Source organism: Mus musculus, chromosome 2 (genome assembly GCF_000001635.26).
Source record: "Mus musculus strain C57BL/6J chromosome 2, GRCm38.p6 C57BL/6J".
Lineage (NCBI taxonomy): Eukaryota > Metazoa > Chordata > Mammalia > Rodentia > Muridae > Mus > Mus musculus.
In genome coordinates this window covers 4973693-5116670 of record NC_000068.7, presented here as the reverse complement: position 1 = coordinate 5116670, position 142978 = coordinate 4973693, and the positions used below count along the sequence as shown (strand labels likewise).

General features: G+C 45.4%; 3 protein-coding genes and 1 long non-coding RNA gene across 15 annotated transcripts; 3 read left to right on the top strand and 1 right to left on the bottom strand.

Moving 5' to 3' along the window:
- Positions 1 to 13232: 13232 nt before the first annotated feature.
- Gm39755 lies at positions 13233 to 15655 on the top strand. Of its 2 annotated transcripts, none has more exons than XR_865945.3 (3): positions 13233 to 15021; positions 15161 to 15278; positions 15476 to 15655. It is a non-coding gene; the product is annotated as a predicted gene, 39755 (long non-coding RNA). The 2 variants fall into 2 exon arrangements; XR_865946.2 differs by having other exon boundaries at positions 13233 to 14756; positions 14869 to 15021; positions 15161 to 15481.
- Positions 15656 to 52271: 36616 nt separating this feature from the next.
- Optn (optineurin) lies at positions 52272 to 96150 on the top strand. 7 transcript variants are annotated; one of them, XM_011238987.3, is made up of 15 exons: positions 52272 to 52764; positions 61955 to 62131; positions 63481 to 63683; positions 70472 to 70684; positions 74151 to 74224; positions 76398 to 76532; positions 79901 to 80000; positions 81588 to 81703; positions 82368 to 82517; positions 83447 to 83540; positions 85253 to 85411; positions 89427 to 89557; positions 92522 to 92604; positions 95190 to 95348; positions 96134 to 96150. In XM_011238987.3, the coding sequence occupies exons 2-14, from the start codon at positions 61966 to 61968 to the stop codon at positions 95318 to 95320; spliced, it is 1755 nt and encodes a 584-aa protein (XP_011237289.1). In that variant the 5' UTR covers positions 52272 to 52764; positions 61955 to 61965; the 3' UTR covers positions 95321 to 95348; positions 96134 to 96150. The 7 variants fall into 7 exon arrangements, with proteins under 7 accessions (XP_011237289.1, NP_862896.1, NP_001343416.1 ...); NM_181848.5 differs by lacking the exon at positions 96134 to 96150 and adding an exon at positions 95443 to 96029 and having other exon boundaries at positions 52554 to 52764; XM_006497547.4 differs by lacking the exon at positions 96134 to 96150 and adding an exon at positions 53684 to 53812 and having other exon boundaries at positions 52559 to 52764; positions 95190 to 96029.
- A 7729-nt stretch (positions 96151 to 103879) lies between these two features.
- On the top strand, positions 103880 to 125947 carry Mcm10 (minichromosome maintenance 10 replication initiation factor). 2 transcript variants are annotated; one of them, NM_027290.3, is made up of 20 exons: positions 103880 to 103966; positions 105896 to 105982; positions 107859 to 108191; positions 109239 to 109343; positions 109470 to 109604; positions 110093 to 110327; positions 111560 to 111725; positions 112496 to 112663; positions 115291 to 115407; positions 115615 to 115811; positions 116891 to 116991; positions 117831 to 117941; positions 118029 to 118137; positions 119339 to 119567; positions 120806 to 120950; positions 121989 to 122101; positions 122815 to 122928; positions 123648 to 123793; positions 124534 to 124576; positions 125195 to 125947. In NM_027290.3, the coding sequence occupies exons 2-20, from the start codon at positions 105976 to 105978 to the stop codon at positions 125276 to 125278; spliced, it is 2658 nt and encodes an 885-aa protein (NP_081566.2). In that variant the 5' UTR covers positions 103880 to 103966; positions 105896 to 105975; the 3' UTR covers positions 125279 to 125947. The 2 variants fall into 2 exon arrangements, with proteins under 2 accessions (NP_081566.2, NP_001292188.1); NM_001305259.1 differs by lacking the exon at positions 103880 to 103966 and adding an exon at positions 104327 to 104776.
- Positions 125948 to 130922: 4975 nt separating this feature from the next.
- On the bottom strand, positions 130923 to 140549 carry Ucma (upper zone of growth plate and cartilage matrix associated). 4 transcript variants are annotated; one of them, NM_001113558.2, is made up of 5 exons: positions 140362 to 140549; positions 139951 to 140016; positions 139766 to 139861; positions 135335 to 135433; positions 130923 to 131357 (listed from the first exon to the last, which is right to left on the bottom strand). In NM_001113558.2, exons 1-5 carry the CDS (start codon positions 140417 to 140419, stop codon positions 131260 to 131262), a joined length of 417 nt encoding a protein of 138 aa, NP_001107030.1. In that variant the 5' UTR covers positions 140420 to 140549; the 3' UTR covers positions 130923 to 131259. The 4 variants fall into 4 exon arrangements, with proteins under 4 accessions (NP_001107030.1, NP_001159404.1, NP_081030.1 ...); NM_001165932.1 differs by lacking the exon at positions 135335 to 135433; NM_026754.3 differs by lacking the exon at positions 139951 to 140016.
- Between the last annotated feature and the right edge of the window lie 2429 nt (positions 140550 to 142978).

Below are 142978 nucleotides of genomic sequence, written 5' to 3'. Positions count from 1 at the left end.
CTGATAGCTATTGTTCTCCCAGCATTCCCCAGTATCTGATAGGTCCTGATCTCATTGACTCAACTCAGTCCAACAATAAGAGCTGTTATATTGACCCCATTTTATTGATAAAGAGCTGAGCATCCCCATGTCAAAAGGTCACAGAACATAGTCTAATGTGAGTGAATCAGGGCACTTGGGAAGTTGAGCAATCTCCCTGCAGCATCCAGTTGGTTCCCTTACTCACTTCCCCAACTTCCTAATCAAAGCAAAAGCTGCTTCTGCTGTGCTTCAGGAACCTGTTTCCTTTTACCCAGTTCAGTTAGAGAAACGACCCAAAGGAAATCTATTCATTTCAGCTTGGGGACTGGGGAGACAGCTTAATTGGTAAAGAGCTCGCCTTGCAAGCATGAAGACCTGTGTTTGATCCCAAGAGGTTTTTGTTTTGTTTTGTTTTGTTTTGTTTTGTTTTGTTTTGTTTTGTTTTGTTTTTAAGCCAGAGACAGGTTTGGTAGTGTGTATTTGTAATCCTCAACAGAGGGATTTCTGGGACTCACTTACCAGCCAGCCTAGTCTAAGTTCAAGTTCAGTGAAAGGTAAGAAGTTGTCTCAGAAAGAAGGTGGGACCAGTAAGGGGATGGGGAAGTGCTTGCCCCCAACCCCAGTGATCTAAGTTTTAACCCCAGGCTCCAAGTGGTAGGAGAGAGACAGCGCTCTCAAGTAGACCTCTGACCTCTACACACATGATGTGGCATGTGCACATGCACACACAGATACAGACACACACTCTCTCACACACACATACACACACACTGAATATAAATGAACAAATAAATGTGATAACAAAAGAGGGAGGATGGTACCTGTCTTAGTCAGGGTTTCTATTCCTGCACAAACATCATGACCAAGAAGCAAGTTGGGAAGGAAAGGGTTTATTCAGCTTACATTTCCACACTGCTGTTCATCACCAAGGAAATCAGGACTGGAACTCAAACAGGTCAGGAAGCAGGAGCTGATGCAGAGACCATGGAGGGATATTACTTACTGGCTTGCTCAGCCTGCTCTCTTATAGAACCAAGACTACCAGCCCAGAGATGGTCCCACCCACAAGGGGCCTTTCCCCCTTGATCACTAATTGAGAAAATACCCCACAGCTGGATCTCATGGAGGCATTTCCTCAACTGAAGCTCCTTTCTCTGTGATAACTCCAGCTGTGTCAAGTTGACACAAAACTAGCCAGTACAGTACCTAAGGAATGACAAATGAGGCTTTCCTCTGGCTTGCACACATACATACACGCGTGCACATACACACAGAGACACACACATGCATGCATATAGCACATAAGCATACATGCATACAACACATACATTCATATAACACACACATGCATACAGCACACACACATTCATACAGCACACACACAAATGCACACACAGATGCACACATACACATACAAAAACAGTGCTGTCATTTCAGGGTACCTGACTAGAGGGTGCTGTTGTTAGGTGGCAGTCTTCCAGACTGAGGCTTTGGGCAGAAGTGACCTCTTCAGGGCCTCGCAGCAATTTTCTGCTGTCTTTGCTCTCACGTATCTTACATTGCTTTTTCTACTAACTCTCTGAAAGCAACACAAAAGAACTCTGCTTTTTGGTGTGACTATGATGACAGGTCTTATAGCTTAGCAGTTATATAATAGGTATCAGATATGCAAACCCAAATAGAAAACTAAGTCTCGACTTGATTCTGAATTCTATGACAAAATGCTAACACCCTTCAGAAATGCTCTACCATATCGCCCACCCTTTGTGACCCTTTCAAGGCTTTTCATGGCCCCACCTGGGCTTTTTAGCTAAATCTATTAGCCAATTAAAGTCAGCAATCATATCATGCTTATACATGCCCCACTGAACCAAGCGTGTTTGTTCTGCTTGGTTGATTTATGTTAGCGAAAACACCATATCACCTCATGTTATTATTATTATTATTATTATTATTATAGTGTCAAGAAGCTGTAGGTTTTATGTAGGGCGCCGTTTATATTATTCATGAGTCCATGACCTAAAGTGTCGTGGGGGTGGCCCCACTTGGAAGCATGCTGCAGAAAAACAACCTGTTCGCCTTTAAGAAGGAAAAAGAAGCGCGTTGCTTGTTCTCAGGAAGGTGGATGAGATTGAAGATCATCATGGTGAGCAAAACTGGTCAGACTTGGGAAGACATGCATCACATGATTTTGAAATATATAGAACCCAAAAATAAAAGTAACAGACATGAAGGTAGAAAAAAATCAGCAGGAGGTAGTGGGGGGTAAGTGTGTCGATGGCGATTATGAAGGATGCATCTTTATATGCATGAACTAAGCATGTTATATTGTACTGTTTTGTACAATAGAGCCTACTAAATAAAGAAATGTAAGTAAATAATGAGAGGCAGAGAGACAGAGAGTGAGCCAGGCATGGTGGTTCATGCCTGTAATTCCAGCACTTAGGAAGCTGGGGCAAAGGGATCATAAATTTGAGGCCAGAATGGATTACACAGGGAGACCATGCCTAGGGGTGAAGAGGAAAAGAACCTGAATCCAGGTAAACCATGACCTTCTAAAATAAGAAGCAGGGAAGAGCAGTTCAAAGACTGGACGGTCACCACCAGAATAATAGGAAAGGAGGGATGGTTAAAAAAATAATTGCTTTGGCAGTAAGAAATATTGTAAATCTCTCTCTCTCTCTCTCTCTTTCTCTCTCTCTGTGTGTGTGTGTGTGTGTGTGTGTGTGTGTGTGTGTGTGTTGTTTGGCTATTTATTTATTTGTTTTGGTAGTGAATATGGACAACCTTCATTTTTTTTCAATGTATAGTAGTCACATAATTATAATCTAGTTTGTTTTCTACTGCTGTGGTAAACACCATGAGCAACCTTGGAAGGAAAGGTTTTTTGACATACAAATTACAGCCAAGGCAGGAATGGGGGCAGGAGGAGCAGGCAGGAACTGAAGCAGAGATTGGGTAGCAAAACGGCTTAGTGGCTTGCTCAGTTGCTTTCTTACACAGCCCAGGAGCACCTGCCGAGGGACAGTAATGCCCATAGTAGTCTGGGCCTTCTCACATGAATCCTTAATCAAGATCATGTCCATGCACATGCCCACAGGTCAGTCTGATGGCGTCAGTTTCTCAACTGAGGCTCCCTCTTCCCAATGACTCCAGTTTGTATCAAGTTTGAAAGAAAGAAAAAAAGAAGAAGAACACAGTCACACTGCATATTGTGACAAAGCCCTTCCTTAAGCTGTCACCCTCACCAACTGAGATATTCAGATCACTGTCCTGTGACAGACTCAACTGTGAAGCCAGAGAGTAAACGGCCCACGCAGGCCCACTGCCCTGGTCTTCCTTGGGACCCTCCGTGGAAGGACGAAGTAAGGTTTCAGCCCAAAGAAAGCTTCTCAGCAGGGGAGTTTTAGGCATCGTTCCAAGAAGATCTGGAAAGCCCAGATAGTAAGCTGAGCAAAGAGGAGAAGACCAGGGCTGTCACAGGGCTCTGCTGGGAAAGAACAAAAGCTGTTTGTTTAAGGGGGGAAGAAATCAAAATAGCATTTACGGTTCCAGAAGAGGAAGCTCCAGTCACGGACACATCAGACTTGTCGAGGCTTAGCCTCGGAGGCTTAGACATTCTCCTAGGAAAGGCATGGCAAGAAACAGCCTGGGGTGCTCCCAGCCCCTGGCTCCTGTCTCTTCAGCCCATTCCTTCCTTTGTGTTTACAGACAGAGAGCTCAGGATCTGCAGATTAGAAGCAGTAATGAGGATGGTGTTTATGCAGGACCGTGTTACAGGCAGCTCGGAGCACTTGGCAGGCTGTCTTGCTGGCACTGCCTGACTTTTAGAGGAAGGGACTGTAGCTGGCAGGGGTCTCTATCTACACCAAGGAGCCCAGTGGCACCTATCTACGCCTGTGCTGACACACTGCGCACACCTCGTCAACGTCGTGACTTTAACTACTTTGCCCTCTAGATCTCTCCCCTTCTTCTCTTCCTTCCTTTCCCTTCATTCCTGTTACGAGGTCTCCTATGTGACCCAGGCTGGTCTCATGATCTTCCTCCCTAGTCCCTCCTATCTAAAATGCAGGGAGTAACAGGTATGTCCCATCACTTCTGGACTACTTTTTGGAAATCCAGCTTTTCTATCTCAATCCAGATGACCTGTGTCTAATTTGTTTTCTAGTGCTGTGATAGACACCATGACCAGAACCTATGGAGGAAGGGGTTTGTTTCGTCTTATAACTTACAGCTTGACAAGAAGGTAAGTCCTGGCAAGAATTCAAGGCAGGAAGCTGGAGGCAAGAACTAAAGCAGAGGCTATGGAGGGATGCTGCTTACTGGCTTGCTCCCCATCGCTTGTTCATCCTACTTTCTTATATACTCATGACCACCTGCCTAGGGCTGGTCTGGGCCTCTCCACATCCATCATTAGACAAGAAAATGCCCCACAGACTTGTCCATAGGCATTGATAAAGACATTGTCTCAGTTGGGGTTCCCTCTTCCCTGATGATTCTAGGTTGTATCAAGATGACAAAAAGCTAAACAGGACAAATCCAAACATAAAGAAGTCCCTGGAGTAATTAAAAATGAAATTCCATGTCTGCATCCACGCTGCGTTGATGTCGATGGCCCACATTACCACTGAAGGCCATGTGGGTGCCATGGTCTGTGCTGTAGTCTGAACCCATGTCGGTGTGAGCGGCCTTCACTGCCACCTGAGGTGTGAGCGGCCTTCACTGCCACCTGAGGCCATGTTGGTATCCTTGGTCTGTACTGCTGCTGAGGGCTGTGATGGTGTCCATGGTGTGTGCAGTAGCAGAGGGCCAGGCTGATGTCCATGGTCTGTACTGCTGCATTAGGTCAGCAGCTAGGGACTGCCCCAGACCCTCTGGGTCCCTGTGTCTGCGTGGAACGGGTCTCTAGTCGCAGGTGGGCAAAGCGTGGATGAGACAGACAGATGCATACAGGGGAGGTTGTGTGTATTTGTCAGGTCAAGCATCAAACTTTTTATAGTACAGAGAATACAAGGGGTTGGAAGTCACATCAGGCAAGGTACATTGAAGTTACCAGGTACAAAACAAAGGAATGACTTCAAAAGGAATTACAGGAACCAGATATATGTTTACAGTAAAGATAAAGCAGTCCTGCCTAGGATCAGCTTAGTGACAGGCAAGGATTTCACACTCTAGTGTTATACCTTTGAACCTTGTGAAGGCTAGCACCAGGGGGTTCTGCTCTTGGCAGACCTCAGGAATAATGCAATATCACAACCCCCCTAATTTCCTAGGCCTTGCTAAGTTCTTATTAGTGTAACTTTTAAGTATCTGGAGAATCTCCATTTGTCAGGAGAATATACCAACTTGCTTTTAATATGCAATGTAACCTGTACTGAAGATTTCTATCTCAGTGAGATTCCCTGGTTCTTTCTGCAGACCAGTTGAGCCACTGGCTCTGTCTATTGTAATGCTTAATTAGTTGCTGAATAGGTTAACTTCCTTACTGCCTTCTCACAGAATTCTAAGCTCTGCAGCTTCTGGGATCTTGGAACACTGGGGGAATTAACTATAACAGAATTTAATCTTAAAGGGCATTTATAATAAAATATTAAAAGAGAGCTCATAGATCCGTACATCAGACTAACTCGGGAATAGAGTGTGAGTATGAGAACGCCAAAACTCCAGGAGGTGAGTTTGTTTGAAACTCTCTGCCTCGTGAGTGGCTTCAGACCCTGTCAAGCTGACTCGACCGGAGTGCGTGGCAAGGGACCATGTGGATGTCCGAGGTCCACACTGTCGCCAGAAACCATGTGTAACTCCATAGTCCATGCTCCAGCTGACTGTGGTGTTGATGACTGCAGACTCACACGGCTTCTGGTGCAACCCCTCCCCTCCTCCACCCTCCCAGAAAACAACACCATAGACAGAAAGCCTCTAAAGAGAACTCTTTAGAATTGTGATAAGGATGCTGAAGTTTAGCTCTCCAGAACTGACGGCTTTTGTGCAGGTGAGAAAGAACTCAGTTTTCTTTAAGGGTCTGGCTAATTAGAGTCTGACCATGCTCCAGTGAGGATGTTGTAACACAATTGGACTTTCTTTTCCTCCTCCTCCTCCTCCTCCTCCTCCTCCTCCTTTCCCCTCCTCCTTCCTCTTCTTCCTTCCTTCTCTTCCTCCTCCTTCTCCTTCCTCTTCCTCTTTCCCCTCCTCTTCCTTTCTCTTCTTCCTCCTCCTCTTTCTCTCTCTCTTCCTCCTCTTTCTCTTTCTCCTCCTCCCCTTCTTCCTCTTCCTCTTCTTTTGGGGGGAGGTCCCAAGGATGGAAGACAGACCTGGGAGGACTGAGAAGTGAGGGTGCTCAGGGTTCATGATGTGAAATTCCCAAATAATCAACAAAAATATGATTAAAAACTGAAACTCTAAGGAAGGCCATTTGGAGACATATGAGACCACTGCTTAAAGCCATGTGTGCACACTGCAGTTCTGAAGAGCAAACATTAGCTAGGTCTACTTCGTGCACAAAGAGAGTTCCCATGACCTAGAAGCTTCTAGGAGAACCTCTATCCCTAATCACCTTAAGAAAAACATAGCATGGCTGGTGAGATGGCTCAGTGGTTAAGAGCACTAACTGCTCTTCTGAAGGTCCTGAGTTCAAATCCCACAACCACATGGTGGCTCACAACCACCCGTAATGAGATCTGACACCCTCTTCTGGTGTGTCTTAAGACAGCTACAGTGTACTTACATATACTAATAAATAAAACTTTAAAAAAAAAAAAAAGAAAAGAAAAAGCCGGGTGTGGTGGTGCACGCCTTTTAAAAAATTAAAAAGAAAGAAAGAAAAACATAGCATATCCAGGGCTGGCAGAGTGCTTGCCTAGCACACATGAACCCTTTGGTTCCACTTCCAGAATTGCATAGTAGGGCATATATGGTAGTGACGCTGTAAACCTAGCACTCAGGAAACAGAGGCAGAAGGGTTAAACTTCAAGGACATCTTTGTCTACATCCATAGCAGGTTGAAAGTCAGCCTAGGATACATGAGACCTGTCCAAAAGAAAGAAAGATGGAAGGAAGCAGAGAGAGAGAGGAAAGGAGAGGGGGAAGGAGGGAGGGAATGAGAGAAGAGAGGGAGGGAGGGAAGGAAGGGAGAGAGGGAAGGAGGGAGGGAATGAGAGAAGAGAGGGAGGGAGGGAAGGAAGGGAGAGAGGGAAGGAGGAAAGAGAGGGAAGGAGGGAGGGAAGAAGGAAGGAAAGAAGAAAAGAAGGAAGGACATTCCAAATCTGGCATGGTGGCTGACACCTATAATCCTAACACTTGGAAAGCTGAGGCAAGAGGTTTACCATGAATTCAAGGCCAAAGGGATTACCATAAGTTCAAGACCAGCTTTAATTACAGAATGAGACCCTGTTTCCAAAACTAAAAGAAAGAAGAAAAGAGAATGAGAAAAGAGAGAAAAACTCACTTCGGGTGAATTATACTTTAACAATTGATAGTCTATATTTAGATTGATAGTCCCTTAAGTTATCAACAAATATAAATAATTTGTGATGTTATTTAGTGTCTTTTAAAGTGTCTCACAAGTGTTGGCTATGTACAATTAAGTTTCCTCCTTTCCAAAGGGGAAAGAGCAGTCAGACTTGGGAGTGCAATTCTGACTTCATCTACAGTTTTCATAAGGGCTCTGGGCAAGTGACTCCTCCTCCCTGGTTCTGCTTCTGAGTTGCACAGAACTGTAAGCTGAATGTAAGCTGACATGTTCCCTCCCACCCTCTCCTGTAAGTATCTTCCAAAACAGGTGAATTTCAGGTAACTGTAACAGATGGGTTTCTGATAAGTGACAGCAAGGCGTATGCTGTTTGTCGTGCACAGAAAAGCTTCTTGCTGACAAAATGCCATGACACTGGCGGACAGTCTAGGTATACCAATGTCTACAAGTCCAGGAAAAGCTGGATGAAATTAAAGTTCAGGTTGTCTATCCCATGGTTGACAAGTATAATGAGAACATTTCAGAACTATGGATGAACAGAGAGAAATAGAACAAGATAAACCACTTGACAGCTTTTGGGATGCTCAGATATTGCTTGATTTCCTACCTCTCACCACTATTTCAACCTATATTTGTTTTTAAATGCCATGTAGGATTTAGTGTGGTTCCATTTTTCAGTTTACAATGCCTGAAATTTACAGTGGTAGAAAACTGGAATTTTGATCTATTCCCAGGTTACATCTGAAATTACTATACTCATTGGATAGCCATAGCAAGCTAGACCCCGGGTCTCCATACAGATATAACTGGGCTCAGCTGATACTGCACAGTGTGTTGTGATGTTGCTAAGCCATGCTGTCTAGTAAGTTATATGATGATTTGAACACTTGGTCCCTAGCTTGTGACATTGTTTTGGAATGTTATAGAACCTCCAGCCTGCTGAAGACAATGATTCACACTGGGCATGGGCCTTAGGGTTTCTAGCCTGGCCCCACTGTCTGTTCTGTATCTGTTTCTGGGTGTGGATACACTGTATCCAACCACACTCTTCCTGCTGCTGTTGCCATGCCTTCCCTTGTGTACTGTCTACCTTCCCCACCATTGTGGACTGTGTCCCTCTGGAACTGTGAGCCAGAACAAACTCTGTCTCCTTTGAGTTGCTTTTGCTGAGGCATTTAAACACAGCAGCAGAAGAGAAACTAAGACACATCTTTGACTCATGACATGTTCCACAGATGATGGGTTCCTGGGGACATTAACCCACTATAAGCCAAGGATTACACACACGTATTTATAACCCTTTCTACTTGTACTAACATGTTCACCATTCCAAGATTGACTCTGATCTATGTAAATGGGTCCCAGCTCACTAAGGTCCTGGCTGTCTCCAAACCATTAGCTGACCTCTAAGGGTGACACTGCTGCTGATATTTCTACCATATTACTTCCTGTGTGCCAATTATATAGAGCTTACTATAAACCTTACCTGCCATGTCCAGCCTGGCTGCAGAAGGAATGATGTGTGTGACAAGGTTCCCACCCCTGGAGCAGAGCCAGCAGGGGCATAGGTCTTCTCAATGGCTGACAGTTGCTGTAGGCATAATGCTTGTTTGTATAATAATTTGTATATTTTACTTTATGTTCCTCCTTCAGGGACTGATTTTCCTGCAAAGGTTAATAACTCCATGATAATCAGAAACAGCACGATTCCGGGGAGTTAAGAATATGTCTGTTGCCGGGTGGTGGTGGTGCACGCCTTTAATCCCAGCACTTGGGAGGCAGAGGCAGGTGGATTTCTGAGTTCGAGGCCAGCCTGGTCTACAAAGTGAGATCCAGGACAGCCAGGGCTATACAGAGAAACCCTGTCTCGAAAAACAAACAAACAAACAAACAAACAGAATATGTCTGTGTTCCTCAGCAAAATAGCAATGTTGTAACCTTCAGGATAGCCCTTAAGGTGGTGGGAAAGAACTCAGAAAATGTGAGTTCAAGAATCTATAAATCAATGTAAGACTATTCTTCACAGGATTTCCTAACTATGCAAAATATAAAGATGCAATATGAATTGTATGAGGGCCTTCATGGACCTGAAAGAACAGAGGCAGCTGCACTGATGAGCCAGCTTTGTCAGAAAGATATTAAGGAAGGAGATAAAATGATTTTGGGAGTGGTGATCAAAGCACAGGATCCCACCAGCTAAGCTTATTGTTTGTGTTTGCAACTGAACAAGGAATAGTTTGGATTTTTAATCTGAAATTAACTACAATCCATAAATGCGGGGGAGGGCACACTTGTGATTCAGATCTTGAGGCTAGGAAACACAGGCTTTTGATCTTGATCTTGAGGAATAATGGCCATGAAAATCTTAGGCCCAGGCATGGTGGTACACACCTTTCATCCCAAGAGACAAAGGCAAGATTTCTGAGTTCAAGGCCAGCCTTGTACAAAGCAAATTCCAGATAAAGAAAATTTTAGGTCTAGGTGTGGTAGTACATGCCTTGAATCTCAGCATTCAGAAGACAAGAGCCATGCAGATCTCTAAGTTCAAAGTCAATCTACAGAGCAAGTTATAGGACAGCCAAGCTTAGGCAGTGAAGGAGTTGGGGGGCGGGGGGGGGGGGGGAACGGGACAGAAAACTGGTGATAATAGAACAATGAGGCCATGTTTGGCAAGCAGCAGAACTTGGCAGCTTCAGCCATTTGGCTCTGTCTTTAGAGGGGGCTAAGTTCATAAAATGCTGATTTGTGGGATAGTCAAGAAAAGAACCTGGGGTAAATGATTAAACTGATATGCAATTCCTAAGGAAGTGTCTTATACAAAATAAAAGTCTGGGCTTTGGTCTGCAAGAAAGAGCTCTCTCTAGCAGAGGACAGGGCTGTCAGCTTGCACCCATCACTGATTCTGTGTCATTCTTCCAGTGCTCCCACTCATCCCTTCCTCAGGACCTCTGACCAAGTTGAGGCTGGTCCTCGGCACTTACCTACATACATATTTATCCCCCCAAAACTTAGAGAATCCATCTTTTTTGGAAATTCCAAATGATTAATAATGTTCTTGAGGACTCAATCACATATGAAACACATATACCTCACACTCAGGAACAAAACTCCAAGCCCCATAGACTAGGGAATTATTTTTCCAATATATGTGTTTAGTAGCCTTTCTAAAACCCATTTTTTCTAAACAAAACACACAGATCATAAAGTCAAGTTGCTCAGCCAGAAATACCTTTCATTTGAACCCTTTAAACTGAGTTGAAGATAGTTTTCAAAAGTTGTTTTTAGGACCTTGCTAAACCACTCCTGGGCATAGACCCAAAGGATGCTCCATCCTATCATAAGAACACTTGCTCAATTATGTTCATAACAGCTTTAGTCATAATAGTCAGAAAGTGGAAATAACCTAAATGTCTCTCAACTGAAGAGTGGATAAAGAAAATGTGGTACACTTACATAATGGAATATTACTCTGATATTAAAAACAGTGACATCATGAAATTTGCTAGAAAGTAGATGGAACTAGAAAAGATCATCTTGAGTGAGGAAAGACAAACACGGTATATATTCACTTATGAATGGATATTACCTATGAATTAAAGGATAACCATGGTAAAACCCACAGACCCAAAGAAGCTAAATAACAAGGAGGGTGTACTGGCTAGTTTTGTGTCAACTTGACACAGCTGGAGTTGTCACAGAGAAAGGAGCTTCAGTTGAGGAAATGCCTCCATGAGATACAACTGTAAGGCATTTTCTCAATTAGTGATCAAGGGGGAAGGGCCCCTTGTGGGTGGGACCATCTCTGGGCTGGTAGTCTTGGTTCTATAGGAGAGTAGGCTGAGCAAGCCAGGGGAAGCAAGCCAGTAAAGAACATCCCTCCATGGCCTCTGCATCAGCTCCTGCTTCCTGACCTGTTTGAGTTCCAGTCCTGACTTCCTTGGTGATTAACAGCAGTATGGAATTGTAAGCTGAATAAACCCTTCCCTCCCCAACTTGCTTCTTGGTCATGATGTTTGTGCAGGAATAGAAACCCTGACTAAGATAGAGAGCTTAAGGGGTGATACTTCAATCTCACTGAGAAGGGGAAACAGAATGACATCAAGGCTGGATCAGGAAGAAGATTGTCATAGGGATAGGAACACGAGGGGCTAGGTGGGGAGAAAATGGAGGGAGAAAGTAATGGGAGGGACAACTTGAATGGGGAGGGGCATCTCTTGGACAAGCTAGAAACCTAGGGCAATGTAAAAATCCCAGGAACCTATGAGGGTGACTATAGCTAAGACTACTAATAACGGAAGATAGGAAGCTTGATTTTCAAGACTTCCAATAGAGGAACTGGGACACCAACCCAGCCACAAAACCTTCAGCTTATACCTTGTCCTGCCTACAAGATGTGCAGGGGTAAAGATGGAGCAGAAATTAAAGGAATGGCCAACCAATGACTGGTCCACCTTGAGACCCATGCCATGAGAAGGAGCCCACCCCTGATACTGTTAATAATATTGTATTATACGGCTGGGCAGTGGTAGCACATGCCTTTAATCCCAGCACTTGGGAGGCAGAGGCAGGCATATTTCTGAGTTCAGAGCCAGCCTGATCTACAGAGAGAGTTCCAGGACAGCCAGGGCTATACAGAGAAACCCTGTCTCAAAAAAAAAATTGTATTATATTTGCAGAAAGGAGCTTAGCATAACTACTATCAGAGAGATTTCACCCAACAACTAATGGAATCAGATGCAGAGGTCCACAGCCAAACATTAAGTGGAGCTTGGGGAAGTCAGTGGAAGAGGGGATGGAAAGATTGAAGGAGCCAGAGGGGTCAAGAAAACCTATAGAATCAACTAACTTGGGCCCATAGGGCTCACAGACGCTGAACCAATAATCAGGGAGCCTGCATGGGGTAGACCTAGGCCCTCTGCACATAAGTAAAAGTAGTGTAGCTTGGTCTTCATTTGCTTTTGAGACCCTTTCCCCTACTGGGCTGCCTTGTCCAGTCTCAGTAGGAGAGGATGCTCCTAGTCTTCCTGCAACATGATATGCCAAGGCTGGTTGGCATCCGTGAATGGCCTTCCCTTTTCTGAAGAGAAAGGGAGGAGGAGTGGATGGGAAAGGGAGGACTAGGAAGAAGGGTTGAGGGGAAACTGTGGTCAGGATGTGAATTTAATTAATTAATCAACTAATTAATTAACTAATTTTTTAAAAAAGTCTTTTGAAGTTATTCTTAGGTTCAGGTGAAGTTGAGTGATAGAGCTTACCCAGCATGCAGAAGGTCCTGGGTTCCATATGCACACACACATGCATAGACACACACATATACACATATACATATTTACACACATACATACACACACATACACACACACATTTATATCAGAGGACATCAAGTGTCTTCTTCTATCACTCTCACCCCTATGTCCTTGAGATGCTTGCTCTCTCGCACTCTCTCTCACTTGTTCTCTCCTCTCTCTCCCTTCTCTCTCCCCCCTCTCTCTCCCCTCTCTCTCTCTCCTTTCTCTCTCTCTTCTCTCCCCTCTCTCTCTCCCCCTCTCTCTCCTTTCTCTCTCCTCTTCTCTCTCTCTCTCTCTCTCTCTCTCTCTCTCTCTCTCTCTCTCTCTCTCCCCCTCTCTCTCTCCCCCCTCTCTCTCTCCTTTCTTTCTCTCTTCTCCCCCCTCTCTCTCCTTTCTCTCTCCTCTCCTCTTCTCTCTCTCTCTCTCTCTCTCTCTCTCTCTCTCTCTCCCCCTCTCTCTCTCCTCTCTCTCTCTGAACTTGAAGCTTCCTGGTCCCACTGGGCTGCCTAGCTAATGAGTGTCAAAGATCAGCCTGTCTCCATCCCTCAGCAATGAGGTTATGAACACACATGGCCATATCTGCTTTTTTGTAGGTAGTGAGGATCTGAACTCAAGTCCTCCAGCTTGTGCAGCAAGCACTCCTACCCACTGAGCCATCTCCCCAACCTGGCACTCGGCCTTGTACTAGTACTGAAAAATTAATACAAGATGAATGGTATTTTGACATCTGATCAAGGCTTAATTCTAGTACAACTAACTACACAGACTGAAACACCACTCATGGCAGATCCTGCACATTTTTATGTGACTGTTTATTTATACTTCTCCTCTCTTGGCTCCACAGAATAAGCTCTTGTTCCACATTAAGTAACCTTGTGTGTTTATTCCCCCCTCACTGTCTGGGAGTCTAGTCCAAGTGTCTGGCAGAGAACCTTGATAGGGGATTGCAGAGAGTGGTCTGGCCATCAGACAAAGAGACAAGGAACACCCATTGCCATCCCAGAGGCTGGGCTCACTAGGTGTTGAGTGGGCCACCCAGACTAGGAGATACCAGTTGGTTTCCTTTGGCGTTACACTATAGTAAATTCCTTGGAAGCAAGGAGATGTTGTGGTTAAAATGGAGTTTAAACACCAGTGACATGGATCTGAATGTTAACTGTGCCATTTCTTGCTGTGCAATTATCAGCAAATCACCTGAATCCCCTGAGATCCTTTTTTTTTTTTATCTGTCACAGCAGGTGGAGGTGAAGAATGCACCCAATGATAGATAGGAAGAAGAACTTAGAGAATGACAGTTTACAAAATGTCTCTAAAGGTGCTGCATGCATTAGCGCTTGGGAACCAGTACTAACTTGGAGCTTTCCACTAAAATTCTCTACGCTTTGATGCAGGAAGTGTGGAGTCCAGCTTCCTCGGGGTAACTTCCATGATGTGGTCTGTTCAAATCAATAATGTGCTGCTATAGCAAGATGCCTGAGGCTCAGTAACATGTACTGCATAGAAATGTGTTGGTTTGCCGTTCTAGAGCCTGGCAAGTCCCGGATGAAGGAGCTGCCACTCCAGTGATGGCTCGTGCACTAAACCATCCTCTGGCAGAAAGGCAAACAGTGGCTGAGTGGTAACGCTTTTGTGGGTGCATTTGTAGCCTGACTCTTCTCACGAAGTCCCACCTCCAAGTAATGTTTGCATCGGGCTGAAGTTTCTAGCACATGTTTTTAAGGGACACATTCAAACCAGAAAATCATCTCAAGATCCTGTCCAAAAGGTTGATTGTTAAATATGAAAGGCATGTAAGAACGGCCCAGTTAAGGTGAAACCTAGAACTGTCTGACCTAGCACTCTCTGGCAGACCCTTGCTGGTTTCTGTTGTGCTTCTCCTTACGCGCTGTCAGCAGCGAGGCAGAGACCTTCAACTTCTCATTTGGTAAAGAAGTAAAATGCTTCTGCGTGACTTTGCATGGTTGCCAAGGAGATAACTTCTGGTGAGCTGGAAACACAGAATATTTAAAAATAAAACTCTTTGGGCTGGGACAATGGTTCAGGAGGTAAAATGATTGCCATATAAGCACAAAGACTTGCGTTCATGTCTCCCAGGACCATATAAAACGCTGAGAATGGCAGCGTGGGCTCATACTTCTCCTGCTGGCCAGGCAGAGAAAAGAGGGTCCCTGGAGCATGGTCACTAGCTCATCCTGTGCAGTTGGCAACTCTGACTTCAATGAAAGATCGTCCTCAAAAGCTATGATGGTAAGCAATAGAGGAAGACACCTATCATGACCCCTCACCACTACACGCGTGCGCACACCCATTCGCTACATGGGCAAAAGCTTAAAAATAAATAAATAAAATAAGGCAAATATAATTTTTCCAATGTTTCCTGTAAAAGTCAGGTGTGATGGTGCGTGATTGTAATCCCATCACTTGGAAGGTAAAGGCAAGAGGCCCAGGAGCTCAAGGCCATCCTCCATTATGTGGGTCATAATGATCAACTGTTTCAAACTAAAGTAAGTAAACAAGTAAATATCCCCTGAAGACATTAAATGCCATAAAAATGTGATGTTTATCATAAGTCACACATATATGTATATACACATACATATACAACCTCATCTTTAATAGACCAAAATTATTCTGTTAACTTTATTTTTTTCTTTTCTTTTTTCTTTCTCTTTTTGCTGTTTGTTTTGTTTTGTTTTTTGAGATGGCATTTCTCTATGCAGCCACGACTGTCCTGGAACTCACTCTGAAAACTAGGCTGGCCTCAAACTCACAGAAATCTGTCACCTCTGACTCCTGATTTCTAGGTTTAAAAAAGTGCACTGTCTTGTAATTCTTTTTGGTCTCCTATAAGTAGCAAATAAAAATATGGATATAAATGGAATTATTTTTTTAGTTTCCTGTGGCTTTGGTGTTGAAGGCGGCAAAGAAATATTTCCTGACTGAATTATCATGAATTACTATAAACAGGCAATTTATCAAGACAACACAAATACATAATTGTATAAGTAATCATTAAACACAAAATGTACACTTACATCAGAGAAAACACAATCCCAGAGACCTCTACCCAAAGCAGACAGGTCTTCCCAACCTTATTCCTCCCTTGCGATCATTGCTGACATCACTGTTACACGTCCTGTGAGACCCTCTTCATGGAAAGAGGCAAACTATAATGGGAAGGATTTCAGCATGGAAGCACTAATTACTCAGGCTGGCGCTGATGAGGTGATCGATCATCAAAATTATTTAATGATTGAATTCTCTAGCAACTCGATTAGGTCTTTTCTTAATTTTCATGAAAGCGAAGAATCAGAAACCTCCTGGGATTTGCAGAAAGATGTATTACTCCATCAATAGATCATTAATTTTCTTTACTTAAAAAAAAAAATTGGTTTTGGTCTGGCTTCCCAGAGCCCTAGTCCCCTGAGGCAATGGCTGGCTAGTGAGATGAGGAATGGAGAGAAATGTGTCTTGTGTCTGTGATGTGGTTATTAAATAGAAGGATCAAAAAGGAGAGCTCTCAGTTCCATCTAACAGCTCCCCACCATCCGGTGCTCAAAAGAACTATTTTAGGAATAAGTAAAATTAAAAAAAAAAAAAATCGCTAGCCCTGTGTGACCTTAGAAGGTGAGCATCTAGTCCTAAGGATCCAGGTACCCAAACTGGAAGGTCTTGGAATCTCTGCTAGGAGCTAAGTCTCCATGATGAATGGCTACACAGCTAGAGCTCCTCTGACATCTTCAAAGGGCCTCTTCCAGGCCCTCGCAGCACCCTTCCGAATGTCAGAGTCCAGTACAAGGAACTCTCAGAGAAGGGAATTCGGAAGTCCACCCTATTGTTGTTGTTCTTTATTTTAGAGATTCACAATTAATCTGGTGTGACACTCCACGCTGAATCTCTGATGCCTGGCATACAGGACCATCCAAAGCAAGCGTAGCCACTACCTCTCAGTTTCCAGAGGGACGATCCTGCTCTTCTCTCCATGGACAGCTCTCCCTTCTGCACGTGCTTCCTGCTAACGCTAGCCATGCCTTGTTAGAAGTGCTAATAGATCAGGAGAGTCTCTGAACAACCATAACCATACAGATGTTTCCTAAGTGTTTCTATTCATTCTTAAGTGCAAAAAGGTAAACATGGTGTTTCCCTGGCTAACCTTGCCATTAGACAGTACGGAGCCAGTCAACAGAGTATTATCATTAAATGTAAAATGAAAATTTAAATTTAGACGTGTGGAGTGTACATACATAGAGGTTCGTGTGCGTGTGTGTGTGTGTGTGTGTGTGTGCGTGCGCGTGCGCGTGCGTGTGCGTGTGTGTGTGTGTGTGTGTGTGTGTGTGTTAAAGAGAGAGGGAGAAAGAGATTGCATCTAAGAGTACAAGCCTGTCTTTCATTATACCCGGAGCTGCATGATATTTTTTTTTTTTTTGATCATCTGGTTTAAATTTTCCATTTCTCATTGCAAAACTCACAGTCAGGCTGAATAATAATGGAGATGAGTATACAGATTTCGAGGACCACAGCTGGGGAGCAAGACCTCCTAAGTTGTTTACTGCATGGGAATGCGGGTCAGGTCTCCATCGTTAGCATATGGTATGGGACATCTTAGCATCCTGTGATTTCTCTAATCCTCAGAAGAGAGACAAAAATAAGCCCTTTCGGGCTAGAGAAATCAGAGTTCAGTGGGCAAAGTGCTTGTGGTGTAAGTGCGGGGGCCTGAACTGAGTCATCAAATCCCACATTCAAACACCAGTACAGTTCTACACCTGAACTCCCAGAACTGAGTCCTGGGCCTGGCGGCCAGCTGGAATAGCCTACTGGGCAAGCTCTAGGTCAATGATGGGGCTCTGTCTCAAAGAAAATAAAAAATAAGAAATTAAGGTGAATGAATCTGAAAAACAGCAGCCAGGTTTAACCTATGGCCTGCACACGCACATACACACATACATGTGCATCTACAACACACGTGTGCCACACGTGTCACACACACACACCTCCTTTCCCTTTATTCAGCAGCAAGACAGTAAGTTAGAAGTTAACCAACTGTCTATGATGTCTTCACGTACATTTTGGTTAGCAAAGAAATGGCATCAGACTCTCTCTCCACGGCTGGTACTTAAAGTCCACACAGATCAGTTGGTATCTATTGGGAGAACTGGAGGAGAGCCTGCACTGTCTCCCCCCTCCGCCCCCTTTTGCATGCAGGAAGCTATAGAATTGACAGGATCTCTGTTGAAACGTCTGTCCTCACCTGTGAAGTTAGAAACTAGCTAATGAATATTTATAAGCCTCCTCTAGCCAAGGAAGGCAGATGAGAACAGTTGGAAGAAAGAAGATAAAGAAAGAATCAAATCTAGCTTTAAAAAAAAACAAAAACAAAAACAAAATCAAAAACTGTTGAGATTTCTTTTAGAATGTAAATCCTTTTGCAGGGGAAACAAGAGCGAGAGGGGTGGGGGGAGGGAGGGAATTCAGTCCTTACAGTTGAAGAGGAAATTTAGCAGCTGAAATGTGACAGGGTCAAGCCCTTAGCACCCCATATCATGGCGAAAGCGGTCTCTGGTCTCGCAAGCCTGAAAGCTAGACCACAGACACCGCAGAGCATCTGTTGGGAGAGCAGATGCATTATCGCGAGCGGTGATTAAAAGCGATCCCAGGTGTGAGGAACAGCTAGCTGGAGCTGATTTCCCAGCATGCCTCTGCTGATTGAGTCCCTGAGAGAAAGCAGCCCTGCTTTTCTCTCCTTGGTCTCTAAGGAGGAAGTAGGGAATTGGGAGAAGCAGGCAAGGCAAGCGGGTAGCATAAATCTGTCCTGAGGATTTCCTGGGAAAGCAGCTTCGACGCTGCTTGGTTTTCCCCGGGCTGGAGGTGATCACACACCCCGGGCTGTGGTGGGCACATCCTGTGTCAGGGCCACCAGCGCAGTTGCAGGTTTCTGTCCTGCGAGTGCGAGTGCGTCTGTGCTGACATAAGTCTTAGGGACGCAACAGCAGAGGAAAGGCATCTCCTTTCCCGTCAGTCTGTGAAGCTGGCATGTTGCAGGAAAGCAATCCGTAGGGCAGTGGGCTCTCAACCTGTGGGTCATGGCCACCAGCCTATTGGAAAAATATTTCTGATGGTCTTAGGAGCCTCCGACCATAAATTGATTTCCGTTGCTATTTCTTAACTAATTTTGCTACTGAGTGCTGTCTCAGTCCCTCAGACCACTGGAAATAGGTATTTACCCGCGGTCACGAATCACAGGTTGAGAACCGCTTCTGTAGGCGAAGGGTGCTGTGCTTATGTGTTTAAATGGGCTACATATGTGGAAGGACTGCGTTTATGTGTCATGACTGGGTCTTGAGAACAGTGACCACAATAGCCAGTGGATCTCACAACACACCAGAATCAAAGTCAAATATGTCCAACCTGTGCTAGACATATCCGGTAGGTCACACATGTCCCAAGATAGCCATGCCTGTGGTCCAGCACATTTGAAGATGACATTGTATTGCAATGTGAAAAGGTTAGACAGTGAGGTGTTTGGGGTTTCTTTGAGTTATCATTTTGATTCTGCCCTAAATGACATCCAAATCTTTCCAACTCTTAGTTTACTCTTTGCCTGTCTATTTTGGTCACATCCTGTACCTTATCTGGCTTGCTATGGAGAGGGACGAGGGTCACTTCTCACCCAGCAAGAGCTTTCGAGGAATGATTTGACACTGATGTACCATTGGGCCCGTGTGGCTGAAGGGGTGGTCAAGGATATAGCTTGACTGATAGAATGCTCTCTAAGCACACATGAAGCTGAGTTTGCTATCCAGCAGCACACACCAGCTGTGATGGTGAATGCCTGTAGTGCCAACACCGGGGACCTAAAGGTAGGAGGATCATACCTAAAGGCCTAAAGGCATTTAATATCATGCCTTTCTGCTTAGTGAGTTCAAGGACAGCCTGGGTTACATGAGGTCCTGCTTTGAAACAACAAGCAGGTGGGGGAGCAGCAAGACCCCAACACTTGATGCTGGTGGGCCATTGTTTGCAGTTCCAGATCAGATGCTGAACCTCAGCTCTCTGCCTCAATTATCTTGCCTCTAATTATCTTGCCACATACAGCCACTGAGTGCCACATCCGGCACTTTACATTGTAAAGTACAGGGCACCTAATATTGCCACAGCAGCTATCACCATGTTATTCTTCCTTCAAAATCTGGGTGACAGTCATTGGGGGAATGACGACACTGAGCCACAAGATGAACTTTTGATATCCTGAAGCTCCTTTGGGGTTGGAGGGGAAACCTGAGCTAGCAAGGATAGGGAGGTCGCTGGGAGCCGTGAGGAGACAGGAGGTGGGGGGCAGTGTCCCAGACCCTAGAGGTGAGGGGGTAAGGTGAAGAGGATTGCAGAAGATCAGCCATGATTCTGAGAGGGTCAATGCTCAATGGTCAGGACTAGACAGTTCTACCTGGACAATTAAAGCACAGTGTCCTGGCACAGTAACCAGTGCTTCCCAGCACGGAGTGTGACAGGACTCATACCTCTGGGTGCCTCCTGCAGAAGACATACGGAGCTGTTCACCTAAGCATGAGGTCCCTCTTATGGGACCTCAGGGAGAGCCTGGATATGCAAGCTACTGAATCAATGGTAGCTCCAGGTATGGATGCCGAGGTCCTGGCCATGCCCTGTACCACTGAGGTACACCCTTAGCACTGTGACTGTTTATCTATGACTCACTTATATGTACTGATAATATGCTGAGTGCAGCTTAGACTTAAAAATGGGCACAAAGAGATCTGGTATATGGCATTGTGCCTATAGTTAGCACTGTATTCTGCACTTAGAGATGTCTCAGCACTTGGGATGAAATTAAAGCAGGGGGATTACAAGTTTAAGGCCAGTGAGTCAATAAGAAAGAAAGAAAGAGACGGAGAGAGAGAGAGAGAGAGAGAGAGAGAGAGAGAGAGAGAGAGAGAGAGAGAGAAAGAAAGAAAGAAAGAAAGAAAGAAAGAAAGAAAGAAAGAAAGAGAGGAAAAGAGGGAAGGAAAGAGCGAGAGAGAGGGAAGGAGTAAGGGAGGAAGAGAGAGAGACAGACAGAGGGAAGGTGGAGGGGAAAGGAAGAAATAGTTTCAGCTTCGTACTGAAACTAAATGAAACACACACAAATCAAAGTTGAATTTTTTCCCCCTTCACCCTCAAGTCTGGCTATCCCTGATCTCTTACATGGGAGATGGGGACAGAGTAGAGGGTTTTCCCTCACACCTCAAAAGGATGGGAAAACCCAGGGCTGCAGACTCAGGTTGGAGTCAGAGCACTTGTCTAGCAAGCCCAGGGTTCAGTCCCTGTTGTGTGGGTTGGGGAGGTGGATTAAAAGGCAATTAAACTCGTTCTTTTCCTCAAACATGAGCCATCTGAAAACAGTGCCAGATGAGTCACAGTCTCATTGTTGTTTTTAAACTGATGTAAAACACATATCCCAAGTTATGTTATGTTATTCAGTAGGTTTCCTCCTCAGTAGAGTTGGGGTAATCACATCTTTTAAATCAGTAAATGATGTTATCAAAATAATCCTCATCTTTGAAATCTCACAAAAATTTCTATTTTACAATTTGCCCTGACTATCAAGGCTGCAAGAATAACATTTCCTATATATTCAAATCACTAACAGCTACACAACCTCCCCAGCCCCACGGAAAAGAGAAAAGAAACACCATCACATATGCTTGGCTAAGGGCTAAGTTATTCCAGGAGCCAAAAATAAAATAGGCAAATTGTTAGCACTGATGTAACACAACTGTAACCTCAGCATCACTGTGTCATGAGCAATGACTGTTAGAACACAGGGCTGGGTGCCCAAGGGCTGGTGGTAGCTGATCAGCAAGACTCTGTTTTCCTTCTCCATCTGCACTGCCAGCTCACGCTGTGCACCGCTCCACATGCACGGTGTAAGCATTCTTAGAATCCCAGCAAACTCGCCTCTGGATTTAGAATATAAAGGTTGCTCTCTGTGGTGGTTTGAATGAGAATGGCCTCCATAGGCTTATATATTTGAATACTTGGTCCCCATCTTATGGAACTATTTGGGAAAGATTAAGGGGTGTGGCCTTGTAGAAGGGGGTGTATTGCTGGGTATGAGAGTTGAGGTTTCAAAAGAGTCTTCTTGTCTCTTGTGTCTCCCTCTCTCCTCTCCCCTCTCCCCTTTCCCTCTCCACCCCCCTTCTACTTTCTGATCACACTGTAAGCTCTCAGCTATTCCTATGTTCCACCATCATGGACTCTAACCCCCTGAAACTGTAAGCCCAAATTAAATACTTTTTTCTTATGTAAGTTGCTTTATAGAGTTTGTCAGAGGAGGAAAAAAAGTAACTAAGACGTTGTTGGTTTTTTGTGTCATTGAGTACTTCATGGACAAGGGATACAATCATTGTGCTCAGCTATCTCTGTTGGTCTTCCAGTATCTGCCCAATAGACAGAAGTTGGTGGCTATATAGGTAGGAGAGTTAAAGTCTGGAAATGGAAGCTGTTGGTAATCATTAATTTATATAATAATATATGAAGAACCCAAATTAAAGCTTTTTGCAGAAGTCAGAGGTAATGAAATCGTGATGACTGCCACTTCTCCGATCGAGAGATTTTGATTAGCCTGAAGGACACTTGAGATTCATTTGTCACTTGCAAACCTAAAGCTGGCAACTCATTTGTATTCCACTCAACTCAACCTCTCTTGGTCCAGGTACACCATGGGCAGGCATGGGGGTCACACGGCATTATTCTGCATCCTGTGTACAGAAGGAGCTGTACTGGGGAGGGCTGCAGAGCTCGGCTCCTCAGCCCCGCTGTGGCCAGCTGCCTTGGCTGTTCCTCTCAGCACTTTCCTTCTCTCCTGCCTGCCTCCCTGTGAGCTCCTGGCTTCCTGGAAGGTGATTGCTTCCTTCTCTGCAAACCCTCAAGCTCCTCACCAAGTAATACTCATCTTCTGTGTGTTGCTCAAGCACACATGTGATATGCTCACACACATGTGATATGCTCACACACATGTGATATGCTCACACACATGTGATATGCTCACATGTGTGCACACATATGATATGCTCACACACCTGTGATATGCTCACACACATGTGATATGCTCACACACATGTGATATACTCACACACATGTGATATGCTCACACGTGTGCACACATATGATATGCTCACACACATGTGATATGCTCACACACCTGTGATATGCTCACACACATGTGATATGCTCACACACATGTGATATACTCACACACATGTGATATGCTCACACGTGTGCATGGGCTTGCAAGGGCCAGAGGTCAACATCTGGTAGCTTCCTCAGTCACTAACCCTGTTCTGTTCTTTTGTTTGCTTTTTGTGTTTTGTTTTGTTCTGAAACAGTCTCTTTGAGCCTCGGGGGTCCTCCCATCTGTACCTCCTCTGAGCTGGAATTGGAGGTGTATGCTTCATGCCCAGGTTTTCATTTGGACCTGCAGTTTTACTCACTGGGCTATCTCCCCAGCCCCCTTCTCATAAATTCTTTGTGTCTGCCACTCAGTAACAGTTCCAGTAACTAGCTATTTGTTTTCCTTTTTAAGATTTAATTTGTAAGTGTGTGTGTGTGTGTGTGTGTGTGTGTGTGTGTGTGGTATGTGTGCATCTGTGGGGGTAATATATGTATATGTGTACAGGTACCCACAGAGACCAGAGGCAGGTCTGTAGATCCCTGGAGCAGGAGTAACAGGAGGCTGTAAGTCACCTGCTGTGGGATCTGGGAACTCATTTCAGGTCTTCTGGAAGAGGAGCCCTGTGCCTTTCCATCTCCCTCAGTCTTGCCTTAACTTCCATGAGAGCAGGAATTTTATCTCGATGATCACTGAGTCCTCCCGGCCTAACTGACTCAGTCAGAAGGGAATTCAGTATCTCCTATTGGGTGGTTCTCTTTTCTGTCCTTCTGACTAATGGCTCACCCCTGCCTCATCTTTGAGATGTTCACATCTTGTTTAAAGTACTTATTAGCCCTCCTGTGTTTCAGTTGTCTATTACCACAGGATAAACACACACACACATTCAGTGACTTTTTTGAGCCAGGGTCTTATGTAGCCCAGACTGGCCTTGAACTCTATCTGCAGCTCAGGGGTGAACATGAACTCCTGATCTTCTGCCTCTACCTCCCCACACCAGGATTACAGGCATGTGTACATTACCTGGATTACAGGCATGTGTACATTACCTGGTCTACACAGTGCCAGTCTACACAGTACCTGGTCTAAACAGTGCCAGGCCTCATGCTCACAAGGCAAGCACTCTACCCACCGACCTCCTCCACAGCACTGATCCATCGCTTCCTATGAGTCTATGGGTTAATGGGCTCAGCTCACCAGTTCTCCTGGATCCGGGTCATACATGCTGCTGACTTCTGCTGGAGCTCAGCTGGGCAGAACACCCATGGAGACATCACTCAGAAGACAACAGCTGGTGCTAGTCTTTGCTTGGGCCTCTGGTTCTCCCCATCATGACCTTCCTCCTCCGCAAACTAAAGAGGGGTTCTCAGGATGTGGCAGCTGGGCTCTGAGAGAGCAGAAGTTATGTAGACATGGGATTCTGGCAATGCTGCCTCTGTTCCATGCTGTTGACCAATGCAAGCCATGAGGACACCCCAGATCCAAGGGAGGGAAACAGAATCCACCTGTCAGTGGAGAGGCATGTACAGCAAAGGGAGAAATAGTTGAGCCAAGAGTGGTAGCTTATACTTATAGTCCCAGCACTGGGGAGACTGAGGCACAAGGACCGACAGAGTTTGAGAGCAACTTAGGCTCTATAGTGAGTTTCAGGCCAACATGGACACCAACCCTATCTCAAACAAACAAACAAACATGATGGTAATCTCCCATTGTGATCATTGTAGGATCTTTGTTTATGTTGAAGGAGTCACTCTATTCCAAAATGTTTGGCAGCTTATTGTCCTTCCTAATAAATAAGCATGATATCGTCCCCCTCCCCCTCCCCCTTCCCCTCCCCCCTCCACCTCCCCCTCCCCCTCCCCCTCCCCCTCTCCCTTTCTCACCTGTTGAACAACTGAGGAGATAATGCCATTAAAGCTTACACTGACCGAGGGCTCGAGGGCTCGGGTGTAGCTAAGCAGGAGAACACGTTCCCAGCATGCACAAGGCCTGGCATCAGTTCCAGCACTGACATCAGTTATTAATAGATAAAAATGAAACTTCTGTTTAGAAGGAATTGGATTGCAATATGTTGTTCAATTAGTATGCACTTGCCTAGCATACATGAAGCCTAGGCAACAAGTTCAAAGCCATTCTAAGCTATACAAAACCCACTTAAATAACAACAATGTAGTGGCACATACCTGTAATCCCAACAACTCTCAGAGGGATGAGGCAGGAGGATTGAAGTTAAGGCCAACCTGGACTACACAGAGAACTATTGTCTTAGGGAAAACAAACAAACAAAAAGGGGGAGTTGTGGGGAGAGCTTTGACATTTCCTTGACAGGGATGGTCTCTTCCTATTCAGAAGGAAAATTCCCTGTTGCAGAACTTGGTATTTCCTATGAATGTCCCCTGCAGGAATGCCCTGTTGAGAGGCTGTTGGGGTTTTATCAGCTAATGTTTATATTCATTAGGTTTGAGTGTTTGCTGTAACAAACCTTATATTTTCACCCTAACATATGGGACTTTAATTCTTACACCTCTGACCTCCCAGTGCATGTCCAAGTCTGAGGGCACTAGGCTCCAGACAACCTGCTAGGACTCAGGGCAATGGCAGCTCCACCTTCTTCAGCCCTTGACTTCCAAAGCTTACGGAGGAGAAATAAAATGAGGATTTGGATTTGTTGTTGTTGTTGGAGGTCAAGTCTAGAAGTTGTATACATCACTTCATTTTGCATTTCATAGCCACAGCTTGGTCATGTAGCCTAATGCTGAAAACCCTCAAATATTCTCCAGCTGTGGACACAGAAAAGAGAAAGTCATTTCCATGATGGCCACCATAAAGTGCACACTGTGCCTGATGCACAAGGCTCAGGATCTTTAGGAGTCCTGGGAAGGACATGGTGAAAGTGTAGGAGACTTAATGTTTAGAAGCCAGGCGTGGTAGCACACGCCTTTAATCCCAGCACTCGGGAGGCAGAGGCAGGCGGATTTCTGAGTTCGAGGCCAGCCTGGTCTACAAAGTGAGTTCTAGGACAGCCAGGGCTACACAGAGAAACCCTGTCTCGAAAAAAAAAAAAAAAAACCAGAGAGAGAGAGAGAGAGAGAGAGAGAGAGAGAGAGAGAGAGAGACTGTTTAGTGTTTAGGTTTGTGCACAGTGCCATCTGCTGCTCAGAAGAAGAAACTGGAAGTGGATAGCACTGGACCTGGGACTCACATTAGAAGAATCAGAAAATGGAGCTACTTCACTCAAATCTTACCTGGTTTGGTAACCAATGATATCCATAAAACTGTTAATTTTTTAGTTTTAACAAACACCAGCTGTGCTGGTTAGTCTTTGTCAGCTTGACACAAGCTAGTTATTTGGAAAGAGGAACCACAATTTGAGAAAATGCCCCCATCAGATTGCCTGTAGGCTAGTCTGTGGAATCGTTTTGTTGTTTGTTTGTTTGTTTGTTTGTTGTTTTACTAAGTGATTGATGTGCACAGACCCAGGCCACAGAAGTGGTGCCATCCATGGGCAGGTGACCCTGCATGGTCAAAGAAGGCTGAATAAGCCATAAAGGGCAGGCCAGTAAGCAGCACCTACTCCTCCATGGCCTCTGCCTCAGTTCCTGCCTGAAGAACCTGCCCTGCTTGAGTTCCTGCCCTGACTTCCATCAATGATGGATTGCTACCTGGAGGTATAAGGTAAAATAAATGCTTTCATCTCCAAGTTGCTTTGAGTCATGGTGTTTTATCACAACAATAGAAACCCTAAATAAGACACCAACAAAATACCGTGAAGATGGAGCACAGGAGTTGTTTGGTGTTGGTTTATCTTCCTTTGGCTTTAAGCTATGAAGCAAACACAGGAATGAGAATCAAGAAGACCATGTGAAGACTCAGATGTAGGGATACAGCTATGTTATTACAACGGGTAATGGAATGCTTAAATAGGATGGAAAGATCTAGATCTAACCCCAGTTCATCTTGGTTTTAGGGTGAGGGAATGGGTAACTTTTAAATCTTTCCAGCTGAGAATTGTAAACAAAGCATAGATAACACATTTCAAGATGGCAGTTGAAGCCAATGAACATACTGGATCCCTCTGGGACTATGTTTTGTTGGTTTTTTGTTTTGTTTTGTTTTGTTTTGTTTTTGTTTTTTTTCTTAATTTGGTTTGTTTTCCTTTTTTAAAAAAATCCAAATCCTTGTGTTATGATTTCCACATCTAAAACATCTGCCACTTACAAGGTTCTGAATATGCATGTGCTCATAAGTTGGAGAGATGGGACTTGCTAACTAATTATAAGTTGGTGGTAAAGGGATAGATTTGCTAGCTTGGTATGACTGATGAAGTTCTATTATCAATCATGATCAATAGCTAATCAACTACTGAGTATCATCTGTGAGTTAAGAACATGCTACTTGCTGTACATGTATTTATATTAATTTGTGTGTTCTACAATTTGTATGTTAGATCATACGTGCAGAGCCCTCCTGAATGGGACTAGTATAAAAGATACTCATAGGAGCTCTTTGCCTTTCATCAGACGTACGCACAGTAAAAAGGAGCCACCAGCTCACCAAGCCTGTCAGAGACCTTGGCCTCCAGCATTCTGAGAAATAAATCACTGTTATTTATAAACCACCCAGCCTATGGTATTTTGTTATAACTGCCCAAACAGACAAAGGCACCCTGGAGACAGGCAAAGACACTCTCTGGAGAGTATTATTGTTAGGCCACAGCCTTCCTGAGAACAAAGACTCAGGAAGAAGTGGAAGTATGGAAGAAGGGAAACTGTCAGGCAAGTAACTGACTGTCAAAATTGGGTGCTATGCTCTGGTCCCAACGTGCAGGCAGGCTGCTGAAACAAGACATTTCCCAGTGTGTGGTGCTGACCTTAGGTGAGCCCTCTCTGTTCTCTCCTCTGCTCAGTTCTCCCTCCCTCAGGCATTGATATCAAGATAGCTTTGGAAGCCAAATATTGAAGGTGATGGAGCCTTCTTCAGTGTTCATCTTTGACTTAAAAAATTAACATGTGTGTGTACATGTGTGCACACACATGTATGCATGTGTGCATGCATGCATGCATGAGTGTGTGTGTGTGCACGCACATGCATGCGCGCATGCGTTTGAGTTTTACATATGAGCCAACTTGCAGGTATCAATTCTCTCCTTCCACCATGTGGGTCCTGGGATCAAGCTCAGGTTGTCTGGCTTGGTGGCAAACTCCCTTATTGTCTGAATCATCTCACTAGCCCAACCTTTTACTTTTGAAATAGATCTGTACCCAAACTTACACTCTACCTCCTGCCTCAGAACACCTCCCCTGTGCTATTCCACAGATGAGAAGTAAATGTTTATTGGCTAAGTCCCTCGAATCTGAAAACCTCTGTCACATCAATAAAGCAGAGTGGAGAACACTCTACATCTCCTTAAAACTCTGGGGGCCAGTGTGGTGTGTGTACTGATAATCTCAGCTGAGGCAGGAGGATCTCAGGTCTAGGACAACTTGGGTTCCAGAATGAGACCCTGGCTTTTTAATAGAGTAACTGCCTCATGTGTGGTCAACCCCATCTCTCTGTAGAACTGATTCAATGCCCTTTTCTGGCTTCTGCAGGTACTAGGCACCCAAATGGTACTGTTGGAGTCTGCCAAAAGACCCTCACTCACAAAGACCACAGAGACCAAGATCGCTGCAAACTGCAAGAGGGTTTTTATTGATCCAATGTGTTGGGGCCCCTTAGCACGCTGGCAAGAGGAGACCCTGGACAAACAAAGAACACACTTTTTATACCTTGTAAGGGGCAGATTTAGGCAACATGTCTAGCTGGCTTATTCTAATTGGTGTTGCAAGAAATCCTTTCAGGCATTGGTTGGTTTGCATGGGGTGGTTTGCACCAGACCTTTGGCCTGCTCTCTCACTCAGCCTGCCCTTATGGCTTTTTCAGCATTGTTTAATCGGCCGGCTTCCTTATATGTCTCTGCACTTGGCCTGCTAATATAGTTTGGAAAGTCCCTTCAGAGAGGAAAGGGGCTAGGTGGTCTTGAATTTATTTTGGATTTTATAGTACACAGACATACATGTAGATAAAACATTCATACGTGTCAATAAAATTAAGTAGTGTATGTAAAAGACCTAAAACAGTACCTAACATGTAGTAGCCCCAGGGGTATGAACTCCACCCCTTCCTTGGTAGAATGTGAATCCCTTAACAACAGGGCCCAAGTGCAGTGACAAATTTGGAAGTTTAGTTTCTTTAAACACAGAGAGAGAGAGAGAGAGAGAGAGAGAGAGAGAGAGAGAGAGAGAGAGAGAGAATCTGTTTTCATTTTAATCCTAGGTGTGGGATAGGGGGCTTCAGATTGTCCACAGCAGCTGACTATTATTTGCCTCATGCTCTAGTGTGACTTTACCAGCAGCAGATAGTTTCTGCATTTGAGTGACATTTGGAATTCTGGGGACTTCTCAGAGGTTATATAATGCTAGGGCCCTGTGAGGTGGGGTGGGTTGTTAGTTGGTTACTGTTGATGGTTGATTGCTGCAATGATTTGGTTGAGTGAGAAATATTATAGACCATACTCCTGGGAAATCCAGCTCATTTCCTAAAAAGAGGCTGAAGATATTGTTTAGTAACCATGCAGCCTCATCTCAAAGATAGTGCTCAAAAGTAATAATGAAATGTGTCAGTGTACGGTCTTAACATAAGCATTAACACTTCTCCTGAGCAATTGCCTCTTTTAATCTGATGAGTAACCAGTCAGGTTTCCCTTTCAGCAATGGTTGCTACGAAGCTTAAAGCCAAATGTGTGGCCTGCCCATTGCATGGGAAAACACAGTGTGCCTTGTATCTCAGTTATGGTAAGCATTGCTGTGATTAAACCAAAAGCAAATGTTTGACTTACACTTCCACATTGCAATCCATCATTGGAGGAAGTCAGGAAGGAACTCAAGGCAGGAACCTGGATGCAGGAGCTAATGCAGAAGCCATGGAGGGGTGCTGCCTGCTGGCTGGCTCTCCATGGCTTGCTCAACCTGATTTCTTATAGAACCCAGGACCACCAGCCCAAGGATGGCCTCACCCAAAATGAGGTGGCTTCTCCCCCACCAGCTGCTAACTAAGAAAATGCCTTATAGGGCTGGAGAGATGGCTCAGTGGTTAAGAGCACCGACTGCTCTTCCAAGGGTCGTGAGTTCAAATCCCAGCAACCACATGATGGCTCACAACCATCCAATAATGAGAGACAGCTACAGTGTACTTTACATATAATAAATACATGTTAAAAAAAAAAAGAAAATGCCTTACAGCTGGATCTTATGGAGGCATTTTCTCAATTGAGGTTTCTTCCTTTCTTATAATTCTAGCTTGTATGACATAAGACTTGCCAGCACACTTTGTATATATGTGCAGCATATGTATGTGTACATATTGTACATGTGTATACATACATGTGGAGGTAAGATGCCAACAATTGCTTTCTATCTTGGCTTTTGAGACAGGGTCTCTCATTGAACCTGGAGCTTATAGATTCTGCTCACTGGTTGACCAGGGAACTCCAAGGAGCTCCTCTCTCTGCCCTCCCTCGACATCAACCTGATGCTGGAACTATAGACAATGCTACCACACTTGGCTTTTCCTGCTGGTGCTGGGGAGCCAAGCTCAGAGCCTTGTGCTTGCATGGTAAGTGCTGTCCTGATTGAGAATCTCCCCAGACCCAGTATGTGCTGTTAGCAACTTCACCACGTCCTGTGTCCTGGCTCTTGCTAGTCTTAAGTTTTAAATGAGCACAACATGGCTTTATATTATACATTCTTACAGAGTCTTAAATGTTTTTGTCACAAAGAAAAAAGAAAAGAGGATTCTTTTCAGCCCCGTTTTATATTTGATTTTCAAGTATAGTTCATGAATCTCCAGTCTACCTGTATACTCCATGAAAACAAAACAGTCACGTCCCTGTTTGCCACTGATCTTAGTCTAGGCCAATCTGAACGGCTTCCACACATGTGTGAGTATAAATGTGCACAGAGGCATTCGGTCATCATAACCCTCTCATGGCTACATACAAGGAAACTGAACCACTCAAGTTTAAATGGCTGCAACAAAGACACACAAGCAATAAGATGGGCCTGGTATTGAAAACTCAATCACCATGCTCCAGAGTCTGCTCTACCCACTGGACTATACCACCTCTGTGAAGCACCAACATTTAACTGGGGCTAGATTACAGGTTCAGAGGTTCAGTCCATTGTCATTATGGTGGGAAGCATGGCAGAGTGCAGGCAGACATGGCACTGGGAAGCTGAGAGTTCTAGCTCTTGTTCCAAAGTCAGCTGGGAGAAAACTGGCTTCCAAACAGTCAGGAAGAGGATCTCAAAGCCCACCTCCACAGTGACACACTTCCTCCATACCTACTCCACCAAGGCCACACCTCCTAATAGTGCCACTCCCTGGGGCAGGCATTTTCAAACCAACACAGATGCTAAGCCCTAATTTTCAGCTTGATTAATAATAAACAGGTAGGAGGTTGGTAAAGTCTGCCCTCAGGTGTGTCTATGAGGGCATCTTTACAGGCAGATTCTAGGGTTCTGACCAAACTGTGGAAAGTGTTGAAAAGTGGGAGGCAGGGCCTCACAGAGGAAACGGGTCCCTGCGGGAATGTCCTCAGGAGTGATTTTACCCTAGTCATCCATGCTTGTGCTCCCTCTCCTCTGCTTCCTGTTGTCATCCTGTGAATGTCTCTGTTTGCCACACCCTCTCTGCCCTGGTAGATGAGAGCTCTGAAACTGAGAGCCAACATCCATCCTCCCCCTTTTTAAAAAAATGTATTTATGTGAGTACACTGTTACTCTCTTCAGACACACCAGAAGAGGGCACAGGATCCCACTACAGATGGTTGTGAGCCACCATGTGGTTGCTGGGATTTGAACTCAGGACCATGGAAGAGCAGTCAGTGCTCTTAACTGCTGAGCCACCTCTCTTGCCTGATCCTCCCGTTTTTAAATTGCACCTTTCAGCTGTGTGGTTATTGAAACTAGAAAGCTAACTAATACATGTCTAATAAAGTCAGCAAAATATAGGGAAGAAAGATAGCATGTTTAAGCAGAAGAATATAAGTATATTTATAAATATAAACATCTGTTAAAATCGGAAGTAATTTTTAATCATACTAATATACCTCCCTTGACCTCAGGCAGGCCTAATATCGTCTATGGTTATACGTATTTACATTCTTTGTATGCCTCACTGTCAAAATTTTAACTTTTGGAAGTCACTGGACAAAGCAGGCATAATTCTATGATGAAGACAGTAAGCCATGTAGGTTCACCGCACCAGCATTCCCTCGCAATTATGAGCAGTGTGTTTAATTCGTATACATGGTGTAGATATGCATATATGTCAGTGCACATACACTGGATGCGTACGTTGGAACCTGGTATTCATAGAGACCAGAGGTGTCAGCTCCTCTAGAACTAGAATACAGATGGTTGTGGGCTACCATAAATCGCCACAGGAGCCACCCATCAAGCCCCCTAATTTTGCTTTTTGGTACTGACACCAAATGGACTCTTTTAAATCAAAAGAAAGCATGGGGGCTTATGGGATAGCTCAGCAGTGAAGAGCACTCTCTGTCTTGCAGAGGACTCAGGTTCAGTTCCCGGAACCCAGATGTTCTGGTTCCAGGGGAGCCCATGCTCTCTGTTGACCTCCGTGAGCAGCAGGCACACATAAGGTACATACGTAGAAGCAAAACACTCATACACATAAGCAGAAATACTTTGTAAACCAAGTGGATTTTGCTGAGTCAGGCCTCTCCTCCTTCAATTCTCCTCTGGAAGTACTTAATGAGATTAGAGCTGTAATCCCTAGCCTGGCTTTGCTGCCTGGCTATCTTTAGTGTAGGCTAAGGAATATTAACCATGTTCATGCTTTAGAAGGAAAACGTAACGCTAACTCTTCTCCTCGGTCTCCACTAATTTCCTGTGCACTGCTCATCAGTAGTCAACATCCCACTGCAGCCACGGACGGCCAGACGACATCCCACTGCAGCCACGGACGCCCAGACAACATCCCACTGCAGCCACGGACAGCCAGACGACATCCCACTGCAGCCACGGACGCCCAGACGACATCCCACTGCAGCCACGGACGGCCAGACGACATCCCACTGCAGCCACGGACGGCCAGACGACATCCCACTGCAGCCACGGACGGCCAGACGACATCCCACTGCAGCCACGGACGGCCAGACGACATCCCACTGCAGCCACGGATGCCCAGACAACATCCCACTGCAGCCACGGACCAGCTGCTCCTCCCTCAGGCCCTCTGGTCTGTGTTCACAGGACTTCCTTCAGAGGTCCACAGTCTCTAGGCATGGTGACAAATTCTGAAACCAATGCTTGAGACGTGAAGGCAGAAGGATTGAGATTTCAAAGTCATCCTCTCCATTACAGCTTGAGCCTGAAGGCCTGCCTATGAGGCATAATACCTATCTGAAAGAAAAAATGAGAAAAATGTACCCATAAACACACATATTCCTGCAGCATTGTGATGTATATGTATGTATGTGTGTATGTATGTATGTATGTGTGTATATATATATATGTATATATATATATATATATACACACATATATACATACATATATTCAGTACTTGCCATCTAACATAATTATTCACATTATATGTGACATATACTCTGTGTACATATATATGGTCATATATATGATACTCGGGTGGGCACCTGTACCTTTAAGAGCAGCTGGTAAGTCTTTAGAACACAGAATTGTGTCACTGATTTACTAGGAAATCTTTCATGGTTTGATGATTTCTAAAATTATTAATTAGAAGAAACCATAAAGACTGTTCCTTTCCTACAGTTTGTAACTACACCCAACCTAGTAGCTGTATGGTGTTCTTTAAGACACAGGCTTTCCTGTTTTGAGGCAACTGAAATGGTGGGATGAGGGTGGGTAGAGCATGATAGCCATTTCATTTCCTGATGCTGATGCTCCAAAGACACTGCCTCCGGATGCTCTTTTTTGTCTTCTTTCTGAAATGTCTCAGAGTAGGTGATGGGACATTGAAGTAAGTGTGTGTGTGTGTGTGTGTGTGTGTGTGTGTGTGTGTGTGTGTGTGTGTGTGTAATCCCCCAGGGCAGGGCTTCTTGCAGAAGAAGCACTCACTGTACCACTGAGCTATACCCCACCCCCAGTCCCCAGAAGTGGCTTCTTAACTAAGCCTTAGGTTCCTCTGCCACATCAGATGGCACTGCATGGCATCTTATTCTCTACTTTATCAGCTGACAACTTTTTTTGTCCCATCTGAAGCAAGGTCTCACTAGGCAGCCTAGACGGGTCTTGACCCTGATCCTCCTGCCTCTCTTCTGAGCACTAACATTCCAGACTCACAGACTTTATTTTAGTGAGAGCTTATAAAAGCCTCACAAAGAGAATGTGAGCTCACGTTGGCTATTTGAATTCACCAGTGAGTTTCCTGTCCCAGCCTACCTTCTTTAGCAGGACCCTGTCAGTGGAGCCAGTCCCAGATCTAGGAGCACTGGACTTGTGTCTCTTGAAATGACTAACTCCACAGGATGGTCCTTGAATGAGCTGGAGCCCCACTCACCCCCAAACTTCCATTTATACAATATTCTTCCAAGATGACTGGGCAAAAGCAGGTTTGAATCATTTCTTTGGGACTTCTAATGAATGCCTTTCTATCAAGGCCTGGTTCTCATATTCACTTGAACACACACACACACACACACACACACACACACACACACACACACACACATACACACACACACACACACATACACACACACACACATACACACACACACACACATACACACACACATACACACACACACACACATACACACACACACACACACACACACACACACACACACACACACACACCTCCAATATCTTAACTCTCTTAGGAAGTTCTAAGTATTTTATGTCAGAACACTTTCCAAAAATGGAGTCCGATAAGAAGAATTCTGAGTTCGTGTGAGAAAATTCCAAGTAAACAAGAGTCTTTGTGACCTGTTTCTTCCAAATGCCAACTTCTTTCTGAAATGTGATTAAATGTCCCTCCCAAGTATGGTGGGTAGGAGGGAGTTGACTTCAGATTGTTCATTGGAGCTGGCTATTGTTTGGTTTTATGTCCGTGTAGACAGACATGTTACCGCCATGTGTGGTTTGTCTTTGTGATTGTAAACTGTACTCATTCGATTCTTCTTAACTCTCAGAGTATAGATTGTCTGATGCTCTGAGTAAGGTTGGCTAAGGCCTGAGGCTTTAGTCCTTCTCGGTTTTTAGGCTCCATCCTCCCAATTTCCACTGCCTCAACAATTGTACCTTTGCCCTTTAAAAATATGTCAAACCTTCCATTCCTCATCTATTTTATTTTTTAATTTTTCCCAAAAGTAAACATATACGTGTACACAGTCACACATGGATATACACATCCACATGTGCACACTCACACTCATATTCCTCACAATCATACACAGGCACTCCACATACACCATGAGTATGCTTGTATGTGACCATAGGCACCTACTTGCAAATACTCAACACATACAGACACATTACAAAAACGCACACACTTGGACTTCTACCCATATATTCACACACAGGCACGTATGTACATATGCATACATGATACATACACTTCTATACAAGTGTAGACTCAAAATATATGAATACACACGTGTATGCTCAGTCATTGGAGTTTCATATGCCAGTCTATATTGGGGTGCTGTTTTACTGAAGTACTTCCTGACCTCTGTTCCCATAATTCTGTGAGACCCCGACTTAGAGCGTTTCTCCCTGAAAGGTAAAGCCCCTGGACATTCCCCAAGCTTGTTTTCCCTGATCTCTTAAAATACAGCCAGAAAGAAGCTCTTTGTTCTCTATAGCCAACAAAAAGTCTTTTTGTTTCTGTGCCTTACAGCCAGAGACTCGATGATTGTGGGGAGACCTAGCCAGGCGCTTGCTTGGCTCCCTGTGCCAAGGACATGGAGATAGATTCCCCAGAGAAGAGCTACAGCTCACTCCTCACTCTTCATGCCTTGTTATTTTACCAAGGACACCCGCCAGAGAAGAGCTGTAGCCAAACTCCTCCCAACTCCTCAGCTAGCTGTTAAAAGCCCCCTACTGTTACCGCTCGAGATCGAACTCCCCTCAGCTAGCTGACAATAAAGCGTCTTGCAGTTTGCATCAGGTGTTATCGGGGTGCCGACCAGCTCAACCCGGGACTTGAGCGGAGGTCTCCCCAGTTTCGGGGGTCTTACAATTCCACAATCCCAGCAAAGGAGGCCATTTCCTTGTCTGTTTTTTTTTTATCTTGATACATATGTACTATTAAAATGGGACAAATTAAAAGGTCTTAGTCTGACAAAGAGCACTTTCCTTAAAAATGCTGACCTTTCTTTCATAGGCTCAATTTGGATTTTCCCTGAGAGGGACTGCCAGTTGACTGCAGACAGTCATTTGGCACCATCTGCTGGACATAGACAGTCTGAGCAAATGAGAGCTGAAGAGATCAGAGCTGAAGAGCCCAGAATCCACGTTGAGTGAGTGCCTGGATCTAATAGTTCTGCTGTGTGTGGCTTTATTGCAAATATGCAACTTCCTGTGCATATCTCTGAGTTACCTTACGTTATCCTCTCTGAATTTCACAAAGCACCTTTGCTTTATAGCCTCAGCCAAGTCAGCTCACAATGAAGAGCAGAAACCACATCTTGCCACTGTTGCATCCCTAGGGTCCAGGATACAGTAGGAGCTGTGAAACATGTTTCTCTTGCTCTGTGGCTTTTGAATGGCACAATGACTAATATGGGCCATAAGAGATGATGAACCATGGACAGCATAAAGCTAGGGGTGAACATGAACTCCTGATCCTCTGCCTCTACCTCCCCACACCGGGATGATGTTGGAGAAACATCAGCTGCTCCGTATGCCTTTTCAAATTTTAAATTTTTCTTCAAATTAAAAAAATAATAATAACTGTTTAGACCAAGGTCTTGCCATGTAACCCAGGTTGACCTCAAACTTGATCCTCCTGCCTCAGCCTCTCAAGCCCTCAGTAACCTTTAAAAACTGATAAGTTTTCCCCCATGTGATAGTTAACTGTGTGCATTAACTTGGCCAGACTAAAATGCCCTGCATTTGGCCAAATACCACTGGAGATACTTCTGTGGAGACACATTCTTTATGTGATTGGTGTTCTGCATAAAGCGTGTGATTCTCCATATTGTGTGTGGGTCCTTTCATTTGAAAGCTTTGAGAGTAAAGACTGCAGTTTCTCAAGGTAGAAGAAATTTTTCTTCAACCAGATTGCCACAGAGAAACCCTGCCTCAGTTTCTCACTTGAGGGATTTGGAGTCCAGACATCAATTGTAATTCTTACCTGAAATTCCAGCCTGATGACCTCATATAAACCTTAGACATTCCTGCTTCATTCTCCCTCTCCCTCTCCCTCTCCGTCCCATTTTGCTGGAGAAACCTAACACAGGTCCTATACATTATATTAGTAAAGTATCAAGTGTTTTTTCAGTTCACTAAGAAGCTAACTGTGAATCAGGATTGCCCCTAACTAACTTCAGACCCAAGCATATCTGTCTTAGAGCATCCTCCAAGATCTTAGTCCAGGAATGGGCTATTCCTATCCCCAGCTTTGTGAGAAATGGACAGGAGAACAACAAAGCATCCCACAAATAGAAATATCACATCCTTGAGAACAATCAAGTAAATTGTTACAGGAAAAACACAACATCTCTGAGCACATTTAGGAGGTAAATCGTTCCCAGACACCTTCCTGAAGGGAGTGGGGGGAGCTTTGAGGTTTCAGAAGCACAAGCCAGGCTGGGTGGCTCACTTACTCTTCCTACTGCCTGCCAGTCCAGATGTAGAACTTCCAGGTCTTTCTCCAGCACCATACTTGCCTTTGGGCTTCCATGCTTCCCACCTGACATTAATGGACTGAACCTCTGAACCTGTAAGCCATCCCCAATTAAATATTTTCCTTTATAAGAGTTGCTGTAGTCATGGTGTCTCTTCACAGCAATAGAAACCCTAACTAAGATGGAAGTTGGTACCAGAAGTGGGGTGTTGCTCTGATAAGCTTGACCATGTGGCTTCTTCTTGGCAGAATGTAAACTTTGGGACTTTGGATTAGGAAAGCAGTTGAATGCTTTGAGAAGGGCTTAATGGACCATATTAGTAGGAGCATGAAAGACAGTGGTGCTGAAAAGGATTGGAACTGTGAGGGCCCAGCTTAAGAGGTTTTAGAGAAGAATATTATTATGTGACCTAAAGAGCACTCTTTTTTGGTGAAGAATGTGACTGCATTTTGCTTTTGTCCAAAAAAGTCTGCCTGAGATTAAATTCAAAAGTTTTGGATTGTGTTGACAGAGGAGATTTCAAAATAGCTTATTGTCGACCAAGTTGTATGGTGATCAGTGGCCAGTCTTATGCAGATCTATACTGAAAAGAAACAAGCTGAGGAAGGGAAATGCAAAGTATACAGTTTGAGAAGAAAGGGGTGCCAGGAAGTATAAACAGATTAAAGAACAGCCTGAGGCCAAGAGATAAAGGGAATGGTGACCTCAGAGCAAGTCCCCACCCAGTTAAGTTTCCAACTTGTTCAGAGGAAGTTTTAAAAAACTTAAGGCCAGGTGCATGGTACACACTTTTAATCCCAGCACTCAGAAGGCCGAGGCAGGGGATCTCTAAATTTGAGACCAGCCTGGTCTATGATCAAGTTCCAAGACAGCCAAGCTTAAGCAATTAAGGAAACCATTGAAAACAGAAAGCTGGTGGAAATGTATTTGAATGAGGAGGCCATACTGCAGCCCCAGCAAGGAACAACACTTGGCAGTTTTAGCCTCATGATTCTGTCTTTAGAGTCAAAGCTACAAGATAGGGGTTATGGAATCTCCCTCTGAGACGAAGAATGCTGCTGAGGCTAGACAGGAGTGGCAAGAGTGTCCCTGCATGGAGGCCCAGGGAGACCTTTTCATGAAGTTGTGAAAGTGAAGCCTAGATTGCCTTAGAGGACCCAAGAGGCTAGAGATGCCATGGGATACCTACCAAGGAGAGCTGCTAAGAGGGGGTGGAACCAGCCCAAGAGAGAGAAGTGTGTGACAGTCAACATGGCTGGAAGGGCTTAAGGATCTGAAGGGCACATTGACATTAGACAGGAAGGTGTAGAGTTTGGCGATTGCCCAGCTGGTTTCAGTCTTGTTTGGTCCAGTACTTCCTCGCTGTGCTCCCTCTCCTCCTTCTTGGAATGATCATGTATATCCTGGTCATTATATGTTGGAAGCATGTGATCTGCTTTTTTTATTTTGAATTTATAGGCAGAGTACAGTTAAGATACTGCCATGAGTCTCAGAAGAGATTTTGGACCTTGGACTTTTACACGGGGTTGAAACTGATAGAGTTGGACTGAACGCATTTCTGTGTTATGATATGAATATAAGCCTATAGGGGGGGGGAGGGTGTCATGGAGTGGAATGTGATGGTTTGAATAAGAATGGTCCCCATAAACTCATAATTTTTGAATGCTTAGACAGTGGCACTAGGACGTGTGGCCGTGTTGGAGACAGTGAGTCACAGTGAGTGAGCTTTGAGGTTTCAGAAACTCAAGCCAGGCTCAGTGGCTGTGATGATTTGTATATGTTCAGCCCAGGGAGTGGCACTATTAGAAGATGTGGCCCTATTGGAGTTGGTGTGTCACTGGGGGTATGTGCTATAAGACCTTCTTTCTAGCTACCTGGAAGTCAGAATTCTACTAGCCGCCTTCAGATGAAGATGTAGAACTCTCAGCTCCACCTGCACCATGCCTGCCTGAATGTTTCCATGTTCCTGCCTTAATGATAATGGACTGAACCTCTGAACCTGTAAGCTAGCTCCAATTAAAAGTTGTCCTTTATAAGAGTTGCCTTGGTCGTGGTATCTGTTCACAGCAGTAAAACCCTAACTAAGACCGTGGCTCACTAGCTTTTCCTGCTGTCTGCCAGTCCATGTAGAACTCTCAGGTCCTTCTCCATGCCATGTCTACCTGCATGCTGGCATGCTTCCCACTATGATAGTAATGAACTAAACCTGTAAGCCAGCCCCAACTGAATGTTGTCCTCTATAAAGGAGCAGCCATCATCATGGTGTCTCTTCACAGCGATGAAAACACTAAGTCACTATCCTTCTTCCTAGAATGATTGGTGGCCTCCAGGCAGAGCCACAGCTGCCTCAGCAACCAGAGGTACAAGTGGAGGTCTTATGGCTGCAGAGTAGTGAACAGAGGCATCAAAATTAGCATATAAGGATTAGGGAGATGGGGAGATGGCTCAGCAGGGAAAAGCTCTTGAGTTCTATCCCTGGTACCCATGTGAAGGAAGAAGAGAAACCTACTACCTCAAGATGTTCTCTGATCTCTCTCTCTCTCTCTCTCTCTCTCTCTCTCTCTCTCTCTCTCTCTCTACCTCCCTCCCTCCCTCCCTCATCCCAAGAGAGAGAGAGAGAGAGAGAGAGAGAGAGAGAGAGAGAGTGTGTGTGTGTGTGTGTGTGTGTGTGTGTGTTTAAATGTAAAAGAACAGAGATTAGCATAGGAAAGAAACCAACAACCCTCCCTACCAAGTCTATCTTGTAACAGAACAATACAGAGCATTTCCTGTTCTAAGAATGGCCCAAAAGCCATGCTAACAGGGTATAAACATCCAATCATTTGTCAAGCACTCACCATTAAGCCAAACAGCTCTAGCCTTCTTCTATCCTCAGATGTACCTTTTTCCTTAATAAAACCAGTGTGGTATCTACCACTATCCAGGAATTCCTGGTGCAATTCCTTGTTCCAGGACACAAGAACCCAGACTTCCCACCAGGTGCCCTGCAGACTCCTGCATCCACCTACAACTGGCTGCTTAGCCAGCCTCAGCCCTGACCAAAGTGAAATGAATAAATGACCTATGGCATTTTCACCACAGACAAGCCACAGCTGGGACCTGACAGAATTAAGTGGCTCTTCCTTAGTAAGAAAGTCTGTTTCAAGATGACTCCATCCATCATGCTCTGCGTGCAAAACAGAGCTGCCTGGAGACTTCTAAGAGCCTTTGCCATGTTCTGTTACACTGCCACTGAGTTTAGCAATAGGAGGTCCAGTGACCTCAGCCCAAAGCATCTGGTAAGCACTGAGCTCTGTGCCTCCCTTTCAGAACCTCATACCACACATTAGCATATTAAAGGCTCGAAAAGGAAAGAAGCCCTAATTTTGCCAAACAAGATCTTTTTTTGAGCCTTCATGTAGAAAACCTATGGTTAGCCCATTAAACATGTGACGTTCAGAGGGTTGAATGTTTATTTAAGAAGTCTGGATAAGAAGAAAATAAGTTAGAGGCTGGAGAGACTGCTCAGGCCTAAGTTCGACCCCCTAGAACCCATGGAAAATGTTGGGTTCAGCTGGGCAGTGGTGGCACATACTTTTAACCCCAGCACTCAGGAAGCAAGGCAGGGGGAATCTCTGAGTTAGAGGTCAGTCTGTCTACAGGGCAAGTCTCAGACAGTCAGAGTTACACAGAGAAACCCTGTCTAGAAGAAGAAGAAGAAGAAGAAGAAGAAGAAGAAGAAGAAGGAGAAGGAGAAGGAGAAGGAGAAGGAGAAGGAGAAGGAGAAGGAGAAGGAGAAGGAGAAGGAGAAGGAGAAGGAGAAGGAGAAGGAGAAGGAGAAGAAGAAGAAGGAGTAGAAGAAAAAGAAAGGGCGGGGGGGGGGGGCTGGAGAGATTGCTCAGCGGTTAAGAGCACCAACTGCTCTTCCAAAGCTCATGAGTTCAAATCCCAGCAACCACATGGTGGCTCACAACCATCCGTAACCGAGATCTGATGCCCTCTTCTGGGGTGTCTGAAGACAGCTACAGTGTACTTACATGTAATAAATAAATAAATAAATAAATAAATAAATAAATCTTTAAAGAAAAAAGAAAAAAAGTGTAGACTAACTGAATTGAGCCAACTAGTGTTATAAACATAAGAAAAGGATGTTGTAAGATGAAAACCTCTAGAGTCCAGTAGAGGCTGTATCAACTGCAATTAATACATGTCATCGTGTTGAATGAATTATATGTCAAATAGGACTTTTTTTTAAATTAAAAGTAAACATAAGCACTAGACATGAAAACTAACCTGCAATAGGCTCAAATGCAGGGGTGTAGCTCAGTAGCCAAGCATGTATTTGATCTCTAACACACATGTACATGCACATGCGCGCACGCACACACACACACACATGCATGCATGCACGCATGCATTTCACCCCCTCTGGCAGATCCCTTGAAAGTCTTTTGACAGACAAGTATGTTGTCGTTCTAGGTTTTTTTAATTATTAATTTTTTGTCAGCATACAGAGTGACAGGCTTCGTCATGGTATCTTATACTCATAGAACAGTAGACTTTGTCCTATTTCACACCTCTCATTCACTGCCCTCCCTGAGTGTTTGGCTCTGATAAAAATCCATCCTAAATGGGATAATCTCTAGAAAGATGGCCCCCTAAACTGAGCACACTCCCAAGAAACCAATGCTACACCATTCAACCTTTTAGTAAGGGATTGAGAGACGAGGAGTGAGTGAGTGTGGAAAATGGAGAATGGCGGGAGCAGGGAGGAAAGCACAGAGAGCAAGGGTTGCTGTGGTCTAATGGACAGAGAGAAGATGCTTTCACTAACAACCATTAACTCCTGCCTCAAGCCAATGAGGAACTAAACACAGGGACAAAGTCTGGCCCTCTGCCTTCATGCTATGTTTACTTTTGAGATAAAAGGCCTACTGTCATAAATTCATCCAACATGGAAACATGTGCTAACTGCCCCTGACACAGCCTCTACTGGACTTTTAATAGGGTTGTCCTCCGATACCCCTCTCTTATTTATAATACTTGTCTTAGTTAGGGCTTTACTGCTGTGAACAGACACCATGACCAAAGCAACTCTTATAAGGACAACAGTTAATTGGAGCTGGCTTACATGTTCAGAGATTCAGTCCATTATTTATCATCAAGGTGGGAGCATGGCAGCATCCAGGCCAGGCATGGTGCAGGAGGAGCTGAGAGTTCTACATCTTCATCTGAAGGCAGGTAGGAAAAGACTCGCTACCAGGCAGCTAGGATGAGGGTCTTATACCCCACACCCACAGTGAAACACCTACTCTAACAGGGTCACACCTACTCCAACAGGCTTACACCTATTCCAACAAGGCCACACCTACTCCAACAGGGTCACACCTACTCCAACAAGGCCACACCTACTCCAACAAGGCCACGTCTCCTAATAGTGCCATGCCCTAGTTGACTCACTTCAACTGGAGTCATTCTGTCCCTGAAGTAGCATGCAAATGCTTTCTTTCTTCTTCAACCCAATTTCTAAAATGTCATATTTTTTAAAATATGTAGCAAATAAGCTACCCAAACTTCCTGTGCATTAATTTGCTACTGTGACTTTAAGTGTGTCATCTCCTCTGCTTTGTTTCAGACTCTAGGCTCTGCACAGATATGGTCATCCCTCAAAAAGACTCTGCCGGAGGGCTGGAGAGATGGCTCAGTGGTTAAGAGCACTTGTTGCTCTCATAGAGGGCCCAGCCTCAATTCCCAGCACCCACATGGTGGTTTACAACCATCTCCAATTCCATTTCCAGGAAATCCCATATCCTCTTCTGACTTCCTTAGGTACCAAACGTTCATGCAGGTGAAATACTCATGCACAAAATAAATTGCATAATCTAATAAAACATATTTAAAGAAGTATCTGCTTGACCTATCTTACCTTTCTTTCAAGCTGAAGACACAAAGATAAACTGCTGCCTAAATCTGCAGCCACCATGGATTTCAGGAACAGCAAGGCCTCATCAGATGGAGCACCCCAAGATCAGGATAATCATCCATGCTGCTGCCCCTTGAGCATGAACGCTCACCTCCAGAAAAATCCCTTGTCCCTTGTTCCTTCAAGCCATTAGAACATCTTCATACATGGTGGTAATGGTGTACACCTTTAACCCCAGCACTTGGAAGGCAGAGGCAGGTGGATCTCTGTGAGTTCTAGGCCAGCCTGCTCTACAGAGCTAGTTCCAGGACAGCAAGGGCTACATGGAGAAACCCTCTCTTGGAAACAAAAGAAAACAACAACAAAGAACATCTTCAGGACGACACCTTGCAGACCCAGAATGGAGACTATGATCACCAGAGGACATCCAGTCAGGGCTGCTTAGTTACTCACACCATGTCTGCTGCCCCACTCTATCCTCTGTTTAAACCTCACATTCACGTCAGAACTGCAAAGGTGAGGTTGAGGCCATTGGATACTGTGATGCTCCTGTTCTTTGTTCCTCTTGCGAGAGGGTTCACTAAATGTCCTCTCTGCTTTTCACAGTTAATCATCTAGAGTCCATGTGTTCATATAATGTACGAGAGAGAGAGAGAGAGAGAGAGAGAGAGAGAGAGAGAGAGAGAGAGATGGGGGAGGGGAGAAAAAGAGAGAGAGAGGAAAGAGAGAGAAAGGAGGAAAGGAGGGTAGGAAGAAAAGAGGGAGAGAGGAAAAGAAGGAAGAGAGGGAGACAGACAGATCAGGTGTATGTGTGCCACAAACACATGTACACGTTAGAGAACAACCTCAGGTGTTGTCCTTGCCTAGAACCTTGTTTGAGACAGGGTCTCTGTCCTTCACCCTGTGTGTCTATCAGCTTAGCTGTCCAGAGAGATTCCAGGGACCCTCCTATCTCAACACGGGAACACTAGGGCTCCAGATGTGTAAGGAAACTAGAACATGGATTCTAGAGACTCAACCTCAGGTTCCCTTGCTTGCATAGCAAGCACTTTACCCACTGAGCCATCTCTCTAGCTCCAGTCATCTCTATAATTGGCATTGTGGGATGGTAGCTAAACCTAGCTGGAGGTTTTTGCCCTAAAACTTCATAGAATTTAGTTGCAAATTTTACTAAGACAGAGGTGGGTTTGTACAGTGCAACAATAAGACTTAAAAGAAAGAAACATCCTCCTGTCCTGTAGTCCTGACGATCAGAGGAGACAAAGAGCTCACCTGTACCAGGACCTATATGCATCACTGATGAAGCAGCCAAGGCCCAAGGTCATCTCTTCTTCCTGGGTTCACAAGAGCTTAGGTAAGCTGACAATTAAGCCATCCATAGTATACTCCTTCCCTCCTTCATTCCTTTCTCTTTTGAGGCAGATTCTCAATACGTATTCTAGGCTAGCCTTGAACCCAAAATCTTCCTGCCCTGGCCTCTCCCAAGTCCTAGAACAAAAGATGTGGACCATCAGAACTGCCCCACTGTTATGTAACTAACTAGATATCAGTGAACTTAGAAGACATTGAGCCTGGGCTCTTCCCTCAGAGCACTGGGACAGTAAGTAGTCGTCTAATTGCTGGTCAGAAGAATGGAACCTGAGTCTGCTTTCTGGCCCTGGTAGAAGACATAACACCTTAAGTGTCCTAGACTGCCTGACCTAAAGCTTTACTACAGAGCAATTGTTATAAAAACTGCATGGTACTGGTATAATGACAGACAAGTAGACCAATGGAATAGAATTGAAGACCCAGAAATGAACCCACACACCTATGGTCACTTGATCTTCGACAAGGGAGCTAAAAACCATCCAGTGGAAAAAAGACAGCATTTTCAACAAATGGTGCTGGCACAACTGGCGGTTATCATGTAGAAGAATGCGAATTGATCCATTCCTCTCTCCTTGTACTAAGGTCAAATCTAAGTGGATCAAGGAACTCCACATAAAATCAGAGACAGTGAAACTTATAGAGGAGAAAGTGGGGAAAAGCCTCGAAGATATGGGCACAGGGGGAAAATTCCTGAATAGAACAGCAATGGCTTGTGCTGTAAGATCAAGGATCAACAAATGGGACCTCATAAAATTGCAAAGCTTCTGTAAGGCAAAAGACACCATCAATAAGACAAAAAGGCCACCAACAGATTGGGAAAGGATCTTTACCTATCCTAAATCAGATAGGGGACTAATATCCAATATATATAAAGAACTCAAGAAGGTGGACTCCAGAAAAATCAAATAATCCCATTAAAAAATGGGGCTCAGAGCTAAACAAAGAATTCTCACCTGAGGAATACCGAATGGCTGAGAAGCACCTGAAAAAATGTTCAGCATCCTTAATCATCAGGGAAATGCAAATCAAAACAACCCTGAGATTCCATCTCACACCAGTCAGAATGGCTAAGATCAAAAATTCAGGTGACAGCAGATGCTGGCGAGGATGTGGAGAAAGAGGAACACTCCTTCATTGTTGGTGGGATTGCAAGCTTGTACAACCACTCTGGAAATCAGTCTGGCGGTTCCTCAGAAAATTGGACATAGTACTACCGGAGGATCCAGCAATACCTCTCCTGGGCATATATCCAGAAGATGTTCCAACCGGTAAGAAGGACACATGCTCCACTATGTTCATAGCAGCCTTATTTATAATAGCCAGAAGCTGAAAAGAACCCAGATGCCCCTCAACAGAGGAATAGATACAGGAAATGTGGTACATTTACACAATGGAGTACTACTCAGCTATTAAAAAGAATGAATTTATGAAATTCCTAGACAAATGGATGGACCTGGAGGGCATCATCCTGAGTGAGGTAACCCAATCACAAAAGAACTCACGTGATACGTACACACTGATAAGTGGATATAAGCCCAGAAACTTAGAATACCCAAGATACAAGATACAATTTGCAAAACACATGAAACTCAAGAAGAAAAAAGACCAAAGTGTGGACACTTTGCCCCTTAGAATTGGGAACAAAACACCCATGGAAGGAGTTACAGAGGCAAAGTTTGGAGCTGAGACAAAAGGATGGACCATCTAGAGACTGCCATATCCAGGGATCCATCCCATAATCAGCCTCCAAACGCTGACACCATTGCATACACTAGCAAGATTTTGCTGAAAGGACCCAGATAGAGCTGTCTCTTGTGAGACTATGTCGGGGTCTAGCAAACACAGAAGTGGATGCTCACAGAGCACAATAATTACCTCAGATATAACATGACTTAGATCTTCTCTAGTTATTTTTGTTTGATTTAATTATTTTGGTTAATACACCTGGACCATGGTCAAGGGCATGGGAAATCTCAAGTGTGCTGCCAAGGCAGATGTGACCATTCAGAGGAGCAGGGCTGAGGGCTAAAACTTGTCAAAGCAAACACAAAATGGAGTCATTTCATGTTATCACAGCAATAGGAAAGTAACTAAGACACTGAGCTGTAAGACTCTGATGAGCCTTAGCTTCCTAGGACACCTCCCCCACCCGAGTGAACCACTTGGAGCAGGAGATCAATGCAAAAGCAAGAGGAGTTTATTGTTCCAGCGCACTGGGGTTGTCCTGCATGCAAAGGAGAGGCTACAACCCCAGCCAGGCTGTTCAGCCAGGTTTTTTTTTTTTACAGTTTTCAGGGGTAGAATAGAGCAACAGCAACTAGGCACAATATGATTGGCAGAACAGTGTGACTTTTAAACTGATTGGTCCTTAGAGAATGAGGTAGCAAGGGCTTCCCTTGTCTGCAGGTAACCAATGGTTCGTCTGCCCTTAGGGATGTGTCTATGTGCTCCGGGGCTTCCCTTATCTGCAGGTGGCCCCTGTGGTCTTTCTGGAGATGTAATCAACCTCTCCCTTCTGGAGGTGAGGGGTGCCTACCTGCTCCATGATCTCTCTCTTCCAGGAGAGGAGGGGTCTGGTAGAATTTTCCAAAGTTCCTGGGCTGACCTCTTCAGAATGACTCCACTTTATTTTCAGCCTCACAGGATCTAGCTCAGGAGTTCAGTCCAGAACAATGGTGACATGTAATTTTTAACATGTGACTCATTCCAGGAACTCTTAACCATCTTCAAGTAGTAGGTGATTTCAGAACCATGAATTTCAGGCATTGTAAAAGAGCCATTTATGTAGTTTATAGAACATTGTACCTCCTTAAGTTCTGAAGCAGCTCTTGCATGAACTGGTATCAAATGCCTTTAATCTCAGAACTGGGGATCGGAGGGTAAGCAGAAGCAGGCAGATCTCTGTCAGTTCTAGGCTAGCCTGGTATACATAGCTAGTTTCAAGCCAGCCAAGGCTGTTCGATGAGACCTTGTCAAAGAAGAAAATGGAGGGGGGAGGGAGAGAGGAAGAAAAGAGGTGAAGATGAAGAAAAGGCCAAAGCAGAAGCAACAGCCACCACCACCTCAGCTCTAGCAGCCTCAACAGGCTGGGCTGGGACTATGCTAAGCAAGCACCTGGAAGGCTGAGACAAGAGGACTGCTGCAAGTTCCAGGTCAGCAGACTTCATCCTAAACTATGAAGCGAGACTGGGCAAAGGAGTATATGTAATTATAGTTGTATATAATTATATATATATAATCTCTACATATATATGTATATATATAGATAGGTAGATAGATAGATAGATAGATATGGTTCATTACTTTCAGTTTTGATTCTGCAAGGTGATCCAGAGAAGTCCTTATAGTCACTTCCAGAATCACGCTGGGTCCGAGGAGAAGATGACTTCTGGCCCAGGGTGTGGCACTGTGGTCATCTTGGATAACTGCCCAAGAATGACGCACAGAAAGATAAACATTGTGGAGATCATGTAGCTAGGTACGGGGTGGGGGGTGGGGAGAGAGAGAGAGAGAGAAAGAGAGAGAGAGAGAGAGAGTCAGGGGCATTGTGGAGTATGTTCCAGGAAGAGCACATTGTCAGAGGGCACCTTGAGTACATTTTCTACCTGAAACTGCCTCTCCTGCCCTCCATTTCAAGACCCTGAAAGCCAAGGTGGGCTCTTCCCTGCATTCTCACAGTGTACCTGGTTGTCACTGTACTTCACCTCACCATGGCTTAAAATAGAGTCAAAAGAGAAAGTTATAACAACTCGGTTTAACTATCTGTGAGGGTGGTAGGGGAGAAGAGAAGAGGGGAAGAGAGGAGAGAAAAGGGGAGGAAGGAGAAGAAAGGAGAACAAGAGAAGAGGGTCTTGTAACCCACACTGGCCTTGAACTCAGTTTAGTATTAGTAGTAGTCAAAGACAATTTGAATCTCTGGTTCTCCTGGGCCTAACATGCCATCAATACAGGATTCCAGTAAGTGCTATTGTGTGGTTCTTAAGATGCTGGGAATTAAATCCAGAGTTTTTTAAATGCTGGGCAAGAATTCTACCAACTACATCATCAACTCAAGAGTTTCTAGATATCTAAACACTTGGGGAAAGGCCTCTAGGAAGGAGGGAGGAGGACACACCCCAACTCCACGGCAACAGACTCTTCTATCTTAGGAGCACTTCCAGACCTTGCCCTACTGTCTTAGTCAGGGTTTCTATTCCTGCACAAACATCATGACCAAGAAGCAAGTTGGGGAGGAAAGGGTTTATTCGGCTTATACTTCCATGCTGCTGTTCATCACCAAAGGAAGTCAGGACTGGAACTCAAGCAGGTCAGGGAGCAGGAGCTGATGCAGAGGCCACGGAGGGACGTTCTTTACTGGCTTGCCTCACCTGGCTTGCTCAGCCTGCTTTCTTATAGAACCAGACTACCAGCCCTGAGATGGTCCCACCCACAAGGGGCCTTTCCCCTTGATCACTAATTGAGAAAATGCCTTACAATTGCATCTCATGGAGGCATTTCCTCAACTGAAGCTCCTTTCTCTGTGATAACTCCAGCTGTGTCAAGTTGACACAACACTAGCCAGTACAATTGACCCCTTGTCAACTTGACACACAAAAACATCACTAGTAAGCCTCAACCCTTACAATCTTATTCATCCCCATTCTAAATAACTTTAAAAGTCCCACAGTCTTTACATATTCTTAAAATTTCAATCTCTTTAAAATATCCATTTCTTTTAAAATCCAAAGTCTTTTTACAATTAAAAGTCTCTCAACTGTGGGCTCCACTAAAACAGTTTCTTCCTTCAAGAGGGAAAATATCAGGGCACAGTCACAATCAAAAGCAAAAGTCAATCTCCAACCGTCCAATGTCTGGGATCCAACTCACGATCTTCTGGGCTCCTCCAAGGGCTTGGGTCACTTCTCCAGCCAGGCCCTTTGTAGCACACGCATCATCCTCTAGGTTCCAGATGCCTGTACTCCACTGCTGCTGCTGCTCTTGGGTCATCCCATGGTACTGGCATCTCCAAAACACTGCATGACCCCTTCAGTCCTGGGCCATCAATTGCAACTGAGGCTGCACTTTCACCAATGGCCTTCCATGGCCTCTCACAGTGCCAAGCCTCAGCTGCTCTGCTCAACTCCTTCATGCCTTCAAAACCAGTACCACCTGGGTGACCCTTACACATTACCAAGTCCAGCCACAGCACAATGTACAACTTTGGCTATATCTGGAACACAGCCACTGTGCTCTCAGAAAACACTTCCCAGAAGATGTCACCTCAATGATGCTGGTCTCTTCTTAATCACCGCTAATTTCTTAGCTCCAGCTAACCAGCATCAATAGTCCCAGTAATGCAAAGTTTTTGCTTTAGTAGTTCTGGTATCTTGTTAATCACAGCTGATTCTTCAGCCCCAGCTAACCAGAACTACAGAATCTTCACAATCAAAACAGCAATGGCCCTGAAAAGAGTCTTTAATTTTCCCTCTGAAATTTCACAAACCAGACCTCCATCTTCTGCAGTGTTCTCAACGTTGTCTTCCAAGCTCCTACACAACATCCGACAGAGCTCTTAACAACGGATGGATCTTCAAGCCCAAAGTTCCAAAGTCCTTCCACAGTCCTCCCCAAAACATGGTCAGGTTGTCACAGGAATACCCCACTCCCAGTACCAATTTGTCTTAGTCAGGGTTTCTATTCCTGCACAAACATCATGACCAAGAAGCAAGTTGGGGAGGAAAGGGTTTATTCGGCTTATACTTCCATGCTGCTGTTCATCACCAAAGGAAGTCAGGACTGGAACTCAAGCAGGTCAGGGAGCAGGAGCTGATGCAGAGGCCACGGAGGGACGTTCTTTACTGGCTTGCCTCACCTGGCTTGCTCAGCCTGCTTTCTTATAGAACCAGACTACCAGCCCTGAGATGGTCCCACCCACAAGGGGCCTTTCCCCTTGATCACTAATTGAGAAAATGCCTTACAATTGCATCTCATGGAGGCATTTCCTCAACTGAAGCTCCTTTCTCTGTGATAACTCCAGCTGTGTCAAGTTGACACAACACTAGCCAGTACACCTACATAGCTCCCCATCTAGCTGTTTATACCTACCTGTTAAAAATACATTTTTATGGGCTGGAGAGATGGCTCAGACGTTAAGAGCACCGTCTGCTCTTCCGAAGGTCCTGAGTTCAAATTCCAGCAACCACATGGTGGTTTACAACCATCCGTGATGAGATCTGATGCCCTCTTCTGGGGTGTCTGAAGAATGCTACATTGTACTTACATATAATAAATAAATAAATAAATCTTTTAAAAATACATTTTTATAATAAGCCATTAAACATAACTGTTTCCTTGAGTTCTGTGAGCTGCATGGCAAATTAGTAAAGCCCAACAAGGACATTCTGTAAACCCCAATGTACAGCAGGCTAGTGGGTCAGAGGCTCGGGAAAAACAGCCTGGGGCTTCCCGTTGGCATTGGAAGGCTCAGACAGATCTGCAGGGTGGCATTCTTACCTGTGGGACCTGCCACCACATTCAGGGACATGGTGTCAGAACTCAGTAGAATGAAAGGACATTGGCCAATATGCCCTGCAAATACAACTAGGTGGTGGTCGAGAGGCATGACAAGGGTTCACAGAAGTCTTCTGTGTTAGTTGTGGAGACTATCATAAAAATTACAAGTCCCCATCCCCCCCACCCCGCTCCCCAACACAGCTTTTCAAACCTTCTCTGTCCAGCTTTAGGGTTAACATTTGAGACCAAGTCTTGGAACGGACAGCAGGTGATCCGGTCTATGCAATTAGGTGAGCTGAGTTGAGCTGTCTCTTACTGTGTTGGTGAGGATCCCGACCTCTCCTTCCAACCTGTGTGCAGGTGCACATGCAGTCACAACCATGTGTTCCTTATCTCTCCTTTCATCAGTAATCAAAATTCTTCCCTGGTTATGACATCTCTTTGACCTTGAGCACAAAACCTAATCTCATGCTATCTTCTGAGCCACCCAGGAGCTAGCCAGAGTTTCTACCTAGTTACCTTTCACTGGGGTCTGGTTGTCAAGGTAACGCTTTGCCTGGAGCTCACCCTTCCGATCAAATGCCATCTGTGTCCTGTGATGCCACCTTGCTGATGCCCAGGGGCTGGGAATGCAAACTAGAAGGTTTCTCTACTATTTTCTAGCTTTGCATTCTAGTCTAAGTAGAGGCATCCTCGGCACAGTTAAGACTGCTGAGTGTAATCCGAATCAATCCATCAATCTCACCTGCCTGGGCCATCTGATGCAGCTATATGTTAATGGATCTGGGAGAACAAGAGCTCAAACACATTTTGCATTGTCTTTCTTTTCTTCTTTGGTTTTTAATTAAAGCCTCCAAGAGAGGCTCTATCCCTAACGAACCGCGGAGACAGACCCTGGGGCTCAGGAAGAGCTACAGAGGGGCGGAGCGTTGGGCGTGGCTTTCAGGGGCGTGACCGAGTGGGCGTGGTCTGGGAAATTTCTTGGCTAGGGCGGGAGCGGGCGCTGCGGTCAGCTGAGCGGCGCCTGGCGGGTCGCGAGGCCGCGCGTCACCGTCCAGCTGCCCGGTCGCCGCCCCCCGGCTGGTCCCTGGCGGGCGTCGGCATCCAGAGCTTTGGGACAAAATACCAACGAAGCAGTGACCTAAGAGGAGAGGATCCCTGTGGCCGGTGAGCCGGGCCGGGGGGTGGCGGGCGCTGACTGAGCGCGGCGACTCTCCCCAGCGGACTCCATCCTGGCAGCGGTTCTCGCTGTCGCCGTCTTCCGGAGCCTGCCGCGGGAAGGGTGACGAAGCTGGGGCGGCCCTCCTGTAGGACGGCTGTCCTGAGAAGGCTTCCGAGGCCCAGGCAGACCCTGCCCTGGTGTGACAGGGCGGCGGGGATGGAGGTGGGGGTGGGGAGTGACGGCCACCCCAGAGGACACCCCTCTTTCCCCGGGATAGTAAAACAGTCTCGGCTGGCCGCAGGTGACTTCCAGTTCAAGTCATCGAGGTGGTTTGAAGGTGACGTCCCAGGTTGAGAGTGATTGAGCAAGCAGTCAGTTCATTTTAAGGAGGAAGTGGTTAAGGTACTGTCGCAAGGAATGAAGGTAGTTTGAATGAGGTCGCCCAGGAACAGTGAAGAATAGAGAGACCCCTTGCCAAAGTAACAGGCTTACAGAAGGGTACATTAACTGTTGTGTCTATCTGGGAGAGAGTGCTATATCCATGCATGTATATACACTCTTGGCAGTGGGGGGTCACAGAAAGAGACGGAGGCGGGTGGCGGGGGGAATGTGAGATAATAAGAATGAATTTTTAAAAGCTGGGAAATTTGAAGGAGTTGTTTTTACCACGGGCAATGTGTAAATTGGAGGCAGTAAGCAAGCCTCAGAGGGAAATGAAACCCAGCACCTGGTCTAGCCTGCAGGGTCAGGACTCCTGTGTAGGAATGAATGTATGCCTGAAGTATTTAAGGTTGAAACGGCCAATCTTATGGAAAACCTCAAGAAAATCACATAAGGCAGGCAGTATTGGATCACTTACGCTTTCAGAACTGAATCCAAAGCTGCCCTTTGACCCAAAGCAGCCACTTTGCTCTTTTGACTTAGGGAGCGAAGTTAGGAGCCTATCGCCCATCGCCCCAGGCTGATAATGGGGTAGATCCGAACAGAGCAGAGGCCACTACCAGAGACTGCCTTGGACTTGATTGGACGAGGGAAGTTTCCACTGTGGATCGCGTGTGTATTTGATCTGTTTATAGTGAGCCGGTTTGAGCAGTACTTTATGTAGTGTGTAACACCATGAAAGTAGCTACAGTTTTTACAACCGGCCTGTAAATTGTGTGGGGGAGGAGAGAAAGAGCGAGCGAGAGAGAGAGAGAGAGAGAGAGAGAGAGAGAGAGAGAGAGAGAGACTCAGTCTCACCTCAGTCTTGAGAGGAGTTGGTATGACTTTCCTCCTGGTTATTATCGAGCTCCCGCATTTAAGTAGCCCATACTTTTTCTGGCCATGAACTGTACTTACTCATCCCCAAATCTGCTTGCCTGTAGTTTTGTTATAGAGCCTTAGCATGTTGATGAATTCTTTGGATTTTCTGTAAAATCAAAATCCAAAAGAAAAGAAATTAAGCCCTTTAAATTTTACTATATTTATTATTTCTGTGTGTTTATGTGAGAGGGTGTTGGTGCTTGTATGCACGTGCCTGTCATGGTGTTCATGGGGACCACAGGGGACAGTCTTTGAGAGATCCATGGACATCAGGTTTGGCAGGAAGAGCCTTTACCCACCAAGTCATCTCTCTGACCTGTAAAATCTGTTTTGTTTCGATTTTGAGAAGGGGTCTCACTATGTCTGCCTGGTTGGTCTGAAACTCATTTCATAGACCAAGCTGACCTTGAACTCACAGAGATCTACTTTGCTTCTTCCCCTCAAGTGCTGAGATCAAAGGTGTGTTCCACATGCCTTCCAAAATCTATTTTTCTTAATTAAATTTATTAAAGCTTTTCTTGCTTCTGATTTGGCATGTGTATGATAAAAAAATAATAGAATATAGATATATCCAGATTCTTTGCCGTGGTAGAGAAAAACATTGACATTGATATCTATGGCTAAGTAAGCCCAGAACCTGATTTTAAAAATAAGTTTTAAACGATGCCTTCAAGAATCAGGATGTGAACGTCATAGAACCGCAGGAAACTCATAACAGTCCTAATGTGTGCAGTTTGTGCTCGCACAGTAGAGAGCGTTTTACTTAAAGTAGAGAGTGTTAAACTTAAAGAGACCTCAGTAAGTTGTGTTTGTCATTTCAACATTAACCCAGAGGCTGCTGTGTGCCAGTCTCTAGTAAGAAAAAGACAGAGAGAAAGTAGATGGTAGAAGACTGGCAGTAATTACTAGGAGGGCTGAGGCACTGGAAATACAAATGGTTCTTAGGTGCTCAAAAGCATGGCTTCTCCACAAAATGTCGTCCCTGAGATGGACTTTGAAGTTCTCCCATGGGCCAGACCTCGCCCAGACAGAGGGCACCGAAGAGGCAAGGGCACAGAGGTGAAGAGTGCATGGAACTGTGAGCCCTTTGATGTGGTATTTGTGGCTTTGTGATAGGAGGTGGCATTGATGTGTATGGATAAGTAAGCCCAGAACCTGAAAATAAATACAAATATGTTCTTCTCATAAACCTCTACACCAGTGGGCTCGAAATGGAGAGCGAGGAATGCCTAAAACTCACTCAGCAAGGACCTGGCAATTTGTTTTCTTGTGTGTGTCGCAATGCTGGGGACAGAGCTGTAGACAAAATAGGCGAGAGGTGAACATTGCCAATCATAGGCCAAATAAAAGCCCGAGCTTCAGCCTTTAAGGATGGAGGGGGATGGACCCCTTTGAAGGAAGAAGTGACCAGACTTGATGATTCCTTTAGATTTGGGAGACAGGGGAATGGAAAGAAGGAAGCCTTACTTCCTATGCTCCTGCCTTCAAAACTGGGTTACGTCTGTATTTTCCATGTATGGCATGGCGTAGCCTCACTAGTAGCATTCCTAATAAGCAACAGTGAGGTTTCTTTTACTCCAGCAGTAAGAAGTGTATGTCTCCCACCTTTCTTTTCCAAGCAGATAATGTGTTTAGTCATCTGGTCACAGAATCTACTCAACCTCCCATAATTACATTTATATGCTTATTCTGTCAGTATGGGTGTGGATGCACACATACCCTGGCACCTCCGAGGAAGACTCAGGACGGCTTGTGAGAATCGGCTCTGTCCTTCTGACATGTGGATCCCGGGCATCAAACTGAGGTGGTCAGGTTTGACATCAAGTGCCTTTACCTGCAAGCCGTCTTCCTAGCCTCCTTTAGCCCTTTTGTGAATGGAAACTACAATTTACCATAGCCAGCTATCGGTTCTCTTTAGGAAACAGGTTTTCATTGTTTAAAACTGATGTACCAGGACTGATGAGATTGCTTAGCAGTAAAAGAACACTTTCTGCTCTTCCAGAGGACCTAAGTTTTGTCGTTCCCAGTACCTACTTCAGGCAGCCTCAGCTCCAGGGAATCTAATGCCTCTGGCACCTGAGGGTACCTGCATTTACATTCACATACCCACATGGGAACACACATACCTTCATACAAATAAATAATAAAAATAACTATTAAAAAAGAAAAAAATTAATTGGTCTATGCAAGGATTGAGCCTGGTAATACTTCATCCGTAAATCTGAAAAGTCATTTACATCAGGGAAAAAGGACTGAGCTCATTTTGCATCCAGCGTCCAGTGGATGGAAGTTGGCTTAAGTCAGACAGTGCTAGGCAGACAGCCTTCTGGCTGTCAGAGCCATCCTGTAGTGGAAGAGACAGTGCCTGCTGGGGGAGAGAGGGGGCAGGACTTGACTCGTGGCCCATCACTCAAGCATCTAAGCCTACTCTGTGCTGCCTTGTGTCACGGGAACCACACAGACATTCTTATAGTGAATAAGAAGCCAGAGTGGATTAAGGCCAACTCAGGAATGAGATTATGGCCATGTCTGTAAGGTCAGGTCATTAGTTACTTGGCCCCTGAGTACATATGGGTACATGGTTAGGGACTCAGGAGCAGATCTAGGGAAGAAAACCTGGAGCTTTGGCCTCTGACTTTCTGCGGTACTAGTTCTAGGTCTTTCTTGTTAGGGAAATCTTGACAAATCCTGCCTTCCATTGTTAAGTATCTCTGTTTGTTTACTCTGAATCTGGGTTAGCTCTGTCCCCCAGGCTGGCCTAGAACTTCTGGCAGCCCTAGCTTTCCTACCTAGAGCTGGGATTATAGGCTTGCATGGTCACACAGGCCTAAAATTTTTTGGCTTGCTAATCTCATGCTAACACTCTTTGTCTGTCTGTCTGTCTGTCTCTCTCTCTCTCTCTCTCGCCTTATACTTCAATGGTCTTATACTTCAGTGGTATACTTCAATGCTCTGGAACTTACCATGTATCCCAAGTTATCCTCAAACTCAAAGCTGTCCTCCTGCCTCAGCTTGCCAAGTACTGGGTTATAGGCGTGTACCACCTTCCCCTTCTTACTAAATATGTTTGCCTAGAAATGGTACTTCGTACCCAGATCAGTTGGATTTTCATGAGGAATTGTTGTTAGGGGGACCCTTGCAATAAATACCCCTTTCCAGTTATAAGCTCTGGGGATACATAGATAGAAATATGTATCTCTGTGTTTGCTCCGTTTAATGTAGTTCAAGGGGAACTTAATGACTCAGACATTCAGGCTCCAGTGAGGTGGTTTAACAAGTTAAGACGTTTGCTGCTCAGCTTGATGATCTGATTTCTGTCCTTGGAACCCAGATGGTGGAAGGAGAGAGAAAGGTTGTCGTTAGAACCCCGCATAGACTGCAGGCATGATGCTTGTGATTGTTCATGTGCAGGTGTGTGTGTGTGTGTGTGTGTGTGTGCGCGCGCGCGCACACACACATTCTTTCTGTCTCTCTCATAGACACACATATACATGCAGACAATAGTGTATGTACCAATAGATAGATAGATGGATAGACAGATAGAATCAAAGTGTTTAGAGACTTTAGAGATTTAAGCATTCTGCTATTACAGTCTACCAGTAGATATTTCATATTGTTATCCTTTAGAGCACTCAAAAATCCTGAAAAGTCCTTTGAGACTTCCACTATCACTAGAAACTGCTTTTAGTAAAATGGTGGTAGTAGTTGAATGTTCACGTTTGCTGTATATGCTGACTTCTTAGTCACCATGACATTTGAATTATGGTATTCCTTTTCCTAACACCATTTGACAGCAGTGCGACTAAGTGAGTATGTATTTGTAAGAATAATCAGGGTGCTGGCAGGGCTGACAGAGGGGGGTGGCGTGAGGAATACTGAGTGTGCCTGTGTTGAAGGGTGGACATGGAACTGTGATCTTTCTAGAAACGTAAGCGTGTGTTTTGAGAGTCATTGAGCTGAGAGCTGTTGAGGAGTCATGAGGAGTCAGTAAATAGCCTGTGCAGGTCAGGTGCCTCCCAAGGCCACACACTGGGCTGTTCTTCTACTGTCTCATCTAGATCTTTTAATCTTAGTCAGCAGTCAGCATGTGGAGGCAGGAGGATCACCTTCTACTGTCTACCGCCCTGGTTTTGTTTTGTTTTGTTTTGTGTGTCCTTGTAGAATCTGAGCAGCCTGCAGCAGGTATAGAAGGATTGCTGGAACTGTTAGGAGCATGGCCAGCGTTATTGTGGCTGAGTCTGTAGGCTGAGGGAGGTGCAGATGGGAGGTCAAGGGGCAGAGACAGCTAAGCAGTCTCCTTCCCCATTCCTGGAGCCTTCCTTCTTTCTCCCTTTGCTCCTTCGTCCTTCTGGGCTCTGTTCCTCCCCCTCCCTCCCTTCCTTTCTTTTGATAAAACCATAAAGAGATAATTTGTTGCTGGACCTAAGTGTGGTGGCATGCCTGTTATCCCAGCACTGAGGAGGCTAAGGCAGGAAGTTTACCAATTTGAGGCTAGCCTGGGCTACATAGCTAGTCTCTGTCTCAAAAAAAAAAAAAATAGAGATTGAGAGACATTAGTTTATGAATATAAGATAGAACTAAACACATTTTCTTTTTTTAAAAGATTTATTTATTTATTTTATGTATATGAGTACACTATAGCTGTACAGATGGTTGTGAGCCATCACATGGTTGCTGGAAATTGAACTCAGGACCTCTGCTCACTGCAGCCTGGCTTGCTCCAGCATATGTAAGTACACTGTTGCTATCTTCAGACACACCAGAAGAGGGCATCAGATCTCATTACAGATGGTTGTGAGCCACCATGTGGTTGCTGGGATTTGAACTCAGAACCTTCGGAAGAGCAGAACCGTGCTCTTAACCGCTGAGCCATCTCTCCAGCCCCTAGACACATTTTCTGGATGTCTATTATATTTTTAAAATCTGTTGAGATGGGCATAATGGCTTATCTTTTAATCTCAGTCAGCAGTCAGCATGTGGAGGCAGGAGGATCACCATGAGTTCAAGGGCAATTGGCTCTACATAATGAGTCCTAGGCTAACCTGGGCTATAGAATGAGACCTTGTTTCAAAAAGCAAAGATAAAAACAAAATCAAAATACAATGTTGAGTGTAGGTATAGCTCATTAGAGCACTTGCTGGTATTCATAAGTCCCGGTTCTGTCCCTGGCATCTGCTTCCCAACATACACATCTGTCAAATGTTTTATAGCTTTTTCAGATTAAATACTTCAGGAAATTTTACTATTGCTCAAAAAAAAACTCATTTTTATGAAATATAGTCACCAATATCATTATGTACAAAAAGTTTTTTTAATGATTTTTTTCTATATGTATATATATGCATATATAGGCATACATGTCTAGGTGCATGTCTGAAGTTGACATCAGGCATCTTCCTTGATTGCTGTCTACTTTATTTATTGAGGCAGGATCTCTTCACTGAACCTGGAACTCACAAATTCCAACTACTGTAGCTGTCCAGCTTGCCCCAGGATCCCATCTCTGCCTCCCAAATGATGTGATTACAAGAAACCAGCATGCTTTCCTGACTTTTTATGGGTTCTGGGGATCCAAACCCCAGTCCTTGTGCTTGCACAGTGGGCACTCGAGCCCCTGGCCCATCTCCTCAGCTCCCTTCATTGATTTTGCAAGGGCAGGTTTACAACATGTAACAGCAATGGTCTGAGACTTTTGATCCTCCTGCCCCAGCCTCCTAAGGCAATGAATAAGTGTGCATGTTCATACTTAGCTGCAAAAGTGAATGTTATAGAAAGTCAGAAACACTGCTTTACCCAGAAAGGGTGTAGGGATGGCATCTTAAATCAGTTCAGTTGGGTAAAACCTATGCCCACACAAGGCGCACAAGTGAGCAATGCCTGGTCGGTGTTTCCCTCTGAAGTTTCCATCCTCCTATGTGCTGCTTGGGATGCTTTTCTTCTAGCCAGGCGCTTTAAGTAACACTTGATTCACCTACAAGTTCTTCAGTCTAGAAGCAGTGCACCAGACCCTTGCTTGACTTTAGAGAACCCGCAGAGAGCCCAGGATCGCGCCTCCTGTAGGCATAGAAAGCAGCTCTCGTTCTGTGCATCTGGTCTTATTTTCATATGTGGGCATGAAGCCTGCACACTTATGTTATGATGTGGTTGTGTGGCAGAAAGGATGGTTATCCTCCTTCCAGAACAGGGACTGGGTTCATAATAGACTACGACGCAATGGAACCATGAAGCACTTAATCATGAACTGCTAGCAGTCTGAGAGCAACGCCTTCTCCCCAGTTAGAAACGAGATTGGGGACCAGGGCTGGGGCTAAGTTGTGGAGCATTTAACTAACATGCCTGATGTTCTAAATTCAATTCCTGTTGAGAGTGGGAGAGCTCACCACCCATGTCCCAGGTGAAGAAGCCACCTGCCTTTTTTGGCACTAGTTAGCACCAGTTCATCACAGTTGTGGGGCAAGCACCATTTGTTACGTAGATTTGTTTTAAATTATAGTTATTAGAGATAAAGTTTTTTTAAAAAATGATTTATGTGTCTCTGTGTTCGTATGAGTTTTTGGCATGTGTATACGTGTGTCTGTGGAAGCCAGAAGAGAACATCCAATCCCCTGCAGCTGGTAACGGGCAGTTTTGAGCCATCTGACATGGGTGCTAGGAGCCAAAGAGGAGTGAGTGCTTTTAAATACTGAGTCATCTCCCTAGGCCCAAGAAATAATGTTTTTTAAGTCATCTCTCTGGACTTCAGTAATTTGCCTTTGTAGAACAGGGCCATTCCCGACGGGAATATCTATCGTTTTCATGACGTGTAAAGATTAAAATTTGTTTGCCTATGTTTGCCTGGGGGCTAGGTGATTAAAGAAGTGGGATTGACATTTATTCTTATTTATGTGTTCTCATTGGCATGTCTGTGAAATAAAGCCATATCAGTAGAAGTGTTTTCAGGATATGCAGTAGGTAACAAGCTGCTTTAGTGTCTTTTGTGTATACACCAAGGAATACCATATCAAAGCCTCAAAAAAAAAATACAGCTTCACTCACACCTTTTGTGTGTTATGAGATGGTGTCTGCACATCAGCCTTGCTGTGTGCTGCTGCACGCCAGCCTTGCTGTCTGCTGCTGCACGCCAGCCTTGCTGTCTGCTGCTGCACGCCAGCCTTGCTGTGTGCTGCTGCACGCCAGCCTTGCTGTGTGCTGCTGCACGCCAGCCTTGCTGTCTGCTGCTGCACGCCAGCCTTGCTGTGTGCTGCTGCACGCCAGCCTTGCTGTCTGCTGCTGCACGCCAGCCTTGCTGTGTGCTGCTGCTGACCTTGGGCAAGCTGCTGCACCTGCTTCCTCATGCAGTGATCCAGAGTAGGCAAGGGCATGGCTGCACAACATGTGTTTCAGCATATACTGTGCCTAAGGATGGCCAAAAATAAACATCACCAACCATTCCTTTTTAATCGAAGATAAACTATGGAGATCTTAATAGCTCTTAATAAATACAAAATATGCAGGGTTTAATAGCTTTCAGTAAGTATAAACTATGGATATTTTAGTAGCTTTATTGAGTTCTAATTTCCAAGCAATACAGTTCCCTCAGAAGAAGGCTATTTGGACTTAGAGATTTCAGGTTATCTAGTAGTGATCCTTCACCAAGGCTGCAGATATTCTCTCTCTCATTATTGCGGTTGTTACTTCCCACCTCCTCTCTGGGTCCCCCCCTTTGTTGCATGGTCTGGTGAAGCCGGGCAGCGTTAACTGGATGTTTAAAGAGAACACCTCTCCAGTGCAACCTGAGGGAAAGCCAGCAACCCTGGGATTTACTACCTCTCATTCCTAGTGGAATTGTGGGCCTTTCAGAGGCCTGGGGTAGACCAGCGACAGCTATATTTTTAGCTTATGGCTTTTCCGTAGGACCTGTTACCATGTCCCATCAACCTCTGAGCTGCCTGACTGAGAAGGGGGACAGCCCTTGTGAGACCCCAGGAAATGGACCCTCCAATATGGTTCACCCCAGCCTGGACACATTCACCCCTGAGGAGCTGCTGCAGCAAATGAAGGAACTCCTGGTTGAGAACCACCAGCTGAAAGGTGAGCTGGACTGTCCATCTGGGCTCTCCACTCAGGAAACACAATCTCTTCTGAAGGCCTTGTCAGTGAGGGCCTTTCTCAGCTTGTTTCCCTAGAGGGAAAAACAGCACAGCAAAACTTTGGCCAGGGCTTAGGGGCTTGTTTACGTCTGTTTACAGATCAGACTAAAAAGTATTCTGTTTAGGGGCTAAGATCAGTAATAGAGAGCATGCCTAACATCTATCTGTAAGGATCTAGAGTGGATCCTTATCACCATACCAAAAAAAAGTATTCCATCTCAGGAAATAGGAAAATGACATTTACCCCTGTTTAAAGGGTTAGAGAAATGGCTCAGTGCTTAAGAGCACAGACTGCTCTTCCGCAGGTCCTGAGTTCAAATCCCAGCAACCACATGGTGGCTTACAACCATCTGTAATGAGATCTGATGCCCTCTTCTGGTGTGTCTGAGGACAACTACAGTGTACTCACATATAACAATAAATAAAATCTTTGGGCCTGAATGAACAGGGCCCCAGAGTGAGCAGAGGTCCTGAGTTCAATTCCCAGGAACCACACGATGGCTCACAACCATCTGTATAGCTACAGTGTACTCATATACATAAAATAAATAAATAAATCTTTAAAAAAGGAAGTATAGAGGAACTACTGTAGTTACAGAGTTAGGTGAAAGCATTCTGAGGAGGTAGACTTGATGGTACCGGGCTGTATCCTAGCTCCAGAACACATTCCAAGTAGCAGGGGCATTCTAAGTTCAGTACTACCATGTGCTACATAGCAAATTCAAGACCCTCCTAGACTTCATACATAGTGAAACTTTGTTTCAGGGGAGGGGTTATATTCTGCTATCTCAAGCCATGGCTAATCGTTAAACTTTGTAATCAATGAATGATAGGACCTCCCTCAGTCTCTTAGATTTCTAGTCATTAGCAGGACTTTATCTCTCAATTGGTTTTTATTTGGGAGAATTTGTTGTTTTGAGACACTGTCTCATATAGACCCACATGGCCTGTAGCTCATTATGTAGCAGAGACTGACCACGGACTCATTTTCCTACCTCTTGCCTCCCAAGTGTTGGGAGTACAGCCATAAGCCACCATGCCTGGTCTTTCTCGTGACATCTAAGGACTAGCAGCAATGTTCTAGTTTTTTAGCAAACTGCTCACACCACTATGGTCTTTTATTTATTTATTTATTTATTTATTTATTTATTTATTTGCTGACATACCCATCCCAGGCCACCCAGGCATGTTTAGATCCAGAGACCCAGGGCTGGGGGAGGGGGTGGTGCTGATTCATGAGATTCCATCCATTCCCTGGTGGGTGACTCCCTCTCTCTGAACCCCAAACAGAAGCCATGAAGCTAAATAATCAAGCTATGAAAGGGCGATTTGAGGAGCTGTCCGCCTGGACAGAGAAGCAGAAGGAAGAGCGCCTGTTGTTTGAGATGCAAAGCAAAGAGGTTAAGGAGCGCCTTAAGGCCCTGACTCATGAAAATGAGAGGCTGAAGGAAGAGCTTGGAAAATTCAAAGAGAAATCAGAAAAGCCATTGGAAGTGAGTACACGATCCACTGTGGGTTTATTTCCTGACTACATACAGCTGCTGTGCAACAAACCTTTTTGTGGGGACACACACTTGTCTACTCACCCAGAGGGATCCCACAACAGACCAAAGTAAAGAGCCCATCCAAGTCCCACTTGGTAAACTAATTTTATTAGGGCTACTTATGGGGCAGAATCAGTGAATGGTTACTTACAGAAGCAGAAATGACTCAGACAGATGCATCACCAAGGCCCACCCCTGCCGCAGACCCTCTGGTCCCCTGTGCCTGCGTAGGAAAGAGTCTCTAGAGTAGATGGGCAGAGATTAGGATGTAGTGACAGTCAGACACACGAGAGTGGTGTTGGATCTGAATGTAATGTTCTGGTTGAGCTTCAGACTTATATTACAACGAATTATCAGAGGATACAAATCACAAAAAGACAAGATACACTGAAATTCACCAGTTACAGCAGAAAGGAATTTGCAGGGACTAATTAAATGTTTACATTAGGGATAACAAGCCCTGCCTAGGATCAGCCTAAAAGCATCAGGGGGTTGTTAACTCTTGATAGGCCTTAAGAGTAGTGTGTTATCAGGAGCTCTAAATTCTTAGGTCTAGTAAAACTTATCCTGTCTGGAGAGTTCCCCCTTATCAGGGTAGTATATCAACTTATACTTGACATGGAATGTAGCCTGTAGTAAAAGATTTCTATCTCAGTGAGACTTTTAGTCTCTATCTACAGACAGCTGAGTAAATGACAGATGTTTTATTGTTTTATGATACAGCTTAATTAATTACTGAATAGGTTAAGCTCCTTGCTGCTATCTGGAATCTAAGAACACTGGAAAAAGGCTTTAGCTATGTTAGAATACAATCTTAAAAGGCATTTACTATAAGGTAATACTATATAGAGTGCACGTGGATCCATACACTAGACTAATGTGGATTTGGAAAATTAATTTTATGGGTTATATAGATTAGGGAGAAAATGCCAGGCCCCCGGGAAGGGAGTTTCCTTGAAACTCTTTGCTTCATGAACCAGCTTCCCAGCTTTCGCTTTGTCAAGCTGACTCCACCAGAGTGCCGTGACACACCCCAGCATGGGCGACAGCTCACAAAAGCTGGGAGCCCTGGAGCTCACTGCACAGCCTGGAGGCAGCTCAACAGGTTGGAGTGTCCTTTCTAGGTCTAAACTTCTTCTAAGAGGCTCTCCTGGTTTCTGCTTCTTTCAGGCAACTGGCTTCCTCTCATCGTCTTATTTGTACTTTTTTTTTTTTTCTCATTGTCTTTTTTTTTTTTTTTTTTTTTTTATTTATTATATGTAAGTACACTGTAGCTGTCCTCAGACACTCCAGAAGAGGGAGTCAGACCTCGTTAGGGATGGTTGTGAGCCACCATGTGGTTGCTGGGATTTGAACTCCTGACCTTTGGAAGAGCAGTCGGGTGCTCTTACCCACTGAGCCATCTCACCAGCCCCTCATTGTCTTTATAGCTCAGCTTTCTTCCCTCTAAGGGGGACTCTCAGCTTTTTTTATTTGTTACTATGGCTGGGAGGGACCTCTAGTAATTCTGGTCAGTTTCAGGGACTTCCTGAAGGTATTTTGAGTCCTTTGCTTTCCTGCAGGAAGGAATGTTTCTATCTGGGAGGAAACTATTACACAACAGAAAGAGAATCTTCTTAGTCTGGACTGTCAGATCACAAAGCTCCATGGTTCAGGCTGGACTGGTGTTTTACATGGTCTTGGAAGCAGTGTGGGTTTGCTGGAAACACTGGCTGGGTCGCATGTAATCTCTGTTGGGGAAGATATTTAGAAGGGCAGAGCTGAGATGGTCTCAGCTGAGGAGATTGCTTGCCATGCAATCCTGAAGGCCTGCTCTCTGACACTTGTGTAAAATCTAGAATCAGGAATGCATATCTGTAAATTCAGCACTAGGAGCCAAGATAAGCAGATGTCTGAAATTTGTTGGCCAGCTAGCGGAATCAATGGGCTCCAGGTTCACACACACACACACACACACACACACACACACACACACACACAGAGAGAGAGAGAGAGAGAGAGAGAGAGAGATCTTAGATCTTAGAGAGAGTGATCTTAGATCACTGTCCATCTTTTTTTTGTTTCAAAAAAAAAAAAGATGGACAGTGATCTAAGAAGACACCCAGTGACAATCTCTGGCCTCCATAATACACACCCACATGCGTGTGCACCTTCACACATGCACATACCCACAAACAGATAAGGACCGAGGCAGGTGGCTGGAGAGTCCAAAGCCAGTCTGAACTACATAGCAAGTTCCAGGCCAGGCTGGGTAGTATGAGTCTCACTGTCTCAAAAAACCAAATCTAAAACTAAAAATATTCATGTTATTAATCAGTGTTTCATATTCTCATTAAAAATGGTAGGTGGACCTTTGCCTTGAACCACCTGGTTGCTAGTTTTTAGTTTTATATCCTTGACATAAACTTAGATTTTATAAGTGTGCCTTGGGATGTTCGCCTTTTTGTCATGCTCTCCTTTAAGTAGTGATTCTTCCCTTTATAGTTTGCTTCTGAAGACTGGTTCAGCAGTGCCGTGTCAGATATACGACACTGATTGCAGGCTGCTGTGCACAATTAAAGAGGAAAATGGTCACATTTGATTGACCCAAAGGTCCTGGGAAAATGTTTGACCCCTGATTCTGCAGTCAGCGACATTAGCAAAGGACAAAGCAGAGAACACTTGCTTCCAGCTGGTCCTCCAAAGCCCCAGGTGACACTTAGCCATTTCCTTCCAAGCCTCACACTAACCCTTCAGAGGATGGAGGATGCCTGGCTGTGTTTCAGATACTAATGATTTTTCTTGAGAATTTACTCTGAATTTTGTTAATCTCTCTTTTCTGTAAATGGATAAAAATGGAAACAAAGTAAAGCAAACAAAGTAATGGAAAAGAAATTATATAGAATAACTTAAAGCATAAAAAGCTACTTAGAAAACATTGAAACATTGTATCAGTCGCACGTGGGGGGTGGAGGGGGGAGAGTGTGTGTGTGTGTGTGTGTGTGTGTGTGTGTGTGTGTGTATGAGAGAGAGAGAGAGAGAGAGTGATATAGAAGCCACAGGAAAACCTCAGCTGTCATCCTCAAGAAGGCTAGCCTTCTCCTTTTTTTTTTTTAAGATTTATTTATTTATTCCATATATGTGAGTACACTGTTGCTGTCTTCAGACACACCAGAAGAGGGCATCCCATTCCCATTACAGATGGTTGTGAGCCACCATGTGGTTGCTGGGAATTGAACTGAACTCAGGACCTCCGGAACCACTGAGCCATCTCTGCAGCCCACTTCTCCTTTGAGACAGACTCTTTTACTGGCCTGAAGCTCACCAACTAAGTCCCCTTGCCTTCACCTCTCTAGCCTTGGATTACAAGCGCGCACCTCTGCAGTGTGCACCTCTGCATCCAGAAGTTTTATACAGATGCTGGACATGGGACTCAGACACTTGCACAGACGGTGCTTTATCAATGGAGCCTTTCTCCCAGCCCCACCCACGGGAAGCTTTTAGCTGAGTAGGGTCTGGCTGTACAGGCCAGATTTGCAGATCTCTCAGGCATATCTTTATTTAATCATATTGACAGTCAAGATTAGCCACCTCAATTGGCCCATCTTCAGACCAATGAAATGAGTACATGAAAAGACAAAGGAGCTGTATCCCATGAGGCCAGTGGCTAGATCTCAAAGGGGGTAAATGCTCTAACAATGGAGTTGAAATAGCTCAGAGTGGGTGGATGCTAACAGAGGAGTCCAGATATCGAGGAGAGATACACCATGTTGGTTTTAGTGCGAATGATGGAGAACACCAATAGTAAAAGAAAGGGGAATTTAGAGAGTTCTCTTAGAAGGCCAAATATCTGGATTCATAATTTCCCACAGGCTACTAGGAGATCCTTATGATTTAGGAAAACAAAATTAACCCAATAATGTGAGATTCTAATATCATGGCCTTCAGGCACTTGTTGAAAGCTCTGTTTCCTTCCCTTCTACCAAGTATGGTTGTAGACTATTTTTAATTAATTTATTCATCCTTTTCTCATACAATATATCCTGACCCCAGCCTCCACTCCTTCCAGCCCCTCTCCCTTTCCCCTTCTCCCCCAGATCCACTGCTCCTGTATTTCCCTTCAGAAAAGAGCAGACCTCCCAGGGACATCAACCAAACACAGCGTAACAAAGTGCAATGAAATTAAGAACAACCCCCATATCAAGACTATACAAGCCAACCCAGTAGGAGGGCAAGGGTCCCAAGAGCAGGCAAGAATCAGAGACACCCCCACTTTCACTGTTAGGAGTCTCACCAAAAAACAAACAATAAGCTAAACTACCACAGCATGGATACAGAAAACTTGGCAACCTAGCACAGACCCATGCATGTTCTGTGAGCCCCTCTGAGCCCTGCTTGCTTGATTCTGTGGGCTGTGTTCTGGTGTCCTTGACACCTCTGGCTCCTGTAATCCTTCCTTCTCTCCATCTTCTGTGGGGTGCCCTGAGCTCTGCCTAATGTTTGTGTGCCTCTGTGCTGACAGTTGGGTTAGGCACCAGTCTGTGAGTAGATGGTGTTAAATTATGGTATTAATTCCTGAGGAGAATTAAGACTTTTCTTTAAAATCTTGTCTGAAATTTAAGTGAGTGTGACCCAGGTATACTTCTTGTAATTCCAGGACTCAGGCTAAGGCAGGAGGATCATGAAGTCAAGTACAGCCCAAGCTACTGCCTGAGTTGGCCAGCCTGGGCTACATAGAAAGAGACTAACTCAAAAAACAAATATGCCGGGCGTGGTGGCGCACGTCTTTAATCCCAGCACTCGGGAGGCAGAGGCAGGTGGATTTCTGAGTTCGAGGCCAGCCTGGTCTACAAAGTGAGTTCCAGGACAGCCAAGGCTATACAGAGAAACCCTGTCTCGAAAAAAAACCAAACCAAAAAAAAAAAAAAAAAAAAAAAAAAAACCCAAATATGTGTGTGTGTGTGTGAGAGAGAGAGAGAGTGAGAGAGAGAGAAAGAGACTGCATTCAAAGTTTGTTTCTCCTGAGTATTTGTATTTGAAGTTTGAAAAGGGGAGTGAAGCACGGCATCTTATACTTGTATTGAGGTTTCCCAGAGAGGAAACCAGGGAGGCCTGGGCGGTCACTGAAGAGACCATGGTACCATACTTTCCTTCTGACCCAAGAAGACTGAGGCGGGTACCTTAGAGAGTGCTAGGCTCACACCCCTAGTGATCTGTGAATGCAGACAGGTCTGTCCTCCCTATGCCCCAGAAAAAAAAGCACCCTGCCCAAACAGGCTTGTTCCCCCATGCTGTCAATGTGGTCATTAGAAGGCGGTGAACCCAACACGTGTGTTTATACTTCACAGAGATATGCAATGCTACTTAACGTGCATTACTGGTCTTGTATAGGCTGAAATTCAGTCTTTGAGATTTTTGTCTTCTTCTCCCTCCCAGATGTACTTTTATCAATCTTTTTTTTTCTAAAATTTATTATTTTATTTATATGAGTACACTGTTGCTGTCGTCTGGCACACCAGAAGACGGCATCCCTTTACAGATGGTTGTAAGCCACCATGTGGTTGCTGGGAATTGAACTCAGGTCCTCTGGAAGAGCAGTCAGTGCTCTTAAGCACTGAACCATCTCTCCAGCTCCTACTTTTACCAATGTATAACACTGGCAAGGTTAGAGCAGCCAGCAGCTGGTGTCCTGGGATAGCTGCAGACCTTTCCTTATCATGCCACCACTGAGCCACACGGCGTTCTTGGTGCTCTGGCTTCTGGCTGCATAAATGAGTGTGGGAGACATGGAGACTGTGGATGGGGATGGGGGAGAGAAAGGGTTGAGGCTGAGTTCTAACAGCTCTTGTTCCTGTTTTCTGGAATTTTGAACTTCAGTGGCTGAGTCTACCACTGTCAAAGTCTGGTTGGTTCTTTTTATGATTTTAACATCATCCCAGCATGTGGTGGAAGCCTTTCTTTCTTGTCATTAAGTTTTTCTGAGTTTCTTTCTAGTATGTATGGCTCTGTGGGTTGAACACACTTGAGACGAGCTAATACTGCGCTGTATCACTAGCTCCCACATTCTCGTTCTTATATAGTGTATCAAAATAAGTTGTTAAACAACAAGGAAAACCTTCTACTTAAAGCGTAGCAGACAAAGATGTTAGAAAATTGCCTTTTCTAAAAACAGGCATGGGGCTGGAGATGTGGCTTGGCCAAGAAACCGCTGAGGCTCTGAGTTTAATCTCCAGAACATACATGAAAAGGCTAGGCGTAGTGACGTGTGTGTGTGTGTGTGTGTGTGTGTGTGTGTGTATAACCCCAGTGCTGGGGTTGCAAAACCAAGCAGGTTCCTGGGCTCACTGGCAACTCCCTAGCCAATAGGAGGCCCTGTCTCCAAACTAAAACAAACAGAAAAGGTGGACTAGGTGGATGGCACCTGAAGAGCGACTCCCTCCCAAGGTTGTTTTCCTCTGCCTTTGCACACGATTACCATGAGCATACACACACATGTGCACCCCTAACATACAAAAATAAAGTGGGGTCTAGTGGCACATGTTGATAATACCAGCAGTTGGGAGGTAGAGGTAGTGCTGTCCTCAGCTGTAAGTTCAAGGTCAACCTTGGACTACATGATATCCTGCTTTGAGAAAGAGAAAAGAGAGAGAGTGCGCATACAACACTCACTGTCTGTGATGCTTGGCCATCAAGTTTACTAGCCAGACCTTCCGTTTGATTTTTGTATTCGCCTCATGCCTCATTCCTGGTCTTCCCAGGACCTCACAGGTGGCTACAGGTATCCCAGAGCCTTGGAGGAGGAAGTGGAGAAGCTGAAGACCCAGGTGGAGCAGGAAGTGGAGCATCTGAAGATCCAGGTGATGCGCCTTCGGGCTGAAAAGGCAGACCTGCTGGGCATCGTCTCAGAACTGCAGCTCAAACTCAACTCCGGCGGCTCCTCGGAAGACTCCTTCGTTGAGATCAGGATGACCGTAAGAATTGTGGTTCTTTTTCTATGAAGCAAATGTCCAAGCCCCCTCTAGAATGAAACACAACACCTGAACGTGTTGTCGACACAGCTGATGCAAATAGTGAGATTCCAGTATAACGGGGACAAGTGTCTTAACTCTGAGCCACCTCACCAGCCCTGAAACGGCGTTTAACTGTGTTTAATAGACTCGTTCCAGAGTCTAGTGAGGAGGCATGGTAATAAACTATAAGTGGGGGAGGGGAGCACCCTCTCAGAGGCAAAGGGAGGGGGAATGGGAGGGAGTCAACATCTGGAATGTAAATAATTAAATAATTAAATTGAAAGCTGAGAGGGCCTGGAAGGATGGTGCAGCAGGAGAAGGTGTTTGCCACCTAAGCCTGGGCTCAGGAACTCACACAGAGGGGAAAACGAGGCTCACTGACTTCCCAGGGTTTGTCACCTGGCCTTGCACCTGCTCCATGGCACAAGCGCCCCCACACCCCCACATCCTCCCACACACATACAAATAGTAATAATAAATAACGTCTCAGTCATGAGATGGACTGGCTGTGTGGCTTAATTGCTGAGAGTGGTTGCTTGCAAATTGGACACAGGAAGCAGGCTTCAAAGCCTCCAGGGGCCCCGCAGGAAACAATTACCACCGTTTGCTGTCAGCACAGCTAAGCCAAATAATGAGGAGTAAGAATGTAACAGAGCTAAAGTGCCGATTCCGAGTTTTTTGTTTTTTGTTTTTTGTTTTTTTTTGCCAAGCCAGCTGCCATTATAAACTTGCCTGCAGTACTGACTTGTTAGGGAACAAGAGGCAGAGACCAGGCTGAGCGGATTTGTGAGCTGGTTATAGCTCCATACGCAAATGAAGCAAATCTTCACAACTGCACAAAGATGGCTCTGGATGCTGTGGCTACACTCTTCCTAAGCCACAGAAGCAAAGCGAAGCACATTTACACTCGCAGTAACTCTCACTCAGCGGGGAGGCAGCAGATGATGCTACCCCGAGAGGAGACTCCATTGGTTTATTCTTAAGTGGATAGTGACCGATAAGGGTTGTCCTAGTTGTATGTGAGGGGTGCAGTAAAGAAACATTGCATCAGGGGGCTGGAGAGATGGCTCAGAGGTTAAGAGCGCTGACTGCTCTTCCACTTCCAAAAGTCCTGAGTTCAAATCCTAGCAACCACATGGTGGCTCACAACCATTTGTAATGAGATCTGATGCCCTCTTCTGGTGTGTCTGAAGACAGCCACAGTGTACTTATATAATAAATAAGTAAATAAATAAATCTTTAAAAAAGAAAGAAAGAAACATTGAATCGGCCACTCCACTGTTAGGAGGGAGGGTTTTATTGTGAATAAGAGAAAATATCCAGAGGCACTGAGAAGAGTCCAGATCAAAGAGGCAAAGCAGCAGACTGACCCGGCCAGGGCTATCTGCAAAAGAAGGGAAGTGGGTGGGTGGAGGGGCATATGGAAATCATGTGGATTCTGAGGAGGGGAAGAGAGTAGGTGGGGGAAGGGAGCTAGGGCTGGGCTGGGAGTTTCGGGACAAGGAGGAAGGGAGACCTGAGGTGTAGAACAAATGCTTGTGTATAGAGACTGGAGGAGCCTGAGGCCAGCCTGCACTTTGATATGAAGCTACAGGTATATGATGCTGAGGGACACTTTTCTAGAGGCAAGGAAAACGATGGCAGCAGAGAACCCCAGTTCATAAGTCACCGAGGAATGCTGGCCTTTATCTGACCACCAGAAAGCCTTTTATAGTCTAGCTTCAGCTGGGCCAAGACTGTCACTTCCATACAAACTGCCTTTGTAGTTTTGGGAATTGGCATTCCCTTTGGACCTGACATTAGCTATGAGCCTGGCACCCTCATGAGTGAGACCCTGGGTCTCTTCTTCAGCACCACATAAACTGGGTAGGATGGGATAAGCCTGTAAGCCTGGGACTGGTAGGTGGAGGCAGGAGCAAAAAGATGTTTAAGGTCGTTCTTTCTCAGCTACGAAGCCAGTTCAAGGCTCGCCTGGGATATGTGAAACCATGTCTCAAAAGGGGGGATGGGATGGCTGGAGATAGAACTCAGTAGTTAAAGGATACTAGCCTTTTTGAGGCTCTGACTTCTGTTCCCACAGGGCTGTGGAGGCTCAGAGCTGCCTTTACCTCCAGCTCCAGGGCATAACACCTTCTGGCGTCTGACGATACCTGTTCTCACCTACCCTTATTTATACACCAGTATGTATATGCACGTATCGGAGATAAAATAAATATTTAAGCAGAGAGAACAACTCTGGAGGTAGATTGAGGAGATCTGGTCTTTACTGTCCTGCCAGAAGCCATGATTTAGCTTCTGAGAGCAGAAGTTGAAGCCAGAGCTATCAAACTTAAGTGCTGTGAACTGGCCAGCTGAGGCAGTATGTACCCATTCCTGAGCTCCTGGGAGGCACCCCTTTTGATGGGTCCCATAACAGGGAAAAGCAGGTGAGTGGGCACTGGGGGAACCTCTCCTGTGCTGCTGAGAGACCTCTGAAGTGAGGGTGAGACCAGGCAAAGTCCTTCATATCAGAAGTGTCATTTTCACTTTGTCAGAGTTTATATCTGAAGGAGGAAGAGATTAAAGAGAGCGTACTTGGTAGATAAAGCCAGGGAGTAGAGAGCAGCCTGTAAGACTCCTAATGTAGCCCTGGAATATTTAGTGTGGAACCCCTTACTCACCAACTGCCCTACAGAGCAGTCCGTTGGCCAATGACCCTTACTCCGTCCATACCCTCTAAGACATTTAGATGCAGTCAGGGTGCCCAGAGGAGAATTTGAAAAACAAACTTCTCTACAAGTGACAGGAGATAACTGAAACACAGTTTTACCCCTGTGATGGCTGATAAAAGTCAGGAAACCCAGACATTTTATCAAAAGTTTCCAAATGTTGCTTCTCCAGGGCTGGCATCATCTGCTGCCTCCCGGCTGAGTGACAGTTACTGCAAGTGTAAATGTGCTTCGCTTTGCTTCTGTGGGCTGGAGAACCCTGCCCGTGGCTTAGGAAGAGTGTAGCCACAGCATCCAGAGCCATCTTTGTGCAATTGTGAAGATTTGCTCCATTTGTGTATGGAGATATAACCAGCTCACAGATCCTGTCAGCCTCAGTGTTTAGGCGTTGGTTTCCTAACGGCCACTGGTCAGGCAAACAGACAACGGCTGCCAGCTTAGCAAAGGCATTGCCTTGCAAGCCGAAGCCACATTCATGGAGCTGGGTTGAGTGTATTCCAGGGCAGGAGAGTGACCTTCATACCTAAACTTAGATATTTATAATCCTGACGGGGAGAGTGTTTTCTGTTTCATTTGAGTGACCCAATTTAGATCCTATCTCATACAAAGGCTGAGTGAGTATTTTCCTTGGATGGAAACTTTTGTCTTTTTTTTTCTTTTGAAGGGGATCTGTCTTGCAGATCTGTGGCATTTAATCCCTTTTATCTCTGCTTTTACAGGAAGGAGAGACTGAAGGGGCAATGAAGGAGATGAAGAACTGCCCTACACCCACAAGAACAGACCCCATCAGCTTGTAGGTGATGGGACTCTAGTGTCTTGTTAATTTGAGCCTATCATTGGAGGTCAGACATGAAGAAAAGTTACTTTGTTTTTTGAGGCTGGGTCTTGCTCTGTGATCCAGGTTTGATTTGAACCTGCAACACCCTCTGCCTTAGCCTCTCAAGTGCTAACATTCATTTTCAATGGTATTCAATGGTATTTAATGTCTTATTAATTTAAGACTGGCAGAGAATGGAAACAAAGTCCTGTACCTTTTAAAGGCTGACAAATGCCCACCTCTGTTAGAAGTGGAAACACATTCATCCTCAATCAAAAAGAGACTCGCCCCTAGTCCGCAGTCCTGTGCCTGCTTGGACTAAGCAGGCTGCCAGCTGGACTTCCTTAAGTGGGACACACCCTTTTGCGTTCCCTATTCAGATTATCAGCCACAGTAACTGTTGCTGGTGCTCTTCTGAGGCAGTGGCTAAGAGAGCTGTCGATATGAATGTGTATATGTATATGTATATGTATATGTATATGGTGGACAGGGGACACGCCATAGCACACATATGGAGGCCACAGGACAGTAGCAGCAGTTCTCAACCTGTGGGTTACAACCCCTCTGGCAAACCTCTGTCTCCAAAAACATTTACATTTATGATTCATAACAACAGCAGAATGCGGTTATGAAGTATCACTGAAATAATTGTATGGCGTGGGTTACTACAGCATGAGGAACTGTAAAGGGTCCCAGCCTTAGGCTGAGAAGCACTGGCTTATGGAAGTCTGTTCTCTGCACTGTGTGGGCTCTGAAGATCAAACTCAGGCCATCAGGATTGATGGCAAGCATCTTGACCCACTGAGCCATCTCCTCAACCTCAAAAGGGCCATGTTCTTACCTTTGGAATCTCAAATGTGCCTGTCCCGAGCAGTTCTGGGAAACACATAATAAGTTATGGAAGGGCCTTTCAGCAGAGGCAGTAGAGCCAGGCCCTGAACTTCTTGGTTCGTGAAGGTAAAATTACCCAGAGCTGGTGGTTTGCTCATCCTGTGTGTATGTGTCGGGGGGGGGGGGGGGGGGGGGGGGGAGGGGGCGACATTAGTCCATTTGCCTGTCGGCTTACTCATAATTTCTCTTATGTCACAAACCTTTAAAAACATTTTTTATATTAGTTGATAAATATGCATAGAGAATGACACAGAAAAAGTAATAAAACACTTTTTATGTCTTTCCCTATGTTCTCACATCAGGGAGAGTATAAATAATGCAATAGTCTTTCACCAAATAGAATAATTAGTATAAATGAATGTTATTCCTGTTTTTAGTGGTTTTTTTTTTTTAATTTTGGTTTAGAAGTCAACTTTCCTCAAATTGCTGCTTTTACTATCAAGACTTTCCTGGAAGCAGAGGAAAGAAAAACTATTTGGAAATTTTAAGCCACTTCCCATTCATTTATTTCCATATACAGAGACCACTTCCTCTTTCATGCCATAGCTCGTAAGCTTTATGAGGCTGGTAAGGTCTGAGATTGGCTTCTAGACTTGGGGCTGCAGCCTTGGAGTCTAATCCTGGTGTTCAGATATATGAGCCTGGCAGATGCCTAAAAGGCTAGCTGCCGTCCCTGGTACCTTCGTCATCGTCATTGCTCTGAACATTCCGTTACTGGGTGATGGTCACAGTTTGTCGTGAATGTGCCTCTTGATAAGATTCTGAAACTTAGTAAAACATTTGCCGGTAGTATCTACACATCTCTGCTTCGTGTGCAAACCAAAGCCAGAAAAGTTTTTTTTTTTTTATTCCTTGACTCACAAAGGTGATAGTCTCTGACCAGTTGCAGTGGGTCCATTCAGGTCTGAATGGACCTGAATAGTCAGCCCAAAGTCCTCTCTGAAACTGATCTCTGGAGATGGTGGCATCTCCTGCACAGCTGCTGAGCTGTCCCTGTGGATTCTGTGGCCTTGTGGACACAGTACCTCTTTGGAGTGAATGCTAACATTATGAGGTTAGCGTCCTTGAAGCATTGCTGGTCCCCACAGCCTTCGTTGCGTGCGTACAAGGATTGGCTCAGCTGTGCTTAGGGCAGTCAAGAACTGATTGGAGGACATGGATTTCAGTTGTATCATGCTTCTCTCTTACTCTTGACATTTTTGTTGCAATCAAAACCTTTTTATTTTCCATACTGAATATGGCAGTGATGTCTTTTTAGGAGCAACTGTACAGAGGATGCCAGGAGTTGTGCGGAGTTTGAAGAACTGACTGTGAGCCAGCTTCTGCTTTGCCTAAGGGAAGGAAACCAAAAGGTGGAGAGACTTGAAGTCGCCCTCAGAGAAGCCAAAGAAAGGTATGAAATATTAATGTGAAAATGAAAGGCTTTGGTAGATAAAGGAAGGCACCATGTGAGGCAGTGCACCGGGCTGTGTGCCCTGTGCCCTCTGCCACAGTACATCTTAGGACATTCTCCCCCACACGAGAGTCAGTACCCCTCAGCATTCACTACCTGCCTCTCCCTGTGACTTGGGAGAGCTCTGCATCCCGCACATTCGCATTTGGACTCAAACAGTACGGTCTTCTACTGACTTTTTTCACTCTCTATCCACAAAGTTCTGTTTGTCCTTAAGGCAGGTGAATGACCAACGAGAAGACATGAATACTTGGCAGCTTGCCACTTATATATTTCTAATCTTTCTTCCTGCTTTCAAACAAAACAAACAAAACCACAGCTCTCTCCCTGGATACTGAAGGCATATAGTTCTTTAGATTATAGTTAGTGGGTCAGGCCTGCCTCTGGAGAAGGAGGGTGCATGCCCCACCTTGAGTACCCTGGAAAGATTCCTTTTTCAATGGCATTGAACTTCTATCTTGTGAGCCAGCTGACTCAGTATTTAACAGGGCAAGCCAGTAAGTAGTTGCAGACGCTCGTGTTCTCTGCGTGGGTACCGGGGTAGTGGTTGCTTCTCCGACAAGAGAGGACTAAATAAAGCTAAGAAGCGTCAGGGACCCATGGTCAGCAGCCTGATTGGCACACACTGAAATCAGTGCTGGCACCAACACATTGCAAGATGCTGTATTTTCCTGAAACAAGCAAGCCAGCTTTCTCCCTAATCACTGGAAATAGGAATACAGATATTCTAAATTTAATCTTTCTGAAAAGAAAATTTTGGGTGCTATGTGGGGTAGAGGAGTGGATGTGGCTGGCCTTCTGTCTTGGGGTGTGTGAGGCGTTCGTGTTCCAGCTCAGGGTTTTCTGTGTTGGGTTTTTGTTTGTCATTTGGGGATTTTTGGTTTTTATTTATTTATTTATTTATTTTGGTTTTTCGAGATAGGGTTTCTCTGTGTAGCCCTGGCTGTCCTGAAACTCACTCTGTAGACCAGGCTGGCCTCGAACTCAGAAATCCACCTGCCTCTGCCTCACAAGTGCTGGGATTAAAGGCGTGCGCCACCACCACCACCTGGCTTTATTTATTTTTTTATTTTGAGGTTCTGTTGTTGTTTTGGTTTTCTTGAGACAGGCTCTCACTATGTTATTCTGGGTGGCCTGGGACATGCTGTGGTAGACCATACTGATCTCACAGAGACACTCCACCCCCACCCCACCCCCCCTCACGCCTCTGACCCCCGAGGGCTGAGATTAAAAGTGTGTGCACAACTGATTGAATTTGTATTTTCTAAATTAGCCAGTAAGGATAAGAGGTTGTATAAGAAATACAGCCTTGTTTGTTTGTTTGTTGTTTTTTTTTAATAATAATATTTCAGGAAATAACAAGGGAAAGATGACCCAAAGTGAACATTTGCCCTAGAAAATTAAGATAACTTGTAATTCACATGTAGGCCAAAACCTGGGCCAAATGTGAAGTGTCCTACCGTGTGGGTAAGCCCACACTCCTGCGAGTACCATCTGCTGCCTCTGCCGTGTATTCAGCCAAGCCAAAGGGACAATAACTGAATACCAATTAGGGTTGGTAGTTTGTAACAGAAAAATGGGAAACAACACATCTCTACAGACTTCCCATGGCGCAGCACTGCTTTGACAGGAGCCTTGAGGGAAGCAGTGCTTTGAGCAGCCCTTCCACAGCCACTTTCCTGCTTCTTGGTCACTTCCAAGTAGCTGCCTCCATGGATAAGGTTTAAATTGTTACTTACGTTTTTGAAGATTTAATCATGACCTATTGACCTCTAGGTATGAACGAGGAAGGCTGAACTGTCTTGCACAACCATCAGCCGCCCAGTACATGCATTTCTGGAACTTTCTGTACCTCCTCTTCCTAGCTGAAATCGATAATTTTGAACTTTCCTCAAATTACTACTCTGTTCGTGCCCCTGTGCATTTGGACACATGCATACAATGCACATGTGTGCTCGCTCACAGTCAAGCACAATGACATGTGTGCTCGCTCACAGTCAGGCATACAGTGCACACGTGTGCTCTCACAGTCAGGCATACAGTGCACACGTGTGCTCGCTCACAGTCAGGCATATAGTGCACACGTGTGCTCGCTCACAGTCAGGCATACAGTGCACATATGTGCTCTCTCACAGTCAGGCATACAGTGCACACGTGTGCTCGCTCACAGTCAGGCATACTATGCACATGTGTGCTCGCTCACAGTCAGGCGAGCTTGCACTAGACAGCAGTCACTTTCCTTTTATACTTTTTAGGTCTCAGTACAAAATTCGCCATCTAACCAGTTGCCTCTTGCGTTGGTCTGTTTTCTGCTTCTTTAACAGAGTGCTAGACTAGACAGGTTGTAAACTATGGAAGTGTTTTCAGCCTATAGTCCTGAGGCTTTCAACAGAAAACAATGGAGCTTTTAACCCAGCCTTTATTAGGAACCCACTCCTGAGATGGTAACTGTGAAGGCATGCTGCTACAGCACCATGGCAACTAAGTGTCAACGTGGAAGGTTGGAGAGGTGCTCCGCAGTCAAGAGCATAGACTGCTCTTATAGAACACCTAAGTCCAGGCCCCCATGTGGAGTGACTCACAACTGCCTGCAACTCCAGTTCCAGGGGATCTTAAGCTCTCTCCTGACTCCTGCATTCACACACAGTTAAAAATAAAGTCTCTCACCCCTCAGAAAACTCACTGTGAGGTTTGAAAGGGTTGTTTAGTTATAGCTTCATGGTTTCCCTGGGAGCCAGTCTCTTCATTACAGTCAATTCATTACGACTCGGATTGTTCTTAAGGTATCTTGATTCCACTACTTTGTAGTCGTTCCTAAGACCGCTTTTAGTCAGCATCCTATAGAATTCCTATAGAATTCCTCATTCCAATTCAGCATCCTATAGAATTCCTCAGCTCGCCACTGTTGGATCCCATTTCCTTAACCCAGTGCCTTTCTTACTCTTTCCCCCTTAGTAAAGTACACTGTATCTCTACTGACTTACTGAGGAAGAATATGAGAAGAGAATATTTTCTGAGATCTGCCTAGCCAAAAGTCTCCCACCTCTTTGCTTCATCTGTATTCTGTATGTATTCATCTTATGTATTCATCTGTATGTATTCATCACAGGAGTTCTAGTCAGCAATAGGATAAAAGCAAGATGACTGCTAAAGAGGCAAATATAAAGAGACATTGAAGCCCTGCCTTTCTCCAGGCTCTGACACGTGCATTCGAGTGCCTCTACAGCTGCTTGTCCTCGTGTGTCTAAACAGAAAGTAAAACTTCTCTACATTCTGATGTTGTTGGTGTTTTGTTTTGTTGTTTTCAGAATTTCAGATTTTGAAAAGAAAGCAAATGGCCATTCTTCTACTGAGAAGCAGACAGCGAGGAGAGCAGACAGAGAGAAGGAGGACAAAGGCCAAGAGAGTGTGGGTACAGCACCGCCAAAGGACTGGCACGTCCCTGGCATGTCCCCGTTGGTGACGTGGTTGCTGGGTTCAAGTCTTACGTTGCACTATTTACCTTAGAAATGGAAACTTGTTTGTTTCAGAATACTTTCTACTTCTTTCGTTTTCATTTCCTTATCCTGAATTTGAAGTGCATGTCAGTAAGATGTGAACCAGTCTGTACACTCTCATATCTCTCCTTGTCTGATGGCATCTCCTGAATCCTTAAGTCCACCACCAGAAAAAGACATTTTGACTGACTTATAAGATGTCCTTTGTGAACATGAATCTGAGACTTTAGAATGGAAAGATCTTGGCTCTGTCCCAGCACTGGTAGGGAACAAAGGAATTAGCGTTTAAAAAAAAAAAAAAAAAGTTCCTGAATAACTTATGCCCTTGAGCCTGAAGAGTTTTAAGTTTAGGAAAAGTTCCTGAAGCCAGGAAATTAAAGAGTTCACAGTAGTCTGTACGAGAGACATATAGAATGATCCTTCTGTTCATGTATTCATCAGTACACACACACACTCACTCTCACACACTCACAAACACACTCACTCACATACACTCATATACACACTCACATACACACTCACACACACTCATTCACACACACACTCATACACACACACACACTCATACACATTCAACACACATACACACACACACACTCTCTCATACACTCACTCACACACACACTGGCTATGTCCTTCCTTTCCCTTTCATTTCTCTTTATTTTTTTAAATTTTGAGATTGTGTCTTATCCAGCCTAGGCTGAGCTCAGACTCACACGTAGCCTAGGAGAGGAACTACGATGTTCCCTGCCTTTGCTATGCTAGGATTACAGACGTGCAGCGGCTTCTCTGGCTCTGAGTCCCAACCTTAAGACAATGGAGAACACTGAAGACTGGTACAGTGGTGCATACCCCTATGAGTCTGGTGTCTGGTAGACTGAGGCAGTTGGATTTCAGATTTAAGGACAGCTTATGTGACAGCAAATTCCAGATCAGCATGAGTGCAAAAGCAAAACGGGGGTGGGGAAGGTGGAGAGAGAACAGGATGAGCTTACATGAAGAGAGCACGCTGCCAGAACAGCACACCGTTAACTGATGGACCAACAGTTAATGGGAAAGTATTGATGTTTCTAAGCTCGGATAAAACTCATATGCAAATTGACAACTGGCGGGCTTCCGGGAGAAGAGCTGGATAACAAATAATTACGTAAGCTAGAAGCAGACATTGGCAAGGCAATATAGTCTCGGAGTCTTTCCCCACACGAATAAAGTTATATTTTGACCTGGTGACCTGTGATCCCAGAAGCCTGAGTAGGTCCAGGTTTAGCAGTAAATCCATTATCACACAGGCCTAGACTGATAGTGGATGTGGTGCACAGAAACACAAGCTTGCCCAGACTGCTTTTCACATAAGTCACTTGGGGAAGTCTTGCGCAAATCAAGTCTACTCAGGGTTTCCGTGTTAGCTGGATATTAGTGGTCCATACTTTCTCCTCACACAAGGTCCACCTCCTCTCGAATGCTCTGTCTCACGTGAATGTCTGACATTGTCTGACAGGTTGGAAGCGAAGTGGAAACACTGAGCATTCAAGTGACCTCTCTGTTTAAGGAGCTTCAAGAGGCACACACAAAACTCAGTGAGGCTGAGCTGATGAAGAAGAGACTTCAAGAAAAGTAATAACTCATTTAATTTCCTCGCATGATTTATGAAGTGCGTTACTGTAGCAAAGCAGTTTTGTTACTGTATTAAAACAAGCAGGGACCTGATAGACGGTTCAGAAAAAGAGAACTTAGTGTTGGTGTGTATTCCTGAAGCTGTTGTCACACGGGTCATAAGGACACAAGAGGACTTGCACTGTGCTGTGAAGAGCACCAACCTCTGTAACCCCTGTACAGAGCTACATATAGTATTGTGATGTGAGAGATTTGCTGTACTTGGCATTAACACCCTGCACATAGCCATAGTGTATCTGTCTTTCGGCTCTCATAGGAGATGCTCGGGGCTTTCCTTTCCTCTTACTGGATCCTCATCAGAAATGAGAGTCTTTGTGACAGGCAGACTTTAGATTCTGAAGGGTGCCCAGGGATTTTGCTGTAATTTGCTCCTTAGTTCAGGTTGGGTAAAAATATATTAAAAATATAAGATGTTTAAAATATCCCACCCACCATAAGGCGGGAAGAAACAAAACAAGAAAGCAAACCTGAAGCAAAAAGAACAAAGTGTTTTGCCCTGTGGCCCTACCACACTCTGTACTTGATATCCTCTTGAGGATTTGTGCAGAAGCCAGGGAGAGTGACAAAGTGTTGTTTCTCCTCGGGGAATATTCATCTTTTTCAGGTGTCAGGCTCTGGAGAGGAAGAACTCTGCAACACCATCAGAGCTGAATGAAAAGCAAGAGCTCGTTTACAGTAACAAGAAGTTAGAGCTGCAGGTGGAGAGCATGCGCTCCGAAATCAAGATGGAGCAGGCCAAGACAGAGGAGGAGAAGTGAGTGTGTGCACCTGTGTGCGTGGGGTGGGGGCGGGGCGGGGGCGGGGCGGGGTGGGGCGGCAGCTCACCCAGAAGGGGAAGGACAGCTGGCCAAATACAGATGGGGTGGGGTGGGGGTGGGGGTGTACCTGGGAGTCATGGCATAAAATCTGTTTTACCATCTGGAAACTAGATGTCTAGGAGACTCCTGGACAGATTAAAGTTTTGCGTTGTAGCAAAAATAGGAAAATTATTTTTATTCTATCTTTTGAGAGAAAGACAGTCTTATGGAAGATACCATTTTCTTTGAGAGTAAGAAAAATGCTGACAAGTGGTGGCTGTAGTTTCATTTCTGTTCCATGATAAAATAGCCTGACAAAGCAACTTCGTGGACAGAGGGGTTATCTTAGCTTACACGGTCCAGCCACTCACTGGGAGGGAGTTGGCCAAGGCGCTCTGGGCTGGAAGCCCATTCACATCATGTCAAGAGCAGAGAGAAATGAATGCTTAGTTCTCAGCTTGCCTTGCCTACTTCTATTGCTTAGTTTTGTTTTTTGAGACAGGATTGGTCTGTGTTTCTCTGGCTGTCCCAGAATTCACAGAGATCCACCTGCCTCTTACACCCGAGTGCTGGGATAATCGAGAGCCCTAAGCTAGGGACTGGCCGGTGTCACTGCTTTCATGTGGCAGGTCATCCGACATGGGTAAAGGCAGTGCAGACAGTCCTCACAGACAGGCCCCTGAGCCAACCTGATGGAAGCGATCTCTCACTGAGACTTTCCTCAGGTGACTCCTGGTCCTGTCAAGCTGAGAGTTAAAAGTTGGTGGGATGGAAAAAAACCAAGAGATTTTTCTACTTGAGTTTTCAAAGTCTGTTAGGGAGACAGGAGGATGGGCTTCTGTGATATTTCCCTCATTATTCCACTTTTAATATCACATTTTAATAGGTCCAGGTTAGCCACTCTGCAGGCAACTCACAACAAGCTCCTTCAAGAACATAATAAGGCACTGAAAACAATTGAAGAACTAACCAAGCAACAGGTATTTACAGAGCAAAGGTACTTCCATAGCCTGGGGATTGAACCACCAAATGACCCCTCAACTAAATCCACTCTCAAGAACTGCTTTGCGGTTATCAGTTGTAACAGAATTATTATAGCTTTTCACCTCAGCTTGTATATAAAACGTGACTTGTGTATGGAGGGGGTGCTGATGTCTCCAGGCAGGGCAAGGGCTTTTCCTACTTCCCGAGGGTGTGTCTGTAGGAAAGCTGAGAGCCTGGGCTCCTTGTCAACAGTGGAGCGAGACAGCTAGCTATAGCCATCTACTGGCTGAGACTGTGCAAGGCCATCTTGCCTGCTGGCACTGAACTTGGAACCCTGGTTTTACAGCATTTAGTTTAAATTAGTAAGGATGTTCGAATAAGCCTAGGGCCTCTTGCATATTTGGCAAATGTTCTACTATTGAGCTACACCCTCCTGCCTTCCCTCTTACAGGGTCTCAGAGTTACTTGAGCAGACCTTGAACTTGCAAGCCTACTGCTCAATCTCCTGAGTAGTTACGATTACAGGTCTCTGACATAAGCACCATGTTTTCTTTTCCTTTTCCAGAGGGGGCAGGGTGTAGGGGGTGGGGTCCATGTACATATTGGCATGTTCATGTGGAAGTCAAAAGCTGACTTTGGTATTTTCTTTGAGACAGGCCACTTTAGTTTCTGAGGGTCTCTCTTATTGAAGCTTACCAATTGGCTAGGCTGGCCAGCCAGCAAACCAGGCACCCTCCTGTCTCTGCATCCCCAGGACTAGGGTTGCAAGCAAGAGTTATCACCATATCTACCTTTTAGATGGATGCTGAGGAACTGGCCTCAGATCTCATACACACAGCAGGCACTAGGGACTGGGTAATCCCCCAGGCCTTTTTACTTCATTAAAAAACAAAAAAATTTTATAACTCTCTTAAACTATAGCTTTAAAAAAAGAGAGAGAACCTTTTGTTTGTTTGTTTGTTTGTTTGTTTGTTTATCTAGAGAAAGAGCCTTTATGTGTCCTTGGCTAGCCTGGAACTCACTGCATAGACAAGGCTGGCCTTGAACTCAGAGTTCTACCCATCCCTGCTGCCTCCAGAGTGCTGGGATTAGAGGTGTGAGCTGCATTGTCCAATAAGGACCTGATCCCTTTTAAATGTAAACTAAAGTAACATCAAAGCTAAAGTAACAAGATAAATAATAGTATCCATGCCTCAGGCTCATCAGAGTAGGCTTGTTCTCATGGGACATTGATCTGGTTTCGTGTGTGCTGAGATCTGAACTCATCTACTGGGAACAGTGCTATGCTACGCTCACTCGCTGTTACCTTCTCAGAAAGTGTTTGGGCTGGAGAGATGGCTCAGTGGGTGAGAGCACCGACTGCTCTTCCGAAGGTCCTGAGTTCAAGTCCCAGCAACCACATCACCATGTGGCTCACAACCATCCATAGTGAGACCTGACACCCTCTTCTGGTGTGTCTAAAGACAGCTACAGTGTACTTACATGTAATAAATAAATAAACAAATAAATCTTTAAAAAGCAAGAAAGAACGTGTTTTAGCCAAGGAAGTGCTTATTGGCAAGGCAAAAGTGACTACAGCTTGCTGAATGAGTTGTCATGGCTGAGTAACAGACTGGAGCTGACAGTTCTTAAGTGTAAAGCTTTATATTTTCCTAAAATAAGCTGCATCGTTTCCAAGCCATTTCTAGAATAAAGTTGTATTTTTCAGGCAGAAAAGGTGGACAAGATGTTGCTGCAGGAGCTCAGCGAGAAGCTGGAGCTGGCAGAGCAGGCTCTGGCATCCAAACAGCTCCAGATGGATGAGATGAAGCAGACGCTCGCTAAGCAGGAGGAAGACCTGGAGACCATGGCCGTCCTCAGGGCTCAGGTGAGAGTCAGGCTAGAGTCTGGCCTGAGTGATGCCCCCGAGACATTTCCACTGTGAGAATGGCAATGCTTAACATAACAGTGATTTTTTTTTAATGTTCTTTCTGCCAGTTCCTTCCTCCTCCTCTTCATCTCCTTCTCTTCCTCTTCCTCTTCCTCCTCATTCTTTTTTGTCTGTTTTGTCACTACGTGGTCTCACTGTTTAGCTCTGGCTGACTTGGAATTTACTATGTAGGCCAGGTAGGCCTTCAACTCACAGAGATCTGCCTGCCTCTGCTTTCCAAGGGCTGTGACTAAAGGCCTGCACCACCGTACCTACCCAGTGGAGTTTTTTAAAAAATGAAAGTCAGGCATGGTTGTGCACACCTGAAATTTCAGCACTTGAGAAATAAAGGCAGGGAAATTAATAGTTCAAGGCCAACTTTAGACTCCCAGGTACTAGTATAAGACTTATTTCTAAATATTTTTGTAACTTATACTATTTATTATAAATGGTGTTTTGGGGAAAGTGGGTTTTGGGTTTTTTTGTTTATGTTTTTGTTTTCCGACAGGGCCTCAAAAGACAAGCTAGCCATAAATTTGCTATGTAGCCAAGGATGGCCTTGAACCCCTGATCACACAGGCATGTCCCCATGCCTAGCTTCATATGGGTCTTTTTCTTAAAAGTTGCTATTAAATAGAAATGCTAGACACAGGGTTGAAAAACACTGGGCGTGGCAGCATTTACTTGTGATCCCAGTGCTGAGATCCCTGAGTTCCCTGGCCAGCCAGTCCAGCCCAGCTGGGAAGACCCAGGCCAGTGACAGCCGCTGTCTCAAAAACCAAAGTGGATGGCACCTGAGGAATGACATCTGAGGTTGTCCTCCCGCCTCCACATGTACATGTTCCCATATGCGCACGCGCACACACACACACACACACACAGTGAAGAGGGAAAGAGAGATTACATCATTATGTACATTGCTAATTTTAAAATTAAACACTACCAGTTTATCTTACAAAAATACATGACCAGAATTCTCTCAGGAGGGCCCCAATGTCTTTACGTCCTTGTGTTTTTTACTTAGAAATGATGTCATTAGATTCTATGCTACCTGGGGGCTCATTATTGCCAGCTGCCCATTGTGGACAAACCCCACAGAGAGGAGTTTGTGCCTGTGGCTTTAATGCCGTTACTAGAGGAACATCATGGGAGCCTTGTGTTCCCTTGCATAGCCCATATGGCTGTTTTCTGCCCTGTGGCTTGGAGTCTGTGTCATGACTGTGCATGGGTGTTGGTTTTGGTAGATGCTCTTGGTCATTCACCAGCTCTGACTTGTGCACAACAGAGCGTAGATAATGCTCTCAGCACTGATGCAGCGATGGATAGCACAGAGATTCCACACCACAGAAGTGAGTCTCCACCATGAACACTTACTGTGCACCGCAAGATGCTGCATCACCCAGAATTGATGGAACCCTCCTAAAATGATGATTGATATATATATATTACATACCTTTTGGTAATTATAGTTTTAACATAATAGAATTTTTTAGACAAGGTGTTACTATGTAACTCAGGTTGGCCCCAAATGCTAGAAAACAGGTGTGCAGCACTATGCGAGGCTTAGATTTGTATTTCCTTTAAACAGTAATAGATAATATAGCCCAAAGCCATGAAATCCAAAGGCCAGTTTTAAACATAGTAAGTTGAAAACTTGGCACCAGGGAACTGGAGAGGAGCTTAGCATATACAGACAGCCCTTGCTCGTGAACACATGAGCACATACATACACAAAGTAATAATCTTTTTTTAAAAAAAAGAAATCTAGGCACCCAGTACAATGATGCGTGTGAGCAATCTTTAGTACTCGAGGCAGGTCATGTGACAAACACACGGCCTCATCTGCAGTGAACCTGGTCTGCATATTGAGCTCCAAGCCACTTAGGGCTACTTAGTGAGACACTGCCTCAAAAAATTAAAACAAGGGCTGGTGAGATGGCTCAGTGGGTAAGAGCACCCGACTGCTCTTCCAGAGGTCCGGAGTTCAAATCCCAGCAACCACATGGTGGCTCACAACCATCCGTAACAAGATCTGACGCCCTCTTCTGGAGTGTCTGAAGATAGTGTACTTACATATAATAAATAAATAAATCTTAAAAAAAAAAAAAAAATTAAAACAAAATGGGGCTGGGGAGATGGCTGAGTTGTTGATAGCTCACCGGTTGCTCTTCCAGAGGATGTGGGTTCAGTTCCCAGCACCTATATGGCAGCTCATGCTGTCTGTGGCTTCAGTTCCAGGGGGGCTGGCACCCTCACACAAACATACATGCAGGCAAATCACCAATGCACATAAAAATAAATAAATCTTTAAAAAAATAAAGCAAAAGAAGATTTAAAAACTGCTATTAAAACAATGTTCAGATCATTTCCATTCACTGTGAAATTTGCTTTATGTTATAATTGAGAACAATGAAATTATTCTGATAATAATATTACTTATCTGTTCCTTTTTTTCAATTTTATTTTATTTGTTCTTTAATATTTTTTTACAGTCCAGACTTTATCCCACTACCAGTCCACCCTTCAACTCTTCCACATCCCACAACTCTTTCCCCCATCTCCAAGAGAAGCCCCCATGCCCACCTCCACCCCACCACACCTCCCTGGGGCCCCAAGTCTCTCGAGGGTTAGGTGCATCTTCTCGGACTGAGTCCAGACCCGGCAGGCCTCCGCTGTATGTGTCTGGGACCTCATAGTGGCTGGTGTGTGCTGCCTGCTTGGTGGCTCAGTGTCTGAGAGATTCCAGCAATTAATCTGGTTTTCTGTGTGGCAAATTATGCCCAAAGCATAGCAGCTAACAAAACAAACATTGTCATCTCAAGTACAGATTCTATGAATGAAGAGTCCAGGCGCAGCTCACTAGGGGAGGTCTGGCTCAGAGTCTCTCATGAGGCTGCACTAAAAATGGACATGGCAGCCATTTCCAAGGTGACTCAGTCACATGCCTGTCAGGAGGCCTCCCTACGTGTGCCTCTCCAGAGACCTGCTCACGGCATGCACGGCAGCTGACCTCCAAAGCAAGCGATCCGGAGGAGAGCAATGCATGACCCACCTTGCTTTATGATGTGGTTTCAGAGTCCGCCCCCATCCCTTCTCTAGCATCTTAGGACTTACACAGGCTGGCCCTACTGTGGGAATAGACCTCAGAATTTCTTCACCAAGACATGAAGATCACGGAAGCCACAGTGGAGGCCGGTGACCCCACATGTAGAGGAAGTGTCCAGGAAAATAAGACCTTTATCTAGGTTCAAACACTGAGGTCACTAAACATTTCTTTTTTCATACAATCTTGCCATGTAGCCCAGGCTAGGCTAGAATTCAACATCTTCTTGCCTCTGCCTGTGGAACACTAAGATTACAGGCCGGTGCTACCATGCTCAGCCAGAGTTTCCTAAGACTAAGGACTATTAAGCTCACTAGAAAAGTGACCAGTTTATATTTCCAGAACTTTTAAAAGACAGGGTCTTGCTGTGTAGCCCAGGACTTGCAACACAGACCTGAACAGACGAGAGAGTCTCCTGGTTCCATCACCAAGAGCTGACTCTGAGGACTTGTGATGAAGTCAAAGAAGCAACCAACATAAGAGCACACACATGTCTGGAATTCAACAAATAATGTGTATTTATTTATTTATTTTAAATTTAGCTTAACATCAACATTCTGGTAAGCCATTTACTATGTTATACCTGAATACTATTTTTTTATAAAAAAAAAATCTACTGAATTAATGATTCATGCATCCCTGAAGCCATTTATATCAGTTCAGTTTAGGAGTTCCCATTGTTTAAAGCACCCACACATATGCAACTTGTATCTACTGTTTCATAGCATTGGAAAGCCATGATTCACCCGCTCACAACAGAAGTCTCGTCATTCCCAAAGCCTGTCTACAGGTGCAGCATGGACCCTGATCTCATGATCATCCCTGAGTCCACGGTCATCTCCATGGTAACCTAACTTTTCCCCCTAACAGATGGAGGTGTACTGCTCAGATTTTCACGCTGAGAGAGCAGCAAGAGAGAAGATTCATGAAGAAAAGGAGCAGCTGGCCTTGCAGCTCGCGATTTTGCTGAAAGAGAACAATGACATTGAAGAGGGAGGCAGGTAAGAGGATGCAAGGAGACTGGCACACAGGCCAGTACCACAGAGGAGCAGTGTACAGGCTGTGTTCTTAGCACACGCCGTGAAAATAACATTCTGTGTCTCAGTATCCTAGCTGGCTTTGAATTAGCCACCTTAAAAAAAATGCTTACCAAATTCTAACTTTAAAATTTTATTTTTACTTACTCCGTTTGTTTTGAAACCGGTCATACCCTTTAACCCAGACTGGTCTAGAAATTGCTACTGCGTGCTGGCCTCAACCTTGCCCCCCTGCCTCAGTCTCTGGAGTGCTGCTTGGGACTAAAGGCATATGCCATATGTCTGGCTAAAAATTATTGGGAGAGGTCTTAAGATATTTTAAATAGAAGATTAAAATAATACAATTATTATGTAGTCCATTCTAAATTAACTGTTTCTTTCATTTGCTTCAAGTATTTCTTAATTTTTTTTAAACAGCTTTGATGACTTATGGGTGGAGTGTGGGTCCTTGTGTATGGATTTGTGTGTGGAGGTCAGAGGGCAGCTTCTCCTCTTCTGTCATGTGGTTCCCATCACTGAACTCAGGCTTGTCCGTGAACGATGTTCCAGCTCAGCCGTCCCAGCAGCCCCAGAGTCCTTTTTATCAAAGGACTAGGAGTCAGAGCTGCTCTCTGTGTCCCCATCCTTCAGTACACCCTCTCCCCTACTTTGTGAAAACAGGAAATTGGTGAGCCACCACCCACCTGCATTATAATTTTACATATCGATATGCACACAAATCCCTGCACCATATTTGTAGCCAACTTTTTAAGATGTATTTATGTGTGAGTGTTTTGCCTGTATGTCTGTATATACACTACATGCATGCCTAGTGCCAGCAGAAGTCAGAAGAAGATGTGCAATCCCCTGAAACTGGAGTTACAGACTGTTGTGAAACAGGGTGTGGGTGCTAGGACCCAAACTCACGTCCTCTGTTAGAGTCGCCTTCCCAGCTCCCAACACTGTGTTTTTAAAGGAAGATAATACTGAATTCTCTCCTGTGTCTAAGTTACAAAATGATCGTTATAGATATTGTTCTGCAATTTAATTTATGTCATGTGATTGTGAACTCTGATGCAGATTGGGTTCATTATTTTTTAGAAAAATACTAAGTTGGGCTGTATAAAATCAGGAAATAATCCAACTCACATTTTTCTTTTCTTCTTTTCTTTTTTTAAAAAGATGTATTTATAGCTGGGTGGTGGTGGCCCGCGCCTTTAATCCCAGCACTCGGGAGGCAGAGGCAGGCGGATTTCTGAGTTTGAGGCCAGCCTGGTCTACGGAGTGAGTTCCAGGACAGCCAGGGCTACACAGAGAAACCCTGTCTCAAAAAACAAAACAAACAAACAAACAAACAAAAAAAGATGTATTTATTATGTATACAGCATTTTGCCTGCATATACACCTGCAGGCCAGAAGAGGGCAGGTTAGTTTTTTCTCTTAGCTAATGAAATAATTTATTCTATTTAATTGCTTTGTAATGCCTTGATCCAGAAGTAAGCCACTTTCTCTGACCCACTTTGCTATCACTGTAGAGTTTGGTACCTGGCAGTGGTGGCACACATCCTTAATCCCAGCACTCAGGAGGCAGAGACAGGAGGGCATCTGAGTCTGCCTGGTCTACAAAGTGAGTTCCAGACAGCCGGGGCTACACAGAAAAGGCCTGGCATTTAAAACAGAGACTGGGGGGCCTGGAGAGATGGCTCAGAGGTTAAGAGCGCTTACAGAGTTCAGTTCCCAGCAAGATCTGGTGCCCTCTTCTGGCCTGCAGGTGTATATGCAGGCAAAACGCTGTATACATAATAAATACATCTTTTTTTTTTTTTAATTAGGTATTTTCCTCATTTACATTTCCAATGCTATCCCAAAAGTCCCCCATACCCTTCCCCCCACCCCCCTACCCACCCACTCCCACTTTTTGGCCCTGGCGTTCCCCTGTACTGGGGCATATAAAGTTTGCAAGTCCAATGGGCCTCTCTTTCCAGTGATGGCCGACTAGGCCATCTTTTGATACATATGCAGCTAGAGTCAAGAGCTCCGGGGTACTGGTTAGTTCATAATGTTGTTCCACCTATAGGGTTGCAGATCCCTTTAGCTCCTTGGGTACTTTCTCTAGCTCCTCCATTGGGGGCCCTGTGATCCATCCAATAGCTGACTGTGAGCATCCACTTCTGTGTTTGCTAGGCCCCGGCATAGTCTCACAAGAGACAGCTCTATCTGGGTCCTTTCAGCAAAATCTTGCTAGTGTATGCAATGGTGTCAGTGTTTGGAGGCTGATTATGGGATGGATCCCCGGGTATGGCAGACTCTAGATGGTCCATCCTTTTGTCACAGCTCCAAACTTTGTCTCTGTAACTCCTTCCATGGGAGTTTTGTTCCCAATTCTAAGAAGGGGCAAAGTGTCCACACTTTGGTCTTCGTTCTTCTTGAGTTTCATGTGTTTAGCAAATTGTATCTTATATCTTGGGTATCCTAAGTTTCTGGGCTAATATCCACTTATCAGTGAGTACATATTGTGTGAGTTCCTTTGTGATTGGGTTACCACACTCAGGATGATGCCCTCCAGGTCCATCCATTTGCCTAGGAATTTCATAAAATACATCTTTTTTAAAAAAGAAAAGAAAAAAGTGAGTTGGGTTATTTCCTGATTTTATACAGCTCAACTTAGTATCTTTATCACCTTCTGTCCTGGTACTCATAGTTGCTAAAAACCAAGTTAGTCTTTTGTTTTGGGTGGTTACTCTGTTGTTTGGCACTGAGGGTTTCAGAGCCTTGTGCATGCTAGCAAGCACTCAGCCTTGAGCTGTATCCTCAGTCCGGGTCAGTTTTCTTATGAAGGTCAGCCATGTGGTTTTGACTTGTTTCCCACACGCACCCTTCTGGCGGCTGCTTGCTGGTGTCCTGTTGCAGGCTATAGAATATCACAGGTGGTCTTGCTTTTGGTTGCAGTAGACAGTCCCTGATGGAAATGCAGTGCCGACACGGGGCAAGAACCAGTGACTCTGACCAGCAGACTTACCTGTTTCAAAGAGGTGAGTCACCTATGAGCTGGGATTTCAGATTATGTTGTAGAGAATGGCTCTGAAATCCAACTAGTCAAAATACAGCGCCGCTTGTTTCCCCAGAAGTCAGCCCCTGAGAGCCTCTCATTTCATTCAGCCCAGACTCTCGCAGCCAGGTAGTACCACGTCACTCACTCCAGCGTCTGTTAGCTGACCTGAATCGCCCGCCCTCTTCAACGCCTCCTGAGCCTCTGTTTGCCTTCACTGAGAGGGTTTTGCTTGGATTTATTTAGTTTGTGATGCTGGAAACGAAACTCAGATACTCATGAAAAGCTAGACAAGTCCAGGTCTAAAGAAATGCATGGTGCTAGATTTATGATGTGGTGGTAACAGTACACGAGCAACAATGTTCTGTGAATTATAGTAAACTATCAAAAGAAGGATTATTCTTGATTTTTTTCATACAAAATTATTTCAAAGAGCTAACAAAGCTAGGAAAAATGTTAATGGCAATGCTCTCCTAACAAGATGCCATCTTAAATTTCCCAGACATTGAAAAGGTCCCTAAGTCCTAGAGCAGCCCGAGTGCCCCTCAGTCTGCCCTACCCTGGTTTCTGTTGCTCTGATAACACCCCGACAAGCCAAGGAGGGGCCTTATTTTAACTCACATTCCCAGTAGGTAGGTTATCATCTATCACTGCAGAAGAGAGTCACAGCAAATCCACAGTGAAAAGTAGGTCTCTGCATGTCATTTGGTATTTCCTGTCTGTTCCCCCCTCCTGTGCCCCCCAGCAAAGTCTTTTTATAGGAAAGCAAGTTAAAAATAAGTTTAGCAGCAATGTGACTCATGCTGTAGTCCTAGTATGTGAGAGGCTGAGACAGAGAGATTGAGAACTCCAGGCCAGCCTAGGCTAGTCTATCCCAATAAATAAATAAATAAATAAATAAATAAATAAATAATAAATGATTAGTATACATATATGGTCGTATCACAATGAAACCCACTATTTTGAATAATTAATATGCATTGATAAAGGAACTAGAGAGATGGATGCCCGCGGGTCTTCCAGAAGAGCAAGTTCAGTTCCCAGCTCACATCTGCCGGTCAGTGCAGCCCTAGGGGAGCTGACGCCTTCAGGTTTCTGCAAGCACCTGAAGACACATAGCACACACTCAAGCACACATGAATAAAAAGTAATAAATCTTCTACATATATGGGTATATACTAACTAAAACAAAAACAAAAACCCTGAATCACAAAAATAAATGCAAACATTTGCATCCTTGAAGCATGCAGAGGATAGAGCCCATGGGCTGACAGAATGACCTGGGGTACTTTCAGCATCAGAAGGCAAAGGCTGGCCTGTCTCAAAGTGACATTCTACAAGTCAGCCTGTGGCCACCACATGTGTGTGCCCAGGTGAAGCATGCCCACACACACATGTTCGTACAAACATCTATGCCACTCCCCACCCACACAAACTTCTTGCTTCAGTGGTAACATGCTGAACACACCTAAGGCCCTAGTTTGACTCTCAGTGTTGCAAATAAATCAATTGAAATGTCTTAAATTTGTTTGCCACAAGTAATCCATTAGCCTTGTATATTATAAATTTAAGCAATGTGCTTTGAAGCAAACAAATGTTAGAGGTCATTTTCCTTTTCATACTCAAACAAAAATAAAAAGACAGTTTGGGAGCTGAGTCAACTACTTGACTAAGACTAAAAAGCCGAAAGTTTGTTCCATGCTGGTCAGGTGAGAGAGGTGCCCTGGGAGCAGAAGCAGTTTTCAGCATTAGTGGAGAAAGTTATTGATCAAAGATCTATGTAGAGTTGGGATGCATTTCAAATCTGTTTTGTAAAGAACGTCATGACAGTTTGAACATTTGTAAGGAGGAGGCTGGTCACATCGTGGTGGGCAGGAGGAAGAGACAAGGCCAGGGCCAGGGCTCTGAGCCCCAGCACACTTGCCATGCCCTACTTCCACCTTCCAAAGGTCCCACAGCCTTCCCCTGCCGCACCCGAGGATCAGCACAGGAGCCTCTGGAAAGGTGTCCTTCCTGACAGACAGGGCCTAGCTGCAGAGCCAGGGACTCTCAATCCTGCGGGACCCCTGGGGCCCGACGCTGTACCTGCTGCATCTCCACCTGGCTTCCCTACCTCGTCCATAGCCCAGCACAGCAGTACTTTAGAGTCCTGGAGGGCTCTCCATCAACTGAATCAGGAAATTGCTGTCTGCGTCTGCGAGAGACGGCTTGTCCTTCCAAGAATACTCCCCAGCTCCTCTCATCACTCCCTCTTTGGTTTATAGCCTCACCGGTGTCTTACTCTCCTGCATATTTAAGTCTTAGTAGACCATGCCTTGTCCTGTCCCTAGAAGTGTAACTGTGTTTCCCAGAACTGTTGCGGCCGCCAGATGGGATTTAAGGAACAAACACTAGTTCTAGTTTCTCTGTGTTCATAGTGATGATTTCCACTAGTGACCCAAAAGTACGTATTTGTACCCCACTCAAGGCTGATTTCTAAGTCTGACAGATGCTCACATCCGTGGCTAAGTCCAAAGTGCTCTTGGGATGGAGCTGGCTGACGGCACTTGTCACTTCTCATCCTCCCAGGAGCCGAGGACAGGAGCTGGCAGCACGGGCAGCAGCCTCGCAGTATTCCGATTCACTCCTGCCCCAAGTGCGGGGAGGTCCTGCCGGACATCGACACGCTTCAGATCCATGTGATGGACTGCATCATTTGAGTGTTCTCTCCAGTCCCCAAAGCTCTTGGTAAATGCCAGATTTCTCCTCCAACACTTGTACTTCTGTCTTCTTTATTGTCACATATATCACAAATATTTTTGACACACTGTACCCCTCCTAGGGAGAGCATCTTCTGGACCGACAGGAAGTCACAAAGAGGAATCTAATTAGCACCCTTCCACATAAGCCAGCCAGTGTTTTTATGTTCTGCTCATGAGAGTCACTGTGAGCAGTCAGCCAGAATGGCTGCAGTGTTTTTCTAGGTAAATCTTCCCTTAGTGGGCATCTTGTTGTGTGTGTAATTCTGTGGAAGTTCCATGTGGCTCTTTCTGACTGAACACTGTGGTATCTGTTGACACCAGGACAGGTGAGAGATAGGGACAAGCTCAGGATTGGAGTCCTTCCCTCAGCTGTTCGGTGTGACATTACCCTCAGGCTCCGTACTGGAGCTGTACAGGATAGTACAGTACATAGTTTAATTTTTAAAAGAACAGCTATTTTCTTTGCAGATGAAGTAGCAGCTTACAGATGTCTGAGACACTGAGAGCCTAACAGTGGGTAGCAGGACAGGAGGGAAGGTGTGGGAAGAGTGAGAGTGCTGGCCGATGGCACAGCGTCTCAGGAGGGATAATCTGTACAGAATAGTGACTGTAATCATTTGTATATTAAGGCCATATCACCAGTTTAGTAAACACCTTGCAAACCCTCTGTGTGTTATCTGATTTATTTAATCTGCCATCTGCTCTAAGGCCTTGTTGCATGTTACAAGTCATAGGAGTTTTGTACGTATTATTTTCTTTCTTTCTATACAGGGTTGCGCTGTATAGCCCTGGCTGTCCTGGAACTCATTTTGTGGACCAGGCTGGCTTCAAACTCACAGATACCTGCCTCTCTTCTAGGTGCTGGAACTAAAGGCATGTGCCAGCAAACCTGGTTTATTTGTGTTACATTCCTGCCTTTACAGTCGTCACTCCCTTTTTTTTTTTTTTTTTTTTTTTTTTTTTTTGGTTTTTCGAGACAGGGTTTCTCTGTGTAGCCCTGGCTGTCCTGGAACTCACTTTGTAGACCAGGATGGCCTCGAACTCAGAAATCCGCCTACCTCTGCCTCCCGAGTGCTAGGATCAAAGGCGTGCGCCACCACGCCCAGCGTCACTCACATTTTAATAGCATGGTTAGCTGCATGTGTTAATCAGACTTTTGCTGCTGTGACAAAATATCTGACCAAAAATGGAAAAGGAAGAAAAGTTTCTTCTGGCTTGGGGTGTCAAAGGTTTTGGTCCTTCCCGTTGGGAAGGCTGTGGTTGAACTGGGCAGCTTACACCATGGGAGGCCAGTGTTCAGTCAGAAAGAGCCACATGGAACTTCCACAGAATTACACACACAACAAGATGCCCACTAAGGGAAGATTTACCTAGAAAAACACTGCAGCCATCTGGCTGACTGCTCACAGTGACTCATGAGCAGAACATAAAAACACTGGCTGGCTTATGTGGAAGGGTGCTAATTAGATTCTTCTTTGTGACTTCCTGTCAGTCCAGAAGATGCTCTCCCTAGGAGGGGTACATTTTCTTTCTCCAGAAATAAGGAGTGTGTCAAAAATATTTGTGATATATGTGACAGTAAAGAAGACAGAAGTACAAGTGTTGGAGGAGATGCCTAATCCCAGTGGGCTCCCCACCTGCCAAGTAGTACTGCCCATGTTTAATGTCAACCCTTCCCTCTCCAGAAACTAAGGAGAGAGGTACTAATTTCCAGGGCGCTTTGCAACAGCAGTCACACTGACAAAGTTAGCGACTATTATTACTCTTGGAGCAAAGCCCTCAGGTGGCCGGGCTTGCAGGGCAAGCACATTAGCAGCTTGGTCATCTCGCCCGTCCTTCATGCTTATTAATATTTGCTGTCTGTCCATTCAGCAGTCTGTCTGCCCTTCCTTTTCCTGATATAATAGCCATCTTAACAGAATAATACATTATGTCATTTGGCTTTGTGTTTTCCCAGTGATCAGTTATCTTGAGCCTTCTGTATAGCTCTTGGCCACTTACAAGCCATTGGAGATGTGTCTGCTTCAGTTCATTGACCGTTTTCAAGTTGTGTTACTTGGTTTATTGGGTTTTATTCTATTTATGGTGGCTGATATTTTGTACATTAACCACTTTGTATACACACACACACACATACACACACACGCAGTTTGCTTTGCAAATATTCTCTTTCATTCTGTAGTTGGTTCTAATAAATGTTGGTTGTTTCTTTGGCCAGGCAGACTTCTTTTACTCTGATACAGTTGAGTTCCTATTTTCATTTCTCTTCTTATGCTTTTAATAAATGACTAATAGTGACTGTTGAACACCCAGGTTAAATAGAACATCTGTATTCCCCAAACCAAGGCACAGGGAATATTAAGAGGAATCAGTAAACGGGAGGGGTGTGATGATATTCTGGCTGCTGCACAATCCGACACAAGACAGGATTCTCATGAATATTCCCTCATGGATGGGGGAAGTGCTCCCAGTGTCCTCCCCTCAAACTATTGACAGTTAATGGGTTGCCAGAGGACCAGGGAGCCATTCTCCTTCGTGTAACACTGGTAAGTTGCCCACACATTACTGAGAAACCCCCCTCTGCTCATGCCGGCAACCCTAGTGAAACCCAGAGGATTTATTAAGGCATGACTATCAGAGGATTAGTTGGAAAGGGTGGGAGTAAGACAAAGTAATGGAGGATAATCTGATTAAAGACATATTCAGGCATGGAATTTTCAAAACATTCTATGCATATAAAAATTTCAAGATGTCAGTTCTAACTACTATGTAATTCCAGTCAAAATCCTGGCAAGCTATTTTGTGGAAATCAACAAAGTTTTAAGTGGGATGATATTAATAAAAGACCTGAGATGGCCAGTGCAGTATTGAATAATGAAGTCAAAGACTTTCCTAAGTTTCTGGTTGTTGCTATTGTTAGTAAATTGAATTCATTATTTAGTGTGTGTGTATATGTATGTATGTATATCTATATATAGATATACACACACACACACAATTGTGGGGAATTGCAGGCTGGTCTCCAGTCGAGCTGAGGTCTGAACCCTGATGGTCATAATTCACCCACATGACATGGTAGGCGTTCCCTCATGCTCCTGGAACTCTGGCCCCTGCCTAAGGTACCACCTCCCACAGCCTCCACAGAGAAGCATGGTCAGTAGTCACATAAGCAATGGCCCAAGCTTCTGACCTTCAGGCTAAACTACTCCCCAGTTACCTAGCAACAGTGAAGACCATAAAAAGGGGTGCTCAGCCCGCACCTCACTCTCTTGCTCCTTTGTCCTCTCACCTCTCTCGCTTCTCTCTCCTCTTCCCTTTCTCTTTGTCATCGTCTTTCCTCTCTTCTCTCTTTCCTCTGTCTCTCTCTCTCTCCTTTCTACCTTCTCTCTTTTCCCTGCATTTCTATAATAAAGCTCTAAAACCATAGAGTCTCTGCTCTGCTCCTTCAAGTTCCCCTGCACACTCTGGTCAGTGTTGGGAACTTCTTCCCTCCCTCCCACAACCCTGGTGGCTTTAGCAAAGTAGCTCTGGGGAGGGGGGTGTCCCCAGGCAGGGCTGCCCCATGACCACCCCCTGAAGAGTGGGATAGAGGAATGCCCACCCAGGGATGAGTGGATAGGGTAGATAGCAGCCCTCCCACGCCTGACTGTCCAGAGAATAGGGAAACTCTGGCGGGGTGTGGGCATCTTTCTCCTTCCGTTCTTCCCCAGGGCCCCCCACTTTTTTATTTTGTTCCCAATATACAATGTGCATGTTTTTCAAATACTCTCAATACACTGGAAAACTACAATCAAGACTAGAGAATTGGCAATGAAACAAAATGGAGTTGCATGCCCAAAAAAGAAGCAAGCCCACACAGATGCAGTCAGCTAATACTTGAGGATGAGAACAAGGCCCCAGGAAGGGCGGGGGCTTCAGGATGAAGACAGCTTGTGGTCCTCCCTGGCTGTTTTGATCATTGGTTCCTCTTCTTCCCAGTTTCTGGCCTTCTGCACCAGAGGTTCCTGAAAGCTCACTCTGTAGACCAGGCTGGCCTTGAACCCACAGAGATCCCCACCTGTCTTTTCCTCCTGAGTGCTGGGATTAAAGTGTATGTCGCCACCTCGCCCAGCGTCAGAAGCTCTTCATTTGAGAAGCATCTGGACTAGTTTCCAGAAAGTATACAAACCACTGGAACGCGTACAGGCTCTCGATGTTCGTGTTTTACTAGAAAGGGAAAAACCCTACTAGGTTAGCAACTACCCCACCCCCACCCCCAAATTAAGAACCACTACATGGTGCAGTTTCTTTTTTTTTTTTTTTTTTCCTTCTTTTTTTTTTTTATGTTTCTTTCCATTTTTTATTAGGTATTTAGCTCATTTACATTTCCAATGCTATACCAAAAGTCCCCCATACCCACCCACCCCCACTCCCCTACCCGCCCACTCCCCCTTTTTGGCCCTGGCGTTCCCCTGTTCTGGGGCATATAAAGTTTGTGTGTCCAATGGGCCTCTCTTTCCAGTGATGGCCAACTAGGCCATCTTTTGATACATATGCAGCTAGAGTCAAGAGCTCCGGGGTACTGGTTAGTTCATAATGTTGATCCACCTATAGGGTTGCAGATCCCTTTAGCTCCTTGGGTACTTTCTCTAGCTCCTCCATTGGGAGCCCTGTGATCCATCCATTAGCTGACTGTGGGCATCCACTTCTGTGTTTGCTAGGCCCCGGCATAGTCTCACAAGAGACAGCTACATCTGGGTCCTTTCGATAAAATCTTGCTAGTGTATGCAATGGTGTCAGCGTTTGGATGCTGATTATGGGGTGGATCCCTGGATAAGGCAGTCTCTACATGGTCCATCCTTTCATCTCAGCTCCAAACTTTGTCTCTGTAACTCCTTCCAAGGGTGTTTTGTTCCCACTTCTAAGGAGGGGCATAGTGTCCACACTTCAGTCTTCATTTTTCTTGAGTTTCATGTGTTTAGGAAATTGTATCTTATATCTTGGGTATCCTAGGTTTTGGGCTAATATCCACTTATCAGTGAGTACATATTGTGTGAGTTCCTTTGTGAATGTGTTACCTCACTCAGGATGATGCCCTCCAGGTCCATCCATTTGGCTAGGAATTTCATAAATTCATTCTTTTTAATAGCTGAGTAGTACTCCATTGTGTAGATGTATCACATTTTCTGTATCCATTCCTCTGTTGAGGGGCATCTGGGTTCTTTCCAGCTTCTGGCTATTATAAATAAGGCTGCTATGAACATAGTGGAGCATGTGTCCAGTTTCTAATAGCGCCACTTGGGAGGCTGAGGTAGGAGACTATTAGGAGTTCAAAGCCAGTCAGAACAACCCAACAGATCTTAAAAACAAAAACAGCAAAACCAACCGTGCAATAGTTTAGAGCTGATATGTGGGCCTCTGTGCAGCCTGTCTTCAGAGCCTCAGGTTGAAGAGAGCAAGCAGCTTCTGGTCCCTTCCTCCTCATTCTCTTAGTGTTATGCTTTAGATATGAAGTGTCCGCCTCAAAAGCTTCCTGCATTGAAGGCCTGGCCCCGGGAGAAGCAATGTTCAGGAGAGGAGCTTTCAGATCATGTGGATTAATCCACTGTGACCTCCAGGTCGGAATAGACTACTGGGAGCCAGATGGTGTGACAATTTTGGAATTTTGGTTTCTTGCCAAAATTGGTGGTAGTGGCGCACGCCTTTAATCCCAGCACTTGGGAGGCAAAGGCAGGTGGATTTCTGAGTACGAGGCCAGCCTGGTCTACAAAGTGAGTTCCAGGACAGCCAGGGCTATACAGAGAAACCCTGTCTCAAAAACAAAAAACACAAAACAAACAACCCCAAGCAAACAAGAAAAACACAAAAATAAAAATTAAAAAAAAATATCTTAAGAATATGTCTTGCTTTGTGGAATATGGGGCTGCTTCAGCTGTGACAGCAGCTGACTATGGTTTGCCTCAGGCTGAGGTGGGGGTGTGATTTTGCCAGCTGTAGATGGTTTCTTTGATTTTGTGATGTTTGGAATTCTAGGGATTTTTTTGGAGGGTGTATAAACGCCAGAAACCTGGTGGGTTGTTGGTTGATGTTGGCCCCAGTTTGTTAATTAGCCACGTGCAAAGAAGAAACAAGAAGAAATTAAACATCCTGATGGCAAAGACCAAACTTGTCCCAAAAACTCGGATGGCCCTAATCAGCAGGAAGTAGTCTTAACAATGTCTCCCCATTTCTGAGCCCTGACTTTATTCAGGGATCTCTTTATCCTTTTTTCTTTTATTTGGTGTTGTGGGGTTGAAAGGGTGGAAGAAAGAACTCACAAAGTAATGAAAGACCAGCTACAGTGTGGTGGTGGCACACACCTTAAATCTTAGCATTTGGGAGGCAGAAGCAGGTGGATCTCTTGAGTTCAAGGCCAGCCCGGTCTACGGGGAACATTCGAGGATAGCTGAGCCAAAACAAAAGGCTTCTGGGAGGTGGTAGCACTCTGTAGGCGGGGCCTAGCTGGAGGAAGAGGTCACTGAGAGCAGAAGTGGTAAATTTGCTCTTGGCTCTTCTGTCTTCCTGCTTCCTGGCTGCATGAGTCGAGCAGCTCTGTGCAAGCACACCAAACCTTCCACCATGCTCCGCCTTATCAACATACCCTTCTGCCTCATCCAGCTCTAGGAGCCATAGAACCAAATCTGTCCTGCCTTAAGTCAGCTTGCGCATTGATAGTTAAATGTTCTCAGGATTTCTAATTTCTTCCTGCCTGAAGTTGTCACAGAACCAAGAAGCCAAACATATTCAGATGCCATTATGAAACCAAATGGACTCTATCATGTCCCTTAAATGTGGATTTCCCATGTTCCCTGCTAAAGTGGATCACCTCAAGTAACAACTAGTTGTACAAGTCAGAAAGGGACCAGCTAGCCTCTGTCTGAGTTTCCTCTGCCCTCTTTCTCTCTCCTCAATATCCCACAGGCATTGGATTCTGAATTTATTTTACCCCAAATCACTTCCTCCTCTTTCCTCAAAATTGCCACCAAACCAATTAGTACAAATTGCTTAGCTCTCCATATCCATCTGTGCTTGAACACTTAGATTGATACTGTTTCCTATTCCTGGAATCACATGGGAAGCAAAGGTTATCTGTAAAGTCACAGGGAAGAAAGGAACTAGAGAGGACCAACAAGAACTGGCCTATCAGCCGGGCAGTGGTGGTGCACGCCTTTAATCCCAGCACTCAGGAGGCAGAGGCAGGCGGATTTCTGAGTTCGAGGCCAACCTGGTCTATGAGTGAGTTCCAAGACAGCCAGGTCTACACGGAGAAACCCTGTCTTGAAAAAAAAAAAAAAAGAAAAAAAAAGGACTGGCCTATCTAATTATTGAAGTCTCTTTATCACTGTGAAATTTTCATACTAGAATTATTCCTAATCCTGAGCCAGGAGCACAGGCTTTGATAACGATGAGATGGAGAAGAAGAAAACTCCGTGTCCAGGCATCAAGATTCTTTGCTTTCTAGTCACACACTGGGTAAACAGAGTGGAGAGATAGAGACACCAATGCTGTCTTATCTCAAATCAACTAGTGGATGAATTCAGACTCTAAAGAGTGTCACTTGGAGGTGCGTGTGGTCACTGTAATCCCAGCACTCTTGAAGCTGAGGCAGGTTTCAAGAATCCTAGGCCAGGGGTGTGAATCCAGCTCCATGGCAGTGGCACAGGGCATGCTTAGAATCCATGAACCCCGTTATCCAATCATCAGCACAAAGGAAAAGGAAGAGGGGGAGGGAGGAGGAATCCCAGGACACTCTGGATCCTGCTACATACTGTTTTAAAGTAATCCAGGCAGGCACTCTAAACCCAGTAGGTGGGAAGCAGAGTCTTGAGTTCAAGGCTCACCTGATCTACACAGAAAGGTCAAGGCCAGAGCTTCTTGGAGAGACCCTGTCTTAAACATCAACAAAACTGTGCATGGAAGTCTTTGGAATTATGGAGGGTAAATATTCTGCATTTGGAAAATGGTTTTAGACCTATGTATAAATACTTGTAAAGAAAAGTTTGAATTTTACTGAAGAATGATCTGATAAATTATTCTCAACTCTGACATAATCTAGTTCCCTGAATCTGCACTATTCTAGGGATATTGTTTTCTGCGTCCAAAAATATCTAGCCTTTCCCTCGTTTACAGGTGTAGAAACAAAATCTGAAGAAATGGTAGTTCCTGTAGGTCAGACAGAGTGAAAAGTAGAAACTTTCATCTCTCTCTCTATTCAAATCCTAATATCTAAACTGGACATAGGAGCAGCAAAACTGGTTGGGACTTCAATAAGTTTACTTCCAGCAGGGAAACCAGTTGAGTGTTAACTTACAGAGATGGGCTGGAGCTCTGCTATGTGAATCTTAATTATGGGAATCTGCAGCCTCACCAACCGGAAGTTCTTTGCCCATAACAAAGATGGCCAATCAGGTTGCTCTACTGAGAGGCGGTGCTTCCCCCAGCCAAGGATCTGTGTGGTCCAAGAGTTCCGGTGGAGCCAATCAGAGCGTCCTCCACAAATGAACGCGTCGACGTCAGAGTTGGGCGGAGCCCAATTTAGTTTTTTGGCGGGATCCGCTGTGGACCGGGAAGAGGCCCGGGTCTTAGGTAAGCGTCACGGGGTTTGCGTGTGTCCGGAACTCTGGGCATCCACGCAGGGATTGGGGTCTGAGGGAGAGGCGCGGGCTCTGAGGGGCAAAGGCGCCGAGATCTGGATCCAGCGGAGCAGGCGACCTTTGGCCGAGGCTGGAACGGGCAAGGCGCCGGGGCTGGAAGATGGAGGGCTCGAGTGCTTAAGGAGCCCGTTTTGGGTTGTCTTCTCTTTTCTCTTCTCTTTTCTTTTCTCTTCTCTTCTCTTCTCTTCTCTTCTCTTCTCTTCTCTTCTCTTCTCTTCTCTTCTCTTTTTTCTTTCTTTTTAAATATTGGTTGATTATATGTAAGCTGTCTTTATACACACCAGAAGAGCGCGTCAGATCTCCTTACAGATGGTTGTGAGCCACCATGTGGTTGCTGGGCTTTGAACTCAGAACCTTTGGAAGAGCAGTCAATGCTCTTAACCGCTGAGCCACCTCCCCAACCCGGTTGTTTTCTTTTTTTAAGAGCGCCCTTTTATTTTTGTTTTTTAAAAGTTTATTTCTGCCGGACAGTGGTGGTGCACTCTGAAGAGGATCCTTATAACAAGCACACAGTGGTGGACAAATGTGCAGTTAACTAGGGCAGAGGGGCTCTAGAGGGAACCTTCGGGGTATGGCCGACTAGAAAGGCTCAGAAATTAGCTAGTTGGAGATGAGAAAGTACTCTAAAAGAGCTTTCTAGACAAAATGCCTAAGCTGAAAACAGTTCAAGAAGCTGAAAGCAAGCTAATCTAGCAGGAAGATGCAAACACAGGGAATTGAGGAAATAGAAACAAGGAAGAAGGTACCCACCCATTGCTTCTCAGGCGGGCATTGTGGATGTGGTTCTAAGGATAATTGAAAGCAGCAGAATGTAAATAAGTATACCGTAAGCCAGAACAGAACAAGTTAAGCACAATTGCCTGGCCTACACGGTAGGGTTTATATCTGAGGAAACACTAAAGCAAGGCAGAAGGCCATATCCAGATTCGGGGTGCACCAAAACCCAATCCTTTTACCAGAGTGGGTTCTATAGCCATGCTCCCACATACAACAGGAACAAACATGTCTTATAAATTGAATGCAAATGTTTGTTGAAGGAGGCTGGAAATCAGGTCCAAGAACCATCCAGGGAGCAAGCTATACTTGAGGTTAAAGGCCCTCTCTCTGCCTTTCCCCTCTGGGGCCTCTCTCAGAGTTCGTTCACTGTTTGGCAGAATGGCCAGGGTTCTGACAACCTGCTTCCACCTTCCCCAGGACTGCAATTAAAGGAGTTTGATACCATACCTAGCTTCAATGTTATCTTTCTATCTTTTTTTTAAAAAGATTTATTTATTATTATATCTAAGTACACTGTAGCTGTCTTCAGATGCACCAGGAAAGGGCATCAGATCTCATTACGGATGGTTGTGAGCCACCATGTGGTTGCTGGGATTTGAACTCAGGACCTTCAGAAGAGCAGTCGGTGCTCTTAACCACTGAGCCATCGATCCAGCCTTTATCTTTCTATCTTACTTGTTCTGGTTAGCGTGGAAGTCAAATCCTAACTCGTGGTAGAGCTATGTCTCTCCTGCTTCAATGGATAAAGTAGACCTCAGGTGCATTATAACAATAAAACAGGATAATAACTGTAACATTTCCCCCAGCCTGAGTAGTTCTTTTTTGCACTGAGTCTGTAGTAGTAGTCTCACACCTTACACTGCACTGTAGCTTGGTCTCTAACCACAGTTAGAAGCCAGGTAGAAGCAACAGAGTGCTCTGCATATGTGAGGGGAGGGGATGCCCCTGAGCTGTTGGTAATGGGAGAGGGGATGGGACGTGCCAGCTGCCAGGAGAACCCTAAGTTAGCAGCTGGGAGGTGGGGTTGGTGGATGTACCTTGTGAGAAGAGGCCAGTGACTGCTCTAATGCTGATTTGTATGCAGCCAAGGCTCCTCATTGCGTCTCCTGGACCGCCTACCTGATCCTCCTCTATTCTTGTCATCTCAGCTGTTCTTTTGACAACATGGATGGTAAGGCCTTCTAGTTTTATGGATTCCTCTTTGGTTTGTGGAAAACTACCATTTCATCCTTCATTCTACCACAAAGTAGCAGGGAGCCAGGACTGCTTAGTCACTTACATCCAACTTACATGTCAGACCAGGGAACTGAACTGGGTGGTCTGACTCCAGAGTTACTTTGCATGTGGAAATCTTTTGAAATGGTTTTAGTCTAGATCCGTTTTAAATTCTGGTAGTCATTTCTTTTGAATTTTGCTTGTTTTTTCAGGGATTTGTGCAAAGAAAAATCTCAGTGAAAAAGTATTGCTCTGATGAGCAAAGCTCATAGAATGCATGCGCTGATGATTCTAGAGCCACACAGAGTGCATGCGCTGATGATTCTAGAGCCACACAGAGTGCATGTGCTGATTCTAGAGCCACACAGAGTGCATGCGCTGATGATTCTAGAGCCACACAGAGTGCATGTGCTGATGATTCTAGAGCCACACAGAGTGCATGTGCTGATGATTCTAGAGCCACACAGAGTGCATGCGCTGATGATTCTAGAGCCACACAGAGTGCATGCGCTGATGATTCTAGAGCCACACAGAGTGCATGCGCTGATGATTCTAGAGCCACACAGAGTGCATGCGCTGATGATTCTAGAGCCACACAGAGTGCATGCGCTGATGATTCTAGAGCCACACAGAGTGCATGCGCTGATGATTCTAGAGCCACACAGAGTGCATGCGCTGATGATTCTAGAGCCACACAGAGTGCATGCGCTGATGATTCTAGAGCCACACAGAGTGCATGCGCTGATGATTCTAGAGCCACACAGAGTGCATGCGCTGATGATTCTAGAGCCACACAGAGTGCATGCGCTGATGATTCTAGAGCCACACAGAGTGCATGCGCTGATGATTCTAGAGCCACACAGAGTGCATGCGCTGATGATTCTAGAGCCACACAGAGTGCATGCGCTGATGATTCTAGAGCCACACAGAGTGCATGTGCTGATTCTATAGGCCCTGAGCAAGCAGACTGCAAGGGGGGGGGGGGGGGGTGTGAGCTGAATTTATTAGACTTTGTCCTCTTCAAGAAAGGTAAAAGCAAACATTGAAATTAATTAACTGTGTTGGGTGTGGTGGCTTAGCCCTTTAATCTCAATACTTATGAGTCAGAGGCAGGTAAATCTCTGAGTTCAACTGCATAGTAGCTGGGCTATATGAGATCTTGTTTCAAAAAAAAAAAAAAGGAAGAACTATATGTTCTGATTTGGTTTAATTTTATGTTTAATATGAAATTACCAGTGAAGTAAAATGTTACTTGATGATTAAAGGTCAAATAAAAGCAACTATGACAGAAATGCTAATGACAGCTAATTCTACATGATGAGTATTTAGGTATCTTTCTCCATTTAAAAGTAACAGTTGGACAGGTTATGTGTCATCTGCCTTTAATCCCAGCACTAGGGAGGCAGAGGCAGGAGCTCTGAGTTTGAGGCCAGCCTGGTCTACAGAGCGAGCTCCAGGTCAGCTAAAGCTAAAACAGACGAACCCTGACTGGAAAGACAAACAGGTAAATAAATAAAAATAACAAGAAGCGGCACAGTAGTCAAGGTCTACTTTTTTCAGTTCTTCCTTTCTGGTCAAATCTGATGAAACTCGGTGTTGTAGGAAGGTAGCTTGTTAAAGCAGTGCAGGGGGAAGATCTAGCCTAGTGCCTGGCCTGCTTGCTCACTCTTCCCTTTCCTCGGTGTCTTCTAAGCCCTCAGGTAGGTACAAGAGCAGCAGGCAGAGTGGCCAATCTGGAGGCTCCTTTCAATTGCGCTATCAGTGCTGACTGAGTGTGCCTGTCTCGGACACTCTGTCTGAGGTAGACTTACATTCCCTCCCATTTCTTCTAGTGGAGGAAGACGACTTGTGTCTCCTGACATCTCTACTGGAAGAGAATGAGGCAGTCTTACCTTGCAGCTCAGAAAAGGATAAGTCCTTGTCTCTGGGAGACGGGGACCCTGATGAATTTGATGAGCTCTTTGATGCTGATGGTGATGGTGAGTCTTACACAGAAGAGGCTGGCAGTGGAGAAGAGGGCAAGACTGGAAACCAGGAGGAACGTTTGGCCACTCTCTTTGGTGATGTGGAGGACTTAACGGATGATGAAGTTGCTACATCGAAAGTTGGAAACAGTGGCCCCCCTCCTGCTCCCAGCCAAGAGAAAACCAGCGAGGAGCTGCAAGGTAACCAGGATGTGACGGCGGCTTGCTTTCTCCCGTTTACTCATGAGACAGTGGGTGCCCCAAGTTTGACAGTATTCATTAAAATAACTGCATATACAAGGGTAATGACCAGCAGGTTTATTTTTCAAAAGGGTGGAAAGATGGCTTAGTAAGATGCATACATGAGGACCCAAGTCCAGAACCCCAGTTCGAGGAGTTAGGGACAGATGGGTCCCTGGGGCTCAGTGCCGACCTAGCAGACTCTATAAGCTCAGTGAGAGACCCCGCCTCAAAAAAATCTGTAGGAGCAACAAGGACTACAGACCACAAAGCCTTTGTGTGTGTGCACACACATGGCTGACCTTGAATGAGGGCGTAGATGGAACTATTAAAGTCAGCACTGCTGCATTCAGGGTCTTCCTTACATCCTTGTCAGCCAGCTAAACTTGATCTTCAACAAAAGGGCTCTGACACTGTCTGTACTTCTCACAGAATGTAGTACTTCACGATTTGTGTCCCCGGGGAGCCAGGGACAAGCCTTCAAAGCTCCCACACAGTCTGGTTGAGAACCAAGACCATTCCTGAACTGCTGTTTTGAGGCATGCCCCCTTTCTTGGTCCTGGCCCCTTCTCATAGATCTAATACAGAAGCCAGCACTGATCGTACTAGTTGTGGTATTTCAGTTTATGGTTGCTTGACCTCTATAACACAAGTTTGTACGAATTCCTTGTTGGGAATTTGTTGGGTTTTTGTTTTCCTGACCCAGGGTCTTACTATGCAGCTAGGCTGAGTCATCTCTCCCTCTGTCTCCCTCTGCCTCCTGAGCGCTGGAGTTACAGGCTTACGCCACCATGCCCCACTGAGCTCATGGCTGGCTCAGGTGTCAAAAGGTTGATTGCTAGGGATAAAAAGGTTTCTTAAGGAACCTCTCTGAAGTATATAACAGTTACTATGGGATTGTTTTGTGAATCTCAAGGTCTGGGTGGGGGATAACAGAAGTATCTCCAGTGTTTGTGTCCAGTACAGCATGTTATTCTATCTGATTCTTAATATACTTTTCTTTTGTAGATGAATTAAAGAAGTTGCAAGAGCAAATGAAATCCTTACAGGAGCAGCTAAAAGCTGCATCAATTAAACAGCCTCCAGGGACAGCACCCTTGCAGGAACCACCTGGTAATGTGACTGTAATTGTAGCAGTAATTTGCATTTTTGTTACCAAGAAACAATAGCGTTAGTATTTTCACCCAGCTCCTGCCAAAACTGTAGCATTCCTAATTTCTTTCATTTTCAATCGGGAAGATTCATCTCTGCAGCCACTGCTTAAGGAGAAGAGAATTCGGAGAATTCAGGAGTCAGCGTGCTTTTCTGCAGAGCTTGATGTCCCCACTTTACCCAAAGCCAAGCGGGTTGCTCGGAAGCCAAAGACTCCTGCAGGTGTGCTACAGGGCCTGCCTGGGTCTCACTGCTCAGCTCTGTTGAAAATAATACATCATTCTACTGGGGCGCGCGCGCGTGTGTGTGTGTGTGTGTGTGTGTGTGTGGTTTGTGACAGAGTTGCAGGCAAATGAGCTTGTGTGTATACAGACACTTATATACTTACAAAAGGTTGGGGTCCCTGGGGGCTGGAGTCACAAGCATTTGGGAACTACCCAGCAATTGCCACACACAGGTCTACTAGACAGCACTGCAGAGACCTGGATGAGTCACAAAGTGGCCTTGTTCTCTGGCGAAGTTTGATTACATGAGGCCTTAGACATCCAGCATTTAGAGGAACCTACATTCTAGGCCAGCCTGAGCTACAGAGTGAGACCCAGTCTCAAAATAACAACAAAAAAGTATCCTATATGTTGATTATGAAAAGAATGTGGTAAGTAGGTTTTATGGCTCTCAGTCATTCTCCACCTCTTATGCTAATTTCCTAGAGTCATCTTCAAGGATGCGTACACCCGCACAGCCACTACAGGTTTCTTCCAGTTTTCTAGAGCCTAACCACTCCTCTTCTTCGAGATCAAGCACACCCTCACCTCAAGCTGTTCCTGGAAACAAATGTAGCAGGACAATTAGAAATCAAAACACAGTGTCCCCAGGGAATTCTGGGGACCGGCCCCAGCAGGTTTCCCAGGTCTCTGTGGAAGCCTTCTCAGGCCTACGCCTCAGGTCAGTAGCTGTAACATCCCTTGTGTCCCTTTGTTCGTCCCACTAGATGGCCCTTAGTCCTGTCAGAGGATGGGTCTTCTAGAGGCAGTGTGTGCACGTGCCAGGTCTGTACCGCAGCAGCTCTTGACTGAGGAATCCTAGCACTGAGGTGGGCTGCACTCTTACCTCAGTGCACTGTGGTACGGCCTCTTGAAGGAAGGCTTGTCTACAAAACGATAGTAGTGGTTGGCACACACCTTTAATCCCAGCAGTCTGGTTCCAGAAGCAGGAGGAACTTTGTGAGTTCAAGGCCAGCCTGGTCAACATAGTAAGTTCAGAGCACCTAGGGTTATGTAAGAGCCCCTGCCTCCAAAACAAACAAACAAATAATGTTTACCTATTAAAAGGAAGTAGACAAAATAATAGATATTGAATCAGAAATTGGCAGATCAAAACAGTGGCACAGATTTCATTATAAAACTTTGAATGGGTGTGGTTTAGCCTATTATTTATTTTGTAGGATCCTAGACAATATATTCAATTTTTAAATATATACAATTGAAGTGTGATAGTTCATATCTTTGATTCTCACACACAGGAAGCTGAGGAAAAAGGCTTGGGAAATAAGGCTAGCCTGCATAGTTACATGGCCAACCTAACCCTCAAAGTTAACCAGTGGTGAGAGGGCTCGGTGGGTAAGAACACTGACTGCTCTTCCAGAGGTCCTGAGTTCAATTCCCGGCAACCACATGGGGGCTCACAACCATCTGTAATAGGATCTGATGCCCTCTTCTGGTGTGTCTGAAGACAGTGACAGTGTATTCGTATAATAAATTCGTATAAATAAAATAGATACAAAGTTAACAATAGTCTGAAAAGCAAAAAAAATACAGTTTAACCAATAACAGTACCTTCCTATAATTGTAATAAGATTACGAAAGTATAAAGTAAACTTTATAGGTAAATCTATGTCCGAGGAAAAGTAATCCTCACTTTAAAATTATTTTTTAATTTACTTTAAGGGAAAAAAAAATGCTTACTGAGGCAGCAAGATAATGAGTTCTAGGCCAATATGAGCTACATAGTGAGATCCTGTCCTAAGAAACCAAAATAACTAAATAAAAATAAACATGAAGTCCCCTGAGCCACTGGAAAGGTTGCTCCCTGTAATGTCCCCTGACCACTATGTGGTAAGGTTCCACATAGTCTGTTACCAGAATAATGACCTAGCAATTACCGGCTTCTTGTCCCAGGCGACCTCGAGTCTCCTCCACAGAAATGAGCAGGAAGATGGCAGGCCGGAAACTAATCAGACTGCCTCAGATCAAGGAGAAGATGGCAACTGAGAACCTGGAAGAGACAGACTGGGTGACGTTTGGGGTTATCCTCAGGAAGGTCACTCCACAGAGTGCTACCAGTGTAAGCTGCTTTACTGACTCCAGAGCTGCTCCTGGCTAGGCTAAAGGGGGTCCCCAGGGCTTCGTCTGGCACCTGCCAGCCCTTCTTTTAAAATAACTTCCAGTAGGCACGCACTCGTCTTTGGGTTGGCATTCTACAGAGAACGTTCCGCTGAGACACAGGCCGCACAGTGGGGCTGCGTGTCGTCCAGTTGTTCTGAGTGCATTTCAGGTCTCACCATTTAGGACACCTATGTTGTCCCTGAGATGCTGTCACTTCTCCTGTGGAGAAGGCCAAGTAATTAGAGTCCACAAATCCCAGAGAACCCTGTGAGAATAAGGTGCTGGGGTCCCTGGCCATGTGGGTGGGGTGTGCACTGAGATAGCTCTTAATAGCAGCAGCAGTGATAATTAGTCACCTGCTGTCCAGTCCTGTGACGGGTATAAATGACGGTGCTATAGCTGCTGCTTGTCTCATACTAGGGTGGTAGTGGGAAGGAGGGGCACACAATCGTCCCTGGGACACTGGGTGGCAGCCAGGCTACCTGCTAAGTTACATACACTCTACTAAATTTCCCTGTGGCCTGTCTTGCTTCTGTTCATCTTACATGAGGCAGGTAATAAAAGCTAAAGCCCAAAGAAAGAATTAATGTATAATTTGATATCCACACTGACACCCGTTTATTTGAGGTGAATTATGTCCAGCTATTTTTCTACAATAAGACTCTATTACATGGAGGCCCTGTAAGCCAGGTTCAAACGTTCGACTGAAATGAACTCTGTTCACTCCAGGGGCAAACGTTTAGCATCTGGAAACTGAACGACCTTCATGACCTGACTCAGTGTGTGTCCTTGTTCTTGTTTGGAGATGTTCACAAAGATCTCTGGAAGACAGAGCAAGGGACCGTCATAGGCTTGCTCAACGCAAACCCCATGAAGCCCAAAGATGGCTTGAAAGAGGTGAGGCTTGAACTCAGCTTGGACTGCTGGGCTGGTGCTTTCTGCACTTCCTTTTGTATCGGAAGCATCTGTGTTAATCTCCCTCTGGGCTTTTCCTGATTCCACATTATTCTGCCTCTTCATTTGCTGGCTCACTGCTTACCGATATTCTGTGAATCTTCTTATTGTAAATGGTTTTGAGTTAGCATCACAGTTCCCAGAGTTTATAACTTTCACGTGTGGAGTGAAAGAACAAACTTGTGGAGTCATTCGCTTCTCTACCTTTCTGTGGGTCTGGGGATTGAACTGGGGACTGCAGCCTTGCTCGGCGAGCATTTGTACTGCTGGGCCATCTCGCCAGCTCAGCTTTACTGAGCTCTCCCACTCGGGTCTCCTTAGGTCCCTGCATAAGTAACAGCCATGGTTGTATCAGGAAATGAGTGTGACACAGCTGACTGAAGTTTGCTTCATTAACCTTGCAGTCCTAGCTGGCGCTTGCAGTGAAGGCTGATCCTCACAGAGTGAGTGCTGTGTTGCTGTTGCTTCCTAACCAGTTGTGTTGCTGCTAACCAGTGTAAACTACAATGGCTAGATAGTTTTTCTGCTCTGTCCCAGCAAGAGCCTTATTTCCAGTAGAGAATGACAAAAGTCTTCATTTGTTGGTTGGGAGTGTATTTGATCATTCATAGCAACACATCAAAAAAACCCTTCATTACAGTTTCTTTAAACAAACAGTGGGATTTAGATGGGTGTGGTAGTTCACACCTATAACCCCAGCAGTTCAAAGGCCAGAGGATTGTCTGTCTGGGCTCCAAAGTCAGATCCTGTCTCAAAATCAAAATAACTGTGTGTGTGTGTGTGTGTGTGTGTGTGTGTGTGTGTGTGTGTGTAGCCTGTGCTGGCCTTGAACTAGCAGCAGGCCTCTTACCTCCAACTCCCAAATTCTAGGATTATAGGTATAAGTTACCATTCCCAACTGTTTTTCCTTTTCTTTCTTCCTTCCTTTTTTCTTTTTTAACTTACTGCCTTTATTAGTTTACTGGGGGCTGGAGGTGGGGTTCATGGGTGTTATCATATATGTGGAATTGAGAGGACAACTTGGGAGAATGGCTTCTCACCTTCCACCCTGTGGGTTCCTAGAGTTGAACTCTGATCATCAGGGTTGATAGCAAGTACCTTTACCCACTAAGCCTTCTTGCCAGCCCAACTTTCTTCCAAGTCCAGTCTAGTATTGTGATAGGTGCAGGAAAGTCACAAGTTTTGGACCAGTCGGGTCTATCCTCTTGTATACAGCAAGAGCCTGATCTCTCCTCACAAAAACAAAAGAGTAGAAACAGGCAGCTTAGTGTTGCCATATCTCTGTGAGTATCTTAGTTACTTTTTTATCCCTGTGAAGAGACACCGTGACCACAGCAACTTATAAAAGAAAGCCTTCCAGTTTCAGAGCGTGAGTCCATGACCATCATAGCGGGGAGCACAGCAGCAGGCAGGCAGGCAGGCAGCAGGTAGGCAGGCATGGCACTATAGTGGTAGCTAAGAGCTTACATCCTGATCCATAAATTTGAGGCAGAGAGACTATGCCCAACTGTGGACTTTTGAAGCCTCAAAGCCAGTGATAACACCTCTTCCAACAAGGTCACACCTCCTAATTCTTCTCAAAATATTTCCAGCCAACCGGGTACCAAATATTCAAATACATCAACCTATGGCGCAATTTTTAATTAAAGTAGTGAGTTTCTGCCTTTCCCTCTTGGTTACAAGATGACAGCGAATCACTATGAAGCAGAATACTTCATCTCCCTACCCTGGGTGGGGAATCTACTCATTGGTTATTGATCCTGGGTTGGGAGGCTCTGAACAGCTTGATATTTTCTGCTAAAATTCCTAGATCTGGTGGGAGGTCTTGCACAAACTCAGCTACCGGGGTGTGAATGCAGTTAGGCAGAACAACTCTGTTACAGATGGGCTGCTCTGTGGGCTCATCCCTCTAAGCTCAGAAGAACTGTCCAGTATAGATGGAGGCGTACCTGTGGCCAAGGTTGCATGGGAGGCTGGCTGAGGGATTCGTTGCCTAGCAACCACTGGGCCCTATGACTTCAAGTGACAGGATGCCCTGTTCTGGGAGCAAGAAGAGAACCCAGGCACCTGAGGACAGTCCTTATCTCAGCCTGTGTTCCTGCCAGGTAGACCTGCCTGAGAATTGGCAGCAGGGAGCAGGAAAACTGAGTCAGCCAAGGTCATTGAGACTGTCCCCCTCCACTTATCACCACTGGTGGCAGGATGAAGAAAGGGGAGCCAGCCTGTCTTTTTTTACTAGGAAATCAAGAACTTCCCTATCAATCCCTGTTTCTGGCTAATTTGCCAAGCCTTAGTCACATGACCATTGTGAGCCACAAGGAATTCTGGGAAACAGGGCTACATCCACTGTCTGCAGTGAGCACTCGGCCAGCCTGGACAGTCAGGATTCTGACAGCTAAGAGGAAGGAAGGGTTGGTTACAGGAAAGGGAGTCGGATTGAGTCTTCAGCACTGCCTAGTGTACAGCTGCTTAGAGCACTGGCTTCACGTGCCTTCCAAAACCAGCTCAGACTGACCTTCGCCCATTCGTAGGATAAAAACCGTAGCACTTACATAAGCTTTCTCTTACAGGTGTGCTTATCTATTGATCATCCTCAAAAAGTCTTAATTATGGGAGAAGCTATGGACCTGGGAGCCTGTAAAGCCAAGAAGAAGAATGGAGAGCCATGTACACAGACAGTTAACTTGGTGGGTCTCAAATCCTTTAGTATTTGCCTATGAACAGTCAATCATGAGGGGTGAGCTTTAGGTGCTGTGGTGGCGATGAGCAAGGGGGAGCACTGGAGGTCACAGGGACTCAGCGAGCGCATAGTGTTGTCTTGTGAGTCTAGGAGAGATGGGTGTCCCTGCTCCCCAGGCCGCTGACCAGAGCCTCATCGCGTCTTCTCCCCGCAGCATGACTGTGAATACTGCCAGTATCACATCCAGGCCCAGTACAAGAAGCTCAGCGCAAAGAGGACTGATCTGCAGTCCACTTTCTCTGGGGGACGGATTCCGAAGAAGTTCCGCAAAGGCACCAGCCTGAAGGAGCGGCTGTGCCAAGATGGTTTCTACTATGGTGGTGTTTCTTCCGAATCCTTCGCAGCGTCCAGGTGAGGCATCTCTCCTGACTGCTCTTGGGAAAGGATTTTGCTTCCCTCTTAAGAGCAAGCGGGTGGTGGACTGTTCCGCAACTGTCCTAGGGTGCTTAAGTGAGCTTCTGTCTTCTTAGATGAAGCCTGAGTGATCAAGGACATCTTTTATTTCTAGGGAGAGAGGAGCACATTGGGAATGAGTAGACAGTGAGTCATGTGAGCCCCTGCTTTACATTTAGCCAGATGTGAAGTCTTGTACCCGCAATCCCAGCTCTGGGGAGACCGAGACAGAACACGAGTCCATGACCAACCTAAGCTGTCTAGGGAGAGCGTGCCCCAAATGGAGAAGGCAGTCTGGAGAGGTAGCTCGGCAGTTCAGAGTGCACACTGTTCGTCAGAGGACCTGAGCTTGTGTCCGTACCCATGGCAGGCGGCTCAACCGCTGTAACGCTAGCTTCAGGAGGTCGATGCTCTCTGTTGTCCTCTCTGGGTCAGTGTACACAAACGTACTCTCATATACACATAAAGAGTAAATGAATAAAACCTTTTTAAGTGAAAGAACAACCAAGAGGTGAAGGCAGCAGAATCAGGAGTCCATGCCAGCCGTGGCAACATTCCAGACCAGCATGGCGCGTATGAGTTCCTGTATCAAAGCAAAAAAGGGTTGATTTTCTTGAGTGGCTGTTATTATTCTCTGTTGTTTTGGTGGTGTTATCGTTATTATTATAGAAGGAGTTTGCAGACCTCTTAGAAACCACTTCTAGCATCATGAACACGTGTGATGTGGCTCACGTGGGGCATGGTGATGCAGGACAGATGATCATGACCCTCTACTGGGATTCTAGACTGTCTAAGGAACCCCAGGTGGTGTGTGACCATGTCATCTTGTTCCTCAAGCAAATTTGTAGGATCTCCATCAGTGATTTAATGTATAAACCAGAACTCCTGGGCTACCAAGCTGTGGCCGGCAAAGCCTGCATGCATGGGGCTTGAGGATCTTGGCCCGTTGGTAACAGGTTCATTGGGAATCCTCATATTGTTTGGGAAGACAATGAGGCTCAAGCACTTTTTCTCTGCTTTGGCACTTGTCGTTACAGGGCGGCGGCCATTGCTCCTAAGAAGAAGGTTCAAACCACGCTGACCAATCTGGTTGTCCGGGGCACAAACTCGATCATCCAGGAAACAAAACAAAAGCTTGGTAATCCTTTCACCCGTCCTCTGTCTCCAGTGGACGCAGTGTGGGACTGAGAATGGCTATGGCTTGCTCATCACCTGAGCTTAGTGGTCGATGTGGCGTAGGCTAAAGGAGAAAGCTTGGTGACTGAGCAGTGAGAGAAATCTTCAGCCTGATCTTAGCGGGTCAGCCTCGCAATATCCAGCAATATCCAGCATTAGTACCACGTTCCCGGCTGATCTCATCAGTTACCTTTCGCTAAAATAGGCCTAGTTAGATAGTGCTGGTCCACCCACACCTTTGGTCCTAAGAGTGACCAGGAACCTGCATGCATATCTTACTCATGCATATTCCAGAAGTGGCATGTCCATGGGTCCCACAATCCTTAGGGGCTTAGTGTTACTCATGCATATTCCAGAAGTGGCACGTCCATGGGTCCCACAATCCTTAGGGGCTTAGTGTTTGATGCCTTTGCTGTCCTACTAGTCTGACCTTTAAGTTAAAAGTTCTGAATTGGCTGGAGAGCTGGCTCAGTGGTTAGGAGCAACGACTGCTCTTCCTGACATCTTGAGTTCAGTTTCCAGCCACCACAAGGTGGCTCACAGCCATCTGTAATGGGATCCAATGCCCTCTTCTGGTATGTCAGAGGACAACTACAGTGTACTCACATACATGAGTAAATCTTAAAAAAAGAAAAAAAGTCTTGCTGTTTGTTTGTTTTGATTTTTGGTGGTATTATTATTACTATATCTGATTCACTAACAGGTTACTAAGTCATGACTGTAGAGTTTAAAACGTGATCTCACATGATATCAAACCATTTACATTTTGAGTCCTATAAAATTAATGTCTACATGTTTCAGGTATTCCCCAGAAGAGCTTGTCCTGCTCTGAGGAGTTCAGGGAATTGATGGCCCTGCCCACATTTGGAGCCAGAAACTTACAAAAGCATCTAGCCAGAGCCAAGGCTTCAGGTAGAGTCAGCGTATGTGATCATGGGGTGTGTGCCCATGTTCCCCAGATCTTTTCTACAACCCCTCAGTGTGTGGCCTGTGTTTTAGGGAGTTCCAAACCTGCCATCCAGTCCATCTCAGCATCAGCCCTCTTGAAGCAGCAGAAACAACAGATGCTGGAGATGCGGAAGAGGAGATCAGAAGACATACAGAAGCGGTAAGAAGAGCAGATCCGGCTCCCTGCCTCCAATCAATGCTCCTGCTCCCAGAGCCTGCTGGTGTGGAGAGCAGTTACTGTGCCCCTGGGAACGAGGAAGGAGACCGTGTGGAGAGGTCTTCTGAGCACTGGCCTTGAGCTCAATTGTTTATCTGCAGAATGAGAAATCTGGGTGCTGTGGTTCTGAAGTGAACAGACTTTGTTATTTCAAACGTGTTGGGCATGGGGCTGGCAAGATGGCTCAGTGGGCAAACGTGACTGCTACTAAGCCATACAAGCTGGGTTCCATCAACAAGGAAATTGCAGTGCCATTTTTGTTAAGGGCTTTTGTTTGATTGGTTGGTTTTGGTTTGTTGGGGGGTTTTTGTTTGTTTTGGGGGGTTTGGTGGGTTTTTTTTTTTTTTTTTTTTTTTTTTGGTTTGGTTTGGTTTAAGTTGTTTGTTTTTCAAGATAGGTTTTTCTGTGTAACCTTGGCTCTCCTGGAACTTGTTCTGTAGACCTGCCTTTGAACTTGAGAGCTGCCTGCTTCTGCCTCCTGGGTATTGGGCTTAAAGGCATGTGCCTCCACCATCTTGTTTAGGTTCTTTCTTTCTTTCTTTCTTTTTTTTTTAATTTTCTGACAGTTCCGTACATGCCTATAAGGAATTGTAGTAATTCACCCGGTGCCATTTCAACTTCTCCTCCCTTCTTCCTTGTGAAGGGTTTCTTATGTATTCCCTTCCTGAAGGATAAACGGAGAAGCAGGGCGATGCAATGAGGCCCTGAGGTCTTACAGCTAACCACACACAGATTTGTGGTTATTTGCCTCTGCATTATAATTTTAGATGTGTGCTGTAGACAGCATCTCTGGCCAAGCCAGTTGGTAAAACGGTCATCAGCTAGGAAGTGATGGAAAATCCACACTATACTCAGTTAGGCGAGAGAAACCTGTGTTCTTAGTTGCTAGTTTGAATTATTAACCAAAGAAAGGAAATTGTTTACCAACAACTAATTGTCCACTCAAGCTTATCCACGGTCTCCTGATCTGTTTTGAGTTCTACGTCTTTTGAGCCTCGGGTATATATTTATCGTTTATGTTTATTTACTTTGGGTTTTGGTTGTAGCATGGAGCCTAGAGGCTAGGGCATGCTAGACAAATAAATGATGTACCATTGAGCCACATACCCAACCCATATTTAGTTACTTCCTATTCCTTTTTAAGATTCCTCCAAAGCTCAAGTGAAGTCCAGAGCCCAGCAGTGCCGTCTTCCTCTCGACAGGCTGCTGCCCAGTCTCCTCGAACTGGGGCTGAGTTCCCCAGGTTGGAAGGAACTGCAACCCCACGGATGCCCAAGCTGGGCAGAGGCATCTCAGAAGGGGACGATGTTCTCTTCTTTGATGATTCACCACCACCAAGACCAAAACTGAGCGCAGCAGCAGAAGCTAAAAAGGTAGCTGGGGTGTCGGGCAGCCAACGGGGTGCTTACTATGTATGCGTGAGGACCTAAGCTTGGATCCCTAGCACTCAAGGAAAAAGCCAGGCATGGTGGCTGCATGTGACCCTGGGGACAGGCAGGAAAGTTAAGGATTTATTTATTTTTGCTGGCTTCTGTCTTCATTGCTTGGCTTTGCATTCTGTGACGAAATGGTGTTAACCAATCATCCTACATAGTTCCAAAGCAAGTGCAATGTGAATGGTATCAGCATAGAGCCGCTGAGCTTATCTACGAACTCAGAGCCATCACTGCTATACATACAGTTCCTTGTCAGTCTGGAGGAGGCAGCCCCCAGGAAGGTATTGTTCTACAGCTGGAGACAGTAGCCTTAGGACTACAAACTGATGGTGCAAAGTTCAGCCTCTTAATCAGGGCTGCAACTGCACTGGGGCTCTCGTAACTGAAGTTAGGAGTTGTGAAAATTCTATTACTGATTAAAGGTTATGAACACAGTGTGCAAAAATTAACTCACAGTCAAACACAGAACAAATCCAGGCTATTCGTGGTAATCCTTGCCTGTGCTGATGGAGAGACGTCACTACAGGCCTGCTTCTGAACCTTCCACGTGCGCACTTTGTCTGACATCTCAGCACGTGGCACCAAGGAGCACTGTGACACCTGGCTCAAGGTCCATGCTGGTTTATGTAATCGTCTGCAATGGTTTTGGTACATGCTCAGTTTTCTACTCTTGAAAATGATTTAAATATGGAAATTCAACATAATGGCTTGTTTACAGCAAGCAAAGACATTTAATATTTCCCTGCTGTTATTCCTCAGCATGGAAGTATCAAAAGTAAAAGTCTCTGAAATGTATTGTTAGAACATTTGATTTTAAAAGTTGCTAAATGAATTTTTGGATAGACTTTCCAAAAATTTCCAAAAGTGCCCTAAACATACTTCTGCCATTTCATATTGCGTATTTCTCTGAAACATCATTTTTATCTATGTGTAGACTTATTTTTGTCCCATCAACTTTTAGTGCCATCTTTTGTGTGTGTGCATGCACATGCCACCCATGTGGTCGGCAGACAGCTTGCAGGAATAGGTTCTCCGCAGCTACCGTGTGCGTTCTCAGGTTAGAGTTCAGGCAGCGGGCTTTGCACACAGGGCCGTCTCACAGCCCAATTTCTGTTAGAGAACCAAGGGCTGTGGTCTGCAGTATCTCAACTGACTGTCTATCTGTTTGTTTCTAGTTAGCTGCTATTGCAAAATTAAGGGCAAAAGGCCAGATTCTCACAAAAGTAGATCCAAACAATACTGTAAGGAAGCAAATGGATGGCCGAGCCATGCTGGGAGTGAAGGAGCGTGTGGAGAATAGCAACACAGTTTCTCCTGAAGGTATTGTGGCGTCGCCGTCATGGTGGGGGACAGAGCCTGTTTAGAGAAGACAGGGTCTAAGCACAGCTTACCCTCCAACATCAAGTGTTAGTGTGGGTCTCAATAGTCCAGGTTGCCTCGCTCCAGCTCTGTCTTCCTGCTCCAGAGTCCTGAGGACTGGGTTTCCAGTCACTGCTGTATCACATGAACTTGGAATGGAATTGTGCACAGTCTGAGCAGGTGGCAAAGGGTTGTTCCCTGGATCTTTATGCATTTTATAGTAACATAAGATTTTTGAAAGCAATTGCTGTTTTTACTTTTTAAAGCACGGGAACTCTAAATGTCATTTAAAATAGGCTTATAAGTCAACTTTTTGTTCTTCTGTCACCATAATCAGAAGTAAAGAGTGTCTCTTCTTGTCAAGAACTCCACCTTGGTCTATGCTCCTTAATCTCTGCTCGATTTTTGGTTACTGTTTGTTTGTTTAAACAAAGTCTCGGGCTGGTGAGATGGCTAGGCAGGTAAGAGCACTGACTGCTCTTCCAAAGGCCCTGAGTTCAAGTCCCAGCAACTTCATGGTGGCTCACAGCCACTGGTAAAGAGATCTGAAGCCCTCTTCTAGTACGTCTGAAGACAGCTACAGTGTACTTCTGTATAATAATAAATCCATCTTGGGGCCAGAGTCAGCAGGGACTGAGCGAGCGGAGTTGACCGGAGTGAGCAGAGGTCCTAAAAAATTTCAACTCCAACAACCACATAAAGGTTCCCAACAGCTCCAGTGTACTCATATACATAAAATAAAAAAAAAATAAACAAACAAAGGCTCATTCTGTAGCCAAAGTTGTCTTCAAACTTGGCAATCCTTCTGCCTTACCTTTGCCAATAATGGGATCGTAGGCCATCATACCCAGCTTTCTGTTCACTGAGGTCACCCTTGCCAGTTACAACTGGGGTCCTGATGTCAAGGTTGAAGGGGCTGGTGACCGGGAGAGTGAAGGGCAAAGCACACTGGTTCTCTCTCTCGGTCTTCTCAGTAAAACCTAGAACCTTGTTCTACAGAGGAGCTGGAGCCTGCCAGGAAAAAAAGGAGAGAGCAGCTTGCCTACTTAGAGTCCGAGGAATTTCAGAAGATTCTAAAAGCAAAGTCCAAGCACACAGACATCCTGAAAGAGGTGAGTGCCCAAGGAGTCAGGCCAGTGTCATTCAAAACCAGGCTCTAGGAGGACTGAGGAGTCCTCTCACAGCAGTGAAGACGTGCCTGGAGAGTGCATGGTTTGCTTTACTAAGCAGGGGCATTTTAAATGAGGGTGAGGGTGTGTGTGTGTGTGTGTGTGTGTGTGTGTGTGTGTGTGTGGTGTGTGAACTCACTTGGTTTGACTACCCACTCCAGAGCTGTATCATCCCTCTTCAGAGGCTGCTCCTGCCCCCATCTCTACAGCTCTAATTGCTTGGGGCATTCTTGTGCCCTGAGCATTTGGAGTGGCCATCACCTAGCCGATGGGGCTGTCGTTCGTGGGGCCGTCTGTATGTGCCTTCCCTCTGGAGTCTGTGGGACGCTGTGTTGAATTGGTTGTCTGCTCGTACACTCAACTTACTGCCACTGCTGATAATCACGCTGGCTTTTATTTGAACTTCTTTTAAAAACCAAGTCTTTAAGTCTTTTTAATCTTCTTTTATTCCCTATTTTAAGGTTTTTTGTTGTTGGGTTTTTTGGTTGTTGTTTTTTTGTTTTTTACCTATTATGATCTTTGGCTTGCAGTTGGTCTACTCTGTGTAGGGGTCTCTTCAGTTCTGCTTTTATGATGATTGAGCTAAGTCACGGCTGTCATTATTCTGAGCAGATACTGGGTTTGGTGGAGTTACTCCTGTGGGTTTTGTCATTCAGGCTGAGGCTGAGCTACAGAAATCCTATTTTGAGCCACTGGTGAAAAAAGAACAGATGGAAGAAAAGATGAGAGCCACCCGGGAAGTGAAATGCCGCGTGGTGACGTGCAGGACGGTGCGTGGGGGCAGGGCTCCATTTGGGTCGGGGCCGACTCGGCAGGAACTGAAGAATTGTGAGATGTGGGGCCGTGGCTTGTAATATGTCATTTAGAGTTGAAAATAAATAGCACAAGATAGACAAAATTCAGGTTCTCTGCTTGACCTGGAACTGTGCAGTGAAGTGTTTGTATGGAGAATCTGCTGTATGGCACTAGGATCAAGTTGTTCTATTGCTGTTTGTCAAGTTCTGAGAAATTCTGATGTATTTATTGATAGTTCAAGTTTGCTATCTCTGGGACCTTGACCAAAATTTAAACAAACAAAAAGGTAAAAGTATGTATTTTGAATCTCACTATTAGCTCTGGCTGATCTGAAACGTACTATGTAGCCAAGGCTGTCCTTGAGCTTGCAACCCTTCTGTGTCAACCCAATAGGGCAGACATTAGAAAATAGGGATTAGTATAAGAGAGAGTCAAGAGCTCCACTCGAGCCTGGCGTGGTGGCTTATGCCTCTGACCCCAGCTTTTGGGAGGTAGTAAAAGACTGTATATGAGCACAAGTTTGGAAGCCCAGCCTGGGCTACAGAAGACAGAACCCCATCTCAGAAGAGAAGTGTATCACCAAAGATTAGTGGGTCAGGTTCCAGCCATGGCAGAGCATGGAGGGCCCTGACAGCAGCTCCTCTTCCTACCTTCCAAGCCGCTCACCCCTGTGTGGTCTGTGTCCTCTGTGCAGTGCACCTATACCCACTTCAAGCCTCTGGAGACCTGTGTCAGCGAGCAGCATAACCTCCACTGGCACGACGGCGTGAAGAGGTTTTTCAAATGTCCCTGTGGAAACAGGACCATCTCCCTGGACAAGCTCCCAAACAAGCACTGCCGGTATGAACATCTCATGGGCTTCTCTGTCTCCATGGTACTGCCTGCATGGTCCCCCCATGGGGTCATCACCCCAAGCTTTCCTGGAGCTCCTGATACCCCCAAGTTGGAACTGTTAGCTGAGACCCTTGAGAGGTAGAGCCTCCCTCAGCTGAAGAGTGTGCATGGTGGCCGGCTGAAGCCTCGTCTCTCAATTCTTGACCTAGAACATTCTCCTCCAGTAGACAGAAGTTAGTGCCTACATGGCGCCCCTCACTGGGACACGCACCACTGTGTAGTGCGATCACCTGAAGTTTCATATCTGCAGTCTCCAGGTTACAGAGGAGTGGAAGGCTGCTTCTCAAGCCATTGAAGTGCTTATTCTCTGTAACTTTGAGCATGACCAGAGATGAGGTGGATAATATGGTACCTCCTTGAGCAGCTCTTCCTTGGATGAAGAGATGAGGTGGATAATATGGGTACCTCCCTGAGCAGCTCTTCCTTGGATGAAGAGATGAGGTGGATAATATGGGTACCTCCCTGAGCAGCTCTTCCTTGGATGAAGAGATGAGGTGGATAATATGGGTACCTCCCTGAGCAGCTCTTCCTTGGATGAAGAGATGAGGTGGATAATATGGGTACCTCCCTGAGCAGCTCTTCCTTGGATGAAGGGGCAACTTTTTCCCTGTGACCCCACCCCCACCCCCATTGTCTTCATGCCGTTAATATGTTACTATTGAGCAAAGCCATTTTTTCTGTTTCAGTAACTGTGGCCTCTACAAGTGGGAACGGGATGGAATGCTGAAGGTATGTGTGGTAATCCGGTAACCCGTTTTCCGTTACTGTAACAAAAATTACCTGAGATAATCAGTTTTAAAGGGGGGAAGGTTTCCTTTTTTTTTTTTTTTTTAAAGATTTATTTATTATATGTAAGTACACTGTAGCTGTCTTCAGACACTCCAGAAGAGGGAGTCAGATCTTGTTACGGATGGTTGTGAGCCACCATGTGGTTGCTGGGATTTGAACTCTGGACCTTCGGAAGAGCAGTCGGGTGCTCTTACCTGCTGAGCCATCTCTCCAGCCCGGAAGGTTTCCTTTGGTTCACAGTTCTCCCGTTTCCACCTGGTTGGTCTGTTTTTGGACCTTTGGTGGGAGAAGATGACAAAGACTTGTTTATCTCATACAGAAAACAAAAGATCCCTGGGTCCTCCTGTTCCTTCAGGGTCTCATCCCCAGTGGTTTAAGAACTCCCACAAGTCCCACCACCTCCCAGGAGCACCAGCTTGGTGCCAAGCTGTAACAGATGGCCCTGGGAACATTCTAGACATTATCTAGCTGGGTAGTACTGTATTCTAATTCGTGATTAAGTTGGTGACCCAGGAAAATAGAGATAAAGTGTCTCTTCCTCGTGCACTCTCCTCCTAGGAGAAGACAGGTCCAAAGATAGGAGGAGAGACCCTGCTGCCGAGAGGGGAAGAGCACGCCAAGTTTCTGAACAGCCTCAAGTGACTCTCTTCAGACACCGCCCAACCGGCCTTACTCCTGTGGCTCTGAAAAGCAAGAGATTGGCTCTGTGCTGTCCTTTTTCCTGGTTGACTCTGTGAGAAAGAAGTGCTTGATAACCATGGTGCCTACCCGCTTTCCTCCATGTGCTGGCCTGACACCATATTTGACACTCATGTGCATATGGGAAACCGGGGCACTGCGGCTTTTCCTTGAGTCACAGATGCCTGCCCCAGAACTGAAAGGTGACTCAAGAACTTTGCCTCTGTGTCTCCTTCAGGTGTTAACGTGGGCACGAGAGACAAGAGAGCTAACATGGCATGGGTCTCTCCCCACTTCCGTGCTCAGTCCTTATGTGGAACATGAAGCCCAGGCTGCTTGTCTGTAATGTCCCAACCCCCCCTGGTTCTGGTGATGAATAGCGCTGCCTCTGTGTAGTCTGGATCTACTGACACTGGGTACCAGGGTTTCCTTCTGTTGACTGTGATTGCAGCTTTTTCTCTGACGGGAAGTCAGCAAGCCAGTTTGTGACTCAGTTCCTTCGTATGGAGAAAAGTTTCTCTGCCTACAGTGCCATGGGACTCGGATAGAAATGCCTAAGCTCTCCTCACCTTTAGTGTGGGTTTATTTAAAATAAAGTTTGATGCTCCTAATAAAAGCAAATGTACAACTTGAGAGGCTGTGAAACGTGACTCAGAAACCAGCTACACAGACAGAACCCAGGACTCTGGGTAGGCCTACAGGTGTGCTTACTATTGTGTGTGTCACGAAGGCCAAAGCATAGCTAATGACAGTAAATGTGTACTTCTTAGATTAGGCTAGCTGGACAAACTGTTTTCTAACGGTATTTGACCCATGTGAATGCTGGTCCTGTCTAAGGGTAAGATAAATTGGCAGGATCTAAACTCTAGCTAGACTTGGTTTTGTCCAAGACAAGAGGGTAATTCTGTGGAAAGCAGTTCTAGGAAATACACGGTTGAGGCTTTAGAGCCAAAGATTGCATGCCCCAGGTGGCATCCAGCTTTGTCTCTGCTCTGTGTGGGCTGAAGGCGCTAACCATTGTAGTCCCTGTTTCCCTAAGGTCTGGCCACCATTTTTTAGAGGTCTTTGTGCTTACAACAGGGTTTGGGCTTTGGTTTCTAAACTCAATAAAGAAAATAGTAAGGCTCACTGGTGGTTCTCTCCACCCCTCCTCACCCCGAATATTCTGGGAATATTATTAGTAAGAACTAAAGGCTTAGGACTAATCTGGAGAGTGATGTACCTGAAGTCCGCAGCACACATGCAGGGATCAGGAACAGCAGATGGCCGCCGGTGGGAGATGTGTTCTCATCTGCTCAGGGCGTGGCTGGGTCTTTGATGTCTATAAGATGTCCAGGTGCTTACAGAGCTCTGGGGACCTGAGTGTGGGTGCCTTTATTTCTTTAATTTTATTTTTAACTCCTAAATAATTAGAAACACAGTGGAACCCCTTCCCACGCTCACAGATATTATTGGAAGGTTGAATTTGTGTTCATCATGTGTGTGTGTGTCTGTGTGTGTATGGTTTCCCAGAATATTCAGGGGTGAGGAGAGGGGAGAGAACTACCTACCCATGGGCCTTGAAAATATTCATTAATGGAACTAACCTTTTAATCCTGCCTTTTAGTGAATTACCAACTATTAAATAGTTTCATATAAATCCACTACATGTTTATCTTTTTTCTTGACTTACTATCAGAGCCATGTCACGTTATCAGGCACTCAGAACTGGGTAAGCACTCGGCAAGTAGCAGAAACTGGCTGTTCTGAATCTATCTTCAGAATATTTTGTTTGTTTTAGGTTTCTTTCTCTCTCTCTCTTTTTTTTTTTTTCCTATTTAGAAAAAAGTAACTTAAAAAAAAAAAAAAACAAAATCCTGTTTCCAGGCAAGAAAGATAAAGTCTTTTAGATAACAATCTTGAAGGCTGGGTGGTGGTGGTAGTGGTGGTCCACGCCTTTAATCCCAGCACTTGGGAGGCAGCGGCAGGTGGATTTCTTGAGTTCAAGGACAGCCTGGTCTACAAAGTGAGTTCCAGGATTACACAGAGAAACCCTGTCTCGGGGGAAAAAAAAAAAAAAAAAAAAAAAAAAAAAAAAAAAAAAAAAAAAGGCAACCAATCTTGGAGTGGAAAATAGGGAACTCGAAAGCTTTTGTGCCCTCTGGCACACCATCTAGTAAATGTATGGGAATTCCATTTCCCATTTGCTCCAAGGCTTCACCCACACCTGATATTGTCAGTCTTTTTTAATTTATATATGAGTGGGTGTGCGGTGCACACACGTACGAGTAGCCACAGAGGGCCAGAAGAGGGCATCAGATCCTCAGGAGTCGGAGTTACAGGCTATGGTGAGCTGCCCTACGTGGGTGCAGGAACCACACTCACCTAGAAAAGCAGCAAGTGTCTTAACTGTTGAGCCATCTCCCCGGCCTTTTTTTAAGTTTGGCTGTTCAGATCAGTGTATGGTGACATCTCACCGTGGTTTAATTCCTTGTAGCCAGTTCTGTTGAGCATCTTGTCATATGCTATTGACCAGCCAAATGTTTGTACCATTAGGATGAGCTGTAAAATTTCTTTCTATGTTCTGAATACAAATGCTTGCTTTAGCCATGAAGTACTCCAAGGATTGCTGTGTGTGGTCTAGCCTTGGTTCTCAATCTTCCTAATGCTGCAACTCTTTAATAGCCTCACACTGTGGTGACCATCCCCCCCCCAGCCATAAAATTATTTTTGTTGCTACTTTATAATTGTAATTCTGCCACTGTTATGGATCATAATGTAAATACTGAGAGGCAGGCTACCTGATATGCAACCCCTATGAAAGAGCCATCCAACCTTCTCCCTAGTGGGGTCACCACCCAGAGGCTGAGAACCACTGGTCTAGAGATGATGTGCACTGCCCATTTATTGTCATTTAAAAGAGTGAGTTTATTCAATATATATATATATATACACATACATACATATGTATGTATATATATACGTGTGTGTTTTCTTTAACAGTTATAGAACAAGTAGATACAGCTAATGTGCCTGAGGTTGGAGGGTAACTTGGAAGTAGTTGGTTCTCTGCTTCTATCATGTGAGTGTTGGGGATCAAACTCACTTGCATAATCAGGCTTGAGACTGGGCAGTTTTACTCTTTGACTGTCTCATCAACCCAAATTATGACAGTCTCACTAAAGCATTAGAACACTATTGTTTGAAAATTAATTAGAAATTAAACAACCCAACCAAATGGGAAAGCACAGAAGTGTATAGAAAGCACAGGACGACTCATTGTGGGGCTTAGGAAAATCACCAGCCTCTACTCAAAGAGTCAGAGTAAATAAAATCGCCCCAGAGCACACAGCTTCCTGAGTTTGTTTTGGGTGGTGCTGGGAATTGAGCCCAGGACCTTGAACTTGGTGAGCAAGTGCTTTACCAGTCTACCTCCCAGTTGAACCCCACCTCCCTCTATTTGTAAATAAAATATGTGAGACTAGTGAATGGAAATTACTAAGGAATTTTGACGCATTGTTCTCAACCTCTTCAAAATTAGGGCGTAGTGATGAGAAAGAAAGGAAGAGAAAAATCGAGCCCTGAAGCCACACTTGCCAAGGGCAGCCTCAAGTACAGATCGGTCTATTGGTGTTTGCCTGTGACATTTGCTCACTCTGATTGCTGGGTTTGTTACCTTTGGCATCGTTCTCACTAGGAATGACAGTGTTTGGCTCTTAGTGAAGGAATCCTGGGCTGAACTTGAAAACCTAAGTATAATGGACCCCTTGTTAAGGACAGGGGTGAAGGAGGGAAAAGAATTCCTACCCAGATCCTTGAGGCCAGAATTCTCTATCTTGAGCCAGAATGCCAAGTGCAGCTGTTGAAGAGGCAAGGGCAGTTTGTTCAGGTTTGCTTTCTTCACTTCTAAACTAGCTGTTCTCCCAAACCTTGCTTCCCTTTGGATATGTCCTCGTGTAAGCCTTCCTTCCCTCAGACACAACAGGCAGGGGGAATGTGTGGGATGTGGCCTCAGAATGCAACCATCTGTGACCATCTACCTGTGTACTAGCCTGTGCGAGGGGATGCCAACTAGAAGATGGGAATGAAAGTGGGCCACATTGACAGGGTCACCCAGATTAGGACCCTTGCCTCCCTGGAAAGTAGAAAGAGACACCCCTAAGAGAACAACTTTAGGAATTAAAAGTTAAAAAAACAAAACCTTGCTATGCTCCTACTCTGTCTCTGTGGGATGGGACAGGAAGCAGGTGCGATCTGTGTACATGAGTCTCTTAATTAGGAGATCAGAGAAGGACATCTCTGACATTTGCTTTGCCCAAACCTGATTGCTTTCTTTACTCTGGCTCAGGAACTGAGCTGAGATTTTATCTTCCAAACATTGAGATGTCAATCGCACCCTCAGGTAATAAAAGCTACAAAACTTGAGGTACCTGTCAAACTTCTAACTTATAGCTCTTCCGGTGCTAGCATATGCCAGCTTCCAGCTGCATGGCGTGTGCAGAGGGCAATGCAGAACAACAGCTGTTAGCACTCTGTTCCTGTAGCAAATGCCTGTGGACAAGCAGTGTGTAGAGAGAATGGAGTGCTGGTCCTTGGTTTGGAGGTTTCAATCCGTGATTGACTGGCCCTGTGGCTTTGCATGAGGCCTGATGTTGTGGCGGGAATATATGTCACTCATTTCATGGTCATCAACAAGAGAGAGGGGAAAGACATTAAGGTGCCCCCTTGAGACGTTTGTCCCAGAACACCTTCCAGTAGCACAAAATCAAAATCGGATGGCGGGCTTTCACAGTGGGCTCCTGATAGACCACATTCACTTTATGGCAGATGGGCTCCTGAGCAGCCTTTCTGTTGGGCTTCACACAAAATCGACAGGGTAGGAATATGCAAGTTGCACTGGTGGCCTGGTGAGGTCATGGGTGACAGCGAGGTGACACCAGAAATAGTGTATTTTTCAAGGCAGTCTTTCCTCGAGACTCCCTGCAAATGTTTTCAAATCACTGATGTCTCTGGGTTGAAAGTGTAGAAGTTAGGGCCCACATGTCACCACCTTACTGAAGAAGGACTGGGACTGGTGACACTAGACTATCCCATGGCATGTGAGTGCAGCACACCCCCAAAACACCAGTGGTTTCAATATAAAACCACTGAAGGAAGAAAAACTTGAAAGCACAGAAAATTCTCTAAATACCTGCTACCCCACCGGGAAACTGCCTGGTGTGGAGATTGGGGCAGCCTACACCATGTGCACCGTAAAGCTTCCAGTGACGAGGACCACAAAGTCCTCCACGGGAAAGGAGAAGGGAAGAAGAGATGGCTATGTACCCATGGAGCTACAAAGGTAGCCATGGGATCTGGGGGTAGGGTTGGCTTGGCTTTTGTGATGGGGTTTGTGTTCCAAGCGTGATTCTCCCAAGACAAAAGGCTCTGTCTTTCTTTGAAGACAGAGCACCAGGCACTTGGGAGAGGGTGGTCCCTCCAATCTGCCTGTCTACAGTGCTTCTTCTGTATTTAAAGTTAGGGCTGGGGTATAGCTCAGTGGTAGAGCATGTGCTTAGACACATGGACCACACGTGGATACTTGGACACACAGCAGGTCCCTTGGAGTTCTGTGGCAATGATACACAGTGTTGATTCGGCACTTTTATTAATAGGCCATAAGCAAGCTTAAAACCTTTATGCTTCGATCCTGAAAGTGTCTATCAGATGGGTGCTCTGATTCTGTTTCTGGTGGCTAAGCAAGGGGGCAGGTGCTGGGAAGAACCACAGATGGTTGCTCACTCAAAAACAAAACAAAACAAACATCCATAAAGAAGCAAAAGCCACGCATCAGAAGGCATCAGAACAGAGGGTGTCTTTCCTGGAGCTGTTGACCAGGGCGGTGAGGGAGCTTCACCTTGTGGGTCCGTCTGTGGAGAGGTGGCAGGCCTGTCACATGCTTCTCTTCCCCGGTTGCTTTAATGAGGTCAGATGTTTTGGCGGTTGTAGAGGTAGGAAGGATACAGGCCATCATAATGCCACTGGCGCCACTGCTCCACAGCCTCCCGGGTCCTCTCTTCCTGCTCTGAGGCGGGAAAGATAAAAGGCCATTGTGCACATTAGAAGATGCCCAACCCAGCAGGAGTTGATGATCAGCCCCCAGCACCTGCTGAAGGGACATTGAGCTAAGTGTACCTGAGCCATGAGACTTCCAGGGTTGGAGCTGGGCGGGGCTGATAGGCATTTGTATGAAGGTTTCTGTCTTGGAGCAGGCCAGAGGATAAAGGTCATAGGTGGTTGCCAGCAGAACTGAAGCTAACAGCTAGCACCTGAGCGGCCTGCCTCCTTACCAACAATGGAGAAAGGAGCCTTAAGCAGTCATCTGGCTTAAGCAGGTGACTAGACACCAAAGTAACAAGAAACAGCACAAGGGCCACATGGAAATACAAGCCACACCTTGAAATATTCACAAACCAGTGAGATGGGTCATCTGGGAATAGTACTTGCTGTTAAACATAGCGGCCTGAGTTCCATCCCGAAAATCCACACAAAAGAAGAGAACCGACTCCCACAGTGTTCTTTCTACAAGCATGTACATGTACACACACACACACACACACACACACACACACACACACACACTATATAATGTAAAATAATGTAAAGCAAATCATGGAGATTGTTGTCAGCGTGGAGCTGTGAATGCCATGGGTACTTTCTCTCAGGAAGTTATCTTCTTGTTTTGCTCTTTTGAGATAAAGTCTTATTCCACAGCTCAGGCTGACCTAGAACTCACCATCCTCATGCCTTGACTTCCTGAGTGCTGGCCTTACAGATGTGTGCCACCATACCTGGCATGCTCTCTATTTCCTACGTTTCAAACATAGATCTATGTTGTCAAAACTGGCTGGAAAAGAGACACATGAAGCCAGTGTCTGACACCGTGGCTACTGAGGACGATTCATTTCTGTGTGAGCCTACACTGGATGCTTCCCCTAGAGCTGAAAATCCCCTTCTGTATTTTTTCCCCGAAACAGCCAGGTACACACAGAGCCCAGCCCTGGTCGGGGCTTAGCCTTTCAGACACCTCTCAAGCTCAGTGGAGCCGCTCCTTCCTCTTCCAGGCCTGACTCGCACCTAGGAGCAGAATAGGCATCCCACTGTTGTTAAATAGGCTTCCCTTTCATGAAGCAGCTCCCTGGGAGAGCTGAGACTTTCAGTGGCTTAACATAAAATGGCTAACTGGAAGCAGATTGGCATGTGGGGGGTGGGGGAGGGGGGATCAGCAAAAGTTGCAGGTGTGTTCGAGGTAGCAGCCCAGGCAGTCATTCTAGGGCAGAGAGGCAGGAGGTTGGGGTAATAGGTTCAGCTTTTTTCAAAAATTAATTCTATGGTGAGCTAGACTTCCTCTCATTTCCCCTTCCCTCATTAAGCTCTGGAGAGAGCCTTTGGCTCACTCTCCTTTACCTACTCATTCCCATCATCCCTGGGGACCAGTGGGAAGATCCCCAAAGGCCTCCATGAGTGTGGTCGTCTGTGGTGGAGACAAGGAGCAGCCTTGCTGGCAAACACTGAGCACCCATCCCAGGCCATCTCCTGGCACATCGGTGTGTGGATTGTGTTTCCTTTTTAAGCCTCAGTCTTTCAGTCTGTAAAGTGGGAATGGTGAGGTCTGTCTTCAGAGGAATGTGGCAGGAATTCGAAGGTTTCCGTACAAACGCTCAGCGCCAACAGTGTTATAAAGACAGTCCCCGGCAGCTTCTGCCCAGATGCACTTCTCTGTGGGTGGAGCTCAAGGACCAAGGTCCTAGTACCCTCTAAGTGGTAACCCCACATCCCAACTCTTCATGAAAGAGAAGACAGTCAGTTTTTTCCACCCATATGCTAGAAATTTGAAAATGATAATTTTGCTTGTTATTATTTTTTTCTTTTTTCCTTTTTTTTTTTTTTTTCACAGTTTCACTATATGGCCCAGGCTGGCTTTAAAACTGAGATTCTCCCATGCTTCAGTCAACCAAGTAAGTGCTGGGATTACTAGCCAGCACCACCAGGCCTGGCAACGGCTTGGAACATTTGGGACGGCACTGAGTCGCGTGTTATTAGGAACAGTGTGAGTAAACTCACACTGAAGGAAATTTGGATTCCAAATCCTCAGGTTTTAAAAACAAGACAGCTCTCCTCAGCTGCTCCCCACAGCAGCCCGCCAAGGGCAACAAATCTCTGACAACAGAAGCATTTGGTGACATCTGAACTCCTTACATTATGTTCCTAAGAAAGTTTGATTTCTTATTTCCTGGGATGGGAGCCCAACACCTGCTTGCAACATTTAGCTAGGTGACCCCCGCCAGGCAATGGGCACAGCCTTCAGTCCTCCATTCCCAGAGCAGTAGCCTTTGCACCGTGCCCTTAGAGGAGCAACCTAAGCAACATCCCAGCCCGTGAGCCAGAACTAAACCAATGTCTGTATCAGAACCTGGATGACAGCATTGTACCCAAGCCCAAGCCCACATTGTACCCAAGCCCGCATTGTACCCAAGCCCAAGCCCGCATTGTACCCAAGCCCAAGCCCGCATTGTACCCAAGCCCAAGCCCGCATTGTACCCAAGCCCAAGCCCGCATTGTACCCAAGCCGTGCACCAGGTGCTTCCAAGACACTGTGTGGGAATCTGGCAGGTTTGGAATTGGAAAGGACCAAAAGAGAAAAAGTCATACCCCCATTCTTCCCTGTGGAACCGGGCATGGTGGCGCACGCCTTTAATCCCAGCACTTGGAGGCAGAGGCAGTCGGATTTCTGAGTTCGAGGCTAGCCTGGTCTACAAAGTGAGGTCCAGGACAGCCAGGGCTATACAGAGAAACCCTATCTCGAAAAAAAACAAAAAACAAAAAACAAAACAACAACAACAACAAAACAAATAAAAGGGCACCTTCTGACAGATGAGGAGAGACACAGAAAACCACGTGAAGAAGCCTTTTAGGAACCCACGTTGCTATGGGGTAATTGAGAGGCTCTGATGGAATTACGATATTAGAAGTCAGGTACAAGGCAGCTAAAAGGAACAGGTGCTTCTGCTCTCTTGATCAAAGTGTTGTTATGGGCTGGCAAGATGGCATAGCAGATGATGAGCTTTCGAAACACAAGTGTGAGTCCTCCATTCCCAAAGCAGTAGCCTTTGCACCGTGCCCTTAGAGGAGCAACCTAAGCAACATCCCAGCCCGTGAGCCAGAACTAAACAGTGAGCTCCAAACTCCATATAAAATCCTGGGTGAGCATGGTGCCCTAGTGTCAGAGGTTGGGGACAGGATTGCCAGAGCAAGCTGACTAGTGAGACAAGCCACACTGGCCAGCTCCAAATTGGATGGAGAAGCCTCGCCTATGTAATACGATGAAAGAGTGGGGCTGGAGAGACTGCTCAGCAGTTAAGAGCACTGACTGCTCTTCCAGAGATCCTGAGTTCAATTCCCAGCAGCCACATGGTGGCTCACAGCCATTCGTAATGGGATCTGATGCCCTCTTTTGGTCTGTCTGAAGACAGGGACAATGTACTTATATTAATAAAATAAATGTTTTTTAAAAAGAAAAGAAAATGCAAAAGAAGAAGACAGGGATTATAAGGAATAGGTAAGTGGTCCTCATCTTCCCGGATTAAGTAGCACCTCGAATTGGTACATTCATGTCTAAGGGACTCGTGGTCATGACCTTGATATCCACCTGTCAACTCGGCAGGAGCCGAGTCACCTTTGGGGTGCTTAGATCCACAGTGATTCCAAAACAGAGATGGGGTAGTTATACTCCCATACAGTCAGCCAATAACTCCCTGGTCTCCACTGTCCTTGGGCCACTGGGTCCCCAGCCCCTATGTGCTTTACCCTCTTCCACAACATCTTAAGTCTGCATAGCCATTTTTGTGGCTCGTTCTCTTCACATCTACCATAGATGGGAGTTGAAAATGGATTCCCCCATCCATGCCTCCTTCCTCCAGTCAGCATCGGGGAGACATGAGGGCAGGCCTGGGATTTCCCCACTATGCTCTCCTCCCCCAGGAGCTGCTGGAGAGAGCTTACCATCTCTCTGTTCCTCCACGAAGTTCTCAAACTCGTTCCTTTGCTCCTCGTAATACTCCCTCCGCAGCTCATCATCCCGCAGCCTCTGTCTGTTTTCCGCTGTGAACGCAAAGTTGCTCTTGAGAAAGAGAAGGTGGGTGTGTATGTGAGGGATACCACGCTATACCTGAGAAGCTAGACCTGGTGAAGAGGATGGTCACGGGTTTTGCTGAAATGGTTTGTGCCTTGCCTGGACTTTAAAACACGAAGGGCCTGGTAGACCATTCTATCCAGTGACCCCATTTTGCAGATGAGAAGATGGAGGCCCAAAGGGAGTAAGTGCTTTGGCTCTGGTCACAAAGTTAGTGATGTGATCCAAGTACCAGACTACTTAGAAACTTGAACTCACGTGATGGGAAATGAACTCAAGAATAAATGTCTTGAAAGTTAACCTTGGGGCTAGAGAGATGGCTCTGCAGTTAAGAGCACTGGCTGCTCTTCCAGGGGATGTGTGTTTGATTCCCAGCACTTACACTGCAGCTCATAGCCATCAGAAACTCCAGTTTCAGGGAATCCAGTGCCCTGTTCTAGCCTCCATGGGCAGCGGGCATGCATGTCCTGAACAGACATATGTGCAGGCAAGATACCCAAGCACATATAGTAAGGATAAAGTTTGTAAAGCATGAATCTCCCACTCTGAGCACCTATCTCAGACAGGACTCGGGAGTCCAACGACATGATTCAGTCCCTAGAACCCAGACGGTAGACGAGAACTGATTCCCACAAGCTGGCTTCTGACATCTTGTGCACTATAACAGGTATGCACCTGCTACATACAAAATACATGTACACATAGAAAATAGGTTTGTAAATGAAGAAGAAGGAGGAGGAGGAGAAGAAGAAGAAGAAGAAGAAGAAGAAGAAGAAGAAGAAGAAGAAGAAACTAACAGCAAATAAAGATACCATCTGAGGCTGGTGAAATGGCTCAGTGGGTAAGAGCACCCGACAGCTCTTCCAAAGGTCCAGAGTTCAAATCCCAGCAACCACATGGTGGCTCACAACCATCCGTAACGAGATCTGACTCCCTCTTCTGGAGTGTCTGAAGACAGCTACAGTGTACTTACATATAATGAATAAATAAATCTTTAAAAAAAAAAAAAAGATACCATCGACTTCTTAAGATGGGCAGCCCTGTCTTTCAGTTAAGAAGTGTGTGAAATCAAGTGTCATCAGACTCCGGGGTGTGACTCTATGGTAGAGTACTTGCCTAGAATGTTCAAGGCCTTACGTTCAATTCCTAACACTTTACAAAATAGCAATAATAGTCAAATAAGTTTTTATTTCCATGATGGCATCTAGGAAAAAAGATTGAGAGCTGTGATGTTCTGGAAGACGATATTTAAATCTCTTTAAAGGTCCTTAGAACATGTGTCCTTCAGCTGGAAGCACACTGAAGGCCTGTGGGTCACAGAGTGGGTCCATCAGTTCACCTCACATTGTGAAGGCAGGGTCCCCCCACATCCCTGGATCACAGTGCCTGTTGCCGTACAGCACCGGTATGCAAAAGAAGAATGGGACACAGAAAAGCTGAGGCAAGCTGAGGCACCCATCACACTCTACAGTACAGCATTTGGCTTGCCTAGCATGCACAAGGCCTCCAAGTCCATACTGAGCACTGGGGGTAATAGGGAACAGCAGAGAAGAGAAAGAAAATGAGGTCTAGAGGATGGCTCAGCAGTAAGGTATTTGCCACCAAGCCTGACAACCTGTGTTTGAGTCCCAGAATCCACATATGAGAGGAGAGAGTCGGTTTCCACAAATTGTCTTCTGACCTGTACACACACACACACACACACACACACACATGCATGCACCCACATGCCCCACAGAGTAAATCAATAAATGGTTTCTTTTGTTTGCTTGTTTTGTTCTGTTGAGGGAGGAAAGAAGGAAAAAGAAATAAGAAAGTGGAGATGAAAATCTCAAATCCCTCCTGGAAGCAAGAAGCTTACATTAATAAGTAAGTATGTGAGAACTAAGTAACTCACTAAAACCAGGTTATCTGTGAGTTTGCCTTAGACCAGATTTCTGAGAGAAGTCCTGTGATTCTTTTCAAAGTTCTGCCAATGGCAGGAAACTTTTTCCTGACAGAAATGACACATAGTCCAATCCATCGCTCCACCCTACAGATTTCTCAGGAGGTGATCCAAACCCAGAGAGGTGTAGTGGCCCAATGGAGGTCACACAGCTGCCTGGCCCAGAGCACTATGCATGACAGTGGCTCCCTTCTGACTCACTTGAGGCTCCAGACATCACAAAACTTCTGCAGGAAGGCTTGAATTTTAGGAAAGACTCCATGAGTGATTTGAATCTGACCTACCAACAATTTCATTCTCCTCCAAAAGGGTGTTTTATCCTAGGTGCCAACAAACACATTCTATACAGCTTTCAAAAGTAGCTGGGCATGGTGCCATGTGCGTGTAATCCCAGAACTGGAATGGAGGAAACACAGGTCCCACGGACTTGCTAGTCAACAAGCTAGACTACCTGGTAAGTTCCAGACCACTGAGAGACCCTACCTCAAAAAGAAAAGTGGACAGCAACTTAGAGACAACACCTGAAGTTGTCTTCTGGCCTCTATCTGCATGCACATGAGTGTGCACACATGTACTCGCACACCCATGCGCGCGCGCGCGCACACACACACACACACACACACACACACACACACCCCTATCCAATTCTTACTCTAAAGCAGTTTTAAGTTCAAGTGAATTCCAAGGTCATGCTTCTCTACCTGTCCACACAGCTTGCTAGTGGCTGCTGCTGAGTACATATGTGAAGTCTTAGTCATTCACTTGGATGCTCATCTACTGCCTGCCTGAGCTTCTGTTTAAGGTAAAAGACCTCAGGCTTAACCATGTACCACATTACTCTGAGTCGGTTTTACAGGACAGAAGATAATTGCCACTCCCAGAGGCTGCCAGAAGCTGCTTCTCTGATTGCAACCAAAGACTGCAGGTCCAGCACAGACTCTCAGTGTTGCTTGACATCAGCCTGTTCAAATTTCAAGCTGTGCGCCGTCTGGCGAGTTTCCTACTGTGGTTGATTAGACGTCTCCAAGTTTCAAAGAAGAACGATCTGCACGCATTTCCATCTGTTCCTCCTCATCATTTGAAAATAATCCTGCTGTTTTTACTGAGCAGCAAGTCACCTTGCTGAGTTTGGTAAAAGACACAAAGAGTTCATTCACCCGCATGCACAAGGGAAGAATCAAAGCACCCACTCAGCCAGGATGGCCTGAGCTCAGAGGCTTAGGAGCATCAGTGTTAGGGGTCGGAAATTCCAGTGCCCCCTGGGCTGGCAGGTCAACGACCAACTGAGGCATTCAGAGTACTGGAGAGTCTAAAATTCACAGGAAAGAAACAAAGCAAAACAAACAAAACACACACATATACCAGCTCCCTCCCTTGATACATTGTCACCAGCTTTCCCCCCAAGTTTATAGATAAGGAAACTGGAAACAATGTTGGGGAGTGGCTAAGGCCACTCAGCAGCAGAACTGTTACCAAACCACCTCTTCTCAGCACTTGGGTCCCTTGTGCTTTGTCCCCTGATGACACATGTTGTCCTGGGTGCATCAGGCCACTACTCTCGCTCTGAAGTACCCCATTCCCTTTACTTTACACGTAGTACACATTCTAGGTTTTCACTTTCTGAATCTGGATCCATCCTGCTGCCTGTTTGTTTGCTTGCTTTTGGTTTTTCGAGACAGGGTTTCTCTGTATAGTCCTGGCTGTCCTAGAACTCATCTGTAGACCAGGCTGGCCTCGAACTCAGAAATCCACCTGTCTCTGCCTCCCAAATGCTGGGATTAAAGGCGTGCACCACCACTGCCCAGCTCATCCTGGTCCTCTTTTTTTTTTTTTTTTAAGATTTATTTATTTATTATATGTAAGTACACTGTAGCTGTCTTCAGACACCCCAGAAGAGGGCGTCAGATCTTGTTACAGATGGTTGTGAGCCACCATGTGGTTGCTGGGATTTGAACTTCAGACCTTTGGAAGAGCAGTCGGGTGCTCTTACCCACTGAGCCATCTCACCAGCCCCCTGGTCCTCTTAAGGTGGTTTATTTTATACAGTTCTTTACTCTGATGCCACATTCAGTTCAACCAGTGGCCCACAGACAGTGAAATATGATACCGTTTCTATATTTTTATTTATTTAATTTACTAGGGACATATTCCTACCACTGTGTGCACATGGAGGTCAGAGAGCAACTTTTTGGGGCCAGTTGTCTTCTACCAAATGCAATCCAAGGACTTAATTCCACTCACTTTCACCCTTTGAGCCATCTCACTGGCCCCAGATATCGTACTACTGCTCCCAGAACTTTAATCTCTTGGGGCTTTGGTCTTCCACAGTGGGAGGGAGACCATCCAGCAGCCTTACCATTAACTTCATCTCGGGACTTAGGAGACCGCTTGCCACGCCTCTTGAGGAAATTGGAGGCATCAGATTCTTGCATGAAAATCTTCTGTTTCACACCTGAAACCAGAAAAGGGCTCTTCACACGCACATGGGATGGGGGAGCAGGATCCACCTCTCCCACATGTAGGGATCGCCCCTAGACTCACCTTCCTGCACCCCCTCTGCAGCTGCCTGCCTGCTCCCCACAGAAGCGCTGGTCCCCTCCTGTAGCACTGTAGGGTAAGGCACAAGGAAAGGTGGCAACATCAGAGGCCCCGGTGGGGCTTCGATAGTTCTGGGTGCAGTGGCTTGCCAGACTGCATATGGGGCGCTCTGCCCCTTGGCATACCATCCAGTCTTGATGGAAACCCACCATATGAGCTGGGTTGCTTCCTATTTTTTATCTTTGCTGTTTTTCTCTATTACATTATCTTTTGCACACACACAAACACACACCAAGAATAGTTTCCTTACTAAACACACCCCTCCTACCTATGCCACCTGAACAAATTTACCTATACGTAGTAAGTATTCCTGTGTAGCTAACACCACCCACCCTTTGACCCTCCCATACTCACTACACAGGAGCACCAGGGCCAAGAGAGATGACAGGAGAATGACCCGTCTCCAGGACATCTTTACAGAGCACCCCCAGAAACCACAGGACAGATAATAAGGTGAGGTATCTTGGAAGTCCCCAGTACTCTGAAGCAGCTGCCCAGTAAGTCCTCACTTCTGAGTCAGGCAGACAGGCAAGAGAGAGAGAGAAACAGAAGGCAGGAAGCCGGGATGCCACTGGGGGAGAGTGGGAGGGGTCCTGGCTGTGGTTTCCATTGGCTGCTCCAGGCCAGAACACTGGAGATGTTTTTGGCCCCTGGAAAAATCTCCACAGAAGTGGAGCTTGTGGGCCCTGGCAGGGGCAGTTTTAAACTGTCCTTGCCAACGTCCGTGCCCAAGGAGATGCTCTGAGAAATACTCAGCCTGAGTCCAAGTGGGAGAAGCAGATGGCGTGTTTGAATGAGTTCTTTGCATGTTCTCAAGATGGGGTAGGATGCTGGGAGCCACGGCTGAAACATATGGGGCCAGAGAAAGAAGGAATTTCTCAGAGATTATTTGCATCCAAATGTCAGACAAGAATGGCTCCTGATATCTGAATACAAGATGTCTGTCTGGTGAAGCTCACTGAGCCACAGGGCCATTCTGGTGACTTCTATGGGATCTCCTCACCTGATACACTGTTCCCAGGGATGATAACACAAAGTAAAACATGGAGCCCTTGGCCTAAGGAGATAGCTCAGTGATAGGGAGTATGCCTGGCAAGCCGGAGACCCTAGGTTCAACCTATGTATTATTTTTGTTTTGTTTTGTTTTTTTGTTTTTTGTTTTTCGAGATAGGGTTTCTCTGTATAGCCCTGGCTGTCCTGGAACTCACTTTGTAGACCAGGCTGGCCTCGAACTCAGAAATCCGCCTGCCTCTGCCTCCCGAGTGCTGGGATTAAAGGCATGCGCCACCACGCCCGGCCAACCTATGTATTATTTAATGAACTATATTAATATTAATGACTAGTTATAAGCATCTTTAAAACACGAAACTATGTTTGTGGAGATGCAAGAAGACAACAATAGCAAAATGCTTATACTTCTTTATAACCTGGCTGGGGAGATGGCTCAGTGTTCCAATTATGCTTGCTGCTCTCGCAGAGGACTGGAAGAGAACATCCTTGCCTCACCTCAAAGGGAGCCAGTATACTAGCACACAGACACACACACAGACACACACACACACACACACACACACACACACACAAATATAAATATAAATAAAAAAAAATACTTCTTAGCAACCACTTGCATGCAGCCCTTCGGGTCCTCTGAGCTGTGTGGAGCACTAGAACACCGTCCCTTTAACGTTTCAGTGTTTCTGGGATGGTCATCCAGCTTGCTGCAAGCTGAAGGATTGGACAACTGGAGTTTTTCCAGTAGTGATCATCATTTGAAGTGACAATTTTGGAATTTTGGTTTCCTTAAGAAACACAGAAATATGATAAGACTGTTTTCCCTCTAGTCCCAGGTGTGGGATACGGGGCTGCTTCTGAGCGACTGCCGCAGCTGACTATGATTTGCCTCGTGCTCCAGCAGAGGCATGGATTTGCCAGCTGTAGATAGTTTCTGTGATTGTGTGACATTTGGAATCTGGGGACTTTTCAGAGGGTGTATAAATGCTAGAGCCCTGAGATGTGGGTGGGTTGCTATTGGTCATTCAAGAGGGTTCTTTGTGGTTTGTTAGTCATGCTCAAAGAAGAAAAAAGAAATTAGATTCAGGGTTCTCTTTCCTTCCCTCTCACCCTTCTCTCCTTTTTTCTCTCCTATCTAGTGTTAGGGGTTGAAAGGATGAAAGGGGGTTGGGGGTAAAGGGTGGAAGAAAGACAAACCCATAAGCATTAGCTCTGGAACAGAAGCGCACTCACCTGAAGCTCCCTTCTCATGAGACTTTATATTAATATCTTCCATAAGCTTGACTGGGAAATAAATGTAACTGGCAAAAACGTAAGAGCAGAGTAAATGGACAAGTGTTTTCCAGTGGAGGAAGGCACAGCCAACACTGGCTGTTTCTGGGCTCTCCCTGGACTCTCACTGGCCTGCCTTTAACTAGAGGTGCTGACTTCTCAGAACTGACCAAGGAGTACTTAGTTACCTGCATAAGAAACACATCAGGAGTCATCTCAGATTAAAGAGATTGTCTGAAAAAGAGCCTTAGAGCAGAGACATTTTAAGAATTCATTGCTTTATTTTACATCCTGATTGGAGCTTCCCTCCCTCCTCTCCTCCCAGTCCCTCTCTATGTCCCCTCCTCCCAGCTCTGCTTCCTCAGAGAAGGGGATGCCTTCCATGAATGTCAGCCTACCGTGCATACCAAGTTGTAGGAAGATTAGCTGCATCTTCTCCCTTTTAGGCTAAACAAGGCAGCCCTGTTAGGGGAAAGGGTCCCAACGGCAGAGAGACAGCCTCTGCTCCTGTTGCTGGGGGCCCCACATGACACTGCACATCTGTTATGTATGTGTAGGGGGCTTAGGTCCAGCCTTCATGCTCTTTTTCTTTTTAAGACTTATTTATTTTGTATATATGAATACACTGTAGCTGTCTTCAGACACACCGGAATAGGGCATCAGATCCCATTACAGATGGTTGTGAGCC

Bases quoted from the DNA above. Each gene is read 5' to 3' on its own strand.
- Optn (XM_011238987.3), top strand. From the start codon at position 61,966: ATGTCCCATCAACCTCTGAGCTGCCTGACTGAGAAGGGGGACAGCCCT. The intron at 76,533-79,900 runs GTATGAAATATT...TGTTGTTTTCAG, and splicing joins CTCAGAGAAGCCAAAGAAAG to AATTTCAGATTTTGAAAAGA. The intron at 82,518-83,446 runs GTGAGTGTGTGC...ACATTTTAATAG, and splicing joins GCCAAGACAGAGGAGGAGAA to GTCCAGGTTAGCCACTCTGC.
- Mcm10 (NM_027290.3), top strand. The intron at 109,344-109,469 runs GTAATGTGACTG...TCAATCGGGAAG, and splicing joins ACCCTTGCAGGAACCACCTG to ATTCATCTCTGCAGCCACTG. The intron at 122,102-122,814 runs GTGAGTGCCCAA...TTTGTCATTCAG, and splicing joins ACACAGACATCCTGAAAGAG to GCTGAGGCTGAGCTACAGAA.
- Ucma (NM_001113558.2), bottom strand. From the start codon at position 140,419: ATGTCCTGGAGACGGGTCATTCTCCTGTCATCTCTCTTGGCCCTGGTG. The intron at 139,862-139,950 runs GTGAGTCTAGGG...TTCTGGTTTCAG, and splicing joins TGCAGAGGGGGTGCAGGAAG to GTGTGAAACAGAAGATTTTC. The intron at 131,358-135,334 runs GTAAGCTCTCTC...TTCCCGCCTCAG, and splicing joins CGTGGAGGAACAGAGAGATG to AGCAGGAAGAGAGGACCCGG.